Source organism: Phyllobates terribilis, unplaced genomic scaffold, assembly GCF_046119375.1.
Source record: "Phyllobates terribilis strain yellow unplaced genomic scaffold, ASM4611937v1 Scaffold_13__5_contigs__length_258822181, whole genome shotgun sequence".
Taxonomy (NCBI): Eukaryota; Metazoa; Chordata; class Amphibia; order Anura; family Dendrobatidae; genus Phyllobates; species Phyllobates terribilis.
This window is the reverse complement of record NW_027362773.1, coordinates 256,206,075-256,350,253: the sequence shown is the minus strand read 5'-3', so window position 1 is coordinate 256,350,253 and position 144,179 is coordinate 256,206,075.

Below are 144,179 nucleotides of genomic sequence, written 5' to 3'. Positions count from 1 at the left end.
TGATAAATCCTTTACACTAAATGACAAGTACAGTAATCAACACTGTCACTGTACTTCATATATATGTGACTGACATGTTTCTATCTATCTAATCTATGTGTGATTCTCTATTCCTTCTATTCTAAATTGTCGGGTACCGCTGCTGAATTGCCGGCCGGCTTTTTTAAAGAGACGGTGCATGAAAACACTATTATTTTTTTTGATAAATCCTTTACGCTAAATGACAAGTACAGTAAGCAGCACTTTCACTGTACTTCGTATATATGTGGCTGACATGTTTATATCTATCTAATCTATGTGTGAAGCTCTATTCTTTCGGTTCTAAATTGTCGGGTACCGGTGTATGCCGCTGCTGAATTGCCGGCTTTTCATGTTTCACTGTTGGCACTGTTCCCATCGATTTGGGCAATCACTGTAATGCCACAACCACCATGGCTGTGGCATTACAGTGAGTGGCAGACAATCCCTGCATGATTGGTGCTCTAAATAGCACCAGACATGCAGGACACGCTTTTGGTGCACGAACAGTTATCGAACAAAACCTCGAACAGCCGAATTTTTTGCAAATCGTTCGGGTTCGTCGAACAACTCGAACACCGCCCAAAACAGCTCGAATTTGAGATTGGCGAACAGTTCTAGTCGAACACCGCTCATCTCTACATATTATTCCCTCATTTAGTTGATATTTTCACAAAAAAGTGAAATTTTCAAAAATTCAGAAAATAGGCTGAAAACGACTAAATATCAAGGACTCATTGGGCGAATCGCTCTGGAACTGAAATTGAAACACTCACCGACATTTCCCCCATCTGAAAGTCTGATAAACACCGGAAAAATGACTTAGTCCCAAAAAAAATTTTTTAAAACTTTTTTCAATTTTTCCCCCGTGGGATATAAATTCCACTCACACACATTTGGAACTCTCCTCTGGTACCCTCACACATATTATTCCGTCATTTAGTGGATATTTTCACAAAAAAGTGAAATTTTCAAAAATTCAGAAAATAGGCTGAAAACGACTAAATATCAAGGACTCATTGGGCGAATCGCTCTGGAACTGAAATTGAAACACTCACCGACTTTTCCCCTATCTGAAAGTCTGATAAACGCCCGAAAAATGACTAAGTAGAAAAAAAAAAAATTTTTCAACTTTTTTCAATTTTACCCCCGTGGTATATATATTCTACCCACACACATTTGGAACTCTACTGGGGTACCCTCACACATATTATTCCCTCATTTAGTGGATATTTTCACAAAAAAGTGAAATTTTCAAAAATTCTGAAAATTGGCTGAAAACGACTAAACATCAAGGACTCATCGGGCGAATCGCTCTGGAACTGAAATCGGAACGCTCACTGACATTTCCCCTATCTGAAAATCTGATAAATGCCCGAAAAATGACTAAGTTCAACAAAAATTTTTTTAACTTTTTTCAATTTTACCCCCGTGGGATATATAATCTACCCACACATATTTGGAACTCTCCTGGGGTACCCTCACACGTATTATTCCCTCATTTAGTAGACATTTTCACAAAAAAGTGAAATTTTCAAAAATTCTGAAAATTGGCTGAAAACGACTAAATATCAAGGACTCATCGGGCGAATCGCTCTGAAACTGAAATCAGAACGCTCACTGACATTTTCCCTATCTGAAAGTCTGATAAATGCCCGAAAAATGACTAAGTCCAACAAAAATTTTTTTAAACTTTTTGCAATTTTACCCCGTGGGATATATTTTCTACCCACACACATTTGGAACTCTCCTAGGGTATCCTCACACGTATTATTCCCTCATTTAGTAGATATTTTTACAAAAAAGTGAAATTTTCAAAAATTCTGAAAATTGACTGAAAACGGCTAAATATCAAGGACTCAACGGGTGAATAGCTCTGGAACTGAAATTAGAAAGCTCACTGACATTTCCCCTATCTGAAAGTCTGATAAATGCCCGAGAAATGACTAAGGCCAAAAAAAAAAATTTTTCAACTTTTTTCAATTTTACCCCCGTAGGATATATATTCTACCCACACACATTTGGAACTCTCAAAGGGTACCCTCACACGTATTATTCCCTCATTTAGTGGATATTTTCACAAAATAGTGACATTTTCAAAAATTCAGAAAACTGGCTGAAAACGACTATATATCAAGGACTCATCGGGCGAATCGCTCTGGAACTGAAATCAGAACGCTCACTGACATTTCCCCTATCTGAAAGGCTGATTAATGCCCGAAAAATGACTAAGTCCAAAAAAAATTTTTTTAAACTTTTTGCAATTTTACCCCTGTGGGATATATTTTCAACCCACACACATTTGGAACTCTCCTAGGGTACCCTCACACGTATTATTCCCTCATTTAGTGGATATTTTCACAAAAAAGTGAAATTTTGAAAAATTCTGAAAATTGGCTGAAAACGACTAAATATCAAGGACTCATCAGGCGAATCGCTCTGGAACTGAAATCAGAACGCTCACTGACGTTTCCTCTATCTGAAAGTCTGATAAACGCCCGAAAAATGACTAAGTCCAAAAAAAAAAATTTTTCAACTTTTTTCAATTCTACCCCCGTGGGATATATAATCTACCCACACACATTTGGAACTCTCCTGGGGTACCCTCACACATATTATTCCCTCATTTAGTGGATATTTTCACAAAAAAGTGAAATTTTCAAAAATTCTGAAAATTGGCTGAAAACGACTAAATATCAAGGACTCATCGGGCGAATCGCTCTGAAACTGAAATCAGAAGGCTCACTGACATTTCCCCTATCTGAAAGTCTGATAAATGTCCGAAAAATGACTAAGTCCAAAGAAAAATGTTTTAAACTTTTTTCAATTTTACCCCCGTGGGATATATATTCTACCCACACACATTTGGAACTCTCCTGGGGTAGCCTCACACATATTATTCCCTCATTTAGTGGATATTTTCACAAAAAAGTGACATTTTCAAAAATTCAGAAAACTGGATGAAAATGACTAAATATCAAGGACTCATCGGGCGAATCGTTCTGGAACTGAAATCAGAACGCTCACTGACATTTCCCCGATCTGAAAGTCTGATAAATGCCCGAAAAATGACTAAGTCCAAGAAAAAAAATTTTTCAACTTTTTGCAATTTTACCCCCGTGGGATATATTTTCTACCCACACACATTTGGAACTCTCATAGGGTACCCTCACACGTATTATTCCCTCATTTAGTGGATATTTTCACAAAAAAGTGAAATTTTCAAAAATTCAGAAAATTGGCTGAAAACGTCTAAATATCAAGGACTCATCAGGCGAATAGCTCTGGAACTGAAATCAGAACACTCACTGACATTTCCCCTATCTGAAAGTCTGATAAATGCCCGAAAAATGACTAAGTCCAAAAAAAAAAATTTTTCAACTTTTTTCAATTTTATCCCCGTGGGATATATAATCTACCCACACACATTTGGAACTCTCATGGGGTACCCTCACACATATTATTCCCTCATTTAGTGGTTATTTTCACGAAAAAGTGAAATTTTCAAAAATTCAGAAAATTGTCTGAAAACGACTAAATATCAAGGACTCAATGGGCGAATCGCTCTGGAACTGAAATTGGAACGCTCACTGACATTTCCCCTATCTGAAAGTCTGATAAACGCCCGAGAAATGACTAAGTCCAAAAAAAAATAATTTTTCAACTTTTTTCAATTTTACCCCCGTGGGATATATAATCTACCCACACACATTTGGAACTCTCATGGGGTACCCTCACACATATTATTCCCTCATTTAGTGGTTATTTTCACGAAAAAGTGAAATTTTCAAAAATTCAGAAAATTGTCTGAAAACGACTAAATATCAAGGACTCAACGGGCGAATCGCTCTGGAACTGAAATCAGAACGCTCACTGACATTTCCCCTATCTGAAAGTCTGATAAACGCCGGAAAAATGACTAAGTCCAAAAAAAAAAATGTTTTCAACTTTTTTCAATTTTACCCCCGTGGGATATATATTCTACCCACACACATTTGGAACTCTCCTGGGGTACCCTCACACATATTATTCCCTCATTTAGTGGATATTTTCACAAAAAAAGTGAAATTTTTAAAAATTCTGAAAATTGGCTGAAAACGACTAAATATCAAGGACTCAATGGTCGAATAGCTCTGGAACTGAAATCGGAACGCTCACTGACATTTCCTCTATCTGAAAGTCTGATAAACGCCCGAAAAATGACTAAGTCCAAAAAAAAAAATTTTTCAACTTTTTTCAATTTTACCCCCGTGGGATATATAATCTACCCACACACATTTGGAACTCTCCTGGGGTACCCTCACACAAATTATTCCCTCATTTAGTGAATATTTTCACAAAAAAGTGAAATTTTCAAAAATTCAGAAAATTGGCTGAAAACGACTAAATATAAAGGACTCAACGGGCGAATCGCTCTGGAACTGAAATCGGAACGCTCACTGACATTTCCCCTATCTGAAAGTCTGATAAATGCCGGAAAAATGACTAAGTCCAAAAAAAAAATTTTTTCATCTTTTTTCAATTTTACCCCGTGGGATATATATTCTACCCACACACATTTGGAACTCTCATAGGGTACCCTCACACGTATTATTCCCTCATTTAGTGGATATTTTCACAAAAAAGTGAAATTTTCAAAAATTCAGAAAACTGGCTGAAAACGACTAAATATCAAGGACTCATCGGGCGAATCACTCTGGAACTGAAATCAGAATGCTCACTGACATTTCCCCTATCTGAAAGTCTGATTAATGCCCGAAAAATGACTAAGTCCAAAAAAATTTTTTTTAAACTTTTTGCAATTTTACCCCCGTGGGATATATTTTCAACCCACACACATTTGGAACTCTCCTAGGGTACCCTCACACGTATTATTCCCTCATTTAGTGGATATTTTCACAAAAAAGTGAAATTTTCCAAAATTCTGAAAATTAACTGAAAACGACTAAATATCAAGGACTCATCGGGCAAATTGCTCTGGAACTGAAATCGGAACGCTCACTGACATTTACCCTATCTGAAAGTCTGATAAACGCCCGAGAAATGACTAAGTCCAAAAAAAAAATGTTTTCAACTTTTTTCAATTTTACCCCCGTGGGATATATATTCTACCCACACACATTTGGAACTCTCCTGGGGTACCCTCACACATATTATTCCCTCATTTAGTGGATATTTTCACAAAAAAGTGAAATTTTTAAAAATTCTGAAAATTGGCTGAAAACGACTAAATATCAAGGACTCAACGGTCGAATAGCTCTGGAACTGAAATCGGAACGCTCACTGACATTTCCTCTATCTGAAAGTCTGATAAACGCCGGAAAAATGACTAAGTCCAAAAAAAAAAATTTTTCAACTTTTTTCAATTTTACCCCCGTGGGATATATATTCTACCCACACACATTTGGAACTCTCCTGGGGTACCCTCACACATATTATTCCCTCATTTAGAGGATATTTTCACAAAATAGTGACATTTTCAAAAATTCAGAAAACTGGCTGAAAACGACTATATATCAAGGACTCATCGGGCGAATCGCTCTGGAACTGAAATCAGAACGCTCACTGACATTTCCCCTATCTGAAAGTCTGATTAATGCCCGAAAAATGACTAAGTGCAAAAAAATTTTTTTTAAACTTTTTGCAATTTTACCCCTGTGGGATATATTTTCAACCCACACACATTTGGAACTCTCCTAGGGTACCCTTACACGTATTATTCCCTCATTTAGTGGATATTTTCACAAAAAAGTGAAATTTTCAAAAATTCTGAAAATTGGCTGAAAACGACTAAATATCAAGGACTCATCGGGCAAATTGCTCTGGAACTGAAATCGGAACGCTCACTGACATTTCCCCTATCTGAAAGTCTGATAAACGCCCGAGAAATGACTAAGTCCAAAAAAAAATAATTTTTCAACTTTTTTCAATTTTACCCCCGTGGGATATATACAGTCATATGAAAAAGTTTGGGCACCCCTATTAATCTTAAGCTTAATGTTTAATAAAAATTGGTGTTTTTGCAACAGCTATTTCAGTTTGATATATGTAATAACTGTTGGACACAGTAATGTTTCTGCCTTGAAATGAGGTTTATTGTACTAACAGAAAATGTGCAATCTGCATTCAAACAAAATTTGACAGGTGCATAAGTATGGGCACCTCACCAGAAAAGTGACATTAATATTTAGTAGATACTCCTTTTGCAAAAATAACAGCCTTTAGTCGCTTCTTGTAGCTTTTAATGAGTTCCTGGATCCTGGATGAAGGTATTTTTGACCATTCCTCTTTACAAAACAATTCCAGTTCAGTTAAGTTTGATGGTCGCCGAGCATGGACAGCCCTCTTCAAATGATCCCACAGATGTTCAATGATATTCAGGTCTGGGGACTGGGATGGCCATTCCAGAACATTGTAATTGTTCCTCTGCATGAATGCCTGAGTAGATTTGGAGCGGTGTTTTGGATCATTGTCTTGCTGAAAGATCCATCCCCTGCGTAACTTCAACTTTATCACTGATTCTTGAACATTATTATCAAGAATCTGCTGATACTGAGTGGAATCCTTGCGTCCCTCAACTTTAACAAGATTCCCAGTTCCGGCATTGGCCACACAGCCCCAAAGCATGATGGAACCTCCACCAAATTTTACTGTGGGTAGCAAGTGTTTTTCTTGGAATGCTGTGTTTTTTTGCCACCATGCATAACGCCTTTTGTATGACCAAACAACTCAATCTTGGTTTCATCAGTCCACAGGACCTTCTTCCAAAAAGAAATTGGCTTCTCCAAATGTGCTTTTGCATACCTCAGCCGACTCTGTTTGTGGCGTGCTTGCAGAAACGGCTTCTTTCGCATCACTCTCCCATACAGCTTCTCCTTGTGCAAAGTGCGTTGTATAGTTGACCGATGCGCAGTGGCACCATCTGCAGCAAGTTGATGCTGCAGCTCTCTGGAGGTGGTCTGAGGATTGTCCTTGACTGATCTCACCATTCTTCTTCTCTGCCTTTCTGATGTTTTTCTTGGCCTGCCACTTCTGGCCTTAACAAGAACTGTCCCTGTGTTCTTCCATTTCCTTACTATGTTCCTCACAGTGGAAACTGACAGGTTAAATCTCTGAGACAGCTTTTTGTATCCTTCCCCGGAACAACTATGTTGAATAATCTTTGTTTTAAGATCATTTGACAGTTGTTTTGAGGAGCCCATGATGCCACTCTTCAGAAGAGATTCAAACATGAGAACAACTTGCAAGTGGCCACTTTAAGTAGCTTTTCTCATGATTGCATACAACTGGCTATGAAGTTCAAATCTCAATGAGGTTACAAAACCAAAAAAAGTGCTTTAGTAAGTCAGTAAAAAGTAGGTAGGAGTATTTAAAACAAGAAAATGATAAGGGTGCCCATACTTATGCACCTGTCAAATTTTGTTTGAATGCAGATTGCACATTTTCTGTTAGTACAATAAACCTCATTTCAAGGCAGAAACATTACTGTGTCCAACAGTTATTACATATATCAAACTGAAATAGCTGTTGCAAAAACACCAATTTTTATTAAACATTAAGCTTAAGATTAATAGGGGTGCCCAAACTTTTTCATATGACTGTATTCTACCCACACACATTTGGAACTCTCCTGGGGTACCCTCACACATATTATTCCCTCATTTAGTGGATATTTTCACAAAAAAGTGAAATTTTCAAAAATTCAGAAAATTGGCTGAAAACGACTAAACATCAAGGACTCATCGGGCGAATCGCTCTGGAACTGAAATCGGAACGCTCACTGACATTTCCCCTATCTGAAAGTCTGATAAACGCCGGAAAAATGACTAAGTGCAAAAAAAATTTTTTTTCATCTTTTTTCAATTTTACCCCCGTGGGATATATATTCTACCCACACACATTTGGAACTCTCCTGGGGTACCCTCACACATATTATTCCCTCATTTAGTGGATATTTTCACAAAAAAGTGAAATTTTCAAAAATTCTGAAAATTGGCTGAAAACGACTAAATATCATAGAATCATAGAATCATAGAATGGTAGAGTTGGAAGGGACCTCCTGGGTCATCTGGTCCAACCCCCTGCTCAAAGCAGGATTCACTAAATCATCTCAGACAGATGTCTGTCCAGCCTCTGTTTGAAGACGTCCATTGAAGGGGAACTCACCACCTCTCGTGGCAGCCTGTTCCACTCATTAATCACCCTAACTGTCAAAAAGTTTTTTCTAATATCTAATCTGTGTCTCCTCCCATTTAGTTTCATCCCATTGCTTCTAGTCTTTCCTTGTGCAAATGAGAATAAAGATGATCCTTCTACAATGTGACAGCCCTTGACATATTTGTAGACAGCTATTAAGTCTCCTCTCAGTCTTCTTTTTTGCAAGCTAAACATTCCCAAATCCTGCAACCGTTCCTCATAGGACATGGTTTGCAGACCAGTCACCATTCTGGTCTCTCTTCTCTGAACTTGCTCCAGTTTGTCTATGTCTTTTTTAAAATGTGGTGCCCAAAACTGTACACAGTATTCCAGATGAGGTCTGACCAAAGAGGAGTAAAGACCAATAATGACTTCACATGATCTAGACTGTATGCTTCTGTTAATACATCCCAGAATTTTATTTGCCTTTTTTGCTGCTGCATCACACTGTTGACTCATGTTCAGTCTATGATCTATTAGTATACCTAAGTCTTTTTCACATGTACTGTTGCTTAGCTCTATTCCTCCCATTCTGTATATGCTTTTTTCATTTTTATTGCCCAGATGTAGTACTTTGCATTTTTCCCTGTTAAAAACCATTCTGTTGGTTGCTGCCCACTGCTCCAGTTTATTTAGGTCTTTTTGAATCCTCTCTCTCTTCTCTAGTATTAGCTATCCCTCCTAGCTTTGTGTCATCAGCAAATTTAATCAGTTTACCCTCAATTCCTTTATCTAAATCATTGATAAAGATGTTGAACAATACAGGTCCCAGGACGGAGCCCTGTGGTACCCCACTTGAGACATTCATCCAGCTGGATGTGAAGCCATTTACAATCACCCTTTGAGTCCGATCACTAAGCCAGTTATGAATCCACCTAACAGTTGCCTGGTCCATTGCATACTTGGTCATTTTTTCAATAAGGATGGTGTGAGATACTTTGTCAAATGCTTTGCTGAAGTCAAGATATACTATATCTACAGCATTTCCCTGATCCACCCAGTCAGTGATTCTGTCATAGAAGGAAATTAAGTTAGTCTGACATGACTTGTTAGTTATAAACCCATGCTGACTCTGGTTAATCACTTCATTCTTATCCAGGTACTTCCATACATGTTGTTTAATAATTTGTTCAAAGATCTTTCCTGGTATAGAAGTCAGACTCACCGGCCTATAGTTCCCTGGGTCCACCTTCTTCCCCTTTTTGAAGATAGGAACAACATTTGCTCTTCTCCAGTCTTCTGGGACTTCTCCTGTTCTCCAAGAATTTTCAAAGAATATGGAGAGTGGTTCTAAAATTTCTTCTACGATCTCCTTCAGTACTCTGGGGTGTAATTCATCTGGACCTGGAGACTTGAACTCATTTATGTTAGCTAAATATTCCCTCACAATCTTTCTGTTTACAGATAACTTGGATTCTTCTATTCCTTTAAAAGGACAGTGAAGATCAGTTGATGTTACATTTTCTTTCTGAGAGAAAACAGATGCAAAATAGGAATTAAAAAGTTTGGCCTTCTCAACATCCTCTCTTACCATTTCTCCATTTTCATCCTGTAAAAATCCTATAGCATCTTTGACTTTTCTTTTACTTTTGACATACCCCCAAAATCCTTTTTTATTGCTTTTGACATGTCTTGCAAGCCTTAATTCATTGTCAGCTTTAGCTAACCTGATACATGCCCTGCAGGATCTGCAGACTGCATTATAATCTTCTTTAGATATACCTCCCTCTTTCCATTTAATAAACATTTCTTTCTTTCTTTTTAGCATGTGTTTAAGTTCTGTGTTCATCCATCCTGGTTTCCTTAAATGCTTACCATTCTTCCTACTTTTCGGGATTGTTAACGATTGTGCTTTGAGAATCTCATTTTTAAAAATTTCCCATCCTTCCTGGACATTTTTGTCCTTAAGGACATCCAGCCATTGGATCCCTCCTATTCTCTTTCTGAGTCTCTTAAAATCTGCCTTTCTAAAATCTAACCTTGAAGTTTGAGTCTTCACATGTCTTCCTCCTCTAGTTATCCAAAATTCTATAATAGCATGATCGCTGCCTCCTAGGGTCCCAGCCACTTTTACCTCCTCAACCATTTCCTCCTTGTTTATAAGGATTAGATCCAAAGTAGCAGATCCCCTTGTTTTCTCCCCTACCTTTTGGAAGATAAAGTTGTCAGCAAGAGAGGATAAGAATTTGCTTGACCTGTTAGTTTTACTTGAGAGAGATTCCCAACAAATGTCTGGATAGTTGAAATCTCCCATCGGGCGAATCGCTCTGGAACTGAAATCAGAACGCTCACTGACATTTCCCCTATCTGAAAGTCTGATAAATGCCCGAAAAATGACTAAGTCCAAAAAAAAATAATTTTAAACTTTTTGCAATTTTACCCCCGTGGGATATATATTCTACCCACACACATTTGGAACTCTCCTGGGGTACTCTCACACATATTATTCCCTCATTTAGTGGATATTTTCACAAAAAAGTGAAATTTTCAAAAATTCTGAAAATTGGCTGAAAACGACTAAATATCAAGGACTCAACGGTCGAATAGCTCTGGAACTGAAATCGGAACGCTCACTGACATTTCCTCTATCTGAAAGTCTGATAAACGCCCGAAAAATGACTAAGTCCAAAAAAAAATTTTTAAAACTTTTTCCAATTTTACCCCCGTGGGATATATTTTCTAACCACAAACATTTGGAACTCTCCTGGGGTACCCTCACACATATTATTCCCTCATTTAGTGGATATTTTCACAAAAAAGTGAAATTTTCAAAAATTCAGAAAATTGGCTGAAAACGACTAAATATAAAGGACTCAACGGGCGAATCGCTCTGGAACTGAAATCGGAACGCTCACTGACATCTCCCCTATCTGAAAGTCTGATAAATGCCCGAGAAATGACTAAGTCCAAAAAAAAATAATTTTTCAACTGTTTTCAATTTTACCCCCGTGGGATATATATTCTACCCACACACATTTGGAACTCTCCTGGGGTACCCTCACACATATTATTCCCTCATTTAGTGGATATTTTCACAAAATAGTGACATTTTCAAAAATTCAGAAAACTGGCTGAAAACGACTATATATCAAGGACTCATCGGGCGAATCGCTCTGGAACTGAAATCAGAACGTTCACTGACATTTCCCCTATCTGAAAGTCTGATAAATGCCCGAAAAATGACTAAGTCCAAAAAAAAATTATTTTAAACTTTTTGCAATTTTACCCCCGTGGGATATATTTTCTACCCACACACATTTGGAACTCTCCTGGGGTAGCCTCACACATGTTATTCCCTCATTTAGTGGATAATTTCACAAAAAACTGAAATTTTCAAAAATTCTGAAAATTGGATGAAAACGACTAAACATCAAGGACTCATCGGGCGAATCGCTCTGGAACTGAAATCGGAACGCTCACTAACATTTCCCCTATCTGAAAGTCTGATAAACGGCGGAAAAATGACTAGGTCCAAAAAAAAATTTTTCAACTTTTTTCAATTTTACCCCCGTGGGATATATATTCTACCCACACACATTTGGAACTCTCCTGGGGTAGCCTCACACATATTATTCCCTCATTTAGTAGATATTTTCACAAAATAGTGACATTTTCAAAAATTCAGAAAACTGGCTGAAAACGACTATATATCAAGGACTCATCGGGCGAATCGCTCTGGAACTGAAATCAGAACGTTCACTGACATTTCCCCTATCTGAAAGTCTGATAAATGCCCGAAAAATGACTAAGTCCAAAAAAAAATTATTTTAAACTTTTTGCAATTTTACCCCCGTGGGATATATTTTCTACCCACACACATTTGGAACTCTCCTGGGGTAGCCTCACACATGTTATTCCCTCATTTAGTGGATAATTTCACAAAAAACTGAAATTTTCAAAAATTCTGAAAATTGGATGAAAACGACTAAACATCAAGGACTCATCGGGCGAATCGCTCTGGAACTGAAATCGGAACGCTCACTAACATTTCCCCTATCTGAAAGTCTGATAAACGGCGGAAAAATGACTAGGTCCAAAAAAAAACAATTTTTCAACTTTTTTCAATTTTACCCCCGTACGATATATAATCTACCCACACACATTTGGAACTACCCTGGGGTACCCTCACATATTATTCCCTCATTTAGAGGATATTTTCAAAAAGAAGTGACATTTTCAAAAATTCAGAAAACTGGCTGAAAACAACTAAATATCAAGGACTCATCGGGCGAATCGCTCTGGAACTGAATTCAGAATGCTCACTGACATTTCCCCTATCTGAAAGTCTGATAAACGCCGGAAAAATGACTGTGTCCAAAAAAAATTTTTTTTCAACTTTTTTACATTTTACCCCTGTCGGATATATATTCTACCCACACACATTTGGAACTCTCCTGGGGTACCCTCACACATATTATTCCCTCATTTAGTGGATATTTTCACAAGAAAGTGAAATTTTCAACAATTCTGAAAATTGTCTGAAAACGACTAAATATCAAGGACTCATCGGGCGAATCGCTCTGGAACTGAAATCGGAACGCTCACTGACATTTCCCCTATCTGAAAGTCTGATAAATGCCCGAGAAATGACTAAGTACAAAAAAAAATTTTTAAACTTTTTGCAATTTTACCCCCGTATGATATATTTTCTAACCACACACATTTGGAACTCTCCTGGGGTACCCTCACACATATTATTCCCTCATTTAGTGGATATTTTCACAAGAAAGTGAAATTTTCAACAATTCTGAAAATTGTCTGAAAACGACTAAATATAAAGGACTCATCGGGCGAATCGCTCTGGAACTGAAATCGGAACGCTCACTGACATTTCCCCTATCTGAAAGTCTGATAAACACCGGAAAAATGACAGTTCAAAAACCAATTTTTTTCATCTTTTTTCAATTTTACCCTCGTGAGATATATATTCTACCCACACACATTTGGAACTCTCCTGGGGTACCCTCACACATATTATTCCCTCATTTAGTGGATATTTTCACAAAATAGTGACATTTTCAAAAATTCAGAAAACTGGCTGAAAACAACTAAATATCAAGGACTCATCGAGCGAATCGCACTGGAACTGAATTCAGAATGCTCACTGACATTTCCCCTATCTGAAAGTCTGACAAATGCCCGAAAAATGACTAAGTCAAAAAAATAATTTTTTTAAACTTTTTGCAATTTTACCCACGTGGGATATATTTTCTACCCACACACATTTGGAACTCTCCTAGGGTAACCTCACACGTATTATTCCCTCATTTAGTGGATATTTTCACAAAAAAGTGAAATTTTCAAAAATTCCGAAAATTGGGTGAAAACGACTAAACATCAAGGACTCATCGGGCGAATCGCTCTGGAACTGAAAACGGAACGCTCATTGACATTTCCCCTATCTGAAAGTCTGATAAACGCCCGAGAAATGACTAAGTCCAAAAAAAAATAATTTTTCAACTTTTTTCAATTTTACCCCCGTGGGATATATATTCTACCCACACACATTTGGAACTCTCCTGGGGTACCCTCACACATATTATTTACTCATTTAGTGGATATTTTCACAAAAAAGTGAAATTTTCAAAAATTCAGAAAATTGTCTGAAAACGACTAAATATCAAGGACTCATCGGGCGCATCGCTCTGGAACTGAAATCGGAACGCTCACTGACATTTCCCCTATCTGAAAGTCTGGTAAACACCCGAGAAATGACTAAGTCCAAAAAAAATTTTTTCAACTTTTTTCAATTTTTCCCCCGTGGGATAAAAATTCTACCCACACACATTTGGAACTCTCCTGGGGTACCCTCACACATATTATTCCCTCATTTAGTGATTATTTTCAAAAAGAAGTGACATTTTCAAAAATACAGAAAACTGGCAGAAAACGAATAAGTATCAAGGACTCATCAGGCGAATCGCTCTGGAACTGAAATCGGAATGTTCACTGACATTTCCGCTATCTGAAAGTCTGATAAACGCTGGAAAAATGACTAAGTCCAAAAAAATAATTTTTCAACTTTTTTCAATTTTACCCGCGTGGGATATATATTCTACCCACACACATTTGGAACTCTCCTGGGGTACCCTCACACATATTATTCCCTCATTTAGTGGATATTTTCACAAAAAAGTGAAATTTTCAAAAATTCAGAAAATTGCCTGAAAACGACTAAATATCAAGGACTCATCGGGCGAAGCGCTCTGGAACTGAAATCGGAACGCTCACTGACATTTCCCCTATCTGAAAGTCTGATAAACGCCGGAAAAATGACTAAGTCCAAAAAAATTTTTTTCATCTTTTTTCAATTTTACCCCCGTGGGATATGTATTCTACCCACACACATTTGGAACTCTCCTGGGTACCCTCACACATATTATTCCCTCATTTAGTGGATATTTTCACAAAAAAGTGAAATTTTCAAAACTTCAGAAAATTGGCTGAAAACGACTAAATATCAAGGACTCATCAGGCGAATCGCTCTGGAACTGAAATCGGAATGCTCACTGACATTTCCCCTATCTGAAAGTATGATAAACGCCGGAAAAATGACTAAGTCCAAAAAAAAACAATTTTTCAACTTTTTTCAATTTTACCCCCGTACGATATATAATCTACCCACACACATTTGGAACTATCCTGGGGTACCCTCACATATTATTCCCTCATTTAGAGGATATTTTCAAAAAGAAGTGACATTTTCAAAAATTCAGAAAACTGGCTGAAAACAACTAAATATCAAGGACTCATCGGGCGAATCGCTCTGGAACTGAATTCAGAATGCTCACTGACATTTCCCCTATCTGAAAGTCTGATAAACGCCGGAAAAATGACTAAGTCCAAAAAAAATTTTTTTTCAACTTTTTTACATTTTACCCCTGTCGGATATATATTCTACCCACACACATTTGGAACTCTCCTGGGGTACCCTCACACATATTATTCCCTCATTTAGTGGATATTTTCACAAGAAAGTGAAATTTTCAACAATTCTGAAAATTGTCTGAAAACGACTAAATATCAAGGACTCATCGGGCGAATCGCTCTTGAACTGAAATCGGAACGCTCACTGACATTTCCCCTATCTGAAAGTCTGATAAATGCCCGAGAAATGACTAAGTACAAAAAAAATTTTTTAAACTTTTTGCAATTTTACCCCCGTATGATATATTTTCTAACCACACACATTTGGAACTCTCCTGGGGTACCCTCACACATATTATTCCTTCATTACTGGATATTTTCACAAAAAAGTGACATTTTCAAAAATTCAGAAAACTGGCTGAAAACGACTAAATATCAAGGACTCATTGGGCGAATCGCTCTGGAACTGAAAACAGAACGCTCACTGACATTTCCCCTATCTGAAAGTCTGATAAATGCCCGAGAAATGACTAAGTCCAAAAAAAATTTTTTTTAAACTTTTTGCAATTTTACCCCCGTGGAATATATTTTCTACCCACACACATTTGGAACTCTCCAAGGGTACCCTCACACATATTATTCCCTCATTTAGTGGATATTTTCACAAAAAAGTGAAATTTTCAAAAATTCTGAAAATTGGCTGAAAACAACTAAATATCAAGCACTCAACGGGCGAATCGCTCTGGAACTGAAAACGGAACGCTCATTGACATTTCCGCTATCTGAAAGTCTGATAAACGCTGGAAAAATGACTAAGTCCAAAAAAATTTTTTTTACAACTTTTTTCAATTTTACCCCCGTGGGATATATATTCTACCCACACACATTTGGAACTCTCCTGGGGTACCCTCACACATATTATTCCCTCATTTAGTGGATATTTTCACAAAATAGTGACATTTTCAAAAATTCAGAAAACTGGCTGAAAACGACTAAATATCAAGGACTCATCGAGCCAATCGCACTGGAACTGAATTCAGAATGCTCACTGACATTTCCCCTATCTGAAAGTCTGACAAATGCCCGAAAAATGACTAAGTCAAAAAAATAATTTTTTTAAACTTTTTGCAATTTTACCCACGTGGGATATATTTTCTACCCACACACATTTGGAACTCTCCTAGGGTAACCTCACACGTATTATTCCCTCATTTAGTGGATATTTTCACAAAAAAGTGAAATTTTCAAAAATTCAGAAAATTGTCTGAAAACGACTAAATATCAAGGACTCATCGGGCGCATCGCTCTGGAACTGAAATCGGAACGCTCACTGACATTTCCCCTATCTGAAAGTCTGGTAAACACCCGAGAAATGACTAAGTCCAAAAAAAATTTTTTCAACTTTTTTCAATTTTACCCCCGTGGGATATAAATTCTACCCACACACATTTGGAACTCTCCTGGGGTACCCTCACACATATTATTCCCTCATTTAGTGATTATTTTCAAAAAGAAGTGACATTTTCAAAAATACAGAAAACTGGCAGAAAACGAATAAGTATCAAGGACTCATCAGGCGAATCGCTCTGGAACTGAAATCGGAATGTTCACTGACATTTCCGCTATCTGAAAGTCTGATAAACGCTGGAAAAATGACTAAGTCCAAAAAAATTTTTTTTCATCTTTTTTCAATTTTACCCCTGTGGGATATAAATTCTACCCACACACATTTGGAACTCTCCTGGGGTACCTTCACACATATTATTCCCTCATTTAGTGGATGTTTTAACAAAAAAGTGAAATTTTCAAAAATTCAGAAAATTGGCTGAAAACGACTAAATATCAAGGACTCAACGGGCGAATCGCTCTGAAACTGAAATCGGAACGCTCACGGACATTTCCCCTATCTGAAAGTCTGATAAACGCCGGAAAAATGACTAAGTCCAAAAAAATAATTTTTCAACTTTTTTCAATTTTACCCGCGTGGGATATATATTCTACCCACACACATTTGGAACTCTCCTGGGGTACCCTCACACATATTATTCCCTCATTTAGTGGATATTTTCACAAGAAAGTGAAATTTTCAAAAATTCAGAAAATTGGCTGAAAACGACTAAACATCAAGAACTAATCGGGCGAATCGCTCTGGAACTGAAATCGGAACGCTCACTGACATTTCCCCTATCTGAAAGTCTGATAAACGCCGGAAAAATGACAGTTCAAAAACCAATTTTTTTCATCTTTTTTCAATTTTACCCTCGTGAGATATATATTCTACCCACACACATTTGGAACTCTCCTGGGGTGCCCTCACACATATTATTCCCTCATTTAGTGGATATTTTCACAAAAAAGTGAAATTTTCAAAAATTCTGAAAATTGGCTGAAAACAACTAAATATCAAGCACTCAACGGGCGAATCGCTCTGGAACTGAAAACGGAACGCTCATTGACATTTCCGCTATCTGAAAGTCTGATAAACGCTGGAAAAATGACTAAGTCCAAAAAAATTTTTTTTACAACTTTTTTCAATTTTACCCCCGTGGGATATATATTCTACCCACACACATTTGGAACTCTCCTGGGATACCCTCACACATATTATTCCCTCATTTAGTGGATATTTTCACAAAATAGTGACATTTTCAAAAATTCAGAAAACTGGCTGAAAACGTCTAAATATCAAGGACTCATCGAGCCAATCGCACTGGAACTGAATTCAGAATGCTCACTGACATTTCCCCTATCTGAAAGTCTGACAAATGCCCGAAAAATGACTAAGTCAAAAAAATAATTTTTTTAAACTTTTTGCAATTTTACCCACGTGGGATATATTTTCTACCCACACACATTTGGAACTCTCCTAGGGTAACCTCACACGTATTATTCCCTCATTTAGTGGATATTTTCACAAAAAAGTGAAATTTTCAAAAATTCAGAAAATTGGCTGAAAACGACTAAACATCAAGGACTCATCGGGCGAATCGCTCTGGAACTGAAAACGGAACGCTCATTGACATTTCCCCTATCTGAAAGTCTGATAAACGCCCGAGAAATGACTAAGTCCAAAAAAAAATAATTTTTCAACTTTTTTCAATTTTACCCCCGTGGGATATATATTCTACCCACACACATTTGGAACTCTCCTGGGGTACCCTCACACATATTATTTACTCATTTAGTGGATATTTTCACAAAAAAGTGAAATTTTCAAAAATTCAGAAAATTGTCTGAAAACGACTAAATATCAAGGACTCATCGGGCGCATCGCTCTGGAACTGAAATCGGAACGCTCACTGACATTTCCCCTATCTGAAAGTCTGGTAAACACCCGAGAAATGACTAAGTCCAAAAAAAATTTTTTCAACTTTTTTCAATTTTACCCCCGTGGGATATAAATTCTACCCACACACATTTGGAACTCTCCTGGGGTACCCTCACACATATTATTCCCTCATTTAGTGATTATTTTCAAAAAGAAGTGACATTTTCAAAAATACAGAAAACTGGCAGAAAACGAATAAGTATCAAGGACTCATCAGGCGAATCGCTCTGGAACTGAAATCGGAATGTTCACTGACATTTCCGCTATCTGAAAGTCTGATAAACGCTGGAAAAATGACTAAGTCCAAAAAAATTTTTTTTCATCTTTTTTCAATTTTACCCCTGTGGGATATAAATTCTACCCACACACATTTGGAACTCTCCTGGGGTACCTTCACACATATTATTCCCTCATTTAGTGGATGTTTTAACAAAAAAGTGAAATTTTCAAAAATTCAGAAAATTGGCTGAAAACGACTAAATATCAAGGACTCAACGGGCGAATCGCTCTGAAACTGAAATCGGAACGCTCACGGACATTTCCCCTATCTGAAAGTCTGATAAACGCCGGAAAAATGACTAAGTCCAAAAAAATAATTTTTCAACTTTTTTCAATTTTACCCGCGTGGGATATATATTCTACCCACACACATTTGGAACTCTCCTGGGGTACCCTCACACATATTATTCCCTCATTTAGTGGATATTTTCACAAAAAAGTGAAATTTTCAAAAATTCAGAAAATTGCCTGAAAACGACTAAATATCAAGGACTCATCGGGCGAAGCGCTCTGGAACTGAAATCGGAACGCTCACTGACATTTCCCCTATCTGAAAGTCTGATAAACGCCGGAAAAATGACTAAGTCCAAAAAAATTTTTTTCATCTTTTTTCAATTTTACCCCCGTGGGATATATATTCTACCCACACACATTTGGAACTCTCCTGGGTACCCTCACACATATTATTCCCTCATTTAGTGGATATTTTCACAAAAAAGTGAAATTTTCAAAACTTTAGAAAATTGGCTGAAAACTGCTAAATATCAAGGACTTAACGGCAAATCACTCTGAAACTGAAATCGGAACGCTCACTGACGTTTCCCCTATCTGAAAGTCTGATAAACGCCCGAGAAATGACTAAGTCCAAAAAAAAATAATTTTTCAACTTTTTTCAATTTTACCCCCGTACGATATATAATCTACCCACACACATTTGGAACTATCCTGGGGTACCCTCACACATATTATTCCCTCATTTAGTGGATATTTTCAAAAAGAAGTGACATTTTCAAAAATTCAGAAAACTGGCTGAAAACGAGTAAATATCAAGGACTCATCGGGCGAATCGCTCTGGAACTGAAATCGGAACGCTCACTGATATATCCCCTATCTGAAAGTCTGATAAACGCCGGAAAAATGACTAAGTCCCCAAAAAAATTTTTTTCAACTTTTTTCAATTTTACCCCCGTGGGATATATATTCTACCCACACACATTTGGAACTCTCCTGGGGTACCCTCACACATATTATTCCCTCATTTAGTGGATATTTTCAAAAAGAAGTGACATTTTCAAAAATTCAGAAAACTGGCTGAAAACGACTAAATATCAAGGACTCATCGGGCGAATCGCTCTGGAACTGAAATCGGAACACTCACTGACATATCCCCTATCTGAAAGTCTGATAAACGCCGGAAAAATGACTAAGTCCCCAAAAAAATTTTTTTCAACTTTTTTCAATTTTACCCCCGTGGGATATATATTCTACCCACACACATTTGGAACTCTCCTGGGGTACCCTCACACCTATTATTCCCTCATTTAGTGGATATTTTCACAAAAAAGTGAAATTTTCAAAACTTCAGAAAATTGTCTGAAAACGACTAAATATCAAGGACTCATCGGGCGAATCGCTCTGGAACTGAAATCGGAACGCTCACTGACATTTCCCCTATCTGAAAGTCTGATAAACACTGGAAAAATGACTAAGTCCAAAAAAAAATGTTTTCAACTTTTTACAATTTTACCCCCGTGGGATATATATTCTACCCACACACATTTGGAACTCTCCTGGGGTACCCTCACACATATTATTCCCTCATTTAGTGGATATTTTCACAAAAAAGTGAAATTTTCAAAACTTCAGAAAATTGGCTGAAAACGGCTAAATATCATGGACTTAACAGGCAAATCGCTCTGGAACTGAAATCGGAACGCTCACTGACACTTCCCCTATCTGAAAGTCTGATAAACGCCCGAGAAATGACTAAGTCCAAAAAAAAATAATTTTTCAACTTTTTTCAATTTTACCCCGTGGGATATATAATCTACCCACACACATTTGGAACTATCCTGGGGTACCCTCACACATATTATTCCCTCATTTGGTGGATATTTTCACAAAAAAAGTTAAATTTTCATAAATTCAGAAAATTGTCTGAAAACGACTAAATATCAAGGACTCATCGGGCGAATCGCTCTGGAACTGAAATCGGAACACTCACTGACATTTCCCCTATCTGAAAGTCTGATAAACACCGGAAAAATGATTAAGTCCCAAAAAAAATTTTTACAACTTTTTTCAATTTTACCCCCGTGGGATATAAATTCTACCCACACACATTTGGAACTCTCCTGGGGTACCCTCACACCTATTATTCCCTCATTTAGTGGATATTTTCACAAAAAAGTGAAATTTTCAAAACTTCAGAAAATTGGCTGAAAACGACTAAATATCAAGGACTCATCGGGCGAATCGCTCTGGAACTGAAATAGGAATGCTCACTGACATTTCCCCTATCTGAAAGTCTGATAAACACTGGAAAAATGACTAAGTCCAAAAAGAAATGTTTTCAACTTTTTACAATTTTACCGCTGTGGGATATATATTCTACCCACACACATTTGGAACGCTCCTGGGGTACCCTCACACATATTATTCCCTCATTTAGTGGATATTTTCACAAAAAAGTGAAATTTTCAAAAATTCAGAAAATTGGCTGAAAACGACTAAATATCATGGACTCATCAGGCGAATCGCTCTGGAACTGAAATCGGAATGCTCCCTGACATTTCCCCTATCTGAAAGTCTGATAAACGCCCGAGAAATGACTGTGTCCAAAAAATAATAATTTTTCAACTTTTTTCAATTTTACCCCCGTACGATATATAATCTACCCACACATATTTGGAACTATCCTGGGGTACCCTCACACATATTATTCCCTCATTTAGTGGATATTTTCACAAAAAAGTGAAATTTTCAAAAATTCTGAAAATTGACTGAAAACGACTAAATATCAAGGACTCAACGGGCAAATCGCTCTGGAACTGAAATTGGATCGCTCACTGACATTTCCCCTATCTGAAAGTCTGATAAACGCCCGAAAAATGACTAAGTCCAAAAAAAAATAATTTTTCAACTTTTTTCAATTTTACCCCTGTTGGATATATATTCTATCCACACACATTTTGAACTCTCCTGGGGTACCCTCACACATATTATTCCCTCATTTAGTGGATATTTTCACAAAAAAGTGAAATTTTCAAAAATACAGAAAATTGACTGAAAACGACTAAATATCAAGGACTCAACGGGCGAATCGCTCTGCAACTGAAATCGGAATGCTCATTGACATTTCCCCTATCTGAAAGTCTGATAAACGCCGGAAAAATGACTAAGACCAAAAAAAAAAAAATTTTCAACTTTTTTCAATTTTACCCCCGTGGGATATACAGTGGTGACCAAAAGTATTGGCACCCCTGCAATTCTGTCAGATAATACTCAGTTTCTTCCTGAAAATGATTGCAATCACAAATTCTTTGGTATTATTATCTTCATTTAATTTGTCTTCAATGAAAAACACAAAAAGAATTGTCCTAAAGCCAAATTGGATACAATTCCACACCAAACCTAAAAAAGAGGGTGGACAAAAGTATTGGCACTGTTTGAAAAATCATGTGATGCTTCTCTAATTCGTGTAATTAACAGCACCTGTAACTTACCTGTGGCACCTAACAGGTGTTGGCAATAACTAAATCACACTTGCAGCCAGTTAACATGGATTAAAGTTGACTCAACCTCTGTCCTGTGTCCTTGTGTGTACCACATTGAGCAGGGAGAAAAGAAAGAAGACCAAAGAACTGTCTGAGGACTTGAGAAACCTAATTGTGAGGAAGCATGAGCAATCTCAAGGCTACAAGTCCATCTCCAAAGACCTGAATGTTCCTGTGTCTTGCGTGCGCAGTGTCATCAAGAAGTTTAAAGCCCATGGCACTGTGGCTAACATCCCTAGATGTGGACGGAAAAGAAAAATTGACGAGAGATTTCAACGCAAGATTGTGCGGATGGTGGATAAAGAACCTCGACTAACATCCAAACAAGTTCAAGCTGCCCTGCAGTCCGAGGGTACAACAGTGTCAACCCGTACTATCCGTCGGCGTCTGAATGAAAAGGGACTGTATGGTAGGATACCCAGGAAGACCCCACTTCTTACCCCGAGACATAAAAAAGCCAGGCTGGAGTTTGCCAAAACTTACCTGAGAAAGTCTAAAACGGTTTGGAAGAATGTTCTCTGGTCATATGAGACAAAAGTACAGCTTTTTGGGAAAAAGCATCAACATAGAGTGTACAGGAAAAAAAAGAGGCATTCAAAGAAAAGATCACGGTCCCTACAGTCAAACATGGCGGAGGTTCCCTGATGTTTTGGGGTTGCTTTGCTGCCTCTGGCACTGGACTGCTTGACCGTGTGCATGGCATTATGAAGTCTGAAGACTACCAACAAATTTTTCAGCATAATGTAGGGCCCAGTGTGAGAAAGCTGTGTCTTCCTCAGGTCATGGGTCTTCCAGCAGGAAAATAACCCAAAACACACTTCCAAAAGCACTATAAAATGGTTTGAGAGAAAGCACTGGAGACTTCTAAGGTGGCCAGCAATGAGTCCAGACCTGAATCCCATAGAACACCTGTGGAGAGATCTCAAAATGGCAGTTTGGAGAAGGCACCCTTCAAATATTAGGGACCTGGAGCAGTTTGCAAAGAAGAATGGTCTACAATTCCAGCAGAGCATTGTAAGAAACTCATTGATGGTTACCGGAAGCGGTTGTTCGCAGTTATTTTGGCTAAAGGTTGTGCAACCAAGTATTAAGCTGAGGGTGCCAATACTTTTGTCTGGCCCATTTTTGGAGTTTTGTGTGAAATGATCAATGATTTGATTTTTGCTTCATTCTCTTTTGTGTTTTTTCCTTGCAAGCAAATTAAATGAACATAATAATACCAAAGAATTTGTGATTGCAATCATTTTCAGGAAGAAACTGAGTATTATCTGACAAAATTGCAGGGGTGCCAATACTTTTGGCCACCACTGTATATTCTACCCACACACATTTGGAACTCTCCTGGGGTACCCTCACACATATTATTCCCTCATTTAGTGGATATTTTCACAAAAAAGTGAAATTTTAAAAAATTCTGAAAATTGACTGAAAACGACTAAATATCAAGGACTCAACAGGCAAATCGCTCTGGAACTGAAATTGGAACGCTCACTGACATTTCCCCTATCTGAAAGTCTGATAAACGCCCGAAAAATGACAGTCCAAAAAAAATAAAATTTTCAACTTTTTTCAATTTTACCCCCGTGAGATTTATATTCTACCCACACACATTTGGAACTCTCCTGGGGTACCCTCACACATATTATTCCCTCATTTAGTGGATATTTTCACAAAAAAGTGAAATTTTCAAAAATTCACAAAATTGACTGAAAACGACTAAATATCAAGGACTCATCAGGCGAATCGTTCTGGAACTGAAATCGGAATGCTCACTGACATTTCCCCTATCTGAAAGTCTGATAAACGCCGGAAAAATGACTAAGTCCAAAAAAATTTTTTTTAAACTTTTTTCACTTTTACCCCCATGGGATTTATATTCTACCCACACACATTTGGAACTCTCCTGGGGTACCCTCACACATATTATTCCCTCATTTAGTGGATATTTTTACAAAAAAGTGAAATTTTCAAAAATTCAGAAAATTAGCTGAAAACGACTAAATATCAAGGACTCAATGGGTGAATTGCTCTGGAACTGAAAATGGAACGCTCACTGACATTTCCCCTATCTGAAAGTCTGATAAACGCCCGAAAAATGACAGTCCAAAAAAAAAAAATTTTTCAACTTTTTTCAATTTTACCGCCGTGGAATATGTATTCTACCCACACACATTTGGAACTCTCCTGGGGTACCCTCACACATATTATTCCCTCATTTAGTGGAAATTTTCACAAAAAAGTGAAATTTTCAAAACTTCAGAAAATTGACTGAAAACGACTAAATATCAAGGACTCATCGGGCAAATCGCTCTGGAACTGAAATCGGAACGCTCACTGACATTTCCCCTATCTGAAAGTATGATAAACGCCGGAAAAATGACTAAGTCCAAAAAAAATTTTTTTTCAACTTTTTTCAATTTTACCCCCGTGGGATATATATTCTATCAACACACATTTGGAACTCTCCTGGGGTACCCTCACACATATTATTCCCTCATTTAGTGGATATTTTCACAAAAAAGTGAAATTTTCAAAAATTCAGAAAATTAGCTGAAAACGACTAAATATCAAGGACTCAACTCGCGAATCGCTCTGGAACTGAAATCGGAATGCTCACTGACATTTCCCCTATCTGAAAGTCTGATAAACGCCGGAAAAATGACAGTCCAAAAAAAAATAAGTTTTCAACTTTTTTCAATTTTACCCCCGTGGGATATATATTCTACCCACACACATATTCAACTCTCCTGGGGTACCCTCACACATAATATTCCCTCATTTAGTGGATATTTTGACAAAAAAGTGAAATTTTAAAAAATTCAGAAAATTGACTGAAAACGACTAAATATCAAGGACTCAACTGGCGAATAACTCTGGAACTGAAATCGTAACGCTCACTGACATTTCCCCTATCTGAAAGTCTGATAAACGCCGGAAAAATAACTAAGTCAAAAAAAAAAAATTTTTCAACTTTTTTCAATTTTACCGCCGTGGGATATATATTCTACCCACACACATTTGGAACTCTCCTGGGGTACCCTCACACATATTATGCCCTCATTTAGTGGATATTTTCACAAAAAAGTGACATTTTCAAAAATTCAGAATATTGACTGAAAACGACTAAATATCAATGACTCAACGGGCGAATCGCTCTGGAACTGAAATCGGAACGCTCACTGACATTTCCCCTATCTGAAAGTCTGATAAACGCCCGAAAAATGACTAAGTCCAAAAAAAAAAATGTTTTCAACTTTTTTCAATTTTACCCCTGTGGGATATATATTCTACGCACACACATTTGGAACTCTCCTGGGGTACCCTCACACATATTATTCCCTCATTTAGTGGATATTTTCACAAAAAAGTGAAATTTTCAAAAATTCTGAAAATTGACTGAAAACGACTAAATATCAAGGACTCAACAGGCGAATCGCTCTGGAACTGAAATTGGAACGCTCGCTGACATTTCCCCTATCTGAAAGTATGATAAACGCCGGAAAAATGACTAAGTCCAAAAAAAATTTTTTTTCAACTTTTTTCAATTTTACCCCCGTGGGATATATATTCTATCAACACACATTTGGAACTCTCCTGGGGTACCCTCACACATATTATTCCCTCATTTAGTGGATATTTTCACAAAAAAGTGAAATTTTCAAAAATTCAGAAAATTAGCTGAAAACGACTAAATATCAAGGACTCAACGGGCGAATCGCTCTGGAACTGAAATCGGAACGCTCACTGACATTTCCCCTATCTGAAAGTCTGATAAACGCCGGAAAAATGACAGTCCAAAAAAAAATAATTTTTCAACTTTTTTCAATTTTACCCCCGTGGGATATATATTCTACCCACACACATATGGAACTCTCCTGGGGTACCCTCACACATAATATTCCCTCATTTAGTGGATATTTTGACAAAAAAGTGAAATTTTAAAAAATTCAGAAAATTGACTGAAAACGACTAAATATCAAGGACTCAAATGGCGAATAACTCTGGAACTGAAATCGTAACGCTCACTGACATTTCCCCTATCTGAAAGTCTGATAAACGCCGGAAAAATAACTAAGTCAAAAAAAAAAAATTTTTCAACTTTTTTCAATTTTACCGCCGTGGGATATATATTCTACCCACACACATTTGGAACTCTCCTGGGGTACCCTCACACATATTATTCCCTCATTTAGTGGATATTTTCACAAAAAAGTGAAATTTTCAAAAATTCAGAAAATTGACTGAAAACGACTAAATATCATGGACTCAACGGGCGAATCGCTCTGGAACTGAAATTGGAACGCTCGCTGACATTTCCCCTATCTGAAAGTCTGATAAACGCCCGAAAAATGACAGTCCAAAAAAAAATAATTTTTCAACTTTTTTCAATTTTACTCCCGTGGAATATATATTCTACAAACACACATTTGGAACTCTCCTGGGGTACCCTCACACATATTATTCCCTCATTTAGTGGAAATTTTCACAAAAAAGTGAAATTTTCAAAAATTCAGAAAATTGATTGAAAACGACTAAATATCAAGGATACAATGGGCGAATCGCTCTGGAACTGAAATCGGAACGCTCACTGACATTTCCCCTATCTGAAAGTCTGATAAACGCCCGAAAAATGACAGACCAAAAAAAAAAAATTTTTCAACTTTTTTCAATTTTACCCCCGTGGAATATATATTCTACCCACACACATTTTCAACTCTCCTGGTGTACCCTCACACATAATATTACCTCATTTAGTGGATATTTTGACAAAAAAGTGAAATTTTCAAAAATTCAGAATATTGACTGAAAACGACTAAATATCAATGACTCAACGGGCGAATCGCTCTAGAACTGAAATTGGAACGCTCGCTGACATTTCCCCTATCTGAAAGTCTGATAAACAACAGAAAAATAACAGTACAAAAAAAAAAAATTTTTCAACTTTTTTCAATTTTACCCCCGTGGGATATATATTCTACCCACACACATTTTGAACTCTCCTGGGGTACCCTCACACATATTATTCCCTCATTTAGTGGATATTTTCACAAAAAAGTGAAATTTTCAAAAATTCAGAAAATTGACTGAAAACGACTAAATATCAAGGACTCAACGGGCGAATCGCGCTGGAACTGAAATTGGAACGCTCGCTGACATTTCCCCTATCTGAAAGTCTAATAAACGCCGGAAAAATGACAGTCCAAAAAATAATAATTTTTCAACTTTTTTCAATTTTACCCCCGTGGAATATATATTCTACCCACACACATGTGGAACTCTCCTGGGGTACCCTCACACATATTATTCCCTCATTTAGTGGAAATTTTCACAAAAAAGTGAAATTTTAAAAAATTCAGAAAATTGACTGAAAACGACTAAATATCTAGGACACAACGGGCGAATCGCTCTGGAACTGAAATTGGAACGCTCACTGAAATTTCCCCTATCTGAAAGTCTGATAAACGCCGGAAAAATGACAGTCCAAAAAAAAATAAGTTTTCAACTTTTTTCAATTTTACCCCCGTGGGATATATATTCTACCCACACACATTTGGAACTCTCCTGGGGTACCCTCACACATATTATTCCCTCATTTAGTGGATATTTTCACAAAAAAGTGAAATTTTCAAAAATTCAGAAAATTGACTGAAAACGACTAAATATCAAGGACTCAACGGGCGAATCGCTCTGGAACTGAAATTGGAACGCTCACTGACATTTCCCCTATCTGAAAGTCTGATAAACGCCCGAAAAATGACAGTACAAAAAAAAATAATTTTTCACCTTTTTTGAATTTTACCCCCGTGGAATATATATTCTACCCACACACATTTGGAACTCTCCTGGGGTACCCTCACACATATTATTCCCTCATTCAGTGGAAATTTTCACAAAAAAGTGAAATTTTCAAAAATTCAAAATTTGACTGAAAACAGCTAAATATCTAGGACACAACGGGCGAATCGCTCTGGAACTCAAATCGGAACGCTCACTGACATTTCCCCTATCTGAAAGTCTGATAAACGCCGGAAAAATGACAGTCCAAAAAAAAATAATTTTTCAACTTTTTTCAATTTTACCCCCGTACGATATACATTCTACCCACACACATTTGGAACTCTCTTGGGGTACCCTCACACATATTATTCCCTCATTTAGTGGATATTTTCACAAAAAAGTGAAATTTTCAAAAATTCAGAATATTGACTGAAAACGACTAAATATCAATGACTCAACGGGCGAATCGCTCTGGAACTGAAATCGGAACGCTCACTGACATTTCCCCTATCTGAAAGTCTGATAAACGCCGGAAAAATGACAGTCCAAAAAAAAATAATTTTTCAACTTTTTTCAATTTTACCCCCGTGGAATATATATTCTACCCTCACACATTTGGAACTCTCCTGGTGTACCCTCACACATAATATTCCCTCATTTAGTGGATATTTTCACAAAAAAGTGAAATTTTCAAAAATTCTGAAAATTGACTGAAAACGACTAAATATCCAGGACTCATCGGGCAAATCGCTCTGGAACTGAAATCGGTACGCTCACTGACATTTCCCCTATCTGAAAGTCTGATAAACGCCGGAAAAATGACAGTCCAAAAAAAAATAATTTTTCAACTTTTTTCAATTTTACCCCCGTGGGATATATATTCTACCCACACACATTTGGAACTCTCCTGGGGTACCCTCACACATATTATTCCCTCATTTAGTGGAAATTTTCACAAAAAAGTGAAATTTTCAAAAATTCAGAAAATTGACTGAAAACGACTAAATATCAAGGACTCAACGGGCGAATCGCTCTGAAACTGAAATTGGAACGCTCACTGACATTTCCCCTATCTGAAAGTCTGATAAACGCCCGAAAAATGACTAAGTCCAAAAAAAAATAAGTTTTCAACTTTTTTCAATTTTACCCCCGTGGGATATATATTCTACCCACACACATTTGGAACTCTCCTGGGGTACCCTCACACATATTATTCCCTCATTTAGTGGATATTTTCACAAAAAAGTGAAATTTTCAAAAATTCAGAAAATTGGCTGAAAACTACTAAATATCAAGGACTCAACGGGCGAATCGCTCTGGAACTGAAATTGGAACGCTCGCTGACATTTCCCCTATCTGAAAGTCTGATAAACGTCGGAAAAATGACAGTCCAAAAAAAAATAATTTTTCAACTTTTTTTAATTTTACCCCCGTGGGATATATATTCTACCCAAACACATTTGGAACTCTCCTGGGGTACCGTCACACATATTATTCCCTCATTTAGTGGATATTTTCACAAAAAAGTGAAATTTTCAAAAATTCAGAATATTGACTGAAAACGACTAAATATCAATGACTCAACGGGCGAATCGCTCTGGAACTGAAATCGGAATGCTCACTGACATTTCCCCTATCTGAAAGTCTGATAAACGCCGGAAAAATGACAGTCCAAAAAAAAAAAATTTTTCAACTTTTTTTAATTTTACCCCCGTGGGATATATATTCTACCCACACACATTTTCAACTCTCCTGGTGTACCCTCACACATAATATTACCTCATTTAGTGGATATTTTGACAAAAAAGTGAAATTTTCAAAAATTCAGAATATTGACTGAAAACGACTAAATATCAATGACTCAACGGGCGAATCGCTCTGGAACTGAAATTGGAATGCTCGCTGACATTTCCCCTATCTGAAAGTCTGATAAACGCCCGAAAAATGACAGTCCAAAAAAAAATAATTTTTCAACTTTTTTCAATTTTACTCCCGTGGAATATATATTCTACAAACACACATTTGGAACTCTCCTGGGGTACCCTCACACATATTATTCCCTCATTTAGTGGAAATTTTCACAAAAAAGTGAAATTTTCAAAAATTCAGAAAATTGATTGAAAACGACTAAATATCAAGGATACAATGGGCGAATCGCTCTGGAACTGAAATCGGAACGCTCACTGACATTTCCCCTATCTGAAAGTCTGATAAACGCCCGAAAAATGACAGACCAAAAAAAAAAAATTTTTCAACTTTTTTCAATTTTACCCCCGTGGAATATATATTCTACCCACACACATTTTCAACTCTCCTGGTGTACCCTCACACATAATATTACCTCATTTAGTGGATATTTTGACAAAAAAGTGAAATTTTCAAAAATTCAGAATATTGACTGAAAACGACTAAATATCAATGACTCAACGGGCGAATCGCTCTAGAACTGAAATTGGAACGCTCGCTGACATTTCCCCTATCTGAAAGTCTGATAAACAACAGAAAAATAACAGTACAAAAAAAAAAAATTTTTCAACTTTTTTCAATTTTACCCCCGTGGGATATATATTCTACCCACACACATTTTGAACTCTCCTGGGGTACCCTCACACATATTATTCCCTCATTTAGTGGATATTTTCACAAAAAAGTGAAATTTTCAAAAATTCAGAAAATTGACTGAAAACGACTAAATATCAAGGACTCAACGGGCGAATCGCGCTGGAACTGAAATTGGAACGCTCGCTGACATTTCCCCTATCTGAAAGTCTGATAAACGCCGGAAAAATGACAGTCCAAAAAATAATAATTTTTCAACTTTTTTCAATTTTACCCCCGTGGAATATATATTCTACCCACACACATGTGGAACTCTCCTGGGGTACCCTCACACATATTATTCCCTCATTTAGTGGAAATTTTCACAAAAAAGTGAAATTTTCAAAAATTCAGAAAATTGACTGAAAACGACTAAATATCTAGGACACAACGGGCGAATCGCTCTGGAACTGAAATTGGAACGCTCACTGAAATTTCCCCTATCTGAAAGTCTGATAAACGCCGGAAAAATGACAGTCCAAAAAAAAATAAGTTTTCAACTTTTTTCAATTTTACCCCCGTGGGATATATATTCTACCCACACACATTTGGAACTCTCCTGGGGTACCCTCACACATATTATTCCCTCATTTAGTGGATATTTTCACAAAAAAGTGAAATTTTCAAAAATTCAGAAAATTGACTGAAAACGACTAAATATCAAGGACTCAACGGGCGAATCGCTCTGGAACTGAAATTGGAACGCTCACTGACATTTCCCCTATCTGAAAGTCTGATAAACGCCCGAAAAATGACAGTACAAAAAAAAATAATTTTTCACCTTTTTTGAATTTTACCCCCGTGGAATATATATTCTACCCACACACATTTGGAACTCTCCTGGGGTACCCTCACACATATTATTCCCTCATTCAGTGGAAATTTTCACAAAAAAGTGAAATTTTCAAAAATTCAAAAATTGACTGAAAACAACTAAATATCTAGGACACAACGGGCGAATCGCTCTGGAACTCAAATCGGAACGCTCACTGACATTTCCCCTATCTGAAAGTCTGATAAACGCCGGAAAAATGACAGTCCAAAAAAAAATAATTTTTCAACTTTTTTCAATTTTACCCCCGTACGATATACATTCTACCCACACACATTTGGAACTCTCTTGGGGTACCCTCACACATATTATTCCCTCATTTAGTGGATATTTTCACAAAAAAGTGAAATTTTCAAAAATTCAGAATATTGACTGAAAACGACTAAATATCAATGACTCAACGGGCGAATCGCTCTGGAACTCAAATCGGAACGCTCACTGACATTTCCCCTATCTGAAAGTCTGATAAACGCCGGAAAAATGACAGTCCAAAAAAAAATAATTTTTCAACTTTTTTCAATTTTACCCCCGTGGAATATATATTCTACCCTCACACATTTGGAACTCTCCTGGTGTACCCTCACACATAATATTCCCTCATTTAGTGGATATTTTCACAAAAAAGTGAAATTTTCAAAAATTCTGAAAATTGACTGAAAACGACTAAATATCCAGGACTCATCGGGCAAATCGCTCTGGAACTGAAATCGGTACGCTCACTGACATTTCCCCTATCTGAAAGTCTGATAAACGCCGGAAAAATGACAGTCCAAAAAAAAATAATTTTTCAACTTTTTTCAATTTTACCCCCGTGGGATATATATTCTACCCACACACATTTGGAACTCTCCTGGGGTACCCTCACACATATTATTCCCTCATTTAGTGGAAATTTTCACAAAAAAGTGAAATTTTCAAAAATTCAGAAAATTGACTGAAAACGACTAAATATCAAGGACTCAACGGGCGAATCGCTCTGAAACTGAAATTGGAACGCTCACTGACATTTCCCCTATCTGAAAGTCTGATAAACGCCCGAAAAATGACTAAGTCCAAAAAAAAATAAGTTTTCAACTTTTTTCAATTTTACCCCCGTGGGATATATATTCTACCCACACACATTTGGAACTCTCCTGGGGTACCCTCACACATATTATTCCCTCATTTAGTGGATATTTTCACAAAAAAGTGAAATTTTCAAAAATTCAGAAAATTGGCTGAAAACTACTAAATATCAAGGACTCAACGGGCGAATCGCTCTGGAACTGAAATTGGAACGCTCGCTGACATTTCCCCTATCTGAAAGTCTGATAAACGTCGGAAAAATGACAGTCCAAAAAAAAATAATTTTTCAACTTTTTTTAATTTTACCCCCGTGGGATATATATTCTACCCAAACACATTTGGAACTCTCCTGGGGTACCGTCACACATATTATTCCCTCATTTAGTGGATATTTTCACAAAAAAGTGAAATTTTCAAAAATTCAGAATATTGACTGAAAACGACTAAATATCAATGACTCAACGGGCGAATCGCTCTGGAACTGAAATCGGAATGCTCACTGACATTTCCCCTATCTGAAAGTCTGATAAACGCCGGAAAAATGACAGTCCAAAAAAAAAAAATTTTTCAACTTTTTTTAATTTTACCCCCGTGGGATATATATTCTACCCACACACATTTTCAACTCTCCTGGTGTACCCTCACACATAATATTACCTCATTTAGTGGATATTTTGACAAAAAAGTGAAATTTTCAAAAATTCAGAATATTGACTGAAAACGACTAAATATCAATGACTCAACGGGCGAATCGCTCTGGAACTGAAATTGGAATGCTCGCTGACATTTCCCCTATCTGAAAGTCTGATAAACGCCCGAAAAATGACAGTCCAAAAAAAAATAATTTTTCAACTTTTTTCAATTTTACTCCCGTGGAATATATATTCTACAAACACACATTTGGAACTCTCCTGGGGTACCCTCACACATATTATTCCCTCATTTAGTGGAAATTTTCACAAAAAAGTGAAATTTTCAAAAATTCAGAAAATTGATTGAAAACGACTAAATATCAAGGATACAATGGGCGAATCGCTCTGGAACTGAAATCGGAACGCTCACTGACATTTCCCCTATCTGAAAGTCTGATAAACGCCCGAAAAATGACAGACCAAAAAAAAAAAATTTTTCAACTTTTTTCAATTTTACCCCCGTGGAATATATATTCTACCCACACACATTTTCAACTCTCCTGGTGTACCCTCACACATAATATTACCTCATTTAGTGGATATTTTGACAAAAAAGTGAAATTTTCAAAAATTCAGAATATTGACTGAAAACGACTAAATATCAATGACTCAACGGGCGAATCGCTCTAGAACTGAAATTGGAACGCTCGCTGACATTTCCCCTATCTGAAAGTCTGATAAACAACAGAAAAATAACAGTACAAAAAAAAAAAATTTTTCAACTTTTTTCAATTTTACCCCCGTGGGATATATATTCTACCCACACACATTTTGAACTCTCCTGGGGTACCCTCACACATATTATTCCCTCATTTAGTGGATATTTTCACAAAAAAGTGAAATTTTCAAAAATTCAGAAAATTGACTGAAAACGACTAAATATCAAGGACTCAACGGGCGAATCGCGCTGGAACTGAAATTGGAACGCTCGCTGACATTTCCCCTATCTGAAAGTCTGATAAACGCCGGAAAAATGACAGTCCAAAAAATAATAATTTTTCAACTTTTTTCAATTTTACCCCCGTGGAATATATATTCTACCCACACACATGTGGAACTCTCCTGGGGTACCCTCACACATATTATTCCCTCATTTAGTGGAAATTTTCACAAAAAAGTGAAATTTTCAAAAATTCAGAAAATTGACTGAAAACGACTAAATATCTAGGACACAACGGGCGAATCGCTCTGGAACTGAAATTGGAACGCTCACTGAAATTTCCCCTATCTGAAAGTCTGATAAACGCCGGAAAAATGACAGTCCAAAAAAAAATAAGTTTTCAACTTTTTTCAATTTTACCCCCGTGGGATATATATTCTACCCACACACATTTGGAACTCTCCTGGGGTACCCTCACACATATTATTCCCTCATTTAGTGGATATTTTCACAAAAAAGTGAAATTTTCAAAAATTCAGAAAATTGACTGAAAACGACTAAATATCAAGGACTCAACGGGCGAATCGCTCTGGAACTGAAATTGGAACGCTCACTGACATTTCCCCTATCTGAAAGTCTGATAAACGCCCGAAAAATGACAGTACAAAAAAAAATAATTTTTCACCTTTTTTGAATTTTACCCCCGTGGAATATATATTCTACCCACACACATTTGGAACTCTCCTGGGGTACCCTCACACATATTATTCCCTCATTCAGTGGAAATTTTCACAAAAAAGTGAAATTTTCAAAAATTCAAAAATTGACTGAAAACAACTAAATATCTAGGACACAACGGGCGAATCGCTCTGGAACTCAAATCGGAACGCTCACTGACATTTCCCCTATCTGAAAGTCTGATAAACGCCGGAAAAATGACAGTCCAAAAAAAAATAATTTTTCAACTTTTTTCAATTTTACCCCCGTACGATATACATTCTACCCACACACATTTGGAACTCTCTTGGGGTACCCTCACACATATTATTCCCTCATTTAGTGGATATTTTCACAAAAAAGTGAAATTTTCAAAAATTCAGAATATTGACTGAAAACGACTAAATATCAATGACTCAACGGGCGAATCGCTCTGGAACTGAAATCGGAACGCTCACTGACATTTCCCCTATCTGAAAGTCTGATAAACGCCGGAAAAATGACAGTCCAAAAAAAAATAATTTTTCAACTTTTTTCAATTTTACCCCCGTGGAATATATATTCTACCCTCACACATTTGGAACTCTCCTGGTGTACCCTCACACATAATATTCCCTCATTTAGTGGATATTTTCACAAAAAAGTGAAATTTTCAAAAATTCTGAAAATTGACTGAAAACGACTAAATATCCAGGACTCATCGGGCAAATCGCTCTGGAACTGAAATCGGTACGCTCACTGACATTTCCCCTATCTGAAAGTCTGATAAACGCCCGAAAAATGACAGTCCAAAAAAAAATAATTTTTCAACTTTTTTCAATTTTACCCCCGTGGAATATATATTCTACCCACACACATTTGGAACTCTCCTGGGGTACCCTCACACATATTATTCCCTCATTCATTGGAAATTTTCACAAAAAAGTGAAATTTTCAAAAATTCAGAAAATTGACTGAAAACGACTAAATATCTAGGACACAACGGGCGAATCGCTCTGGAACTGAAATCGGAACGCTCACTGACATTTCCCCTATCTGAAAGTCTGATAAACGCCCGAAAAATGACAGACCAAAAAAAAAAAATTTTTCAACTTTTTTCAATTTTACCGCCGTGGATATATATTCTACCCACACACATTTGGAACTCTCCTGGGGTACCCTCACACATTTTATTCCCTCATTTAGTGGATATTTTCACAAAAAAGTGAAATTTTCAAAAATTCAGAATATTGACTGAAAACGACTAAATATCAATGACTCAACGGGCGAATCGCTCTGGAACTGAAATCGGAACGCTCACTGACATTTCCCCTATCTGAAAGTCTGATAAATGCCCGAAAAATGACTAAGTCCAAAAAAAAATAAGTTTTCAACTTTTTTCAATTTTACCCCCGTGGGATATATATTCTACCCACACACATTTGGAACTCTCCTGGGGTACCCTCACACATATTATTCCCTCATTTAGTGGATATTTTCACAAAAAAGTAAAATTTTCAAAAATTCAGAAAATTGGCTGAAAACTACTAAATATCTAGGACACAACAGTCGAATCGCTCTGGAACTGAAATTGGAACGCTCACTGACATTTCCCCTATCTGAAAGTCTGATAAACGCCGGAAAAATGACTAAGTAAAAAAAAAAAATGTTTTCAACTTTTTTCAATTTTACCGCCGTGGGATATATATTCTACCCACACACATTTGGAACTCTCCTGGGGTACCCTCACACATATTATTCCCTCATTTAGTGGATATTTTCACAAAAAAGTGAAATTTTCAAAAATTCAGAATATTGACTGAAAACGTCTAAATATCAATGACTCAATGGGCGAATCGCTCTGGAACTGAAATCGGAACGCTCACTGACATTTCCCCTATCTGAAAGTCTGATAAACGCCGGAAAAATGACAGTCCAAAAAAAAATAATTTTTCAACTTTTTTCAATTTTACCCCCGTGGGATATATATTCTACCCACACACATTTGGAACTCTCCTGGGGTACCCTCACACATATTATTCCCTCATTTAGTGGAAATTTTCACAAAAAAGTGAAATTTTCAAAAATTCAGAAAATTGACTGAAAACGACTAAATATTAAGGACTCAACGGGCAAATCGCTCTGGAACTGAAATTGGAACGCTCACTGACATTTCCCCTATCTGAAAGTCTGATAAACGCCCGAAAAATGACTAAGTCCAAAAAAAAATAATTTTTCAACTTTTTTCAATTTTACCCCCGTGGGATATATATTCTACCCACACACATTTGGAACTCTCCTGGGGTACCCTCACACATATTATTCCCTCATTTAGTGGATATTTTCACAAAAAAGTGAAATTTTCAAAAATTCAGAAAATTGGCTGAAAACTACTAAATATCAAGGACTAAACGGGCGAATCGCTCTGGAACTGAAATTGGAACGCTCGCTGACATTTCCCCTATCTGAAAGTCTGATAAACGTCGGAAAAATGACAGTCCAAAAAAAAAAAATTTTTCAACTTTTTTTAATTTTACCCCTGTGGGATATATATTCTACCCACACACATTTTCAACTCTCCTGGTGTACCCTCACACATAATATTACCTCATTTAGTGGATATTTTGACAAAAAAGTGAAATTTTCAAAAATTCAGAATATTGACTGAAAACGACTAAATATCAATGGCTCAACGGGCGAATCGCTCTGGAACTGAAATTGGAACGCTCGCTGACATTTCCCCTATCTGAAAGTCTGATAAACGCCCGAAAAATGACAGTCCAAAAAAAAAAAATTTTTCAACTTTTTTCAATTTTACCCCCGTGGGATATATATTCTACCCACACACATTTGGAACTCTCCTGGGGTACCCTCACACATATTATTCCCTCATTTAGTGGATATTTTCACAAAAAAGTGAAATTTTCAAAAATTCAGAAAATTGACTGAAAACGACTAAATATCAAGGACTCAACGGGCGAATCGCTCTGGAACTGAAATTGGAACGCTCACTGACATTTCCCCTATCTGAAAGTCTGATAAACGCCCGAAAAATGACTAAGTCCAAAAAAAAAAAATTTTTCAACTTTTTTCAATTTTACCGCCGTGGAATATATATTCTACCCACACACATTTGGAACTCTCCTGGGGTACCCTCACACATATTATTCCCTCATTTAGTGGAAATTTTCACAAAAAAGTGAAATTTTCAAAACTTCAGAAAATTGACTGAAAACGACTAAATATCAAGGACTCATCGGGCAAATCGCTCTGGAACTGAAATCGGAACGCTCACTGACATTTCCCCTATCTGAAAGTATGATAAACGCCGGAAAAATGACTAAGTCCAAAAAAAATTTTTTTTCAACTTTTTTCAATTTTACCCCCGTGGGATATATATTCTATCAACACACATTTGGAACTCTCCTGGGGTACCCTCACACATATTATTCCCTCATTTAGTGGAAATTTTCACAAAAAAGTGAAATTTTCAAAAATTCAGAAAATTGACTGAAAACGACTAAATATTAAGGACTCAACGGGCAAATCGCTCTGGAACTGAAATTGGAACGCTCACTGACATTTCCCCTATCTGAAAGTCTGATAAACGCCCGAAAAATGACTAAGTCCAAAAAAAAATAATTTTTCAACTTTTTTCAATTTTACCCCCGTGGGATATATATTCTACCCACACACATTTGGAACTCTCCTGGGGTACCCTCACACATATTATTCCCTCATTTAGTGGAAATTTTCACAAAAAAGTGAAATTTTCAAAAATTCAGAAAATTGACTGAAAACGACTAAATATCAAGGACTCAACGGGCAAATCGCTCTGGAACTGAAATTGGAACGCTCACTGACATTTCCCCTATCTGAAAGTCTGATAAACGCCCGAAAAATGACTAAGTCCAAAAAAAAATAAGTTTTCAACTTTTTTCAATTTTACCCCCGTGGGATATATATTCTACCCACACACATTTGGAACTCTCCTGGGGTACCCTCACACATATTATTCCCTCATTTAGTGGATATTTTCACAAAAAAGTGAAATTTTCAAAAATTCAGAAAATTGGCTGAAAACTACTAAATATCAAGGACTAAACGGGCGAATCGCTCTGGAACTGAAATTGGAACGCTCGCTGACATTTCCCCTATCTGAAAGTCTGATAAACGTCGGAAAAATGACAGTCCAAAAAAAAAAAATTTTTCAACTTTTTTTAATTTTACCCCTGTGGGATATATATTCTACCCACACACATTTTCAACTCTCCTGGTGTACCCTCACACATAATATTACCTCATTTAGTGGATATTTTGACAAAAAAGTGAAATTTTCAAAAATTCAGAATATTGACTGAAAACGACTAAATATCAATGGCTCAACGGGCGAATCGCTCTGGAACTGAAATTGGAACGCTCGCTGACATTTCCCCTATCTGAAAGTCTGATAAACGCCCGAAAAATGACAGTCCAAAAAAAAAAAATTTTTCAACTTTTTTCAATTTTACCCCCGTGGGATATATATTCTACCCACACACATTTGGAACTCTCCTGGGGTACCCTCACACATATTATTCCCTCATTTAGTGGAAATTTTCACAAAAAAGTGAAATTTTCAAAACTTCAGAAAATTGACTGAAAACGACTAAATATCAAGGACTCATCGGGCAAATCGCTCTGGAACTGAAATCGGAACGCTCACTGACATTTCCCCTATCTGAAAGTATGATAAACGCCGGAAAAATGACTAAGTCCAAAAAAAATTTTTTTTCAACTTTTTTCAATTTTACCCCCGTGGGATATATATTCTATCAACACACATTTGGAACTCTCCTGGGGTACCCTCACACATATTATTCCCTCATTTAGTGGATATTTTCACAAAAAAGTGAAATTTTCAAAAATTCAGAAAATTAGCTGAAAACGACTAAATATCAAGGACTCAACTCGCGAATCGCTCTGGAACTGAAATCGGAATGCTCACTGACATTTCCCCTATCTGAAAGCCTGATAAACGCCGGAAAAATGACAGTCCAAAAAAAAATAAGTTTTCAACTTTTTTCAATTTTACCCCCGTGGGATATATATTCTACCCACACACATATTCAACTCTCCTGGGGTACCCTCACACACAATATTCCCTCATTTAGTGGATATTTTGACAAAAAAGTGAAATTTTAAAAAATTCAGAAAATTGACTGAAAACGACTAAATATCAAGGACTCAACTGGCGAATAACTCTGGAACTGAAATCGTAACGCTCACTGACATTTCCCCTATCTGAAAGTCTGATAAACGCCGGAAAAATAACTAAGTCAAAAAAAAAAAATTTTTCAACTTTTTTCAATTTTACCGCCGTGGGATATATATTCTACCCACACACATTTGGAACTCTCCTGGGGTACCCTCACACATATTATTCCCTCATTTAGTGGATATTTTCACAAAAAAGTGAAATTTTCAAAAATTCAGAATATTGACTGAAAACGACTAAATATCAATGACTCAACGGGCGAATCGCTCTGGAACTGAAATTGGAACGCTCGCTGACATTTCCCCTATCTGAAAGTATGATAAACGCCGGAAAAATGACTAAGTCCAAAAAAAATTTTTTTTCAACTTTTTTCAATTTTACCCCCGTGGGATATATATTCTATCAACACACATTTGGAACTCTCCTGGGGTACCCTCACACATATTATTCCCTCATTTAGTGGATATTTTCACAAAAAAGTGAAATTTTCAAAAATTCAGAAAATTAGCTGAAAACGACTAAATATCAAGGACTCAACGGGCGAATCGCTCTGGAACTGAAATCGGAACGCTCACTGACATTTCCCCTATCTGAAAGTCTGATAAACGCCGGAAAAATGACAGTCCAAAAAAAAATAATTTTTCAATTTTACCCCCGTGGGATATATATTCTACCCACACACATATGGAACTCTCCTGGGGTACCCTCACACATAATATTCCCTCATTTAGTGGATATTTTGACAAAAAAGTGAAATTTTAAAAAATTCTGAAAATTGACTGAAAACGACTAAATATCAAGGACTCAACTGGCGAATAACTCTGGAACTGAAATCGTAACGCTCACTGATATTTCCCCTATCTGAAAGTCTGATAAACGCCGGAAAAATGACAGTCCAAAAAAAAATAATTTTTCAACTTTTTTCAATTTTACTCCCGTGGAATATATATTCTACAAACACACATTTGGAACTCTCCTGGGGTACCCTCACACATATTATTCCCTCATTTAGTGGAAATTTTCACAAAAAAGTGAAATTTTCAAAAATTCAGAAAATTGATTGAAAACGACTAAATATCAAGGATACAATGGGCGAATCGCTCTGGAACTGAAATCGGAACGCTCGCTGACATTTCCCCTATCTGAAAATCTGATAAACGCCCGAAAAATGACAGACCAAAAAAAAAAATTTTTCAACTTTTTTCAATTTTACCCCCGTGGGATATATATTCTACCCACACACATTTTCAACTCTCCTGGTGTACCCTCACACATAATATTACCTCATTTAGTGGATATTTTGACAAAAAAGTGAAATTTTCAAAAATTCAGAATATTGACTGAAAACGACTAAATATCAATGACTCAACGGGCGAATCGCTCTAGAACTGAAATTGGAACGCTCGCTGACATTTCCCCTATCTGAAAGTCTGATAAACAACAGAAAAATAACAGTACAAAAAAAAAAAATTTTTCAACTTTTTTCAATTTTACCGCCGTGGGATATATATTCTACCCACACACATTTGGAACTCTCCTGGGGTACCCTCACACATATTATTCCCTCATTTAGTGGATATTTTCACAAAAAAGTGAAATTTTCAAAAATTCAGAATATTGACTGAAAACGACTAAATATCAATGACTCAACGGGCGAATCGCTCTGGAACTGAAATTGGAACGCTCGCTGACATTTCCCCTATCTGAAAGTATGATAAACGCCGGAAAAATGACTAAGTCCAAAAAAAATTTTTTTTCAACTTTTTTCAATTTTACCCCCGTGGGATATATATTCTATCAACATACATTTGGAACTCTCCTGGGGTACCCTCACACATATTATTCCCTCATTTAGTGGATATTTTCACAAAAAAGTGAAATTTTCAAAAATTCAGAAAATTAGCTGAAAACGACTAAATATCAAGGACTCAACGGGCGAATCGCTCTGGAACTGAAATCGGAACGCTCACTGACATTTCCCCTATCTGAAAGTCTGATAAACGCCGGAAAAATGACAGTCCAAAAAAAAATAATTTTTCAATTTTACCCCCGTGGGATATATATTCTACCCACACACATATGGAACTCTCCTGGGGTACCCTCACACATAATATTCCCTCATTTAGTGGATATTTTGACAAAAAAGTGAAATTTTAAAAAATTCTGAAAATTGACTGAAAACGACTAAATATCAAGGACTCAACTGGCGAATAACTCTGGAACTGAAATCGTAACGCTCACTGACATTTCCCCTATCTGAAAGTCTGATAAACGCCGGAAAAATGACAGTCCAAAAAAAAATAATTTTTCAACTTTTTTCAATTTTACTCCCGTGGAATATATATTCTACAAACACACATTTGGAACTCTCCTGGGGTACCCTCACACATATTATTCCCTCATTTAGTGGAAATTTTCACAAAAAAGTGAAATTTTCAAAAATTCAGAAAATTGATTGAAAACGACTAAATATCAAGGATACAATGGGCGAATCGCTCTGGAACTGAAATCGGAACGCTCGCTGACATTTCCCCTATCTGAAAATCTGATAAACGCCCGAAAAATGACAGACCAAAAAAAAAAAATTTTTCAACTTTTTTCAATTTTACCCCCGTGGGATATATATTCTACCCACACACATTTTCAACTCTCCTGGTGTACCCTCACACATAATATTACCTCATTTAGTGGATATTTTGACAAAAAAGTGAAATTTTCAAAAATTCAGAATATTGACTGAAAACGACTAAATATCAATGACTCAACGGGCGAATCGCTCTAGAACTGAAATTGGAACGCTCGCTGACATTTCCCCTATCTGAAAGTCTGATAAACAACAGAAAAATAACAGTACAAAAAAAAAAAATTTTTCAACTTTTTTCAATTTTACCCCCGTGGGATATATATTCTACCCACACACATTTTGAACTCTCCTGGGGTACCCTCACACATATTATTCCCTCATTTAGTGGATATTTTCACAAAAAAGTGAAATTTTCAAAAATTCAGAAAATTGACTGAAAACGACTAAATATCAAGGACTCAACGGGCGAATCGCGCTGGAACTGAAATTGGAACGCTCGCTGACATTTCCCCTATCTGAAAGTCTGATAAACGCCGGAAAAATGACAGTCCAAAAAATAATAATTTTTCAACTTTTTTCAATTTTACCCCCGTGGAATATATATTCTACCCACACACATGTGGAACTCTCCTGGGGTACCCTCACACATATTATTCCCTCATTTAGTGGAAATTTTCACAAAAAAGTGAAATTTTCAAAAATTCAGAAAATTGACTGAAAACGACTAAATATCTAGGACACAACGGGCGAATCGCTCTGGAACTGAAATTGGAACGCTCACTGAAATTTCCCCTATCTGAAAGTCTGATAAACGCCGGAAAAATGACTAAGTCAAAAAAAAAAAATTTTTCAACTTTTTTCAATTTTACCGCCGTGGGATATATATTCTACCCACACACATTTGGAACTCTCCTGGGGTACCCTCACACATATTATTCCCTCATTTAGTGGATATTTTCACAAAAAAGTAAAATTTTCAAAAATTCAGAATATTGACTGAAAACGACTAAATATCAAGGACTCAACGGGCGAATCGCTCTGGAACTGAAATCGGAACGCTCACTGTCATTTCCCCTATCTGAAAGTCTGATAAACGCCCGAAAAATGACAGTACAAAAAAAAATAATTTTTCACCTTTTTTGAATTTTACCCCCGTGGAATATATATTCTACCCACACACATTTGGAACTCTCCTGGGGTACCCTCACACATATTATTCCCTCATTCAGTGGAAATTTTCACAAAAAAGTGAAATTTTCAAAAATTCAAAAATTGACTGAAAACAACTAAATATCTAGGACACAACGGGCGAATCGCTCTGGAACTGAAATCGGAACGCTCACTGACATTTCCCCTATCTGAAAGTCTGATAAACGCCGGAAAAATGACAGTCCAAAAAAAAAAAATTTTTCAACTTTTTTCAATTTTACCCCCGTACGATATACATTCTACCCACACACATTTGGAACTCTCTTGGGGTACCCTCACACATATTATTCCCTCATTTAGTGGATATTTTCACAAAAAAGTGAAATTTTCAAAAATTCAGAAAATTGGCTGAAAACTACTAAATATCAAGGACTCAACGGGCGAATCGCTCTGGAACTGAAATTGGAACGCTCGCTGACATTTCCCCTATCTGAAAGTCTGATAAACGTCGGAAAAATGACAGTCCAAAAAAAAATAATTTTTCAACTTTTTTTAATTTTACCCCCGTGGGATATATATTCTACCCACACACATTTGGAACTCTCCTGGGGTACCGTCACACATATTATTCCCTCATTTAGTGGATATTTTCACAAAAAAGTGAAATTTTCAAAAATTCAGAATATTGAGTGAAAACGACTAAATATCAATGACTCAACGGGCGAATCGCTCTGGAACTGAAATCGGAATGCTCACTGACATTTCCCCTATCTGAAAGTCTGATAAACGCCGGAAAAATGACAGTCCAAAAAAAAAAATTTTTTCAACTTTTTTTAATTTTACCCCCGTGGGATATATATTCTACCCACACACATTTTCAACTCTCCTGGTGTACCCTCACACATAATATTACCTCATTTAGTGGATATTTTGACAAAAAAGTGAAATTTTCAAAAATTCAGAAAATTGACTGAAAACGACTAAATATCAAGGACTCAATGGGCGAATCGCTCTGGAACTGAAATTGGAACGCTCGCTGACATTTCCCCTATCTGAAAGTCTGATAAACGCCCGAAAAATGACAGTCCAAAAAAAAATAATTTTTCAACTTTTTTCAATTTTACCCCCGTGGAATATATATTCTACCCACACACATTTGGAACTCTCCTGGGGTACCCTCACACATATTATTCCCTCATTCATTGGAAATTTTCACAAAAAAGTGAAATTTTCAAAAATTCAGAAAATTGACTGAAAACGACTAAATATCTAGGACACAACGGGCGAATCGCTCTGGAACTGAAATCGGAACGCTCACTGACATTTCCCCTATCTGAAAGTCTGATAAACGCCCGAAAAATGACAGACCAAAAAAAAAAAATTTTTCAACTTTTTTCAATTTTACCGCCGTGGGATATATATTCTACCCACACACATTTGGAACTTTCCTGGGGTACCCTCACACATATTATTCCCTCATTTAGTGGATATTTTCACAAAAAAGTGAAATTTTCAAAAATTCAGAATATTGACTGAAAACGACTAAATATCAATGACTCAACGGGCGAATCGCTCTGGAACTGAAATCGGAACGCTCACTGACATTTCCCCTATCTGAAAGTCTGATAAACGCCCGAAAAATGACTAAGTCCAAAAAAAAATAAGTTTTCAACTTTTTTCAATTTTACCCCCGTGGGATATATATTCTAGCCAAACACATTTGGAACTCTCCTGGGGTACCCTCACACATATTATTCCCTCATTTAGTGGATATTTTCACAAAAAAGTAAAATTTTCAAAAATTCAGAAAATTGGCTGAAAACTACTAAATATCTAGGACACAACGGTCGAATCGCTCTGGAACTGAAATTGGAACGCTCACTGACATTTCCCCTATCTGAAAGTCTGATAAACGCCGGAAAAATGACTAAGTAAAAAAAAAAAATTTTTTCAACTTTTTTCAATTTTACCTCCGTGGGATATATATTCTACCCACACACATTTGGAACTCTCCTGGGGTACCCTCACACATATTATTCCCTCATTTAGTGGATATTTTCACAAAAAAGTGAAATTTTCAAAAATTCAGAATATTGACTGAAAACGTCTAAATATCAATGACTCAACGGGCGAATCGCTCTGGAACTGAAATCGGAACGCTCACTGACATTTCCCCTATCTGAAAGTCTGATAAACGCCGGAAAAATGACAGTCCAAAAAAAAATAATTTTTCAACTTTTTTCAATTTTACCCCCGTGGGATATATATTCTACCCACACACATTTGGAACTCTCCTGGGGTACCCTCACACATATTATTCCCTCATTTAGTGGAAATTTTCACAAAAAAGTGAAATTTTCAAAAATTCAGAAAATTGACTGAAAACGACTAAATATCAAGGACTCAACGGGCAAATCGCTCTGGAACTGAAATTGGAACGCTCACTGACATTTCCCCTATCTGAAAGTCTGATAAACGCCCGAAAAATGACTAAGTCCAAAAAAAAATAAGTTTTCAACTTTTTTCAATTTTACCCCCGTGGGATATATATTCTACCCACACACATTTGGAACTCTCCTGGGGTACCCTCACACATATTATTCCCTCATTTAGTGGATATTTTCACAAAAAAGTGAAATTTTCAAAAATTCAGAAAATTGGCTGAAAACTACTAAATATCAAGGACTCAACGGGCGAATCGCTCTGGAACTGAAATTGGAACGCTCGCTGACATTTCCCCTATCTGAAAGTCTGATAAACGTCGGAAAAATGACAGTCCAAAAAAAAAAAATTTTTCAACTTTTTTTAATTTTACCCCTGTGGGATATATATTCTACCCACACACATTTTCAACTCTCCTGGTGTACCCTCACACATAATATTACCTCATTTAGTGGATATTTTGACAAAAAAGTGAAATTTTCAAAAATTCAGAATATTGACTGAAAACGACTAAATATCAATGGCTCAACGGGCGAATCGCTCTGGAACTGAAATTGGAACGCTCGCTGACATTTCCCCTATCTGAAAGTCTGATAAACGCCCGAAAAATGACAGTCCAAAAAAAAAAAATTTTTCAACTTTTTTCAATTTTACCCCCGTGGGATATATATTCTACCCACACACATTTGGAACTCTCCTGGGGTACCCTCACACATATTATTCCCTCATTTAGTGGATATTTTCACAAAAAAGTGAAATTTTCAAAAATTCAGAATATTGACTGAAAACGACTAAATATCAATGACTCAACGGGCGAATCGCTCTGGAACTGAAATCGGAACGCTCACTGACATTTCCCCTATCTGAAAGTCTGATAAACGCCGGAAAAATGACAGTCCAAAAAAAAATAGGTTTTCAACTTTTTTCAATTTTAGCCCCGTGGAATATATATTCTACCCACACACATTTGGAACTCTCCTGGGGTACCCTCACACATATTATTCCCTCATTTAGTGGATATTTTCACAAAAAAGTGAAATTTTCAAAAATTCAGAAAATTGACTGAAAACGACTAAATATCAAGGACTCAACGGGCGAATCGCTCTGGAACTGAAATTGGAACGCTCACTGACATTTCCCCTATCTGAAAGTCTGATAAACGCCCGAAAAATGACTAAGTCCCAAAAAAAATAAGTTTTCAACTTTTTTCAATTTTACCCCCGTGGGATATATATTCTACCCACACACATTTGGAACTCTCCTGGGGTACCCTCACACATATTATTCCCTCATTTAGTGGATATTTTCACAAAAAAGTAAAATTTTCAAAAATTCAGAAAATTGGCTGAAAACTACTAAATATCAAGGACTCAACGGGCGAATCGCTCTGGAACTGAAATTGGAACGCTCGCTGACATTTCCCCTATCTGAAAGTCTGATAAACGCCGGAAAAATGACAGTAGAAAAAAAAATAATTTTTCAACTTTTTTCAATTTTACCCCCATGGAATATATATTCTACCCACACACATTTGGAACTCTCCTGGGGTACCCTCACACATATTATTCCCTCATTTAGTGGATATTTTCACAAAAAAGTGAAATTTTCAAAAATTCAGAAAATTGGCTGAAAACGACTAACTATCAAGGACTCAACGGGCGAATCGCTCTGGATCTGAAATTGGAACGCTCGCTGACACTTCCCCTATCTGAAAGTCTGATAAACGCCCGAAAAATGACAGACCAAAAAAAAAAAATTTTTCAACTTTTTTCAATTTTACCGCCGTGGGATATATATTCTACCCACACACATTTTCAACTCTCCTGGTGTACCCTCACACATAATATTCCCTCATTTAGTGGATATTTTCACAAAAAAGTGAAATTTTCAAAAATTCAGAAAATTGACTGAAAACGACTAAATATCTAGGACACAACGGGCGAATCGCTTTGCAACTGAAATCGGAACGCTCACTGACATTTCCCCTATCTGAAAGTCTGATAAAAGCCCGAAAAATGACAGACCAAAAAAAAAAAATTTTTCAACTTTTTTCAATTTTACCCCCGTGGGATATATATTCTACCCACACACATTTTCAACTCTCCTGGTGTACCCTCACACATATTATTCCCTCATTTAGTGGATATTTTCACAAAAAAGTGAAATTTTCAAAAATTCAGAAAATTGACTGAAAACGACTAAATATCAAGGACTCAACTGGCGAATAACTCTGGAACTGAAATCGGAACGCTCACTGACATTTCCCCTATCTGAAAGTCTGATAAACGTCGGAAAAATTACAGTCCAAAAAAAAAAAATTTTTCAACTTTTTTTAATTTTACCCCCGTTGGATATATATTCTACCCACACACATTTGGAACTCTCCTGGGGTACCCTCACACATATTATTCCCTTATTTAGTGGATATTTTCACAAAAAAGTGAAATTTTCAAAAATTCAGAAAATTGACTGAAATCGACTAACTATCAAGGACTCAACGGGTGAATCGCTCTGGAACTGAAATCGGAACGCTCACTGACATTTCCCCTATCTGAAAGTCTGATAAACGCCGGAAAAATGACAGTCCAAAAAAAAATAAGTTTTCAACTTTTTTCAATTTTACCCCCGTGGAATATATATTCTACCCACACACATTTGGAACTCTCCTGGGGTACCCTCACACATATTATTCCCTCATTTAGTGGATATTTTCACAAAAAAGTGAAATTTTCAAAAATTCAGAAAATTGACTGAAAACGACTAAATATCAAGGACTCAACGGGCGAATCGCTCTGGAACTGAAATTGGAACGCTCGCTGACATTTCCCCTATCTGAAAGTCTGATAAACGTCGGAAAAATGACAGTCCAAAAAAAAAAAATTTTTCAACTTTTTTTAATTTTACCCCTGTGGGATATATATTCTACCCACACACATTTTCAACTCTCCTGGTGTACCCTCACACATAATATTACCTCATTTAGTGGATATTTTGACAAAAAAGTTAAATTTTCAAAAATTCAGAATATTGACTGAAAACGACTAAATATCAATGGCTCAACGGGCGAATCGCTCTGGAACTGAAATTGGAACGCTCGCTGACATTTCCCCTATCTGAAAGTCTGATAAACGCCCGAAAAATGACAGTCCAAAAAAAAAAAATTTTTCAACTTTTTTCAATTTTACCCCCGTGGGATATATATTCTACCCACACACATTTGGAACTCTCCTGGGGTACCCTCACACATATTATTCCCTCATTTAGTGGATATTTTCACAAAAAAAGTGAAATTTTCAAAAATTCAGAAAATTGGCTGAAAACTACTAAATTATCAAGGACTCAACGGGCGAATCGCTCTGGAACTGAAATTGGAACGCTCGCTGACATTTCCCCTATCTGAAAGTCTGATAAACGCCCGAAAAATGACAGTCCAAAAAAAAATAAATTTTCAACTTTTTTCAATTTTACCCCCGTGGAATATATATTCTACCCACACACATTTGGAACTCTCCTGGGGTACCCTCACACATATTATTCCCTCATTTAGTGGAAATTTTCACAAAAAAGTGAAATTTTCAAAAATTCAGAAAATTGACTGAAAACGACTAAATATCAAGGACTCAACGGGCGAATCGCTCTGGAACTGAAATTGGAACGCTCACTGACATTTCCCCTATCTGAAAGTCTGATAAACGCCCGAAAAATGACTAAGTCCCAAAAAAAATAAGTTTTCAACTTTTTTCAATTTTACCCCCGTGGGATATATATTCTACCCACACACATTTGGAACTCTCCTGGGGTACCCTCACACATATTATTCCCTCATTTAGTGGATATTTTCACAAAAAAGTAAAATTTTCAAAAATTCAGAAAATTGGCTGAAAACTACTAAATATCAAGGACTCAACGGGCGAATCGCTCTGGAACTGAAATTGGAACGCTCGCTGACATTTCCCCTATCTGAAAGTCTGATAAACGTCGGAAAAATGACAGTCCAAAAAAAAAAAATTTTTCAACTTTTTTTAATTTTACCCCTGTGGGATATATATTCTACCCACACACATTTTCAACTCTCCTGGTGTACCCTCACACATAATATTACCTCATTTAGTGGATATTTTGACAAAAAAGTGAAATTTTCAAAAATTCAGAATATTGACTGAAAACGACTAAATATCAATGACTCAACGGGCGAATCGCTCTGGAACTGAAATCGGAACGCTCACTGACATTTCCCCTATCTGAAAGTCTGATAAACGCCGGAAAAATGACAGTCCAAAAAAAAATAAGTTTTCAACTTTTTTCAATTTTACCCCCGTGGAATATATATTCTACCCACACACATTTGGAACTCTCCTGGGGTACCCTCACACATATTATTCCCTCATTTAGTGGATATTTTCACAAAAAAGTGAAATTTTCAAAAATTCAGAAAATTGACTGAAAACGACTAAATATCAAGGACTCAACGGGCGAATCGCTCTGGAACTGAAATCGGAATGCTCACTGACATTTCCCCTATCTGAAAGTCTGATAAACGCCGGAAAAATGACAGTAGAAAAAAAAATAATTTTTCAACTTTTTTCAATTTTACCCCCATGGAATATATATTCTACCCACACACATTTGGAACTCTCCTGGGGTACCCTCACACATATTATTCCCTCATTTAGTGGAAATTTTCACAAAAAAGTGAAATTTTCAAAAATTCAGAAAATTGACTGAAAACGACTAAATATCAAGGACTCAACGGGCGAGTCGCTCTGGAACTGAAATTGGAACGCTCGCTGACATTTCCCCTATCTGAAAGTCTGATAAACGTCGGAATAATGACAGTCCAAAAAAAAAAAATTTTTCAACTTTTTTTAATTTTACCCCCGTGGGATATATATTCTACCCACACACATTTGGAACTCTCCTGGGGTACCCTCACACATATTATTCCCTCATTTAGTGGATATTTTCACAAAAAAGTGAAATTTTCAAAAATTCTGAAAATTGTCTGAAAACGACTAAATATCCAGGACTCATCGGGCAAATCGCTCTGGAACTGAAATCGGAACGCTCACTGACATTTCCCCTATCTGGAAGTCTGATAAACGCCCGAAAAATGACAGTCCAAAAAAAAATAAGTTTTCAACTTTTTTCAATTTTACCCCCGTGGGATATATATTCTACCCACACACATTTGGAACTCTCCTGGGGTACCCTCACACATATTATTCCCTCATTTAGTGGATATTTTCACAAAAAAGTAAAATTTTCAAAAATTCAGAAAATTGGCTGAAAACTACTAAATATCAAGGACTCAACGGGCGAATCGCTCTGGAACTGAAATTGGAACGCTCGCTGACATTTCCCCTATCTGAAAGTCTGATAAACGCCCGAAAAATGACAGTCCAAAAAAAAATAATTTTTCAACTTTTTTCAATTTTACCCCCGTGGAATATATATTCTACCCACACACATTTGGAACTCTCCTGGGGTACCCTCACACATATTATTCCCTCATTTAGTGGAAATTTTCACAAAAAAAGTGAAATTTTCAAAAATTCAGAAAATTGACTGAAAACGACTAAATATCTAGGACACAACGGGCGAATCGCTCTGGAACTGAAATCGGAACGCTCACTGACATTTCCCCTATCTGGAAGTTTGATAAACGTCGGAAAAATGACTAAGTCCAAAAAAAAATACGTTTTCAACTTTTTTCAATTTTACCCCCGTGGGATATATATTCTACCCACACACATTTGGAACTCTCCTGGGGTACCCTCACACATATTATTCCCTCATTTAGTGGATATTTTCACAAAAAAGTGAAATTTTCAAAAATTCAGAAAATTGGCTGAAAACGACTAACTATCAAGGACTCAACGGGCGAATCGCTCTGGATCTGAAATTGGAACGCTCGCTGACACTTCCCCTATCTGAAAGTCTGATAAACGCCCGAAAAATGACAGACCAAAAAAAAAAAATTTTTCAACTTTTTTCAATTTTACCGCCGTGGGATATATATTCTACCCACACACATTTTCAACTCTCCTGGTGTACCCTCACACATAATATTCCCTCATTTAGTGGATATTTTCACAAAAAAGTGAAATTTTCAAAAATTCAGAAAATTGACTGAAAACGACTAAATATCTAGGACACAACGGGCGAATCGCTTTGCAACTGAAATCGGAACGCTCACTGACATTTCCCCTATCTGAAAGTCTGATAAAAGCCCGAAAAATGACAGACCAAAAAAAAAAAATTTTTCAACTTTTTTCAATTTTACCCCCGTGGGATATATATTCTACCCACACACATTTTCAACTCTCCTGGTGTACCCTCACACATATTATTCCCTCATTTAGTGGATATTTTCACAAAAAAGTGAAATTTTCAAAAATTCAGAAAATTGACTGAAAACGACTAAATATCAAGGACTCAACTGGCGAATAACTCTGGAACTGAAATCGGAACGCTCACTGACATTTCCCCTATCTGAAAGTCTGATAAACGTCGGAAAAATTACAGTCCAAAAAAAAAAAATTTTTCAACTTTTTTTAATTTTACCCCCGTTGGATATATATTCTACCCACACACATTTGGAACTCTCCTGGGGTACCCTCACACATATTATTCCCTTATTTAGTGGATATTTTCACAAAAAAGTGAAATTTTCAAAAATTCAGAAAATTGACTGAAATCGACTAACTATCAAGGACTCAACGGGTGAATCGCTCTGGAACTGAAATCGGAACGCTCACTGACATTTCCCCTATCTGAAAGTCTGATAAACGCCGGAAAAATGACAGTCCAAAAAAAAATAAGTTTTCAACTTTTTTCAATTTTACCCCCGTGGAATATATATTCTACCCACACACATTTGGAACTCTCCTGGGGTACCCTCACACATATTATTCCCTCATTTAGTGGATATTTTCACAAAAAAGTGAAATTTTCAAAAATTCAGAAAATTGACTGAAAACGACTAAATATCAAGGACTCAACGGGCGAATCGCTCTGGAACTGAAATTGGAACGCTCGCTGACATTTCCCCTATCTGAAAGTCTGATAAACGTCGGAAAAATGACAGTCCAAAAAAAAAAAATTTTTCAACTTTTTTTAATTTTACCCCTGTGGGATATATATTCTACCCACACACATTTTCAACTCTCCTGGTGTACCCTCACACATAATATTACCTCATTTAGTGGATATTTTGACAAAAAAGTTAAATTTTCAAAAATTCAGAATATTGACTGAAAACGACTAAATATCAATGGCTCAACGGGCGAATCGCTCTGGAACTGAAATTGGAACGCTCGCTGACATTTCCCCTATCTGAAAGTCTGATAAACGCCCGAAAAATGACAGTCCAAAAAAAAAAAATTTTTCAACTTTTTTCAATTTTACCCCCGTGGGATATATATTCTACCCACACACATTTGGAACTCTCCTGGGGTACCCTCACACATATTATTCCCTCATTTAGTGGATATTTTCACAAAAAAAGTGAAATTTTCAAAAATTCAGAAAATTGGCTGAAAACTACTAAATTATCAAGGACTCAACGGGCGAATCGCTCTGGAACTGAAATTGGAACGCTCGCTGACATTTCCCCTATCTGAAAGTCTGATAAACGCCCGAAAAATGACAGTCCAAAAAAAAATAAATTTTCAACTTTTTTCAATTTTACCCCCGTGGAATATATATTCTACCCACACACATTTGGAACTCTCCTGGGGTACCCTCACACATATTATTCCCTCATTTAGTGGAAATTTTCACAAAAAAGTGAAATTTTCAAAAATTCAGAAAATTGACTGAAAACGACTAAATATCAAGGACTCAACGGGCGAATCGCTCTGGAACTGAAATTGGAACGCTCACTGACATTTCCCCTATCTGAAAGTCTGATAAACGCCCGAAAAATGACTAAGTCCAAAAAAAAATAATTTTTCAACTTTTTTCAATTTTACCCCCGTGGAATATATATTCTACCCACACACATTTGGAACTCTCCTGGGGTACCCTCACACATATTATTCCCTCATTTAGTGGAAATTTTCACAAAAAAGTGAAATTTTCAAAAATTCAGAAAATTGACTGAAAACGACTAAATATCTAGGACACAACGGGCGAATCGCTCTGGAACTGAAATCGGAATGCTCACTGACATTTCCCCTATCTGAAAGTCTGATAAACACCCGAAAAATGACAGACCAAAAAAAAAAAATTTTTCAACTTTTTTCAATTTTACCCCCGTGGGATATATATTCTACCCACACACATTTGGAACTCTCCTGGGGTACCCTCACACATATTATTCCCTCATTTAGTGGATATTTTCACAAAAAAGTGAAATTTTCAAAAATTCAGAATATTGACTGAAAACGACTAAATATCAATGACTCAACGGGCGAATCGCTCTGGAACTGAAATCGGAACGCTCACTGACATTTCCCCTATCTGAAAGTCTGATAAACGCCGGAAAAATGACAGTCCAAAAAAAAATAAGTTTTCAACTTTTTTCAATTTTACCCCCGTGGAATATATATTCTACCCACACACATTTGGAACTCTCCTGGGGTACCCTCACACATATTATTCCCTCATTTAGTGGATATTTTCACAAAAAAGTGAAATTTTCAAAAATTCAGAAAATTGACTGAAAACGACTAAATATCAAGGACTCAACGGGCGAATCGCTCTGGAACTGAAATTGGAACGCTCACTGACATTTCCCCTATCTGAAAGTCTGATAAACGCCCGAAAAATGACTAAGTCCAAAAAAAAATAATTTTTCAACTTTTTTCAATTTTACCCCCGTGGAATATATATTCTACCCACACACATTTGGAACTCTCCTGGGGTACCCTCACACATATTATTCCCTCATTTAGTGGAAATTTTCACAAAAAAGTGAAATTTTCAAAAATTCAGAAAATTGACTGAAAACGACTAAATATCTAGGACACAACGGGCGAATCGCTCTGGAACTGAAATCGGAATGCTCACTGACATTTCCCCTATCTGAAAGTCTGATAAACGCCCGAAAAATGACAGACCAAAAAAAAAAAATTTTTCAACTTTTTTCAATTTTACCCCCATGGAATATATATTCTACCCACACACATTTGGAACTCTCCTGGGGTACCCTCACACATATTATTCCCTCATTTAGTGGAAATTTTCACAAAAAAGTGAAATTTTCAAAAATTCAGAAAATTGACTGAAAACGACTAAATATCAAGGACTCAACGGGCGAATCGCTCTGGAACTGAAATTGGAACGCTCGCTGACATTTCCCCTATCTGAAAGTCTGATAAACGTCGGAATAATGACAGTCCAAAAAAAAAAAATTTTTCAACTTTTTTTAATTTTACCCCCGTGGGATATATATTCTACCCACACACATTTGGAACTCTCCTGGGGTACCCTCACACATATTATTCCCTCATTTAGTGGATATTTTCACAAAAAAGTGAAATTTTCAAAAATTCTGAAAATTGTCTGAAAACGACTAAATATCCAGGACTCATCGGGCAAATCGCTCTGGAACTGAAATCGGAACGCTCACTGACATTTCCCCTATCTGGAAGTCTGATAAACGCCCGAAAAATGACAGTCCAAAAAAAAATAAGTTTTCAACTTTTTTCAATTTTACCCCCGTGGGATATATATTCTACCCACACACATTTGGAACTCTCCTGGGGTACCCTCACACATATTATTCCCTCATTTAGTGGATATTTTCACAAAAAAGTAAAATTTTCAAAAATTCAGAAAATTGGCTGAAAACTACTAAATATCAAGGACTCAACGGGCGAATCGCTCTGGAACTGAAATTGGAACGCTCGCTGACATTTCCCCTATCTGAAAGTCTGATAAACGCCCGAAAAATGACAGTCCAAAAAAAAATAATTTTTCAACTTTTTTCAATTTTACCCCCGTGGAATATATATTCTACCCACACACATTTGGAACTCTCCTGGGGTACCCTCACACATATTATTCCCTCATTTAGTGGAAATTTTCACAAAAAAAGTGAAATTTTCAAAAATTCAGAAAATTGACTGAAAACGACTAAATATCTAGGACACAACGGGCGAATCGCTCTGGAACTGAAATCGGAACGCTCACTGACATTTCCCCTATCTGGAAGTTTGATAAACGTCGGAAAAATGACTAAGTCCAAAAAAAAATAAGTTTTCAACTTTTTTCAATTTTACCCCCGTGGGATATATATTCTACCCACACACATTTGGAACTCTCCTGGGGTACCCTCACACATATTATTCCCTCATTTAGTGGATATTTTCACAAAAAAGTGAAATTTTCAAAAATTCAGAAAATTGACTGAAAACGACTAAATATCTAGGACACAACGGGCGAATCGCTCTGGAACTGAAATCGGAATGCTCACTGACATTTCCCCTATCTGAAAGTCTGATAAACGCCTGAAAAATGACAGACCAAAAAAAAAAAATTTTTCAACTTTTTTCAATTTTACCCCCGTGGGATATATATTCTACCCACACACATTTGGAACTCTCCTGGGGTACCCTCACACATATTATTCCCTCATTTAGTGGATATTTTCACAAAAAAGTGAAATTTTCAAAAATTCAGAATATTGACTGAAAACGACTAAATATCAATGACTCAACGGGCGAATCGCTCTGGAACTGAAATCGGAACGCTCACTGACATTTCCCCTATCTGAAAGTCTGATAAACGCCGGAAAAATGACAGTCCAAAAAAAAATAATTTTTCAACTTTTTTCAATTTTACCCCCGTGGAATATATATTCTACCCACACACATTTGGAACTCTCCTGGGGTACCCTCACACATATTATTCCCTCATTTAGTGGAAATTTTCACAAAAAAGTGAAATTTTCAAAAATTCAGAAAATTGACTGAAAACGACTAAATATCTAGGACACAACGGGCGAATCGCTCTGGAACTGAAATCGGAATGCTCACTGACATTTCCCCTATCTGAAAGTCTGATAAACGCCCGAAAAATGACAGACCAAAAAAAAAAAATTTTTCAACTTTTTTCAATTTTACCCCCGTGGGATATATATTCTACCCACACACATTTGGAACGCTCCTGGGGTACCCTCACACATATTATTCCCTCATTTAGTGGATATTTTCACAAAAAAGTGAAATTTTCAAAAATTCAGAAAATTGACTGAAAACGACTAAATATCAAGGACTCAACGGGCGAATCGCTCTGGAACTGAAATCGGAATGCTCACTGACATTTCCCCTATCTGAAAGTCTGATAAACGCCGGAAAAATGACAGTAGAAAAAAAAATAATTTTTCAACTTTTTTCAATTTTACCCCCGTGGGATATATATTCTACCCACACACATTTGGAACTCTCCTGGGGTACCCTCACACATATTATTCCCTCATTTAGTGGATATTTTCACAAAAAAGTGAAATTTTCAAAAATTCTGAAAATTGTCTGAAAACGACTAAATATCCAGGACTCATCGGGCAAATCGCTCTGGAACTGAAATCGGAACGCTCACTGACATTTCCCCTATCTGGAAGTCTGATAAACGCCCGAAAAATGACAGTCCAAAAAAAAATAAGTTTTCAACTTTTTTCAATTTTACCCCCGTGGGATATATATTCTACCCACACACATTTGGAACTCTCCTGGGGTACCCTCACACATATTATTCCCTCATTTAGTGGATATTTTCACAAAAAAGTAAAATTTTCAAAAATTCAGAAAATTGGCTGAAAACTACTAAATATCAAGGACTCAACGGGCGAATCGCTCTGGAACTGAAATTGGAACGCTCGCTGACATTTCCCCTATCTGAAAGTCTGATAAACGCCCGAAAAATGACAGTCCAAAAAAAAATAATTTTTCAACTTTTTTCAATTTTACCCGCGTGGAATATATATTCTACCCACACACATTTGGAACTCTCCTGGGGTACCCTCACACATATTATTCCCTCATTTAGTGGATATTTTCACAAAAAAGTGAAATTTTCAAAAATTCTGAAAATTGACTGAAAACGACTAAATATCTAGGACACAACGGGCGAATCGCTCTGGATCTGAAATTGGAACGCTCGCTGACACTTCCCCTATCTGAAAGTCTGATAAACGCCCGAAAAATGACAGACCAAAAAAAAAAAATTTTTCAACTTTTTTCAATTTTACCGCCGTGGGATATATATTCTACCCACAAACATTTTCAACTCTCCTGGTGTACCCTCACACATAATATTCCCTCATTTAGTGGATATTTTCACAAAAAAGTGAAATTTTCAAAAATTCAGAAAATTGACTGAAAACGACTAAATATCCAGGACTCATCGGGCGAATCGCTCTGGAACTGAAATTGGAACGCTCACTGACATTTTCAATATCTGAAAGTCTGATAAACGCCCGAAAAATGACAGTCCAAAAAAAAATAATTTTTCAACTTTTTTCAATTTTACCCCCATGGAATATATATTCTACCCACACACATTTGGACCTCTCCTCGGGTACCCTCACACATATTATTCCCTCATTTAGTGGAAATTTTCACAAAAAAGTGAAATTTTCAAAAATTCAGAAAATTGACTGAAAACGACTAAATATCAATGACTCAACGGGCGAATCGCTCTGGAACTGAAATCGGAATGCTCACTGACATTTCCCCTATCTGAAAGTCTGATAAACGCCCGAAAAATGACGAAGTCCAAAAAAAAATAAGTTTTCAACTTTTTTCAATTTTACCCCCGTGGGATATATATTCTACCCACACACATTTGGAACTCTCCTGGGGTACCCTCACACATATTATTCCCTCATTTAGTGGATATTTTCACAAAAAAAGTGAAATTTTCAAAAATTCAGAAAATTGGCTGAAAACTACTAAATATCAAGGACTCAACGGGCAAATCGCTCTGGAACTGAAATTGGAACGCTCGCTGACATTTCCCCTATCTGAAAGTCTGATAAACGCCCGAAAAATGACAGTCCAAAAAAAAATAATTTTTCAACTTTTTTCAATTTTACCCCCGTGGAATATATATTCTACCCACACACATTTGGAACTCTCCTGGGGTACCCTCACACATATTATTCCCTCATTTAGTGGAAATTTTCACAAAAAAGTGAAATTTTCAAAAATTCTGAAAATTGACTGAAAACGACTAAATATCTAGGACACAACGGGCGAATCGCTTTGCAACTGAAATCGGAACGCTCACTGACATTTCCCCTATCTGAAAGTCTGATAAAAGCCCGAAAAATGACAGACCAAAAAAAAAAAATTTTTCAACTTTTTTCAATTTTACCCCCGTGGGATATATATTCTACCCACACACATTTTCAACTCTCCTGGTGTACCCTCACACATATTATTCCCTCATTTAGTGGATATTTTCACAAAAAAGTGAAATTTTCAAAAATTCAGAAAATTGACTGAAAACGACTAAATATCAAGGACTCAACTGGCGAATAACTCTGGAACTGAAATCGGAACGCTCACTGACATTTCCCCTATCTGAAAGTCTGATAAACGTCGAAAAATTACAGTCCAAAAAAAAAAAATTTTTCAACTTTTTTTAATTTTACCCCCGTTGGATATATATTCTACCCACACACATTTGGAACTCTCCTGGGGTACCCTCACACATATTATTCCCTTATTTAGTGGATATTTTCACAAAAAAGTGAAATTTTCAAAAATTCAGAAAATTGACTGAAAACGACTAACTATCAAGGACTCAACGGGTGAATCGCTCTGGAACTGAAATCGGAACGCTCACTGACATTTCCCCTATCTGAAAGTCTGATAAACGTCGGAAAAATGACAGTCCAAAAAAAAAAAATTTTTCAACTTTTTTTAATTTTACCCCTGTGGGATATATATTCTACCCACACACATTTTCAACTCTCCTGGTGTACCCTCACACATAATATTACCTCATTTAGTGGATATTTTGACAAAAAAGTGAAATTTTCAAAAATTCAGAATATTGACTGAAAATGACTAAATATCAATGGCTCAACGGGCGAATCGCTCTGGAACTGAAATTGGAACGCTCGCTGACATTTCCCCTATCTGAAAGTCTGATAAACGCCCGAAAAATGACAGTCCAAAAAAAAAAAATTTTTCAACTTTTTTCAATTTTACCCCCGTGGGATATATATTCTACCCACACACATTTGGAACTCTCCTGGGGTACCCTCACACATATTATTCCCTCATTTAGTGGATATTTTCACAAAAAAGTGAAATTTTCAAAAATTCAGAATATTGACTGAAAACGACTAAATATCAATGACTCAACGGGCGAATCGCTCTGGAACTGAAATCGGAACGCTCACTGACATTTCCCCTATCTGAAAGTCTGATAAACGCCGGAAAAATGACAGTCCAAAAAAAAATAAGTTTTCAACTTTTTTCAATTTTACCCCCGTGGAATATATATTCTACCCACACACATTTGGAACTCTCCTGGGGTACCCTCACACATATTATTCCCTCATTTAGTGGATATTTTCACAAAAAAGTGAAATTTTCAAAAATTCAGAAAATTGACTGAAAACGACTAAATATCAAGGACTCAACGGGCGAATCGCTCTGGAACTGAATTTGGAACGCTCGCTGACATTTCCCCTATCTGAAAGTCTGATAAACGTCGGAAAAATGACAGTCCAAAAAAAAAAATGTTTTCAACTTTTTTTAATTTTACCCCCGTGGGATATATATTCTACCCACACACATTTGGAACTCTCCTGGGGTACCCTCACACATATTATTCCCTCATTTAGTGGATATTTTCACAAAAAAGTGAAATTTTCAAAAATTCTGAAAATTGTCTGAAAACGACTAAATATCCAGGACTCATCGGGCAAATCGCTCTGGAACTGAAATCGGAACGCTCACTGACATTTCCCCTATCTGGAAGTCTGATAAACGCCCGAAAAATGACAGTCCAAAAAAAAATAAGTTTTCAACTTTTTTCAATTTTACCCCCGTGGGATATATATTCTACCCACACACATTTGGAACTCTCCTGGGGTACCCTCACACATATTATTCCCTCATTTAGTGGATATTTTCACAAAAAAGTAAAATTTTCAAAAATTCAGAAAATTGACTGAAAACGACTAAATATCTAGGACACAACGGGCGAATCGCTCTGGAACTGAAATTGGAACGCTCGCTGACACTTCCCCTATCTGAAAGTCTGATAAACGCCCGAAAAATGACAGACCAAAAAAAAAAAATTTTTCAACTTTTTTCAATTTTACCGCCGTGGGATATATATTCTACCCACACACATTTTCAACTCTCCTGGTGTACCCTCACACATAATATTCCCTCATTTAGTGGATATTTTCACAAAAAAGTTAAATTTTCAAAAATTCAGAAAATTGACTGAAAACGACTAAATATCCAGGACTCATCGGGCGAATCGCTCTGGAACTGAAATTGGAACGCTCACTGACATTTTCAATATCTGAAAGTCTGATAAACGCCCGAAAAATGACAGTCAAAAAAAAAATAATTTTTCAACTTTTTTCAATTTTACCCCCATGGAATATATATTCTACCCACACACATTTGGACCTCTCCTCGGGTACCCTCACACATATTATTCCCTCATTTAGTGGAAATTTTCACAAAAAAGTGAAATTTTCAAAAATTCCGAAAATTGACTGAAAACGACTAAATATCTAGGACACAACGGGCGAATCGCTCTGGAGCTGAAATTGGAATGCTCACTGACATTTCCCCTATCTGAAAGTCTGATAAACGCCGGAAAAATGACTAAGTCAAAAAAAAAAAATTTTTCAACTTTTTTCAATTTTACCCCCGTGGGATATATATTCTACCCACACACATTTGGAACTCTCCTGGGGTACCCTCACACATATTATTCCCTCATTTAGTGGATATTTTCACAAAAAAAGTGAAAATTTCAAAAATTCAGAAAATTGGCTGAAAACTACTAAATTATCAAGGACTCAACGGGCGAATCGCTCTGGAACTGAAATTGGAACGCTCGCTGACATTTCCCCTATCTGAAAGTCTGATAAACGCCCGAAAAATGACAGTCCAAAAAAAAATAAATTTTCAACTTTTTTCAATTTTACCCCCGTGGAATATATATTCTACCCACACACATTTGGAACTCTCCTGGGGTACCCTCACACATATTATTCCCTCATTTAGTGGAAATTTTCACAAAAAAGTGAAATTTTCAAAAATTCAGAAAATTGACTGAAAACGACTAAATATCTAGGACACAACGGGCGAATCGCTTTGCAACTGAAATCGGAACGCTCACTGACATTTCCCCTATCTGAAAGTCTGATAAAAGCCCGAAAAATGACAGACCAAAAAAAAAAAATTTTTCAACTTTTTTCAATTTTACCCCCGTTGGATATATATTCTACCCACACACATTTTCAACTCTCCTGGTGTACCCTCACACATATTATTCCCTCATTTAGTGGATATTTTCACAAAAAAGTGAAATTTTCAAAAATTCAGAAAATTGACTGAAAACGACTAAATATCAAGGACTCAACTGGTGAATAACTCTGGAACTGAAATCGGAACGCTCACTGACATTTCCCCTATCTGAAAGTCTGATAAACGTCGGAAAAATGACAGTCCAAAAAAAAAAAATTTTTCAACTTTTTTTAATTTTACCCCTGTGGGATATATATTCTACCCACACACATTTTCAACTCTCCTGGTGTACCCTCACACATAATATTACCTCATTTAGTGGATATTTTGACAAAAAAGTGAAATTTTCAAAAATTCAGAATATTGACTGAAAATGACTAAATATCAATGGCTCAACGGGCGAATCGCTCTGGAACTGAAATTGGAACGCTCGCTGACATTTCCCCTATCTGAAAGTCTGATAAACGTCGGAAAAATGACAGTCCAAAAAAAAAAAATTTTTCAACTTTTTTCAATTTTACCCCCGTGGGATATATATTCTACCCACACACATTTGGAACTCTCCTGGGGTACCCTCACACATATTATTCCCTCATTTAGTGGATATTTTCACAAAAAAGTGAAATTTTCAAAAATTCAGAATATTGACTGAAAACGACTAAATATCAATGACTCAACGGGCGAATCGCTCTGGAACTGAAATCGGAACGCTCACTGACATTTCCCCTATCTGAAAGTCTGATAAACGCCGGAAAAATGACAGTCCAAAAAAAAATAAGTTTTCAACTTTTTTCAATTTTACCCCCGTGGAATATATATTCTACCCACACACATTTGGAACTCTCCTGGGGTACCCTCACACATATTATTCCCTCATTTAGTGGATATTTTCACAAAAAAGTGAAATTTTCAAAAATTCAGAAAATTGACTGAAAACGACTAAATATCAAGGACTCAACGGGCGAATCGCTCTGGAACTGAAATTGGAACGCTCACTGACATTTCCCCTATCTGAAAGTCTGATAAACGCCCGAAAAATGACAGTCCAAAAAAAAATAATTTTTCAACTTTTTTCAATTTTACCCGCGTGGAATATATATTCTACCCACACACATTTGGAACTCTCCTGGGGTACCCTCACACATATTATTCCCTCATTTAGTGGATATTTTCACAAAAAAGTGAAATTTTCAAAAATTCTGAAAATTGTCTGAAAACGACTAAATATCCAGGACTCATCGGGCAAATCGCTCTGGAACTGAAATCGGAACGCTCACTGACATTTCCCCTATCTGGAAGTCTGATAAACGCCCGAAAAATGACAGTCCAAAAAAAAATAAGTTTTCAACTTTTTTCAATTTTACCCCCGTGGGATATATATTCTACCCACACACATTTGGAACTCTCCTGGGGTACCCTCACACATATTATTCCCTCATTTAGTGGATATTTTCACAAAAAAGTAAAATTTTCAAAAATTCAGAAAATTGGCTGAAAACTACTAAATATCAAGGACTCAACGGGCGAATCGCTCTGGAACTGAAATTGGAACGCTCGCTGACATTTCCCCTATCTGAAAGTCTGATAAACGCCCGAAAAATGACAGTCCAAAAAAAAATAATTTTTCAACTTTTTTCAATTTTACCCGCGTGGAATATATATTCTACCCACACACATTTGGAACTCTCCTGGGGTACCCTCACACATATTATTCCCTCATTTAGTGGATATTTTCACAAAAAAGTGAAATTTTCAAAAATTCAGAAAATTGGCTGAAAACGACTAACTATCAAGGACTCAACGGGCGAATCGCTCTGGATCTGAAATTGGAACGCTCGCTGACACTTCCCCTATCTGAAAGTCTGATAAACGCCCGAAAAATGACAGACCAAAAAAAAAAAATTTTTCAACTTTTTTCAATTTTACCGCCGTGGGATATATATTCTACCCACACACATTTTCAACTCTCCTGGTGTACCCTCACACATAATATTCCCTCATTTAGTGGATATTTTCACAAAAAAGTTAAATTTTCAAAAATTCAGAAAATTGACTGAAAACGACTAAATATCCAGGACTCATCGGGCGAATCGCTCTGGAACTGAAATTGGAACGCTCACTGACATTTTCAATATCTGAAAGTCTGATAAACGCCCGAAAAATGACAGTCCAAAAAAAAATAATTTTTCAACTTTTTTCAATTTTACCCCCATGGAATATATATTCTACCCACACACATTTGGACCTCTCCTCGGGTACCCTCACACATATTATTCCCTCATTTAGTGGAAATTTTCACAAAAAAGTGAAATTTTCAAAAATTCAGAAAATTGACTGAAAACGACTAAATATCTAGGACACAACGGGCGAATCGCTCTGGAGCTGAAATTGGAATGCTCACTGACATTTCCCCTATCTGAAAGTCTGATAAACGCCGGAAAAATGACTAAGTCAAAAAAAAAAAATTTTTCAACTTTTTTCAATTTTACCCCCGTGGGATATATATTCTACCCACACACATTTGGAACTCTCCTGGGGTACCCTCACACATATTATTCCCTCATTTAGTGGATATTTTCACAAAAAAAGTGAAATTTTCAAAAATTCAGAAAATTGGCTGAAAACTACTAAATTATCAAGGACTCAACGGGCGAATCGCTCTGGAACTGAAATTGGAACGCTCGCTGACATTTCCCCTATCTGAAAGTCTGATAAACGCCCGAAAAATGACAGTCCAAAAAAAAATAAATTTTCAACTTTTTTCAATTTTACCCCCGTGGAATATATATTCTACCCACACACATTTGGAACTCTCCTGGGGTACCCTCACACATATTATTCCCTCATTTAGTGGAAATTTTCACAAAAAAGTGAAATTTTCAAAAATTCAGAAAATTGACTGAAAACGACTAAATATCTAGGACACAACGGGCGAATCGCTTTGCAACTGAAATCGGAACGCTCACTGACATTTCCCCTATCTGAAAGTCTGATAAAAGCCCGAAAAATTACAGTCCAAAAAAAAAAATTTTTCAACTTTTTTTAATTTTACCCCCGTTGGATATATATTCTACCCACACACATTTGGAACTCTCCTGGGGTACCCTCACACATATTATTCCCTTATTTAGTGGATATTTTCACAAAAAAGTGAAATTTTCAAAAATTCAGAAAATTGACTGAAAACGACTAACTATCAAGGACTCAACGGGTGAATCGCTCTGGAACTGAAATCGGAACGCTCACTGACATTTCCCCTATCTGAAAGTCTGATAAACGTCGGAAAAATGACAGTCCAAAAAAAAAAAATTTTTCAACTTTTTTTAATTTTACCCCTGTGGGATATATATTCTACCCACACACATTTTCAACTCTCCTGGTGTACCCTCACACATAATATTACCTCATTTAGTGGATATTTTGACAAAAAAGTGAAATTTTCAAAAATTCAGAATATTGACTGAAAATGACTAAATATCAATGGCTCAACGGGCGAATCGCTCTGGAACTGAAATTGGAACGCTCGCTGACATTTCCCCTATCTGAAAGTCTGATAAACGCCCGAAAAATGACAGTCCAAAAAAAAAAAATTTTTCAACTTTTTTCAATTTTACCCCCGTGGGATATATATTCTACCCACACACATTTGGAACTCTCCTGGGGTACCCTCACACATATTATTCCCTCATTTAGTGGATATTTTCACAAAAAAGTGAAATTTTCAAAAATTCAGAATATTGACTGAAAACGACTAAATATCAATGACTCAACGGGCGAATCGCTCTGGAACTGAAATCGGAACGCTCACTGACATTTCCCCTATCTGAAAGTCTGATAAACGCCGGAAAAATGACAGTCCAAAAAAAAATAAGTTTTCAACTTTTTTCAATTTTACCCCCGTGGAATATATATTCTACCCACACACATTTGGAACTCTCCTGGGGTACCCTCACACATATTATTCCCTCATTTAGTGGATATTTTCACAAAAAAGTGAAATTTTCAAAAATTCAGAAAATTGACTGAAAACGACTAAATATCAAGGACTCAACGGGCGAATCGCTCTGGAACTGAAATTGGAACGCTCACTGACATTTCCCCTATCTGAAAGTCTGATAAACGCCCGAAAAATGACTAAGTCCAAAAAAAAATAATTTTTCAACTTTTTTCAATTTTACCCCCGTGGAATATATATTCTACCCACACACATTTGGAACTCTCCTGGGGTACCCTCACACATATTATTCCCTCATTTAGTGGAAATTTTCACAAAAAAGTGAAATTTTCAAAAATTCAGAAAATTGACTGAAAACGACTAAATATCAAGGACTCAACGGGCGAATCGCTCTGGAACTGAATTTGGAACGCTCGCTGACATTTCCCCTATCTGAAAGTCTGATAAACGTCGGAAAAATGACAGTCCAAAAAAAAAAATGTTTTCAACTTTTTTTAATTTTACCCCCGTGGGATATATATTCTACCCACACACATTTGGAACTCTCCTGGGGTACCCTCACACATATTATTCCCTCATTTAGTGGATATTTTCACAAAAAAGTGAAATTTTCAAAAATTCTGAAAATTGTCTGAAAACGACTAAATATCCAGGACTCATCGGGCAAATCGCTCTGGAACTGAAATCGGAACGCTCACTGACATTTCCCCTATCTGGAAGTCTGATAAACGCCGGAAAAATGACAGTCCAAAAAAAAATAAGTTTTCAACTTTTTTCAATTTTACCCCCGTGGAATATATATTCTACCCACACACATTTGGAACTCTCCTGGGGTACCCTCACACATATTATTCCCTCATTTAGTGGATATTTTCACAAAAAAGTGAAATTTTCAAAAATTCAGAAAATTGACTGAAAACGACTAAATATCAAGGACTCAACGGGCGAATCGCTCTGGAACTGAAATTGGAACGCTCACTGACATTTCCCCTATCTGAAAGTCTGATAAACGCCCGAAAAATGACAGTCCAAAAAAAAATAATTTTTCAACTTTTTTCAATTTTACCCGCGTGGAATATATATTCTACCCACACACATTTGGAACTCTCCTGGGGTACCCTCACACATATTATTCCCTCATTTAGTGGATATTTTCACAAAAAAGTGAAATTTTCAAAAATTCTGAAAATTGTCTGAAAACGACTAAATATCCAGGACTCATCGGGCAAATCGCTCTGGAACTGAAATCGGAACGCTCACTGACATTTCCCCTATCTGGAAGTCTGATAAACGCCCGAAAAATGACAGTCCAAAAAAAAATAAGTTTTCAACTTTTTTCAATTTTACCCCCGTGGGATATATATTCTACCCACACACATTTGGAACTCTCCTGGGGTACCCTCACACATATTATTCCCTCATTTAGTGGATATTTTCACAAAAAAGTAAAATTTTCAAAAATTCAGAAAATTGGCTGAAAACTACTAAATATCAAGGACTCAACGGGCGAATCGCTCTGGAACTGAAATTGGAACGCTCGCTGACATTTCCCCTATCTGAAAGTCTGATAAACGCCCGAAAAATGACAGTCCAAAAAAAAATAATTTTTCAACTTTTTTCAATTTTACCCGCGTGGAATATATATTCTACCCACACACATTTGGAACTCTCCTGGGGTACCCTCACACATATTATTCCCTCATTTAGTGGATATTTTCACAAAAAAGTGAAATTTTCAAAAATTCAGAAAATTGGCTGAAAACGACTAACTATCAAGGACTCAACGGGCGAATCGCTCTGGATCTGAAATTGGAACGCTCGCTGACACTTCCCCTATCTGAAAGTCTGATAAACGCCCGAAAAATGACAGACCAAAAAAAAAAAATTTTTCAACTTTTTTCAATTTTACCGCCGTGGGATATATATTCTACCCACACACATTTTCAACTCTCCTGGTGTACCCTCACACATAATATTCCCTCATTTAGTGGATATTTTCACAAAAAAGTTAAATTTTCAAAAATTCAGAAAATTGACTGAAAACGACTAAATATCCAGGACTCATCGGGCGAATCGCTCTGGAACTGAAATTGGAACGCTCACTGACATTTTCAATATCTGAAAGTCTGATAAACGCCCGAAAAATGACAGTCCAAAAAAAAATAATTTTTCAACTTTTTTCAATTTTACCCCCATGGAATATATATTCTACCCACACACATTTGGACCTCTCCTCGGGTACCCTCACACATATTATTCCCTCATTTAGTGGAAATTTTCACAAAAAAGTGAAATTTTCAAAAATTCAGAAAATTGACTGAAAACGACTAAATATCTAGGACACAACGGGCGAATCGCTCTGGAGCTGAAATTGGAATGCTCACTGACATTTCCCCTATCTGAAAGTCTGATAAACGCCGGAAAAATGACTAAGTCAAAAAAAAAAAATTTTTCAACTTTTTTCAATTTTACCCCCGTGGGATATATATTCTACCCACACACATTTGGAACTCTCCTGGGGTACCCTCACACATATTATTCCCTCATTTAGTGGATATTTTCACAAAAAAAGTGAAATTTTCAAAAATTCAGAAAATTGGCTGAAAACTACTAAATTATCAAGGACTCAACGGGCGAATCGCTCTGGAACTGAAATTGGAACGCTCGCTGACATTTCCCCTATCTGAAAGTCTGATAAACGCCCGAAAAATGACAGTCCAAAAAAAAATAAATTTTCAACTTTTTTCAATTTTACCCCCGTGGAATATATATTCTACCCACACACATTTGGAACTCTCCTGGGGTACCCTCACACATATTATTCCCTCATTTAGTGGAAATTTTCACAAAAAAGTGAAATTTTCAAAAATTCAGAAAATTGACTGAAAACGACTAAATATCTAGGACACAACGGGCGAATCGCTTTGCAACTGAAATCGGAACGCTCACTGACATTTCCCCTATCTGAAAGTCTGATAAAAGCCCGAAAAATGACAGACAAAAAAAAAAAAATTTTTCAACTTTTTTCAATTTTACCCCCGTGGGATATATATTCTACCCACACACATTTTCAACTCTCCTGGTGTACCCTCACACATATTATTCCCTCATTTAGTGGATATTTTCACAAAAAAGTGAAATTTTCAAAAATTCAGAAAATTGACTGAAAACGACTAAATATCAAGGACTCAACTGGTGAATAACTCTGGAACTGAAATCGGAACGCTCACTGACATTTCCCCTATCTGAAAGTCTGATAAACGTCGGAAAAATGACAGTCCAAAAAAAAATAATTTTTCAACTCTTTTCAATTTTACCCCCGTGGGATATATTTTCTACCCACACACATTTGGAACTCTCCTGGGGTACCCTCACACATATTATTTCCTGATTTAGTGGATATTTTCACCAAAAAAGTGAAATTTTCAAAACTTCAGAAAATTGGCTGAAAACGACTAAATATCCAGGACTCATCGGGCAAATCGCTCTGGTACTGAAATCGGAACGCTCACTGACATTTCCCCTATCTGAAAGTCTGATAAACTTCGGAAAAATGACTAAGTCCAAAAAAAAAATTTTTTCAACTTTTTTCAATTTTACCCCTGTGGGATATATATTCTACGCAGACACATTTGGAACTCTCCTGGGGTACCCTCACACATATTATTCCCTCATTTAGGGGATATTTTCACAAAAAAGTGAAATTTTCAAAAATTCAGAAAATTGACTGAAAACGACTAAATATCAAGGACACAACGGGCGAATCACTCTGGAACTGAAATTGGAATGCTCACTGACATTTCCCCTATCTGGAAGTCTGATAAACGCCCGAAAAATGACTAAGTCCAAAAAAAAATAAGTTTTCAACTTTTTTCAATTGTACCCCCGTGGAATACATATTCTACCCACACACATTTGGAACTCTCCTGGGGTACCCTCACACATATTATTCCGTCATTTAGTGGATATTTTCACAATAAAGTGAAATTTTCAAAAATTCAGAAAATTGACTGAAAACGACTGAATATCAAGGACTCATCGGGCGAATCGCTCTGGAACTGAAATCGGAACGCTCACTGACATTTCCCCTATCTGAAAGTCTGATAAACGCCCGAAAAATGACTAAGTCCAAAAAAAAATAAGTTTTCAACTTTTTTCAATTTTACCCCCGTGGGATATATATTCTACCCACACACATTTGGATCTCTCCTGGGTTACCCTCACACATATTATTCCCTCATTTAGTGGAAATTTTCACAAAAAAGTGAAATTTTCAAAAATTCAGAAAATTGACTGAAAACGACTAAATATCAAGGACACAACGGGCGAATCGCTCTGGAACTGAAATCGGAATGCTCACTGACATTTCCCCTATCTGAAAGTCTGATAAATGCCGGAAAAATGACAGTCCAAAAAAAAATTTTTTTTCAACTTTTTTCAATTTTACCCCCGTGGGATATATATTCTACCCACACACATTTGGAACTCTCCTGGGGTACCCTCACACATATTATTCCCTCATTTAGTGGAAATTTTCACAAAAAAGAGAAATTTTCAAATATTCAGAAAATTGTCTGAAAACGACTAAATATCCAGGACTCATCGGGCAAATCACTCTGGAACTGAAATCGGAATGCTCACTGACATTTCCCCTATCTGAAAGTCTGATAAACACCCGAAAAATGACAGTCCAAAAAAAAATAATTTTTCAACTTTTTTCAATTTTACCCCCTTGAGATATATGTTTTACCCACACACATTTGGAACTCTCCTGGGGTACCCTCACACATATTATTCCCTCATTTAGTGGATATTTTCACTAAAAAGTGAAATTTTCAAAAATTCAGAAAATTGACTGAAAACGACTAAATATCAAGGACTCAATGGGCGAATCGCTCTGGAACTGAAATTGGAACGCTCACTGACATTTCCCCTATCTGAAAGTCTGATAAACGCCGGAAAAATGACTAATTCCAAAAAAAATTATTTTTCAACTTTTTTCAATTTTACCCCCGTGGGATATATTTTCTACCCACACACATTTGGAACTCTCCTGGGGTACCCTCACACATATTATTCCCTCATTTAGTGGATATTTTCACAAAAAAGTGAAATTTTCAAAAATTCAGAAAATTGACTGAAAACGACTAAATATCCAGGACTCAACGGGCGAATCGCTCTGGAACTGAAATTGTAACACTCACTGACATTTCCCCTATCTGAAAGTCTGATAAACGCCCGAAAAATGACTAAGTCCAAAAAAAAATAAGTTTTCAACTTTTTTCAATTTTACCCCCGTGGGATATATATTCTACCCACACACATTTGGAACTCTCCTGGGATACCCTCACACATATTATTCCCTCATTTAGTGGAAATTTTCACAAAAAAGTGAAATTTTCAAAAATTCAGAAAATTGACTGAAAACGACTAAATATCAAGGACACAATGGGCGAATCGCTCTGGAATTGAAATCGGAACGTTCACTGACATTTCCCCTATCTGAAAGTCTGATAAACGCCGGAAAAATGACAGTCCAAAAAAAAAAAATTTTTCAACTTTTTTCAATTTTACCCCCGTGGGATATATATTCTACCCACACACATTTGGATCTCTCCTGGGGTACCCTCACACATATTATTCCCTCATTTAGTGGATATTTTCACAAAAAAGTAAAATTTTCAAAAATTCAGAAAATTGTCTGAAAACGACTAAATATCCAGGACTCATCGGGCAAATCGCTCTGGAACTGAAATTTGAACGCTCACTGACATTTCCCCTATCTGAAAGTCTGATAAACGCACGAAAAATGACAGTCCAAAAAATAATTATTTTTAAACTTTTTTTAATTTTACCCCCGTGAGATATATATTCTACCCACACAGATTTGGAACTCTCCTTAGGTACCCTCACACATATTATTCCCTCATTTAGTGGATATTTTCACAAAAAAGTGAAACTTTCAAAAATTCAGAAATTTGTCTGAAAACGACTAAATATCAAGGACTCATCGGGCAAATGGCTCTGGAACTGAAATCGGAACGCTCACTGACATTTCCCCTATCTGAAAGTCTGATAAACGCCGGAAAAATGACAAAGTCCAAAAAAAATTTTTTTTCAACTTTTTTCAATTTTACCCCCGTGGGATATATTTTCTACCAACACACATTTGGAACTCTCCTGGGGTACCCTCACACATATTATTTCCTCATTTAGTGGATTTTTTCACAAAAAAAGTGAAATTTTCAAAACGTCAGAAAATTGGCTGAAAACGACTAAATATCAAAGACTCATCGGGTGAATCGCTCTGAAACTGAAATCGGAATGCTCACTGACATTTCCCTTATCTGAAACTCTGATAAACGCCCGAAAAATGACAGTCCAAAAAAAAAAAATTTTTCAACTTTTTTCAATTTTACCCCTTGGAATATATATTCTACCCACACACATTTGGAACTCTCCTGGGGTACCCTCACACATATTATTCCCTCATTTAGTGGATATTTTCACAAAAAAGTGAAATTTTCAAAAATTCAGAAAATTGACTGAAAACAACTAAATATCAAGGACTCAACGGGCGAATAACTCTGGAACTGAAATTGGAGCGCTCACTGACATTTCCCCTATCTGAAAGTTTGATAAACGCCGGAAAAATGACTAAGTCCAAAAAAAAAACACTTTTCAACTTTTTTCAATTTTACCCCCGTGGGATATATATTCTACCCACACACATTTGTAACTCTCCTGGGGTACCCTCACACATATTATTCCCTCATTTAGTGGATATTTTCACAAAAAAGTTAAATTTTCAAAAATTCAGAAAATTGACTGAAAACGACTAAATATCAAGGACTCAACGGGCGAATCGCTCTGGAACTGAAATTGTAACACTCACTGACATTTCCCCTATCTGAATGTCTGATAAACGCCCGAAAAATGACTAAGTCCAAAAAAAAATAAGTTTTCAACTTTTTTCAATTTTACCCTCGTGGGATATATATTCTACCCACACACATTTGGAACTCTCCTGGGTTACCGTCACACATATTATTCCTTCATTTAGTGGAAATTTTCACAAAAAAGTGAAATTTTCAAAAATTCAGAAAATTGACTGAAAACGACTAAATATCAAGGACACAACGGGAGAATCGCTCTGGAACTGAAATCGGAACTCTCACTGACATTTCCCCTATCTGAAAGTCTGATAAATGCCGGAAAAATGACAGACCAAAAAAAAAAAATTTTTCAACTTCTTTCAATTTTACACCCGTGGGATATATATTCTACCCACACACATTTGGAACTCTCCTGGGGTACCCTCACACATATTATTCCCTCATTTAGTGGATATTTTCACAAAAAAGTGAAATTTTCAAAAATTCAGAAAATTGTCTGAAAATGACTAAATATCAAGGACTCAATGGGCAAATCGCTCTGGAACTGAAATCGGAACGCTCACTGACATTTCCCCTATCTGAAAGTCTGATAAACGCCGGAAAAATGACAGTCTAAAAAAAAAAATTTTTTAAATTTTTTCAATTTTACCCCCGTGGGATATATATTCTACCCACACACATTTGGAACTCTCCTGGGGTACCCTCACACATATTATTCCCTCATTTAGTGGATATTTTCACAAAAAAGTGAAATTTTCAAAAATTCAGAAAATTGTCTGAAAACGACTAAATATCCAGGACTCATCGGGCAAATCACTCTGGAACTGAAATCAGAATGCTCAATGACATTTCCCCTATCTGAAAGTCTGATAAACGCCCGAAAAATGACAGTCCAAAAAAAAATAATTTTTCAACTTTTTTCAATTTTACCCCTGTGGGATATATATTCTACCCACATACATTTGGAACTCTCCTGGGGTACCCTCACACATATTATTCCCTCATTTAGTGGATATTTTCACAAAAAAGTGAAATTTTCAAAAATTCTGAATATTGACTGAAAACAACTAAATATCAAGGACTCAACGGGCGAATCGCTCTGGAACTGAAATTGGAACGCTCACTGACATTTCCCCTATCTGAAAGTCTGATAAATGCCCGAAAAATGACAGTCCAAAAAATAATTATTTTTAAACTTTTTTCAATTTTACCCCCGTGAGATATATATTCTAACCACACACATTTGGAACTCTCCTGAGGTACTCTCACACATATTATTCCCTCATTTAGTGGATATTTTCACAAAAAAAGTGAAATTTTCAAAAATTCAGAAATTTGTCTGAAAACGACTAAATATCAAGGACTCATCGGGCAAATCGCTCTGGAACTGAAATCTGAACGCTCACTGACATTCCCCCTATCTGAAAGTCTGATAAACACCCGAAAAATGACTAAGTCCAAAAAAAACATAATTTTTCAACTTTTTTCAATTTTACCCCCTTGGAATATATATTCTACCCAAACACATTTGGAACTCTCCTGGGGTACCCTCACACATATTATTCCCTCATTTAGTGGATATTTTCACAAAAATGTGAAATTTTCAAAAATTCAGAAAATTGACTGAAAACGACTAAATATCAAGGACTCAACGGGCGAATCGCTCTGGAACTGAAATCGTAATGCTCACTGACATTTCCCCTATCTGAAAGTCTGATAAACGCCCGAAAAATGACAGTCCAAAAAAAAAATTTTTTTCTACTTTTTTCAATTTTACCCCCTTGGAATTTATATTCTACCCACACACATTTGGAACTTTCCTGGAGTACCCTTACACATATTTTTCCCTCATTTAGTGGATATTTTCACAAAAAAGTGAAATTTTCAAAAATTCAGAAAATTGGCTGAAAACGACTAAATATCAAGGACTCATCGGGTGAATCACTCTGGAAGTGAAATCGGAACGCTCACTGACATTTCCCCTATCTGAAAGTCTGATAAACGCAGGAAAAATGACAGTCCAAAAAAAATTTTTTCTCAACTTTTTTCAATTTTACCCCCGTGGGATATATTTTCTACCCACACACATTTGGAACTCTCCTGGGGTACCCTCACACATATTATTCCCTCATTTAGTGGATATTTTCACAAAAAAGTGAAATTTTCAAAAATTCAGAAAATTGACTGAAAACGACTAAATATCAAGGACTCAACGGGCGAATAACTCTGGAACTGAACTCGTAACGCTCACTGACATTTCCGCTATCTGAAAGTCTGATAAACACCCGAAAAATGACAGTCCAAAAAAAAATAATTTTTCAACTTTTTTCAATTTTACCCCTGTGGGATATATATTCTACGCACACACATTTGGAACTCTCCTGGGGTACCCTCACACATATTATTCCCTCATTTAGTAAATATTTTCACAAAAAAGTGAAATTTTCAAAAATTCAGAAAATTGACTAAAAACGACTAAATATCAAGGACTCAACGGGCGAATCGCTCTGGAACTGAAATTGGAACGCTCACTGACATTTCCCCTATCTGAAAGTCTGATAAATGCCCGAAAAATGACAGTCCAAAAAATAATTATTTTTTAACTTTTTTCAATTTTACCCCCGTGAGATATATATTCTACCCAAACACATTAGGAACTCTCCTGAGGTACTCTCACACATATTATTCCCTCATTTAGTGGATATTTTCACAGAAAAGTGAAATTTTCAAAAATTCTGAAAATTGGCTGAAAAATACTAAATATCAAGGACTCATCGTGTGAATCGCTCTGGAACTGAAATCGGAACGCTCACTGACATTTCCCCTTTCTGAAAGTCTGATAAACGCCGGAAAAATGACAGACCAAAAAAAAAAAATTTTTCAACTTTTTTCAATTTTACCCCTTGGAATATATATTCTACCCACACACATTTGGAACTCTCCTGGGGTACCCTCACACATATTATTCCCTCATTTAGTGGATATTTTCACAAAAAAGTGAAATTTTCAAAAATTCAGAAAATTGACTGAAAACAACTAAATATCAAGGACTCAACGGGCGAATAACTCTGGAACTGAAATTGGAGCGCTCACTGACATTTCCCCTATCTGAAAGTTTGATAAACGCCGGAAAAATGACTAAGTCCAAAAAAAAAACACTTTTCAACTTTTTTCAATTTTACCCCCGTGGGATATATATTCTACCCACACACATTTGGAACTCTCCTGGGGTACCCTCACACATATTATTCCCTCATTTAGTGGATATTTTCACAAAAAAGTTAAATTTTCAAAAATTCAGAAAATTGACTGAAAACGACTAAATATCAAGGACTCAACGGGCGAATCGCTCTGGAACTGAAATTGTAACACTCACTGACATTTCCCCTATCTGAATGTCTGATAAACGTCCGAAAAATGACTAAGTCCAAAAAAAAATAAGTTTTCAACTTTTTTCAATTTTACCCTCGTGGGATATATATTCTACCCACACACATTTGGAACTCTCCTGGGTTACCGTCACACATATTATTCCCTCATTTAGTGGAAATTTTCACAAAAAAGTGAAATATTCAAAAATTCAGAAAATTGACTGAAAACGACTAAATATCAAGGACACAACGGGAGAATCGCTCTGGAACTGAAATCGGAACTCTCACTGACATTTCCCCTATCTGAAAGTCTGATAAATGCCGGAAAAATGACAGACCAAAAAAAAAAAATTTTTCAACTTCTTTCAATTTTACACCCGTGGGATATATATTCTACCCACACACATTTGGAACTCTCCTGGGGTACCCTCACACATATTATTCCCTCATTTAGTGGATATTTTCACAAAAAAGTGAAATTTTCAAAAATTCAGAAAATTGTCTGAAAACGACTAAATATCCAGGACTCATCGGGCAAATCACTCTGGAACTGAAATCTGAACGCTCACTGACATTTCCCGTATCTGAACGTCTGATAAACGCCGGAAAAATGACAGTCCAAAAAAAATTTTTTCCCAACTTTTTTCAATTTTACCCCCGTGGGATATATTTTCTACCCACACACATTTGGAACTCTCCTGGGGTACCCTCACACATATTATTTCCTCATTTAGTGGATATTTTCTCAAAAAAAGTGAAATTTTCAAAACTTCAGAAAATTGGCTGAAAACGACTAAATATCAAGGACTCAACGGGCGAATCGCTCTGGAACTGAAATCAGAATGCTCAGTGACATTTCCCCTATCTGAAAGTCTGATAAACGCCCGAAAAATGAAAGTCCAAAAAAAAAAAATTTTTCAACTTTTTTCAATTTTACCCCTGTGGGATATATATTCTACGCACACACATTTGGAACTCTCCTGGGGTACCCTCACACATATTATTCCCTCATTTAGTAAATATTTTCACAAAAAAGTGAAATTTTCAAAAATTCAGAAAATTGACTAAAAACGACTAAATATCAAGGACTCAACGGGCGAATCGCTCTGGAACTGAAATCGGAATGCTCACTGACATTTCCCCTATCTGAAAGTCTGATAAACGCCCGAAAAATGACAGTCCAAAAAAAAAAAATTTTTCAACTTTTTTCAATTTTACCCCTGTGGGATATATATTCTACGCACACACATTTGGAACTCTCCTGGGGTACCCTCACACATATTATTCCCTCATTTAGTAAATATTTTCACAAAAAAGTGAAATTTTCAAAAATTCAGAAAATTGACTAAAAACGACTAAATATCAAGGACTCAACGGGCGAATCGCTCTGGAACTGAAATTGGAACGCTCACTGACATTTCCCCTATCTGAAAGTCTGATAAATGCCCGAAAAATGACAGTCCAAAAAATAATTATTTTTTAACTTTTTTCAATTTTACCCCCGTGAGATATATATTCTACCCAAACACATTAGGAACTCTCCTGAGGTACTCTCACACATATTATTCCCTCATTTAGTGGATATTTTCACAAAAAAAGTGAAATTTTCAAAAATTCAGAAATTTGTCTGAAAACGACTAAATATCAAGGACTCATCGGGCAAATCGCACTGGAACTGAAATCGGATCCTCACTGACATTTCCCCTATCTGAAACTCTGATAAACGCCCGAAAAATGACAGTCCAAAAAAAAAACACTTTTCAACTTTTTTCAATTTTACCCCCGTGGGATATATATTCTACCCACACACATTTGGAACTCTCCTGGGGTACCCTCACACATATTATTCCCTCATTTAGTGGATATTTTCACAAAAAAGTGAAATTTTCAAAAATTCAGAATATTGACTGAAAACGACTAAATATCAAGGACTCAACGGGCGAATCGCTCTGGAAGTGAAATCTGAACGCTCACTGACATTCCCCCTATCTGAAAGTCTGATAAACACCCGAAAAATGACTAAGTCCAAAAAAAACATAATTTTTCAACTTTTTTCAATTTTACCCCCTTGGAATATATATTCTACCCAAACACATTTGGAACTCTCCTGGGGTACCCTCACACATATTATTCCCTCATTTAGTGGATATTTTCACAAAAAAGTGAAATTTTCAAAAATTCAGAAAATTGGCTGAAAACGACTAAATATCAAGGACACAATGGGCGAATCGCTGTGGAACTGAAATCGGAATGCTCACTGACATTTCCCCTATCTGAAAGTCTGATAAACACCGGAAAAATGACAGTCCAAAAAAAAATTTTTTTTCAACTTTTTTCAATTTTACCCCTGTGGGATATATATTCTAACCACACACATTTGTTACTCTCCTGGGGTACCATCACACATATTATTCCCTCATTTAGTGGATATTTTCACAAAAAAGTGAAATTTTCAAAAATTCTGAAAATTGGCTGAAAAATACTAAATATCAAGGACTCATCGTCGAATCGTTCTGGAACTGAAATCGGAACGCTCACTAACATTTCCCCTATCTGAAAGTCTCATAAACGCCGGAAAAATGACTAAGTCCAAAAAAAATAATTTTACAACTTTTTTCAATTTTACCCCCGTGGGATATATATTCTACCCACACACATTTGGAACTCTCCTGGGGTACCCTCACACATATTATTCCCTCATTTAGTGGATATTTTCACAAAAAAGTGAAATTTTCAAAAATTCAAAAAATTGGCTGAAAACGAATAAATATCAAGGACTCATCGGGCGAACCGCTCTGGAACTGAAATCGGAATGCTCACTGACATTTCCCCTATCTGAAAGTCTGATAAATGCCGGAAAAATGACAGACCAAAAAAAAAAAATTTTTCAACTTCTTTCAATTTTACACCCGTGGGATATATATTCTACCCACACACATTTGGAACTCTCCTGGGGTACCCTCACACATATTATTCCCTCATTTAGTGGATATTTTCACAAAAAAGTGAAATTTTCAAAAATTCAGAATATTGACTGAAAACGACTAAATATCAAGGACTCAACGGGCGAATCGCTCTGAAACTGAAATCGGAATGCTCACTGACATTTCCCCTATCTGAAACTCTGATAAACGCCCGAAAAATGACAGTCCAAAAAAAAAAAATTTTTCAACTTTTTTCAATTTTACCCCTTGGAATATATATTCTACCCACACACATTTGGAACTCTCCTGGGGTACCCTCACACATATTATTCCCTCATTTAGTGGATATTTTCACAAAAAAGTTAAATTTTCAAAAATTCAGAAAATTGACTGAAAACGACTAAATATCAAGGACTCAACGGGCGAATCGCTCTGGGACTGAAATTGTAACACTCACTGACATTTCCCCTATCTGAATGTCTGATAAACGTCCGAAAAATAACTAATTCCAAAAAAAAATAAGTTTTCAACTTTTTTCAATTTTACCCTCGTGGGATATATATTCTACCCACACACATTTGGAACTCTCCTGGGTTACCGTCACACATATTATTCCCTCATTTAGTGGAAATTTTCACAAAAAAGTGAAATTTTCAAAAATTCAGAAAATTGACTGAAAACGACTAAATATCAAGGACACAACGGGAGAATCGCTCTGGAACTGAAATCGGAACTCTCACTGACATTTCCCCTATCTGAAAGTCTGATAAATGCCGGAAAAATGACAGACCAAAAAAAAAAAATTTTTCAACTTCTTTCAATTTTACACCCGTGGGATATATATTCTACCCACACACATTTGGAACTCTCCTGGGGTACCCTCACACATATTATTCCCTCATTTAGTGGATATTTTCACAAAAAAGTGAAATTTTCAAAAATTCAGAAAATTGTCTGAAAACGACTAAATATCAAGGACTCAATGGGCAAATCGCTCTGGAACTGAAATCGGAACGCTCACTGACATTTCCCCTATCTGAAAGTCTGATAAACGCCGGAAAAATGACAGTCTAAAAAAAAAAAATTTTTTAAATTTTTTCAATTTTACGCCCGTGGGATATATATTCTACCCACACACATTTGGAACTCTCCTGGGGTACCCTCACACATATTATTCCCCCATTTAGTGGATATTTTCACAAAAAAGTGAAATTTTCAAAAATTCAGAAAATTGTCTGAAAACGACTAAATATCCAGGACTCATCGGGCAAATCACTCTGGAACTGAAATCTGAACGCTCACTGACATTTCCCATATCTGAACGTCTGATAAACGCCGGAAAAATGACAGTCCAAAAAAAATTTTTTCCCAACTTTTTTCAATTTTACCCCCGTGAGATATATTTTCTACCCACACACATTTGGAACTCTCCTGGGGTACCCTCACACATATTATTTCCTCATTTAGTGGATATTTTCTCAAAAAAAGTGAAATTTTCAAAACTTCAGAAAATTGGCTGAAAACGACTAAATATCAAGGACTCAACGGGCGAATCGCTCTGGAACTGAAATCAGAATGCTCAGTGACATTTCCCCTATCTGAAAGTCTGATAAACGCCCGAAAAATGACACTCCAAAAAAAAATAATTTTTCAACTTTTTTCAATTTTACCACTGTGGGATATATATTCTACCCACACACATTTGGAACTCTCCTGGGGTACCCTCACACATATTATTCCCTCATTTAGTGGATATTTTCACAAAAAAGTGAAATTTTCAAAAATTCTGAATATTGACTGAAAACGACTAAATATCAAGGACTCAAAGGGCGAATCGCTCTGGAACTGAAATCGGAATGCTCACTGACATTTCCCCTATCTGAAAGTCTGATAAACGCCCGAAAAATGACAGTCCAAAAAAAAAAATTTTTTCAACTTTTTTCAATTTTACCCCTGTGGGATATATATTCTACGCACACACATTTGGAACTCTTCTGGGGTACCCTCACACATATTATTCCCTCATTTAGTAAATATTTTCACAAAAAAGTGAAATTTTCAAAAATTCAGAAAATTGACTAAAAACGACTAAATATCAAGGACTCAACGGGCGAATCGCTCTGGAACTGAAATTGGAACGCTCACTGACATTTCCCCTATCTGAAAGTCTGATAAATGCCCGAAAAATGACAGTCCAAAAAATAATTATTTTTAAACTTTTTTCAATTTTACCCCCGTGAGATATATATTCTAACCACACACATTTGGAACTCTCCTGAGGTACTCTCACACATATTATTCCCTCATTTAGTGGATATTTTCACAAAAAAAGTGAAATTTTCAAAAATTCAGAAATTTGTCTGAAAACGACTAAATATCAAGGACTCATCGGGCAAATCGCTCTGGAACTGAAATCGGAACGCTCACTGACATTTCCCCTATCTGAAAGTCTGATAAACGCAGGAAAAATGACAGTCCAAAAAAAATTTTTTCTCAACTTTTTTCAATTTTACCCCCGTGGGATATATTTTCTACCCACACACATTTGGAACTCTCCTGGGGTACCCTCACACATATTATTCCCTCATTTAGTGGATATTTTCACAAAAAAGTGAAATTTTCAAAAATTCAGAAAATTGACTGAAAACGACTAAATATCAAGGACTCAACGGGCGAATAACTCTGGAACTGAACTCGTAACGCTCACTGACATTTCCGCTATCTGAAAGTCTGATAAACACCCGAAAAATGACAGTCCAAAAAATAATAATTTTTCAACTTTTTTCAATTTTACCCCTGTGGGATATATATTCTACGCACACACATTTGGAACTCTCCTGGGGTACCCTCACACATATTATTCCCTCATTTAGTAAATATTTTCACAAAAAAGTGAAATTTTCAAAAATTCAGAAAATTGACTAAAAACGACTAAATATCAAGGACTCAACGGGCGAATCGCTCTGGAACTGAAATTGGAACGCTCACTGACATTTCCCCTATCTGAAAGTCTGATAAATGCCCGAAAAATGACAGTCCAAAAAATAATTATTTTTTAACTTTTTTCAATTTTACCCCCGTGAGATATATATTCTACCCAAACACATTAGGAACTCTCCTGAGGTACTCTCACACATATTATTCCCTCATTTAGTGGATATTTTCACAAAAAAAGTGAAATTTTCAAAAATTCAGAAATTTGTCTGAAAACGACTAAATATCAAGGACTCATCGGGCAAATCGCACTGGAACTGAAATCGGATCCTCACTGACATTTCCCCTATCTGAAAGTCTGATAAACGCCGGAAAAATGACTAAGTCCAAAAAAAAATTTTTTCAACTTTTTTCAATTTTACCCCTGTGGGATATATATTCTACGCACACACATTTGGAACTCTCCTGGGGTACCGTCACACATATTATTCCCTCATTTAGTGGATATTTTCACAAAAAAGTGAAATTTTCAAAAATTCTGAATATTGACTGAAAACGACTAAATATCAGGGACTCAACGGGCGAATCACTCTGGAACTGAAATCGGAATGCTCACTGACATTTCCCCTATCTGAAACTCTGATAAACGCCCGAAAAATGACAGTCCAAAAAAAAAACACTTTTCAAATTTTTTCAATTTTACCCCCGTGGGATATATATTCTACCCACACACATTTGGAACTCTCCTGGGGTACCCTCACACATATTATTCCCTCATTTAGTGGATATTTTCACAAAAAAGTGAAATTTTCAAAAATTCAGAAAATTGGCTGAAAACGACTAAATATCAAGGACTCATCGGGTGAATCACTCTGGAAGTGAAATCGGAACGCTCACTGACATTTCCCCTATCTGAAAGTCTGATAAACGCCGAAAAAATGACTAAGTCCCAAAAAAAAAATTTTTAAACTTTTTTCAATTTTACCCCCTTGGGATATATATTCTACCCACACACATTTGGAACTCTCCTGGGGAACCCTCACACATATTATTCCCTCATTTAGTGGATATTTTCACAAAAAAGTGAAATTTTCAAAAATTCAGAAAATTGGCTGAAAACGACTAAATATCAAGGACTCATCGGGAGAATTGCTGTGGAACTGAAATCGGAATGCTCACTGACATTTCCCCTATCTGAAAGTCTGATAAATACCGGAAAAATGACAGTCCCAAAAAAAATTTTTTTTCAAGTTTTTTCAATTTTACCCCCGTGGGATAGATATTCTACCCACACACATTTGGAACTCTCCTGGGGTACCCTCACACATATTATTCCCTCATTTAGTGGATATTTTCACAAAAAAGTGAAATTTTCAAAAATTCAGAAAATTGGCTGAAAACGACTAAATATCAAGGACACAATGGGCGAATCGCTGTGGAACTGAAATCGGAATGCTCACTGACATTTCCCCTATCTGAAAGTCTGATAAACAGCGGAAAAATGACAGTCCAAAAAAAAATTTTTTTTCAACTTTTTTCAATTTTACCCCTGTGGGATATATATTCTAACCACACACATTTGTTTCTCTCCTGGGGTACCATCACACATATTATTCCCTCATTTAGTGGATATTTTCACAAAAAAGTGAAATTTTCAAAAATTCTGAAAATTGGCTGAAAAATACTAAATATCAAGGACTCATCGTCGAATCGTTCTGGAACTGAAATCGGAACGCTCACTAACATTTCCCCTATCTGAAAGTCTCATAAACGCCGGAAAAATGACTAAGTCCAAGAAAAATAATTTTACAACTTTTTTCAATTTTACCCCCGTGGGATATATATTCTACCCACACACATTTGGAACTCTCCTGGGGTACCCTCACACATATTATTCCCTCATTTAGTGGATATTTTCACAAAAAAGTGAAATTTTCAAAAATTCAAAAAATTGGCTGAAAACGAATAAATATCAAGGACTCATCGGGCGAACCGCTCTGGAACTGAAATCGGAATGCTCACTGACATTTCCCCTATCTGAAAGTCTGATAAACGCCGAAAAAATGAGTAAGACCAAAAAAAAATAATTTTTCAACTTTTTTCAATTTTACCCCCGTGGGATATATATTCTACCCACACACATTTGGAACTCTCCTGGGGTACCCTCACACATATTATTTCCTCATTTAGTGGATATTTTCACAAAAAAGTGAAATTTTCAAAAATTCTGAAAATTGACTGAAAACGACTAAATATCAAGGACTCATCGGGCGAATCGCTCTGGAACTATAATTGGAACGCTCACTGACATTTCCCCTATCTGAAAGTCTGATAAACGCCGGAAAAATGACTAAGTCCAAGAAAAATAATTTTTCAACTTTTTTCAATTTTACCCCCGTGGGATATAAATTCTACCCACACACATTTGGAACTCTCCTGGGGTACCCTCACACATATTATTCCCTCATTTAGTGGATATTTTCACAAAAAAGTGAAATTTTCAAAAATTCAGAAAATTGGCTGAAAATGACTAAATATCAAGGACTCATCGGGCGAATCGCTCTGGAACTGAAATCGGAACGCTTACTAACTTTTCCCCTATCTGAAAGTCTGATAAACGCCAGAAAAATGACTAAGTCCCAAAAAAAATTTTTTCAACTTTTTTCAATTTTACCCCCTTGTGATATATATTCTACCCACACACATTTGGAACTCTCCTGGGGTACCCTCACACATATTATTCCCTCATTTAGTGGATATTTTCACAAAAAAGTGAAATTTTCAAAAATTCTGAAAATTGGCTGAAAACGGCTAAATATCAAGGACACAATGGGCGAATCGCTGTGGAACTGAAATCGGAATGCTCACTGACATTTCCCCTATCTGAAAGTCTGAAAAACACCGGAAAAATGACAGTCCAAAAAAAAATTTTTTTTCAACTTTTTTCAATTTTACCCCCGTGGGATATATATTCTAACCACACACATTTGTTACTCTCCTGGGGTACCATCACACATATTATTCCCTCATTTAGTGGATATTTTCACAAAAAAGTGAAATTTTCAAAAATTCTGAAAATTGGCTGAAAAATACTAAATATCAAGGACTCATCGGCGAATCGCTCTGGAACTGAAATCGGTACGCTCACTGACATTTCCCCTTTCTGAAAGTCTGATAAACGCCGGAAAAATGACTAAGTCCAAGAAAAATAATTTTACAACTTTTTTCAATTTTACCCCCGTGGGATATACAGTGCCTACAAGTAGTATTCAACCCCCTGCAGATTTAGCTGGTTGACACATGCGGAATTAACTTGGCATTGTGACATTTGTACTGTAGATCAGCCTGGAAGTGGGAAATGCTCTGCAGCAAATTTTGTTTTTGTTTTTTTTTTAAAACTTTAAAAGTTAATTCAGAGTGTCATTTATTATTCAACCCCTCAAACCACAAGAATTCTGTTTGGTCCCCCTAAAGTATTAAGAAGTAGTTCAGGCACCAAGAATAATGAGCTTCACATGTGTGGATTAAAGATCTCTTTTGCCAGCCTTTTCTGACTATTTAAGACCCTCCCCAAACTTGTGAACAGCACTCAGACATGGTCAACATGGGAAAGACAAAGGAGCATTCCAAGGCCATCAGAGACAAGATCGTGGAGGGTCACAAGGCTGGCAAGGGGTACAAAACCCTTTCCAAGGAGTTGGGCCTACCTGTCTCCACTGTTGGGAGCATCATCCGTAAGTGGAAGGCTTATGGAACTACTGTTAGCCTTCCACGGCCTGGACAGCCTTTGAAAGTGTCCTCCCGTGCCGAGGCCAGGCTTGTCCGAAGAGTCAAGGCTAACCCAAGGACAACAAGGAAGGAGCTCCGGGAAGATCTCATGGCAGTGGGGACATTGGTTTCAGTCAATACCATAAGTAACGTACTCCACCGCAATGGTCTCCGTTCCAGACGAGCCTGTAAGGTACCTTTACTTTCAAAGCGTCATGTCAAGGCTCCTCTACAGTTTGCTCATGATCACTTGGAGGACTCTGAGACAGACTGGTTCAAGGTTCTATGGTCTGATGAGACCAAGATCGAGATCTTTGGTGCCAACCACACACGTGACGTTTGGAGACTGGATGGCACTGCATACGACCCCAAGAATACCATCCCTACAGTCAAGCATGGTGGTGACAGCATCATGCTGTGGGGCTGTTTCTCAGCCAAGGGGCCTGGCCATCTGGTCCGCATCCATGGGAAGATGGATAGCACGGCCTACCTGGAGATTTTGGCCAAGAACCTCCGCTCCTCCATCAAGGATCTTAAGATGGGTCGTAATTTCATCTTCCAACAAGACAACGACCCAAAGCACACAGCCAAGAAAACCAAGGCCTGATTCAAGAGGGAAAAAGTCAAGGTGTTGGAGTGGCCTAGTCAGTCTCCTGACCTTAACCCAATTGAAAACTTGTGGAAGGAGCTCAAGAATAAAGTCCACATGAGACACCCAAAGAACCTAGATAACTTGGAGAAGATCTGCATGGAGGAGTGGGCCAAGATAACTCCACAGACCTGTGCCGGCCTGATGAGGTCTTATAAAAGACGATTATTAGCTGTAATTGCAAACAAGGGTTATTTCACAAAATATTAAACATAGGGGTTGAATAATAATTGACCCACACTTTTATGCTTAAAATTTAATAAAATTCAACTGAGCAACATAACTTTTTGGTTTGTAAGATTTATGCTTCTGTTCATAAAACCTACTCTCGTTTGCAGTTTGAAGGCTCTAACTTATTTCCATCTTATCAAACCAGCTAAATCTGCAGGGGGTTGAATACTACTTGTAGGCACTGTATATTCTACCCACACACATTTGGAACTCTCCTGGTGTACCCTCACACATATTATTCCCTCATTTAGTGGATATTTTCACAAAAAAAGTGAAATTTTCAAAAATTCAGAAAATTGGCTGAAAACGACTAAATATCAAGGACTCATCGGGCGAATCGCTCTGGTACTGAAATCGGAACGCTCACTGACATTTACCCTATCTGAAAGTCTGATAGTCATTTTTCCGGAGTTTAAGTCCAAAAAAAAAATTTTTTTTCAACTTTTTTCAATTTTACTCCCTTGGGATATATATTCTACCCACACACATTTGGAACTCTCCTGGGGTACCCTCACACATATTACTCCCTCATTTAGTGGATATTTTCACAAAAAAGTGAAATTTTCAAAAATTCAAAACATTGGCTGAAAACGAATAAATATCAAGGACTCATCAGGCGAATCACTCTGGAACTGAATTGGAATGCTCACTGACATTTCCCCTATCTGAAAGCCTGATAAATCCCGGAAAAATGACTAAGTCCAAGAAAAATTATTTTTCAACTTTTTTCAATTTTACCCCCGTGGGATATATATTCTAACCACACACTTTTGGTACTCTCCTGGGGTACCATCACACATATTATTCCCTCATTTAGTGGATATTTTCACAAAAAAGTGAAATTTTCAAAAATTCATAAAATTGGCTGAAAATCACTAAATATCAAGGACTCATCGGGCGAATCACTATGGAACTGAAATCGGAACGCTCACTGACATTTCCCATATCTGAAAGTCTGATAAACGCCGGAAAAATGACTAAGTCCATGAAAAATAATTTTTCAACTTTTTTCAATTTTATCCCCGTGGGATATATATTCTACCCACACACATTTGGAACTCTCCTGGGGTACCCTCACACATATTATTCCCTCATTTAGTAGATATTTTCACAAAAAAGTGAAATTTTCAAAAATTCAGAAAATTGGCTGAAAATGACTAAATATCAAGGACTCATCGGGCGAATCGCTCTGGAACTGAAATCGGAATGCTCACTGACATTTCCCATATCTGAAAGTGTGATAAACGCCGGAAAAATGACTAAGTCTAAAAAAAAAATTTTCAACTTTTTTCAATTTTACCCCCGTGTGATATATATTCTACCCACACTCATTCGGAACTCTCCTGGGGTACCCTCACACATATTATTCCCTCATTTAGTGGATATTTTCACAAAAAAGTGAAATTTTCAAAAATTCAGAAAATTGGATGAAAACGACTAAATATCAAGGACTCAATGGGCGAATCGCTCTGGAACTGAAATCGGAACGCTCACTGACATTTCCCCTATCTGAAAGTCTGATAAACGCAGGAAAAATGACTAAGTCGAAAAAAAAAAAAATTTCAACTTTTTTCAATTTTACCCCCGTGTGATATATATTCTACCCACACACATTTAGAACTCTCCTGGGGTACCCTCACACATATTATTCCCTCATTTAGTAGATATTTTCACAAAAAAGTGAAATTTTCAAAAATTCTGAAAATTGGCTGAAAATGACTAAATATCAAGGACTCATCGGGCGAATCGCTCTGGAACTGAAATCGGTATGCTCACTGACATTTCCCCTATCTGAAAGTCTGATAAACGCCAAAAAAATGACTAAGTCCAAAAAAAAAATAAGTTTTCAACTTTTTTCAATTTTACCCCCGTGGGATATATATTCTACCCACACACATTTGGAACTCTCCTGGGGTACCCTCACACATATTATTCCCTCATTTAGTGGATATTTTCACAAAAAAGTGAAATTTTCAAAAATTCTGAAAATTGACTGAAAACGACTAAATATCAAGGACTCATCGGGCGAGTCGCTCTGGTACTGAAATCGAAACACTCACTGACATTTCCCCTATTTGAAAGTCTGATAAACGCCGGAAAAATGACTAAGTCCAAGAAAAATAATTTTACAACTTTTTTCAATTTTACCCCCGTGGGATATATATTCTACCCACACACATTTGGAACTCTCCTGGGGTACCCTCACACATATTATTCCCTCATTTAGTAGATATTTTCACAAAAAAGTGAAATTTTCAAAAATTCAGAAAATTGGCTGAAAACGACTAAATATCAAGGACTGATCGGGCGAATCGCTCTGGTACTGACATAGGAACACTCACTGACATTTCCCCTATCTGAAAGTCTGATAAACGCAGGAAAAATGACTAAGTCGAAAAAAAAAAATGTTTCAACTTTTTTCAATTTTACCCCCGTGTGATATATATTCTACCCACACACATTCGGAACTCTCCTGGGGTATCCTCACACAAATTATTCCCTCATTTAGTGGATATTTTTACAAAAAAGTGAAATTTTAAAAAAATTCAGAAAATTGGCTGAAAACAACTAAATATCAAGGACACAATGGGAGAATCGCTCTGGAACTGAAATCGGAATGCTCACTGACATTTCCCCTATCTGAAAGTCTGATAAACGCCGGAAAAATGACTAAGTCCAAAAAAAAAAATTGTTCAACTTTTTTCAATTTTACCCCCGTGGGATATATATTCTACCCAGACACATTTGGAACTCTCCTGGGCTACCCTCACATATATTATTCCCTCATTTAGTGGATATTTTCACAAAAAAGTGAAATTTTCAAAAATTCAGAAAATTGGCTGAAAACGACTAAATATCAAGGACTCATCGGGCGAATCGCTCTGGTACTGAAATCGGAACACTCACTGACATTTCCCCTATCTGAAAGTCTGATAAACGCCGGAAAAATGACTAAGTCCAAGAAAAATAATTTTACAACTTTTTTCAATTTTACCCTCGTGGGATATATATTCTACCCACACACATTTGGAACTCTCCTGGGTTACCCTCACACATATTATTCCCTCATTTAGTGGATATTTTCACAAAAAAGTGAAATTTTCAAAAATTCAGAAAATTGGCTGAAAATGACTAAATATCAAGGACTCATCGGGCGAGTCGCTCTGGTACTGAAATCGGAACACTCACTGACATTTCCCCTATTTGAAAGTCTTATAAACGCCGGAAAAATGACTAAGTCCAAGAAAAATAATTTTACAACTTTTTTCAATTTTACCCCCGTAGGATATATATTCTACCCACACACATTTGGAACTCTCCTGGGGTACCCTCACACATATTATTCCCTCATTTAGTAGATATTTTCACAAAAAAGTGAAATTTTCAAAAATTCAGAAAATTGGCTGAAAACGACTAAATATCAAGGACTCATCGGGCGAATCGCTCTGGAACTGAAATCGGAACGCTCACTGACATTTCCCCTATCTGAAAGTCTGATAAACGCCGGAAAAATGACTAAGTCCAAGAAAAATAATTTTTCAACTTTTTTCAATTTTATCCCCGTGGGATATATATTCTACCCACACACATTTGGAACTCTCCTGGGGTACCCTCACACATATTATTCCCTCATTTAGTCGATATTTTCACAAAAAAGTGAAATTTTCAAAAATTCAGAAAATTGACTGAAAACGACTAAATATCAAGGACTGATCGGGCGAATCGCTCTGGTACTGAAATCGGAACACTCACTGACATTTCCCCTATCTGAAAGTCTGATAAACGCTGGAAAAATGACTAAGTCGAAAAAAAAAAATGTTTCAACTTTTTTCAATTTTACCCCCGTGTGATATATATTCTACCCACACACATTCGGAACTCTCCTGGGGTACCCTCACACAAATTATTCCCTCATTTAGTGGATATTTTTACAAAAAAGTGAAATTTTCAAAAATTCAGAAAATTGGCTGAAAACAACTAAATATCAAGGACACAATGGGTGAATCGCTCTGGAACTGAAATTGGAATGCTCACTGAAATTTCCCCTATCTGAAAGTCTGATAAACGCCGGAAAAATGACTAAGTCCAAGAAAAATAATTTTTCAACTTTTTTCAATTTTACCCCCGTGTGATATATATTGTACCCACACACATTCGGAACTCTCCTGGGGTACCCTCACACATATTATTCCCTCTTTTAGTGGATATTTTCACAAAAAAGTGAAATTTTCAAAAATTCAGAAAATTGACTGAAAACGACTAAATATCAAGGACTGATCGGGCGAATCGCTCTGGTACTGAAATCGGAACACTCACTGACATTTCCCCTATCTGAAAGTCTGATAAACGCCGGAAAAATGACTAAGTCCAAGAAAAATAATTTTACAACTTTTTTCAATTTTACCCCGTGGGATATATATTCTACCCACACACATTTGGAACTCTCCTGGGGTACCCTTACACATATTATTCCCTCATTTAGTAGATATTTTCACAAAAAAGTGAAATTTTCGAAAATTGGCTGAAAACGACTAAATATCAAGGACTCATCGGGCGAATCGCTCTGGTACTGAAATCGGAACACTCACTGACATTTCCCCTATCTGAAAGTCTGATAAACGCAGGAAAAATGACTAAGTCGAAAAAAAAAAATGTTTCAACTTTTTTCAATTTTACCCCCGTGTGATATATATTCTACCCACACACATTCGGAACTCTCCTGGGGTACCCTCACACAAATTATTCCCTCATTTAGTGGATATTTTTCCAAAAAGTAAAATTTTCAAAAATTCAGAAAATTGGCTGAAAACAGCTAAATATCAAGGACACAATGGGTGAATCGCTCTGGAACTGAAATCGGAATGCTCACTGAAATTTCCCCTATCTGAAAGTCTGATAAACGCCGGAAAAATGACTAAGTCCAAGATAAATAATTTTACAACTTTTTTCAATTTTACCCCCGTGGGATTTATATTCTACCCACACACATTTGGAACTCTCCTGGGGTACCCTCACACATATTATTCCCTCATTTAGTAGATATTTTCACAAAAAAGTGAAATTTTCAAAAATTCAGAAAATTGACTGAAAACGACTAAATATTAAGGACTCATCGGGCGAATCGCTCTGGAACTGAAATCGGAACGCTCACTGACATTTCCCCTATCTGAAAGTCTGATAAACGCCGGAAAAATGACTAAGTCCAAGAAAAATAATTTTTCAACTTTTTTCAATTTTACCCCCGTGTGATATATATTCTACCCACACACATTCGGAACTCTCCTGGGGTACCCTCACACATATTATTCCCTCTTTTAGTGGATATTTTCACAAAAAAGTGAAATTTTCAAAAATTCAGAAAATTGACTGAAAACGACTAAATATCAAGGACTCATCGAGCGAATCGCTCTGGTACTGAAATCGGAACACTCACTGACATTTCCCCTATCTGAAAGTCTGATAAACGCAGGAAAAATGACTAAGTCGAAAAAAAAAAATGTTTCAACTTTTTTCAATTTTACCCCCGTGTGATATATATTCTACCCACACACATTTGGAACTCTCCTGGGGTACCCGCACACAAATTATTCCCTCATTTAGTGGATATTTTTACAAAAAAGTGAAATTTTCAAAAATTCAGAAAATTGGCTGAAAACAACTAAATATCAAGGACACAATGGGAGAATCGCTCTGGAACTGAAATCGGAATGCTCACTGACATTTCCCCTATCTGAAAGTCTGATAAACGCCGGAAAAATGACTAAGTCCAAAAAAAAAAATTGTTCAACTTTTTTCAATTTTACCCCTGTGGGATATATATTCTACCCAGACACATTTGGAACTCTCCTGGGGTACCCTCACACATATTATTCCCTCATTTAGTGGATATTTTCACAAAAAAGTGAAATTTTCAAAAATTCAGAAAATTGGCTGAAAACGACTAAATATCAAGGACTCATCGGGCGAATCGCTCTGGAACTGAAATCGGAACGCTCACTGACATTTCCCCTATCTGAAAGTCTGATAAACGCCGGAAAAATGACTAAGTCCAAGAAAAATAATTTTTCAACTTTTTTCAATTTTATCCCCGTGGGATATATATTCTACCCACACACATTTGGAACTCTCCTGGGGTACCCTCACACATATTATTCCCTCATTTAGTCGATATTTTCACAAAAAAGTGAAATTTTCAAAAATTCAGAAAATTGACTGAAAACGACTAAATATCAAGGACTGATCGGGCGAATCGCTCTGGTACTGAAATCGGAACACTCACTGACATTTCCCCTATCTGAAAGTCTGATAAACGCAGGAAAAATGACTAAGTCGAAAAAAAAAAATGTTTCAACTTTTTTCAATTTTACCCAGGTGTGATATATATTCTATCCTCACACATTCGGAACTCTCCTGGGGTACCCTCACACAAATTATTCCCTCATTTAGTAGATATTTTCACAAAAAAGTGAAATTTTCGAAAATTGGCTGAAAATGACTAAATATCAAGGACTCATCGGGCGAATCGCTCTGGTACTGAAATCGGAACACTCACTGACATTTCCCCTATCTGAAAGTCTGATAAACGCAGGAAAAATGACTAAGTCGAAAAAAAAAAATGTTTCAACTTTTTTCAATTTTACCCCCGTGTGATATATATTCTACCCACACACATTCAGAACTCTCCTGGGGTACCCTCACACAAATTATTCCCTCATTTAGTGGATATTTTTACAAAAAAGTGAAATTTTAAAAAATTCAGAAAATTGGCTGAAAACAACTAAATATCAAGGACACAATGGGCGAATCGCTCTGGTACTGAAATCGGAACACTCACTGACATTTCCCCTATCTGAAAGTCTGATAAACGCCGGAAAAATGACTAAGTCCAAGATAAATAATTTTACAACTTTTTTCAATTTTACCCCCGTGGGATTTATATTCTACCCACACACATTTGGAACTCTCCTGGGGTACCCTCACACATATTATTCCCTCATTTAGTAGATATTTTCACAAAAAAGTGAAATTTTCAAAAATTCAGAAAATTGACTGAAAACGACTAAATATTAAGGACTCATCGGGCGAATCGCTCTGGAACTGAAATCGGAACGCTCACTGACATTTCCCCTATCTGAAAGTCTGATAAACGCCGGAAAAATGACTAAGTCCAAGAAAAATAATTTTTCAACTTTTTTCAATTTTACCCCCGTGTGATATATATTCTACCCACACACATTCGGAACTCTCCTGGGGTACCCTCACACATATTATTCCCTCTTTTAGTGGATATTTTCACAAAAAAGTGAAATTTTCAAAAATTCAGAAAATTGACTGAAAACGACTAAATATCAAGGACTCATCGAGCGAATCGCTCTGGTACTGAAATCGGAACACTCACTGACATTTCCCCTATCTGAAAGTCTGATAAACGCAGGAAAAATGACTAAGTCGAAAAAAAAAAATGTTTCAACTTTTTTCAATTTTACCCCCGTGTGATATATATTCTACCCACACACATTTGGAACTCTCCTGGGGTACCCGCACACAAATTATTCCCTCATTTAGTGGATATTTTTACAAAAAAGTGAAATTTTCAAAAATTCAGAAAATTGGCTGAAAACAACTAAATATCAAGGACACAATGGGAGAATCGCTCTGGAACTGAAATCGGAATGCTCACTGACATTTCCCCTATCTGAAAGTCTGATAAACGCCGGAAAAATGACTAAGTCCAAAAAAAAAAATTGTTCAACTTTTTTCAATTTTACCCCTGTGGGATATATATTCTACCCAGACACATTTGGAACTATCCTGGGCTACCCTCACACATATTATTCCCTCATTTAGTGGATATTTTCACAAAAAAGTGAAATTTTCAAAAATTCAGAAAATTGGCTGAAAACGACTAAATATCAAGGACTCATCGGGCGAATCGCTCTGGAACTGAAATCGGAACGCTCACTGACATTTCCCCTATCTGAAAGTCTGATAAACGCCGGAAAAATGACTAAGTCCAAGAAAAATAATTTTTCAACTTTTTTCAATTTTATCCCCGTGGGATATATATTCTACCCACACACATTTGGAACTCTCCTGGGGTACCCTCACACATATTATTCCCTCATTTAGTCGATATTTTCACAAAAAAGTGAAATTTTCAAAAATTCAGAAAATTGACTGAAAACGACTAAATATCAAGGACTGATCGGGCGAATCGCTCTGGTACTGAAATCGGAACACTCACTGACATTTCCCCTATCTGAAAGTCTGATAAACGCAGGAAAAATGACTAAGTCGAAAAAAAAAAATGTTTCAACTTTTTTCAATTTTACCCAGGTGTGATATATATTCTATCCTCACACATTCGGAACTCTCCTGGGGTACCCTCACACAAATTATTCCCTCATTTAGTAGATATTTTCACAAAAAAGTGAAATTTTCAAAAATTCAGAAAATTGGCTGAAAACGACTAAATATCAAGGACTCATCGGGCGAATCGCTCTGGAACTGAAATCGGAACGCTCACTGACATTTCCCCTATCTGAAAGTCTGATAAACGCCGGAAAAATGACTAAGTCCAAGAAAAATAATTTTTCAACTTTTTTCAATTTTACCCCCGTGTGATATATATTCTACCCACATACATTCGGAACTCTCCTGGGGTACCCTCACACATATTATTCCCTCTTTTAGTGGATATTTTCACAAAAAAGTGAAATTTTCAAAAATTCAAAAAATTGACTGAAAACGACTAAATATCAAGGACTCATCGGGCGAATCGCTCTGGTACTGAAATCGGAACACTCACTGACATTTCCCCTATCTGAAAGTCTGATAAACGCAGGAAAAATGACTAAGTCGAAAAAAAAAAATGTTTCAACTTTTTTCAATTTTACCCCCGTGTGATATATATTCTACCCACACACATTCGGAACTCTCCTGGGGTACCCGCACACAAATTATTCCCTCATTTAGTGGATATTTTTACAAAAAAGTGAAATTTTCAAAAATTCAGAAAATTGGCTGAAAACAACTAAATATCAAGGACACAATGGGAGAATCGCTCTGGAACTGAAATCGGAATGCTCACTGACATTTCCCCTATCTGAAAGTCTGATAAACGCCGGAAAAATGAATAAGTCCAAAAAAAAAATTGTTCAACTTTTTTCAATTTTATCCCCGTGGGATATATATTCTACCCACACACATTTGGAACTCTCCTGGGGTACCCTCACACATATTATTCCCTCATTTAGTGGATATTTTTACAAAAAAGTGAAATTTTCAAAAATTCAGAAAATTGACTGAAAACGACTAAATATCAAGGACTCATCGGGCGAATCGCTCTGGTACTGAAATCGGAACACTCACTGACATTTCCCCTATCTGAAAGTCTGATAAACGCCGGAAAAATGACTAAGTCCAAGAAAAATAATTTTTCAACTTTTTTCAATTTTATGCCCGTGGGATATATATTCTACCCACACACATTTGGAACTCTCCTGGGGTACCCTCACACATATTATTCCCTCATTTAGTCGATATTTTCACAAAAAAGTGAAATTTTCAAAAATTCAGAAAATTGACTGAAAACGACTAAATATCAAGGACTGATCGGGCGAATCGCTCTGGTACTGAAATCGGAACACTCACTGACATTTCCCCTATCTGAAAGTCTGATAAACGCAGGAAAAATGACTAAGTCGAAAAAAAAAAATGTTTCAACTTTTTTCAATTTTACCCCCGTGTGATATATATTCTACCCACACACATTCGGAACTCTCCTGGGGTACCCTCACACAAATTATTCCCTCATTTAGTGGATATTTTTACAAAAAAGTAAAATTTTCAAAAATTCAGAAAATTGGCTGAAAACAACTAAATATCAAGGACACAATGGGTGAATCACTCTGGAACTGAAATCGGAATGCTCACTGACATTTCCCCTATCTGAAAGTCTTATAAACGCCGGAAAAATGACTAAGTCCAAGATAAATAATTTTACAACTTTTTTCAATTTTACCCCCGTGGGATTTATATTCTACCCACACACATTTGGAACTCTCCTGGGGTACCCTCACACATATTATTCCCTCATTTAGTAGATATTTTCACAAAAAAGTGAAATTTTCAAAAATTCAGAAAATTGGCTGAAAACGACTAAATATCAAGGACTCATCGGGCGAATCGCTCTGGAACTGAAATCGGAACGCTCACTGACATTTCCCCTATCTGAAAGTCTGATAAACGCCGGAAAAATGACTAAGTCCAAGAAAAATAATTTTTCAACTTTTTTCAATTTTACCCCCGTGTGATATATATTCTACCCACACACATTCGGAACTCTCCTGGGGTACCCTCACACATATTATTCCCTCTTTTAGTGGATATTTTCACAAAAAAGTGAAATTTTCAAAAATTCAAAAAATTGACTGAAAACGACTAAATATCAAGGACTCATCGGGCGAATCGCTCTGGTACTGAAATCGGAACACTCACTGACATTTCCCCTATCTGAAAGTCTGATAAACGCAGGAAAAATGACTAAGTCGAAAAAAAAAAATGTTTCAACTTTTTTCAATTTTACCCCCGTGTGATATATATTCTACCCACACACATTCGGAACTCTCCTGGGGTACCCGCACACAAATTATTCCCTCATTTAGTGGATATTTTTACAAAAAAGTGAAATTTTCAAAAATTTAGAAAATTGGCTGAAAACAACTAAATATCAAGGACACAATGGGAGAATCGCTCTGGAACTGAAATCGGAATGCTCACTGACATTTCCCCTATCTGAAAGTCTGATAAACGCCGGAAAAATGACTATGTCCAAAAAAAAAATTGTTCAACTTTTTTCAATTTTATCCCCGTGGGATATATATTCTACCCACACACATTTGGAACTCTCCTGGGGTACCCTCACACATATTATTCCCTCATTTAGTCGATATTTTCACAAAAAAGTGAAATTTTCAAAAATTCAGAAAATTGACTGAAAACGACTAAATATCAAGGACTGATCGGGCGAATCGCTCTGGTACTGAAATCGGAACACTCACTGACATTTCCCCTATCTGAAAGTCTGATAAACGCAGGAAAAATGACTAAGTCGAAAAAAAAAAATGTTTCAACTTTTTTCAATTTTACCCCCGTGTGATATATATTCTACCCACACACATTCGGAACTCTCCTGGGGTACCCTCACACAAATTATTCCCTCATTTAGTGGATATTTTTACAAAAAAGTAAAATTTTCAAAAATTCAGAAAATTGGCTGAAAACAACTAAATATCAAGGACACAATGGGTGAATCACTCTGGAACTGAAATCGGAATGCTCACTGACATTTCCCCTATCTGAAAGTCTTATAAACGCCGGAAAAATGACTAAGTCCAAGATAAATAATTTTACAACTTTTTTCAATTTTACCCCCGTGGGATTTATATTCTACCCACACACATTTGGAACTCTCCTGGGGTACCCTCACACATATTATTCCCTCATTTAGTAGATATTTTCACAAAAAAGTGAAATTTTCAAAAATTCAGAAAATTGGCTGAAAACGACTAAATATCAAGGACTCATCGGGCGAATCGCTCTGGAACTGAAATCGGAACGCTCACTGACATTTCCCCTATCTGAAAGTCTGATAAACGCCGGAAAAATGACTAAGTCCAAGAAAAATAATTTTTCAACTTTTTTCAATTTTACCCCCGTGTGATATATATTCTACCCACACACATTCGGAACTCTCCTGGGGTACCCTCACACATATTATTCCCTCTTTTAGTGGATATTTTCACAAAAAAGTGAAATTTTCAAAAATTCAAAAAATTGACTGAAAACGACTAAATATCAAGGACTCATCGGGCGAATCGCTCTGGTACTGAAATCGGAACACTCACTGACATTTCCCCTATCTGAAAGTCTGATAAACGCAGGAAAAATGACTAAGTCGAAAAAAAAAAATGTTTCAACTTTTTTCAATTTTACCCCCGTGTGATATATATTCTACCCACACACATTCGGAACTCTCCTGGGGTACCCGCACACAAATTATTCCCTCATTTAGTGGATATTTTTACAAAAAAGTGAAATTTTCAAAAATTTAGAAAATTGGCTGAAAACAACTAAATATCAAGGACACAATGGGAGAATCGCTCTGGAACTGAAATCGGAATGCTCACTGACATTTCCCCTATCTGAAAGTCTGATAAACGCCGGAAAAATGACTATGTCCAAAAAAAAAATTGTTCAACTTTTTTCAATTTTATCCCCGTGGGATATATATTCTACCCACACACATTTGGAACTCTCCTGGGGTACCCTCACACATATTATTCCCTCATTTAGTCGATATTTTCACAAAAAAGTGAAATTTTCAAAAATTCAGAAAATTGACTGAAAACGACTAAATATCAAGGACTGATCGGGCGAATCGCTCTGGTACTGAAATCGTAACACTCACTGACATTTCCCCTATCTGAAAGTCTGATAAACGCAGGAAAAATGACTAAGTCGAAAAAAAAAAATGTTTCAACTTTTTTCAATTTTACCCCCGTGTGATATATATTCTACCCACACACATTCGGAACTCTCCTGGGGTACCCTCACACAAATTATTCCCTCATTTAGTGGATATTTTTACAAAAAAGTAAAATTTTCAAAAATTCAGAAAATTGGCTGAAAACAACTATATATCAAGGACACAATGGGTGAATCGCTCTGGAACTGAAATCGGAATGCTCACTGACATTTCCCCTATCTGAAAGTCTTATAAACGCCGGAAAAATGACTAAGTCCAAGATAAATAATTTTACAACTTTTTTCAATTTTACCCCCGTGGGATTTATATTCTACCCACACACATTTGGAACTCTCCTGGGGTACCCTCACACATATTATTCCCTCATTTAGTAGATATTTTCACAAAAAAGTGAAATTTTCAAAAATTCAGAAAATTGGCTGAAAACGACTAAATATCAAGGACTCATCGGGCGAATCGCTCTGGAACTGAAATCGGAACGCTCACTGACATTTCCCCTATCTGAAAGTCTGATAAACGCCGGAAAAATGACTAAGTCCAAGAAAAATAATTTTTCAACTTTTTTCAATTTTACCCCCGTGTGATATATATTCTACCCACACACATTCGGAACTCTCCTGGGGTACCCTCACACATATTATTCCCTCTTTTAGTGGATATTTTCACAAAAAAGTGAAATTTTCAAAAATTCAAAAAATTGACTGAAAACGACTAAATATCAAGGACTCATCGGGCGAATCGCTCTGGTACTGAAATCGGAACACTCACTGACATTTCCCCTATCTGAAAGTCTGATAAACGCAGGAAAAATGACTAAGTCGAAAAAAAAAAATGTTTCAACTTTTTTCAATTTTACCCCCGTGTGATATATATTCTACCCACACACATTCGGAACTCTCCTGGGGTACCCGCACACAAATTATTCCCTCATTTAGTGGATATTTTTACAAAAAAGTGAAATTTTCAAAAATTCAGAAAATTGGCTGAAAACAACTAAATATCAAGGACACAATGGGAGAATCGCTCTGGAACTGAAATCGGAATGCTCACTGACATTTCCCCTATCTGAAAGTCTGATAAACGCCGGAAAAATGACTAAGTCCAAAAAAAAAATTGTTCAACTTTTTTTAATTTTATCCCCGTGGGATATATATTCTACCCACACACATTTGGAACTCTCCTGGGGTACCCTCACACATATTATTCCCTCATTTAGTCGATATTTTCACAAAAAAGTGAAATTTTCAAAAATTCAGAAAATTGACTGAAAACGACTAAATATCAAGGACTGATCGGGCGAATCGCTCTGGTACTGAAATCGGAACACTCACTGACATTTCCCCTATCTGAAAGTCTGATAAACGCAGGAAAAATGACTAAGTCGAAAAAAAAAATGTTTCAACTTTTTTCAATTTTACCCAGGTGTGATATATATTCTATCCACACACATTCGGAACTCTCCTGGGGTACCCTCACACAAATTATTCCCTCATTTAGTGGATATTTTTACAAAAAAGTGAAATTTTCAAAAATTCAGAAAATTGGCAGAAAACAACTAAATATCAAGAACACAATGGGAGAATCGCTCTGGAACTGAAATCGGAATGCTCACTGACATTTCCCCTATCTGAAAGTCTGATAAACGCCGGAAAAATGACTAAGTCCAAAAAAAATAATTTTACAACTTTTTTCAATTTTACCCTCGTGGGATATATATTCTACCCACACACATTTGGAACTCTCCTGGGGTACCCTCACACATATTATTCCCTCATTTAGTGGATATTTTCACAAAAAAGTGAAATTTTCAAAAATTCAGAAAATTGGCTGAAAATGACTAAATATCAAGGACTCATCGGGCGAGTCGCTCTGGTACTGAAATCGGAACACTCACTGACATTTCCCCTATTTGAAAGTCTTATAAACGCCGGAAAAATGACTAAGTCCAAGAAAAATAATTTTACAACTTTTTTCAATTTTACCCCCGTAGGATATATATTCTACCCAAACACATTTTGAACTCTCCTGGGGTACCCTCACACATATTATTCCCTCATTTAGTGGATATTTTCACAAAAAAGTGAAATTTTCAAAAATTCAGAAAATTGGCTGAAAACGACTAAATATCAAGGACTCATCGGGCGAATCGCTCTGGAACTGAAATCGCAACGCTCACTGACATTTCCCCTATCTGAAAGTCTGATAAACGCCGGAAAAATGACTAAGTCCAAGAAAAATAATTTTTCATCTTTTTTCAATTTTACCCCCGTGGGATATATATTCTACCCACACACATTTGGAACTCTCCTGGGGTACCCTCACACATATTATACCCTCATTTAGTCCATATTTTCACAAAAAAGTGAAATTTTCAAAAATTCAGAAAATTGACTGAAAACGACTAAATATCAAGGACTGATCGGGCGAATCGCTCTGGTACTGAAATCGGAACACTCACTGACATTTCCCCTATCTGAAAGTCTGATAAACGCAGGAAAAATGACTAAGTCGAAAAAAAAAATGTTTCAACTTTTTTCAATTTTACCCCCGTGTGATATATATTCTACCCACACACATTCGGAACTCTCCTGGGGTACCCTCACACAAATTATTCCCTCATTTAGTGGATGTTTTTACAAAAAAGTGAAATTTTCAAAAATTCAGAAAATTGGCTGAAAACAACTAAATATCAAGGACACAATGGGTGAATTGCTCTGGAACTGAAATCGGAATGCTCACTGACATTTCCCCTATCTGAAAGTCTGATAAACGCCGGAAAAATGACTAAGTCCAAGAAAAATAATTTTACAACTTTTTTCAATTTTACCCCGTGGGATATATATTCTACCCACACACATTTGGAACTCTCCTGGGGTACCCTTACACATATTATTCCCTCATTTAGTAGATATTTTCACAAAAAAGTGAAATTTTCGAAAATTGGCTGAAAACGACAAAATATCAAGGACTCAAAGGGCGAATCGCTCTGGTACTGAAATCGGAACACTCACTGACATTTCCCCTATCTGAAAGTCTGATAAACGCAGGAAAAATGACTAAGTCCAAGAAAAATAAATTTACAACTTTTTTCAATTTTACCCCCGTGGGATATATATTCTACCCACACACATTCGGAACTCTCCTGGGGTACCCTCACACATATTATTCCCTCATTTAGTAGATATTTTAATAAAAAAGTGAAATTTTCAAAAATTCAGAAAATTGTCTGAAAACGACTAATTATCAAGGACTCATCGGGCAAATCGCTCTGGTACTGAAATCGGAACACTCACTGACATTTCCCCTATCTGAAAGTCTGATAAACGCCGGAAAAATGACTAAGTCCAAGAAAAATAATTTTACAACTTTTTTCAATTTTACCCCCGTGGGATATATATTCTACCCACACACATTTGGAACTCTCCTGGGGTACCCTCACACATATTATTCCCTCATTTAGTGGATATTTTCACAAAAAAGTGAAAATTTCAAAAATTCAGAAAATTGGATGAAAACGACTAAATATCAAGGACTCATCGTGCGAATCGCTCTGGTACTGAAATCGGAACACTCACTGACATTTCCCCTATCTGAAAGTCTGATAAACGCAGGAAAAATGACTAAGTCGAAAAAAAAAAATGTTTCAACTTTTTTCAATTTTACCCCCGTGTGATATATATTCTACCCACACACATTCGGAACTCTCCTGGGGTACCCTCACACATATTTTTCCCTCATTTAGTGGATATTTTTACAAAAAAGTGAAATTTTCAAAAATTCAGAAAATTGGCTGAAAACAACTAAATATCAAGGACACAATGGGCGAATCGCTCTGGAACTGAAATCGGAATGCTCACTGACATTTCCCCTATCTGAAAGTCTGATAAACGCCGGAAAAATGACTAAGTCCAAAAAAAAAAATTGTTCAACTTTTTTCAATTTTACCCCCGTGGGATATATATTCTACCCAGACACATTTGGAACTCTCCTGTGCTACCCTCACACATATTATTCCCTCATTTAGTGGATATTTTCACAAAAAAGTGAAATTTTCAAAAATTCAGAAAATTGGCTGAAAACGACTAAATATCAAGGACTCATCGGGCGAATCGCTCTGTAACTGAAATCGGAACACTCACTGACATTTCCCCTATCTGAAAGTCTGATAAACGCAGGAAAAATGACTAAGTCCAAGAAAAATAATTTTACAACTTTTTTCAATTTTACCCCCGTGGGATATATATTCTACCCACACACATTTGGAACTCTCCTGGGGTACCCTCACACATATTATTCCCTCATTTAGTGGATATTTTCACAAAAAAGTGAAATTTTCTAAAAAATTCAGAAAATTGGCTGAAAACAACTAAATATCAAGGACTCATCGGGCGAATCGCTCTGGTACTGAAATCGGAACACTCACTGACATTTCCCCTATCTGAAAGTCTGATAAACGCCGCAAAAATGACTACGTCCAAGAAAAATAATTTTACAACTTTTTTCAATTTTACCCCCGTGGGATATATATTCTACCCACACACATTTGGAACTCTCCTGGGGTACCATCACACATATTATTCCCTCAATTAGTAGATATTTTCACAAAAAAGTGAAATTTTCAAAAATTCAGAAAATTGGCTGAAAACGACTAAATATCAAGGACTCATCGGGCGAATCGCTCTGGAACTGAAATCGGAACGCTCACTGACATTTCCCCTATCTGAAAGTCCGATAAACGCACGAAAAATGACAGTCCAAAAAAATATTTTTTCAACTATTTGCAATTTTACCCCCGTGGGATATATTTTCTGCTCACACACATTTGGAACTCTCCTAGGGTACCCTCAAACATATTGTTCCCTCATTTAGTGGATATTTTCACAAAAAAGTGAAATTTTCAAAACATCAGAAAATTGGCTGAAAACGACTAAATATCAAGGACTCATCATTTGAAGCGCTCTGGTACTGAAATCGGAACACTCACTGACATTTCCCCTATTTGAAAGTCTGATCAACGCCGGAAAAATGACTAAGTCCAAGAAAAATAAATTTACAACTTTTTTCAATTTTACCCCCGAGGGATATATATTCTACCCACACACATTTGGAACTCTCCTGGGGTACCCTCACACATATTATTCCCTCATTTAGTAGATATTTTCACAAAAAAGTGAAATTTTCAAAAATTCAGAAAATTGGCTGAAAACGACTAAATATCAAGGACTCATCGTTCGAAGCGCTCTGGTACTGAAATCGGAACACTCACTGACATTTCCCCTATCTGAAAGTCTGATAAACGCAGGAAAAATGACTAAGTCGAAAAAAAAAAATGTTTCAACTTTTTTCAATTTTACCCCCGTGTGATATATATTCTACCCACACACATTCGAAACTCTCCTGGGGTACCCTCACACATATTTTTCCCTCATTTAGTGGATATTTTTACAAAAAAGTGAAATTTTCAAAAATTCAGAAAATTGGCTGAAAACAACTAAATATCAAGGACACAATGGGCGAATCGCTCTGGAACTGAAATCGGAATGCTCACTGACATTTCCCCTATCTGAAAGTCTGATAAACGCCGGAAAAATGACTAAGTCCAAAAAAAAAAATTGTTCAACTTTTTTCAATTTTACCCCCGTGGGATATATATTCTACCCACATACATTTGGAACTCTCCTGGGGTACCGTCACACATATTATTCCCTCATTTAGTGGATATTTTCACAAAAAAGTGACATTTTCAAAAATTCAGAAAATTGGCTGAAAACGACTATATATCAAGGACTCATCGGGAGAATCGCTCTGGAACTGAAATCGGAACACTCACTGACATTTCCCTTATCTGAAAGTCTGATGAACGCCGGAAAAATGACTAAGTCCAAGAAAAATAAATATATAACTTTTTTCAATTTTACCCCCCTGGGATATATATTGTACCCACACACATTTGGAACTCTCATGGGGTACCCTCACACATATTATTCCCTCATTTAGTGGATATTTTCACAAAAAAGTGAAAATTTCAAAAATTCAGAAAATTGGATGAAAACGACTAAATATCAAGGACTCATCGTGCGAATCGCTCTGGTACTGAAATCGGAACACTCACTGACATTTCCCCTATCTGAAAGTCTGATAAACGCAGGAAAAATGACTAAGTCGAAAAAAAAAAATGTTTCAACTTTTTTCAATTTTACCCCCGTTTGATATATATTCTACCCACACACATTCGGAACTCTCCTGGGGTACTCTCACACATATTTTTCCCTCATTTAGTGGATATTTTTACAAAAAAGTGAAATTTTCAAAAATTCAGAAAATTGGCTGAAAACAACTAAATATCAAGGACACAATGGGCGAATCGCTCTGGAACTGAAATCGGAATGCTCACTGACATTTCCCCTATCTGAAAGTCTGATAAACGCCGGAAAAATGACTAAGTCCAAAAAAAAAAATTGTTCAACTTTTTTCAATTTTACCCCCGTGGGATATATATTCTACCCAGACACATTTGGAACTCTCCTGTGCTACCCTCACACATATTATTCCCTCATTTAGTGGATATTTTCACAAAAAAGTGAAATTTTCAAAAATTCAGAAAATTGGCTGAAAACGACTAAATATCAAGGACTCATCGGGCGAATCGCTCTGTAACTGAAATCGGAACGCTCACTGACATTTCCCCTATCTGAAAGTCGGATAAACGCCGGAAAAATGACTAAGTCCAAGAAAAATAATTTTTCAACTTTTTTTAATTTTACCCCCGTGTGATATATATTCTACCCACACACATTTGGAACTCTCCTGGGGTACCCTCACACATATTATTCCCTCATTTAGTGGATATTTTCACAAAAAAGTGAAATTTTCAAAAATTCAGAAAATTGGCTGAAAACAACTAAATATCAAGGACACAATGGGCGAATCGATCTGGAACTGAAATCGGAATGCTCACTGACATTTCCCCTATCTGAAAGTCTGATAAACGCCGGAAAAATGACTAAGTCCAAAAAAAAAAATTGTTCAACTTTTTTCAATTTTACCCCCGTGGGATATATATTCTACCCAGACACATTTGGAACTCTCCTGTGCTACCCTCACACATATTATTCCCTCATTTAGTGGATATTTTCACAAAAAAGTGAAATTTTCAAAAATTCAGAAAGTTGGCTGAAAACGACTAAATATCAAGGACTCATCGGGCGAATCGCTCTGTAACTGAAATCGGAACGCTCACTGACATTTCCCCTATCTGAAAGTCGGATAAACGCACGAAAAATGACAGTCCAAAAAAATATTTTTTCAACTATTTGCAATTTTACCCCCGTGGGATATATTTTCTACTCACACACATTTGGAACTCTCCTAGGGTACCCTCAAACATATTGTTCCCTCATTTAGTGGATATTTTCACAAAAAAGTGAAATTTTCAAAACATCAGAAAATTGGCTGAAAACGACTAAATATCAAGGACTCATCGTTCGAAGCGCTCTGGTACTGAAATCGGAACACTCACTGACATTTCCCCTATCTGAAAGTCTGATAAACGCCGGAAAAATGACTAAGTCCAAGAAAAATAATTTTACAACTTTTTTCAATTTTACCCCCTTGGGATATATATTCTATCCACATACATTTGGAACTCTCCTGGGGTACCCTCACACATATTATTCCCTCATTTAGTAGATATTTTCACAAAAAAGTGAAATTTTCAAAAATTCAGAAAATTGGCTGAAAACGACTAAATATCAAGGACTCATCGTTCGAAGCGCTCTGGTACTGAAATCGGAACACTCACTGACATTTCCCCTATCTGAAAGTCTGATAAACGCCGGAAAAATGACTAAGTCCAAGAAAAATAATTTTTCAACTTTTTTCAATTTTACCCCGTGTGATATATATTCTACCCACACACATTTGGAACTCTCCTGGTGTACCCTCACACATATTATTCCCTCATTTAGTGGATATTTTCACAAAAAAGTGAAATTTTCAAAAATTCAGAAAATTGACTGAAAACGACTAAATATCAAGGACTCATTGGCGAATCGCTCTGGTACTGAAATCGGAACACTCACTGACATTTCCCCTATCTGAAAGTCTGATAAACGCAGGAAAAATGACTAAGTCCAAGAAAAATAATTTTACAACTTTTTTCAATTTTACCCCCGTGGGATATATATTCTACCCACACACATTTGGAACTCTCCTGGGGTACCCTCACACATATTATTCCCTCATTTAGTGGATATTTTCACAAAAAAGTGAAATTTTCTAAAAAATTCAGAAAATTGGCTGAAAACAACTAAATATCAAGGACTCATCGGGCGAATCGCTCTGGTACTGAAATCGGAACACTCACTGACATTTCCCCTATCTGAAAGTCTGATAAACGCCGCAAAAATGACTACGTCCAAGAAAAATAATTTTACAACTTTTTTCAATTTTTTCCCCCGTGGGATATATATTCTACCCACACACATTTGGAACTCTCCTGGGGTACCATCACACATATTATTCCCTCAATTAGTAGATATTTTCACAAAAAAGTGAAATTTTCAAAAATTCAGAAAATTGGCTGAAAACGACTAAATATCAAGGACTCATCGGGCGAATCGCTCTGGAACTGAAATCTGAACGCTCACTGACATTTCCCCTATCTGAAAGTCCGATAAACGCACGAAAAATGACAGTCCAAAAAAATATTTTTTCAACTATTTGCAATTTTACCCCCGTGGGATATATTTTCTACTCACACACATTTGGAACTCTCCTAGGGTACCCTCAAACATATTGTTCCCTCATTTAGTGGATATTTTCACAAAAAAGTAAAATTTTCAAAACATCAGAAAATTGGCTGAAAACAACTAAATATCAAGGACTCATCGTTCGAAGCGCTCTGGTACTGAAATCGGAACACTCACTGACATTTCCCCTATCTGAAAGTCTGATAAACGCCGGAAAAATGACTAAGTCCAAGAAAAATAATTTTACAACTTTTTTCAATTTTACCCCCTTGGGATATATATTCTACCCACATACATTTGGAACTCTCCTGGGGTACCCTCACAAATATTATTCCCTCATTTAGTAGATATTTTAATAAAAAAGTGAAATTTTCAAAAATTCAGAAAATTGGCTGAAAACGACTAAATATCAAGGACTCATCGGTCGAATCGCTCTGGAACTGAAATCGGAACGCTCACTGACATTTCCCCTATCTGAAAGTCTGATAAACGCCGGAAAAATGACTAAGTCCAAAAAAAAAATGTTTTCAACTTTTTTCAATTTTACCCCCGTGGGATAGAAATTCTACCCACACACATTTGGAACTCTCCTGTGCTACCCTCACACATATTATTCCCTTATTTAGTGGATATTTTCACAAAAAAGTGACATTTTCAAAAATTCAGAAAATTGGCTGAAAACGACTATATATCAAGGACTCATCGGGAGAATCGCTCTGGAACTGAAATCGGAACGCTCACTGACATTTCCCCTATCTGAAAGTCTTATAAACGCCGGAATTATGACTAAGTCCAAAAAAAAAATTTTTTTCAACTTTTTTCAATTTTAACCCCGTGGGATAGATATTCTACCCACACACATTTGGAACTCTCCTGGGGTACCCTCACACATATTATTCCCTCATTTAGTGGATATTTTCACAGAAAAGTGAAATTTTCAGAAAATTGGCTGAAAACTACTAAATATCAAGGACTCATCGGGCGAATCGCTCTGGAACTGAAATCGGAATGCTCACTGACATTTCCCCTATCTGAAAGTCCGATAAACGCCCGAAAAATGACTAAGTCCAAAAAACAATTTTTTCAACTTTTTGCAATTTTACCCCCGTGGGATATATTTTCTACTCACACACATTTGGAACTGTCCTAGGGTACCCTCACACATATTGTTTCCTCATTTAGTGGATATTTTCACAAAAAAGTGACATTTTCAAAACTTCAGAAAATTGGCTGAAAACGACTAAATATCAAGGACTCATCGTTCGAAACGCTCTGGAACTGAAATCGGAACGCTCACTGACATTTCCCCTATCTGAAAGTGTTATAAATGCCGGAAAAATGACTAAGTCCAAAAAAAAAAATGTTTTCAACTTCTTTCAATTTTACCCCCGTGGGATAGATATTCTACCCACACACATTTGGAACTCTCCTGGGGTACCCTCACACATATTATTCCCTCATTTTAGTGGATATTTTCACAAAAAAGTGAAATTTTCAAAAATTCTGAAAATTGGCTGAAAACGACTAAATATCAAGGACTCATCGGGCGAATCGCTCTGGAACTGAAATCGGAACGCTCACTGACATTTCCCCTATCTGAAAGTCTGATAAACGCCGGAAAAATGACTAAGTCCAAAAAAAAAAATGTTTTCAACTTTTTTCAATTTTACCCCCGTGAGATAGATATTCTACCCACACACATTTGGAACTCTCCTGGGGTACCCTCACACATATTATTCCCTCATTTTAGTGGATATTTTCACAAAAAAGTGAAATTTTCAAAAATTCAGAAAATTGGCTGAAAACGACTAAATATCAAGGACTCATCGGGCGAATCGCTCTGGAACTGAAATCGGAACGCTCACTGACATTTCCCCTATCTGAAAGTCTTATAAACGCCGGAAAAATGACTAAGCCCAAAAAAAAAATTTTTTTCAACTTTTTTCAATTTTACCCCTGTGGGATAGATATTCTACCCACACACATTTGGAACTCTCCTGGGGTACCCTCACACATATTATTCCCTCATTTAGTGGATATTTTCACAGAAAAGTGAAATTTTCAGAAAATTGGCTGAAAACGACTAAATATCAAGGACTCATCGGGCGAATCGCTGTGGAACTGAAATCGGAATGCTCACTGACATTTCCCCTATCTGAAAGTCTGATAAACGCCGGAAAAATTACTAAGTCCAAGAAAAATCATTTTATAACTTTTTTCAATTTTACCCCCGTGGGATATATATTCTACCCACACACATTTGGAACTCTCCTGGGGTACCCTCACACATATTATTCCCTCATTTAGTAGATATTTTCACAAAAAAGTGAAATTTTCAAAAATTCAGAAAATTGGCTGAAAACGACTAAATATCAAGGACTCATCGGGCGAACGGCTCTGGAACTGAAATCGGAACACTCACTGACATTTCCCCTATCTGAAAGTCTGATAAAAGCCGAAAAAATGGCTAAGTCCAAAAAAAAAAATGTTTAAACTTTTTTCAATTTTACCCCCGTGGGATATATATTCTACCCACACACATTTGGAACTCTCCTGGGGTACCTTCCAACATATTATTCCCTCATTTAGTGGATATTTTCACAAAAAAGTGAAAAATTCAGAAAATTGGCTGAAAACGACTAAATATCAAGGACTCATCGGGCGAATCGCTCTGGAACTGAAATCGGAATTCTCACTGACATTTCCCCTATCTGAAAGCCCGATAAATGTCCGAAAAATGACTAAGTCCAAAAAAAAAGATTTTTCAACTTTTTGTTATTTTACCCCCGTGGGATATATTTTCTACCCACACACATTTGGAACTCTCCTAGGGTACCCTCACACATATTGTTTCCTCATTTAGTGGATATTTTCACAAAAAAGTGAAATTTTCAAAAATTCAGAAAATTGGCTTTAAACGACTAAATATCAAGGACACAATGGGCGATTCGCTCTGGAACTGAAATCGGCATGCTCACTGACATTTCCCCTATCTGAAAGTCTGATAAACGCACGAAAAATGACTAAGTCCAAAAAAAAAAATGATTCAACTTTTTTAAATTTTACCCCTGTGGGATATATATTCTATCCACACACATTTTGAACTCTCCTAGAGTACCCTCACACATATTGTTTCCTCATTTAGTGGATATTTTCACAAAAAAGTGAAATTTTCAAAACTTCAGAAAATTGGCTGAAAACGACTAAATATCAAGGACTCATCGGGTGAATCGCTCTGGAACTGAAATCGGAATGCTCACTGACATTTCCCCTATCTGAAAGTCTGATAAACGCCCGAAATATGACTAAGTCCAAAAAAAATTTTTTTTTCTCCTTTTTTCAATTTTACCACCGTGGTAGAGATATTCTACCCACACACATTTGGAACTCTCCTGGGGTACCCTCACACATATTATTCCCTCATTTAGTGGATATTTTCACAAAAAAGTGAAATTTTCAAAAATTCAGAAAATTGGCTGAAAACGACTAAATATCAAGGACTCATCGAGCGAATGACTCTGGAACTGAAATCGGAACGCTCATTGACATTTCCCCTATCTGAAAGTCTGATAAATGCCGGAAAAATGACTAATTCCAAAAAAAAAATTTTTCAACTTTTTTCAATTTTACCCCCGTGGGATATATATTCTACCCACACACATTTGGAGCTCTCCTGGGGTACCCTCACACATATTATTCCCTCATTTAGTAGATATTTTCACAAAAAAGTGAAATTTTCAAAAATTCAGAAAATTGGCTGAAAACGACTAAATATCAAGGACTCATCGGGCGAATCGCTCTGGAACTGAAATCGGAACGCTCACTGACATTTCCACTATCTGAAAGTCTGATAAACACCTGAAAACTGACTAAGTTCAAAAAAATTTTTTTTCAACTTTTTGCAATTTTACCCCCGTGGGATATATTTTCTACCCACACACATTTGGAACTCTCCTGGGGTACCCTCACACATATTATTCCCTCATTTAGTAGATATTTTCACAAAAAAGTGAAATTTTCAAAAATTCAGAAAATTGGCTGAAAACGACTAAATATCAAGGACTCATCGGGCGAATCACTCTGGAACTGAAATCGGAACGCTCATTGACATTTCCCCTATCTGAAAGTCTGATAAACGCCGGAAAATAACTAAGTCCAAAAAAAAAAAAATTTTCAACTTTTTTCAATTTTACCCCCGTGGGATATATTTTCTACCCACACACATTTGGAACTCTCCTAGGGTACCCTCACACATATCGTTTCCTCATTTAGTGGATATTTTCACAAAAAAAGTGAAAAATTCTGAAAATTGGCTGAAAACGACTAAATATCAAAGACTCATCGGGCGAATCGCTCTGGAACTGAAATCGGAACGCTCACTGACATTTCCCCTATGTGAAAGTCCGATAAACGCCCGAAAAATGACAGTCCAAAAAAAAAAATTTTTCAACTTTTTGCAATTTTACCCCCGTGGGATATATTTTCTACCCACACACATTTGGAACTCTCCTTGGGTACCCTCACACATATTGTTCCCTCATTTAGTGGATATTTTCACAAAAAGTGAAATTTTCAAAAATTCAGAAAATTGCCAGAAAACGACTAAATATCAAAGACTCATCGGGCGAATCGCTCTGTAACTGAAATCGGAACGCTCACTGACATTTTCCCTATCTGAAAGACTGATAAACGCCGTAAAAATGAATAAGTCCAAAAAAAATTATTTTTCAACTTTTTTCAATTTTACCCCCGTGGGATATATATTCTACCCACACACATTTGGAACTCTCCTGGGGTACACTCACACATATTGTTCGCTCATTTACTGGATAATTTCACAAAAAAGTGAAATTTTCAAAAATTCAGAAAATTGGCTGAAAACGACTAAATATCAAGGACTCATCAGGCGAATCACTCTGGAACTGAAATCGGAACTACTCACTGACATTTTCCCTATCTGAAAGACTGATAAATGCCGTAAAAATGAATAAGTCCAAAAAAAAAAATTTTTCAACTTTTTTCAATTTTACCCCCGCAGGATATATATTCTACCCACACACATTTGGAACTCTCCTGGGGTACCCTCACACATATTATTCCCTCATTTAGTGGATATTTTCAGAAAAAGTGAAATTTTCAAAAATTCTGAAAATTGCCTGAAAACGACTAAATATCAAGGACTCATCGGGCGAATCGCTCTGGAACTGAAATCGGAACGCTCACTGACATTTCCCCTACCTGAAAGTCCGATAAACGCCTGAAAAATGACAGTCCAAATAATAAAATGTTTCAACTTTTTGCAATTTTACCCCCGTGGGATATATTTTCTACCCACACACATTTGGAACTCTCCTTCGGTACCCTCACACATATTGTTTCCTCATTTAGTGGATATTTTCATAAAAAAAGTGAAATTTTCAAAAATTCAGAAAATTGGCTGAAAACGACTAAATATCAAGGACTCATCGGGCGAATCGCTCTGGAACTGAAATCGGAATGCTCACTGACATTTCCCCTCTCTGAAAGTCCGATAAACGCTGGAAAAATGACTAAGTACCCCCAAAAAATTTTTAAACTTTTTTCAATTTTACCCCCGTGGGATATATCTTCAACCCACACACATTTGGAACTCTCCTGGGGTACCCTCACTTATATTATTCCCTCATTTACAGGATATTTTCACAAAAAAGTGAAAATTTAAAAAATTCGGAAAATTGCTGAAAACGACTAAATATCAAGGACTCATCGGGCGAATCGCTCTGGAACTGAAATCGGAACGCTCGCTGACATTTCCCCTTTCTGAAAGTCTGATAAACGCCGGAAAAATGACTAAGTCCAAAAAAAAAATTTTTTCAACTTTTTTCAATTTTACCCCCGTGGGATGTATATTCTACCCACACACATTTGGAACTCTCCTGGGGTACCCTCACACATATTATTCCCTCATTTAGTGGATATTTTGCACAAAAAAGTGAAATTTTCAAAAATTCAGAAAATTGGCTGAAAACGACGAAATAACAAGGACTCATAGGGCGAATCGCTCTGGAACTGAAATCGGAACACTCACTGACATTTCCCCTCCCTGAAAGTTTGATAAACGGTAGAAAAATGACTAAGTCCAAAAAAAAAAAATTTTCAACTTTTTTCAATTTTACCCCCATGGGATATATATTCTACCCACACACATTTGGATCTCTCCTTGGGTACCCTCACACATATTATTCCCTCATTTAGTGGATATTTTCACAAAAAAGTAAAATTTTCCAAAATTCAGAAAATTGGCTGAAAATGACGAAATATCAAGGACTCATTGGGCGAATCGCTCTGGAACTGAAGTCGGAACGCTCACTGACATTTTCCCTCTCTGAAAGTCTGATCAATGCCGAAAAAATGACTAAGTCAAAAAAAATAAATTTTTAAACTTTTTTCAATTTTACTCACGTGGAATATATATTCTACCCACACACATTTGGAACTCTCCTCGGGTACCCTCACTTATATTATTCCCTCATTTACTGGATATTTTCACAAAAAAGTGACATTTTCAAAAATTCTGAAAATTGGCTGAAAACGCCTAAATATCAAGGACTCATTGGGTGATTCGCTCTGGAACTAAAATCGGAATGCTCACTGACATTTCCCCTCTCTGAAAGTGTGATAAACGCCGGAAAACTGACTAAGTCCAAAATAAAAAAATGTTCAACTTTTTTCAATTTTACCCCCGTGGGATATATATTCTACCCACACACATTTGGAACTCTCCTGGGGTACCCTCACACATACTATTCCCTCATTTAGTGGACATTTTCACAAAAAAGTGACATTTTCCCCAAATTAAGAAAATTGGCTGAAAACGACGAAACATCAAAGACTCAATGGGCGATTCACTCTGGAACTGAAATCGGAACGCTCACTGAAATTTCCTCTCTCTGAAAGTCTGATAAACGCCGGAAAAATTACTAAGTCCAAGAAAAATCATTTTATAACTTTTTTCAATTTTACCCCCGTGGGATATATATTCTACCCACACACATTTGGAACTCTCCTGGGGTACCCTCACACATATTATTCCCTCATTTAGTAGATATTTTCACAAAAAAGTGAAATTTTCAAAAATTCAGAAAATTGGCTGAAAACGACTAAATATCAAGGACTCATCGGGCGAACGGCTCTGGAACTGAAATCGGAACACTCACTGACATTTCCCCTATCTGAAAGTCTGATAAAAGCCGAAAAAATGGCTAAGTCCAAAAAAAAAAATGTTTAAACTTTTTTCAATTTTACCCCCGTGGGATATATATTCTACCCACACACATTTGGAACTCTCCTGGGGTACCTTCCAACATATTATTCCCTCATTTAGTGGATATTTTCACAAAAAAGTGAAAAATTCAGAAAATTGGCTGAAAACGACTAAATATCAAGGACTCATCGGGCGAATCGCTCTGGAACTGAAATCGGAATTCTCACTGACATTTCCCCTATCTGAAAGCCCGATAAATGTCCGAAAAATGACTAAGTCCAAAAAAAAAGATTTTTCAACTTTTTGTTATTTTACCCCCGTGGGATATATTTTCTACCCACACACATTTGGAACTCTCCTAGGGTACCCTCACACATATTGTTTCCTCATTTAGTGGATATTTTCACAAAAAAGTGAAATTTTCAAAAATTCAGAAAATTGGCTTTAAACGACTAAATATCAAGGACACAATGGGCGATTCGCTCTGGAACTGAAATCGGCATGCTCACTGACATTTCCCCTATCTGAAAGTCTGATAAACGCACGAAAAATGACTAAGTCCAAAAAAAAAAATGATTCAACTTTTTTAAATTTTACCCCTGTGGGATATATATTCTATCCACACACATTTTGAACTCTCCTAGAGTACCCTCACACATATTGTTTCCTCATTTAGTGGATATTTTCACAAAAAAGTGAAATTTTCAAAACTTCAGAAAATTGGCTGAAAACGACTAAATATCAAGGACTCATCGGGTGAATCGCTCTGGAACTGAAATCGGAATGCTCACTGACATTTCCCCTATCTGAAAGTCTGATAAACGCCCGAAATATGACTAAGTCCAAAAAAAATTTTTTTTTCTCCTTTTTTCAATTTTACCACCGTGGTAGAGATATTCTACCCACACACATTTGGAACTCTCCTGGGGTACCCTCACACATATTATTCCCTCATTTAGTGGATATTTTCACAAAAAAGTGAAATTTTCAAAAATTCAGAAAATTGGCTGAAAACGACTAAATATCAAGGACTCATCGAGCGAATGACTCTGGAACTGAAATCGGAACGCTCATTGACATTTCCCCTATCTGAAAGTCTGATAAATGCCGGAAAAATGACTAATTCCAAAAAAAAAATTTTTCAACTTTTTTCAATTTTACCCCCGTGGGATATATATTCTACCCACACACATTTGGAGCTCTCCTGGGGTACCCTCACACATATTATTCCCTCATTTAGTAGATATTTTCACAAAAAAGTGAAATTTTCAAAAATTCAGAAAATTGGCTGAAAACGACTAAATATCAAGGACTCATCGGGCGAATCGCTCTGGAACTGAAATCGGAACGCTCACTGACATTTCCACTATCTGAAAGTCTGATAAACACCTGAAAACTGACTAAGTTCAAAAAAATTTTTTTTCAACTTTTTGCAATTTTACCCCCGTGGGATATATTTTCTACCCACACACATTTGGAACTCTCCTGGGGTACCCTCACACATATTATTCCCTCATTTAGTAGATATTTTCACAAAAAAGTGAAATTTTCAAAAATTCAGAAAATTGGCTGAAAACGACTAAATATCAAGGACTCATCGGGCGAATCACTCTGGAACTGAAATCGGAACGCTCATTGACATTTCCCCTATCTGAAAGTCTGATAAACGCCGGAAAATAACTAAGTCCAAAAAAAAAAAAATTTTCAACTTTTTTCAATTTTACCCCCGTGGGATATATTTTCTACCCACACACATTTGGAACTCTCCTAGGGTACCCTCACACATATCATTTCCTCATTTAGTGGATATTTTCACAAAAAAAGTGAAAAATTCTGAAAATTGGCTGAAAACGACTAAATATCAAAGACTCATCGGGCGAATCGCTCTGGAACTGAAATCGGAACGCTCACTGACATTTCCCCTATGTGAAAGTCCGATAAACGCCCGAAAAATGACAGTCCAAAAAAAAAAATTTTTCAACTTTTTGCAATTTTACCCCCGTGGGATATATTTTCTACCCACACACATTTGGAACTCTCCTTGGGTACCCTCACACATATTGTTCCCTCATTTAGTGGATATTTTCACAAAAAGTGAAATTTTCAAAAATTCAGAAAATTGCCAGAAAACGACTAAATATCAAAGACTCATCGGGCGAATCGCTCTGTAACTGAAATCGGAACGCTCACTGACATTTTCCCTATCTGAAAGACTGATAAACGCCGTAAAAATGAATAAGTCCAAAAAAAATTATTTTTCAACTTTTTTCAATTTTACCCCCGTGGGATATATATTCTACCCACACACATTTGGAACTCTCCTGGGGTACACTCACACATATTGTTCGCTCATTTACTGGATAATTTCACAAAAAAGTGAAATTTTCAAAAATTCAGAAAATTGGCTGAAAACGACTAAATATCAAGGACTCATCAGGCGAATCACTCTGGAACTGAAATCGGAACTACTCACTGACATTTTCCCTATCTGAAAGACTGATAAATGCCGTAAAAATGAATAAGTCCAAAAAAAAAAATTTTTCAACTTTTTTCAATTTTACCCCCGCAGGATATATATTCTACCCACACACATTTGGAACTCTCCTGGGGTACCCTCACACATATTATTCCCTCATTTAGTGGATATTTTCAGAAAAAGTGAAATTTTCAAAAATTCTGAAAATTGCCTGAAAACGACTAAATATCAAGGACTCATCGGGCGAATCGCTCTGGAACTGAAATCGGAACGCTCACTGACATTTCCCCTACCTGAAAGTCCGATAAACGCCTGAAAAATGACAGTCCAAATAATAAAATGTTTCAACTTTTTGCAATTTTACCCCCGTGGGATATATTTTCTACCCACACACATTTGGAACTCTCCTTCGGTACCCTCACACATATTGTTTCCTCATTTAGTGGATATTTTCATAAAAAAAGTGAAATTTTCAAAAATTCAGAAAATTGGCTGAAAACGACTAAATATCAAGGACTCATCGGGCGAATCGCTCTGGAACTGAAATCGGAATGCTCACTGACATTTCCCCTCTCTGAAAGTCCGATAAACGCTGGAAAAATGACTAAGTACCCCCAAAAAATTTTTAAACTTTTTTCAATTTTACCCCCGTGGGATATATCTTCAACCCACACACATTTGGAACTCTCCTGGGGTACCCTCACTTATATTATTCCCTCATTTACAGGATATTTTCACAAAAAAGTGAAAATTTAAAAAATTCGGAAAATTGCTGAAAACGACTAAATATCAAGGACTCATCGGGCGAATCGCTCTGGAACTGAAATCGGAACGCTCGCTGACATTTCCCCTTTCTGAAAGTCTGATAAACGCCGGAAAAATGACTAAGTCCAAAAAAAAAATTTTTTCAACTTTTTTCAATTTTACCCCCGTGGGATGTATATTCTACCCACACACATTTGGAACTCTCCTGGGGTACCCTCACACATATTATTCCCTCATTTAGTGGATATTTTGCACAAAAAAGTGAAATTTTCAAAAATTCAGAAAATTGGCTGAAAACGACGAAATAACAAGGACTCATAGGGCGAATCGCTCTGGAACTGAAATCGGAACACTCACTGACATTTCCCCTCCCTGAAAGTTTGATAAACGGTAGAAAAATGACTAAGTCCAAAAAAAAAAAATTTTCAACTTTTTTCAATTTTACCCCCATGGGATATATATTCTACCCACACACATTTGGATCTCTCCTTGGGTACCCTCACACATATTATTCCCTCATTTAGTGGATATTTTCACAAAAAAGTAAAATTTTCCAAAATTCAGAAAATTGGCTGAAAATGACGAAATATCAAGGACTCATTGGGCGAATCGCTCTGGAACTGAAGTCGGAACGCTCACTGACATTTTCCCTCTCTGAAAGTCTGATCAATGCCGAAAAAATGACTAAGTCAAAAAAAATAAATTTTTAAACTTTTTTCAATTTTACTCACGTGGAATATATATTCTACCCACACACATTTGGAACTCTCCTCGGGTACCCTCACTTATATTATTCCCTCATTTACTGGATATTTTCACAAAAAAGTGACATTTTCAAAAATTCTGAAAATTGGCTGAAAACGCCTAAATATCAAGGACTCATTGGGTGATTCGCTCTGGAACTAAAATCGGAATGCTCACTGACATTTCCCCTCTCTGAAAGTGTGATAAACGCCGGAAAACTGACTAAGTCCAAAATAAAAAAATGTTCAATTTTTTCAATTTTACCCCCGTGGGATATATATTCTACCCACACACATTTGGAACTCTCCTGGGGTACCCTCACACTTACTATTCCCTCATTTAGTGGACATTTTCACAAAAAAGTGACATTTTCCCCAAATTAAGAAAATTGGCTGAAAACGACGAAACATCAAAGACTCAATGGGCGATTCACTCTGGAACTGAAATCGGAACGCTCACTGAAATTTCCTCTCTCTGAAAGTCTGATAAACGCACGAAAAATTACTAAGTCCAAAAAAAAAAATTTTTCAACTTTTTTCAATTTTACCCCCGTGGGATATATATTTTACCCACACACATTTGGAACTCTCCTGGGGTACCCTCACACATATTATTCATTCATTTAGTGGATATTTTCACAAAAAAGTGAAATTTTAAAAAATTCAGAAAATTGGCTGAAAACATTTAAATATCAAGGACTCATTGGGCGAATCGCTCTGGAACTGAAATCGGAACACTTACTGACATTTCCCCTCTCTGAAAGTTTGATAAACGGTAGAAAAATGACTAAGTCCAAAAAAAAAAATTTTTCAACTTTTTTCAATTTTACCCCCATGGGATATATATTCTACCCACACACATTTGGATCTCTCCTGGGGTACCCTCACACATATTATTCCCTCATTTAGTGGATATTTTCACAAAAAAGTAAAATTTTCCAAAATTCAGAAAATTGGCTGAAAACGACGAAATAACAAGGACTCATCGGGAAAATCGCTCTGGAACTGAAGTCGGAACGCTCACTGACATTTTCGCTCTCTGAAAGTCTGATAAACGCCGGAAAAATGACTAAGTCAAAAAAAATAAATTTTTAAACTTTTTTCAATTTTACCCACGTGGGATATATATTCTACCCACACACATTTGGAACTCTCCTGGGGTACCCTCAACTTATATTATTCCCTCATTTAGTGGATATTTTCACAAAAAAGTGACATTTGCAAAAATTCAGAAAATTGACAGAAAACGATGAAATAACAAGGACTCATTGGGCGAATCGCTCTGGAACTGAAATCGGAATGCTCACTGAAATTTCCTCTCTCTGAAAGTCTGATAAACGCCGGAAAAATGACTAAGTTCAAAAAAAAAAATTTTTCAACTTTTTTCAATTTTACCCCCGTGGGATATATATTCTACCCACACACATTTGGAACTTTCCTGGGGTACCCTCACTTATATTATTCTCTCATTTACTGGATATTTTCACAAAAAAAGTGAAATTTTCAAAATTTTAGAAAATTGGTTGAAAACAACTAAATATCAAGGACTCATTGGGCGAATCGCTCTGGAACTGAAATCAGAACGCTCACTGACATTTTCCCTCTCTGAAAGTCTGATAAACGCCGGAAAAATGACTAAGTTCAAAAAAAAATTTTTTTCCACTTTTTCAATTTTACCCCCGTGTGATATATATTCAACGCAAACACATTTGGAACTCTCCTGGGGTACCCTCACACATATTATTCCCTTATTTAGTGGATATTTTCCCAAAAAAGTGAAATTTTCAAAACTTCAGAAAATTGGCTGAAAACGACTAAATATCAATGACTCTTCGGGCGAATCACTCTGGAACTGAAATCAGAACGCTCACTGACATTTCCCCTATCTGAAAGTCTGATAAACGCCGGAAAAATGACTAAGTCCAAAAAAAAAATTTTTTCAACTTTTTGCAATTTTACCCCCGTGGGATATATTTTCTACCCACACACATTTGGAACTCTCCTAGGGTACCCTCTCAGATATTATTTCCTCAATTAGTGGATATTTTCACAAAAAAGTGAAATTTTCAAAACTTCAGCAAATTGGCTGAAAACGACTAAATATCAAGGACTCATCAGGCGAATCGCTCTGGAACTGAAATCGGAAAGCTCACTGACATTTCCCCTATCTGAAAGTCTGATAAACGCCGGAAAAATGACTAAGTCCAAAAAAAATATTTTTTCAACTTTTTGCAATTTTACCCCCGTGGGATATATTTTCTACCCACACACATTTGGAACTCTCCTGGGGTACCCACACACATATTATTTCCTCAATTAGTGGATATTTTCACAAAAAAGTGAAATTTTCAAAACTTCAGCAAATTGGCTGAAAACGACTAAATATCAAGGACTCATCAGGCGAATCGCTCTGGAACTGAAATCGGAAAGCTCACTGACATTTCCCCTATCTGAAAGTCTGATAAACGCCGGAAAAATGACTAAGTCCAAAAAAAAAATTTTTTCAACTTTTTGCAATTTTACCCCCGTGGGATATATTTTCTACCCACACACATTTGGAACTCTCCTAGGGTACCCTCTCACATATTATTTCCTCAATTAGTGGATATTTTCACAAAAAAGTGAAATTTTCAAAACTTCAGCAAATTGGCTGAAAACGACTAAATATCAAGGACTCATCAGGCGAATCGCTCTGGAACTGAAATGGTAAAGCTTACTGACATTTCCCCTATCTGAAAGTCTGAAAAACACCGCAAAAATGACGAAGTCCAAAAAAAAAATTTTTTCAACTTCTTGCAATTTTACCCCCGTGGGATACATATTCTACCCACACACATTTGGAACTCTCCTGGGGTACCCTCACACATATTATTCCCTCATTTAGTGGATATTTTCCCAAAAAAGTGACATTTTCAAAACTTCAGAAAATTAGCTGAAAACGACTAAATATCAAGGACTCATCGGGCGAATCACTCTGGAACTGAAATACCCTCACTGACATTTCCCCTATCTGAAAGTCTGATAAACGCCGGAAAAATGACTAAGTCCAAAAAAAAATTTTTTAAAACTTTTTGCAATTTTACCACCTTGGGATACATCTTCTACCCACAAACATTTGGAACTCTCCTAGGGTACCCTCACACATATTATTTCCGCATTTAGTGGATATTTTCACAAAAAAGTGACATTTTCAAAAATTCAGAAAATTGTCTGAAAACTAAATATCAAGGACTCATCAGGAAAATCGCTCTGGAACTGAAATCAGAACGCTCACTGACATTTCCCCTATCTGAAAGTCTGATAAACGCCGGAAAAATGACTAAGTCCAAAAAAAAAATTTTTTCAACTTTTTGCAATTTTACCCCCGTGGGATATATTTTCTACCCACACACATTTGGAACTCTCCTAGGGTACCCTCTCAGATATTATTTCCTCAATTAGTGGATATTTTCACAAAAAAGTGAAATTTTCAAAACTTCAGCAAATTGGCTGAAAACGACTAAATATCAAGGACTCATCAGGCGAATCGCTCTGGAACTGAAATCGGAAAGCTCACTGACATTTCCCCTATCTGAAAGTCTGATAAACGCCGGAAAAATGACTAAGTCCAAAAAAAATATTTTTTCAACTTTTTGCAATTTTACCCCCGTGGGATATATTTTCTACCCACACACATTTGGAACTCTCCTGGGGTACCCACACACATATTATTTCCTCAATTAGTGGATATTTTCACAAAAAAGTGAAATTTTCAAAACTTCAGCAAATTGGCTGAAAACGACTAAATATCAAGGACTCATCAGGCGAATCGCTCTGGAACTGAAATCGGAAAGCTCACTGACATTTCCCCTATCTGAAAGTCTGATAAACGCCGGAAAACTGACTAAGTCCAAAATAAAAAAATGTTCAATTTTTTCAATTTTACCCCCGTGGGATATATATTCTACCCACACACATTTGGAACTCTCCTGGGGTACCCTCACACTTACTATTCCCTCATTTAGTGGACATTTTCACAAAAAAGTGACATTTTCCCCAAATTAAGAAAATTGGCTGAAAACGACGAAACATCAAAGACTCAATGGGCGATTCACTCTGGAACTGAAATCGGAACGCTCACTGAAATTTCCTCTCTCTGAAAGTCTGATAAACGCACGAAAAATTACTAAGTCCAAAAAAAAAAATTTTTCAACTTTTTTCAATTTTACCCCCGTGGGATATATATTTTACCCACACACATTTGGAACTCTCCTGGGGTACCCTCACACATATTATTCATTCATTTAGTGGATATTTTCACAAAAAAGTGAAATTTTAAAAAATTCAGAAAATTGGCTGAAAACATTTAAATATCAAGGACTCATTGGGCGAATCGCTCTGGAACTGAAATCGGAACACTTACTGACATTTCCCCTCTCTGAAAGTTTGATAAACGGTAGAAAAATGACTAAGTCCAAAAAAAAAAATTTTTCAACTTTTTTCAATTTTACCCCCATGGGATATATATTCTACCCACACACATTTGGATCTCTCCTGGGGTACCCTCACACATATTATTCCCTCATTTAGTGGATATTTTCACAAAAAAGTAAAATTTTCCAAAATTCAGAAAATTGGCTGAAAACGACGAAATAACAAGGACTCATCGGGAAAATCGCTCTGGAACTGAAGTCGGAACGCTCACTGACATTTTCGCTCTCTGAAAGTCTGATAAACGCCGGAAAAATGACTAAGTCAAAAAAAATAAATTTTTAAACTTTTTTCAATTTTACCCACGTGGGATATATATTCTACCCACACACATTTGGAACTCTCCTGGGGTACCCTCAACTTATATTATTCCCTCATTTAGTGGATATTTTCACAAAAAAGTGACATTTGCAAAAATTCAGAAAATTGACAGAAAACGATGAAATAACAAGGACTCATTGGGCGAATCGCTCTGGAACTGAAATCGGAATGCTCACTGAAATTTCCTCTCTCTGAAAGTCTGATAAACGCCGGAAAAATGACTAAGTTCAAAAAAAAAAATTTTTCAACTTTTTTCAATTTTACCCCCGTGGGATATATATTCTACCCACACACATTTGGAACTTTCCTGGGGTACCCTCACTTATATTATTCTCTCATTTACTGGATATTTTCACAAAAAAAGTGAAATTTTCAAAATTTTAGAAAATTGGTTGAAAACAACTAAATATCAAGGACTCATTGGGCGAATCGCTCTGGAACTGAAATCAGAACGCTCACTGACATTTTCCCTCTCTGAAAGTCTGATAAACGCCGGAAAAATGACTAAGTTCAAAAAAAAATTTTTTTCCACTTTTTCAATTTTACCCCCGTGTGATATATATTCAACGCAAACACATTTGGAACTCTCCTGGGGTACCCTCACACATATTATTCCCTTATTTAGTGGATATTTTCCCAAAAAAGTGAAATTTTCAAAACTTCAGAAAATTGGCTGAAAACGACTAAATATCAATGACTCTTCGGGCGAATCACTCTGGAACTGAAATCAGAACGCTCACTGACATTTCCCCTATCTGAAAGTCTGATAAACGCCGGAAAAATGACTAAGTCCAAAAAAAAAATTTTTTCAACTTTTTGCAATTTTACCCCCGTGGGATATATTTTCTACCCACACACATTTGGAACTCTCCTAGGGTACCCTCTCAGATATTATTTCCTCAATTAGTGGATATTTTCACAAAAAAGTGAAATTTTCAAAACTTCAGCAAATTGGCTGAAAACGACTAAATATCAAGGACTCATCAGGCGAATCGCTCTGGAACTGAAATCGGAAAGCTCACTGACATTTCCCCTATCTGAAAGTCTGATAAACGCCGGAAAAATGACTAAGTCCAAAAAAAATATTTTTTCAACTTTTTGCAATTTTACCCCCGTGGGATATATTTTCTACCCACACACATTTGGAACTCTCCTGGGGTACCCACACACATATTATTTCCTCAATTAGTGGATATTTTCACAAAAAAGTGAAATTTTCAAAACTTCAGCAAATTGGCTGAAAACGACTAAATATCAAGGACTCATCAGGCGAATCGCTCTGGAACTGAAATCGGAAAGCTCACTGACATTTCCCCTATCTGAAAGTCTGATAAACGCCGGAAAAATGACTAAGTCCAAAAAAAAAATTTTTTCAACTTTTTGCAATTTTACCCCCGTGGGATATATTTTCTACCCACACACATTTGGAACTCTCCTAGGGTACCCTCTCACATATTATTTCCTCAATTAGTGGATATTTTCACAAAAAAGTGAAATTTTCAAAACTTCAGCAAATTGGCTGAAAACGACTAAATATCAAGGACTCATCAGGCGAATCGCTCTGGAACTGAAATGGTAAAGCTTACTGACATTTCCCCTATCTGAAAGTCTGAAAAACACCGCAAAAATGACGAAGTCCAAAAAAAAAATTTTTTCAACTTCTTGCAATTTTACCCCCGTGGGATACATATTCTACCCACACACATTTGGAACTCTCCTGGGGTACCCTCACACATATTATTCCCTCATTTAGTGGATATTTTCCCAAAAAAGTGACATTTTCAAAACTTCAGAAAATTAGCTGAAAACGACTAAATATCAAGGACTCATCGGGCGAATCACTCTGGAACTGAAATACCCTCACTGACATTTCCCCTATCTGAAAGTCTGATAAACGCCGGAAAAATGACTAAGTCCAAAAAAAAATTTTTTAAAACTTTTTGCAATTTTACCACCTTGGGATACATCTTCTACCCACAAACATTTGGAACTCTCCTAGGGTACCCTCACACATATTATTTCCGCATTTAGTGGATATTTTCACAAAAAAGTGACATTTTCAAAAATTCAGAAAATTGTCTGAAAACTAAATATCAAGGACTCATCAGGAAAATCGCTCTGGAACTGAAATCAGAACGCTCACTGACATTTCCCCTATCTGAAAGTCTGATAAACGCCGGAAAAATGACTAAGTCCAAAAAAAAAATTTTTTCAACTTTTTGCAATTTTACCCCCGTGGGATATATTTTCTACCCACACACATTTGGAACTCTCCTAGGGTACCCTCTCAGATATTATTTCCTCAATTAGTGGATATTTTCACAAAAAAGTGAAATTTTCAAAACTTCAGCAAATTGGCTGAAAACGACTAAATATCAAGGACTCATCAGGCGAATCGCTCTGGAACTGAAATCGGAAAGCTCACTGACATTTCCCCTATCTGAAAGTCTGATAAACGCCGGAAAAATGACTAAGTCCAAAAAAAATATTTTTTCAACTTTTTGCAATTTTACCCCCGTGGGATATATTTTCTACCCACACACATTTGGAACTCTCCTGGGGTACCCACACACATATTATTTCCTCAATTAGTGGATATTTTCACAAAAAAGTGAAATTTTCAAAACTTCAGCAAATTGGCTGAAAACGACTAAATATCAAGGACTCATCAGGCGAATCGCTCTGGAACTGAAATCGGAAAGCTCACTGACATTTCCCCTATCTGAAAGTCTGATAAACGCCGGAAAAATGACTAAGTCCAAAAAAAAAATTTTTTCAACTTTTTGCAATTTTACCCCCGTGGGATATATTTTCTACCCACACACATTTGGAACTCTCCTAGGGTACCCTCTCACATATTATTTCCTCAATTAGTGGATATTTTCACAAAAAAGTGAAATTTTCAAAACTTCAGCAAATTGGCTGAAAACGACTAAATATCAAGGACTCATCAGGCGAATCGCTCTGGAACTGAAATGGTAAAGCTTACTGACATTTCCCCTATCTGAAAGTCTGAAAAACACCGCAAAAATGACGAAGTCCAAAAAAAAAATTTTTTCAACTTCTTGCAATTTTACCCCCGTGGGATACATATTCTACCCACACACATTTGGAACTCTCCTGGGGTACCCTCACACATATTATTCCCTCATTTAGTGGATATTTTCCCAAAAAAGTGACATTTTCAAAACTTCAGAAAATTAGCTGAAAACGACTAAATATCAAGGACTCATCGGGCGAATCACTCTGGAACTGAAATACCCTCACTGACATTTCCCCTATCTGAAAGTCTGATAAACGCCGGAAAAATGACTAAGTCCAAAAAAAAATTTTTTAAAACTTTTTGCAATTTTACCACCTTGGGATACATCTTCTACCCACAAACATTTGGAACTCTCCTAGGGTACCCTCACACATATTATTTCCGCATTTAGTGGATATTTTCACAAAAAAGTGACATTTTCAAAAATTCAGAAAATTGTCTGAAAACTAAATATCAAGGACTCATCAGGAAAATCGCTCTGGAACTGAAATCGGAACGCTCACTGACATTTCCCCTATCTGAAAGTCTGATAAACGCCGGAAAAATGACTAAGTCCAAAAAAAAAATGTTTTCAACTTTTTGCAATTTTACCCCCGTGGGATATATATTCTACCCACACACATTTGGAACTCTCCTAGGGTACCCTCTCACATATTATTTCCTCATTTAGTGGATATTTTCACAAAAAAGTGAAATGTTCAAAACTTCAGAAAATTGGCTGAAAACGACTAAATATCACGGACTCTTCGGGCGAATCTCTCTGGAACTGAAATCGGAACGCTCACTGACATTTCCCCTATCTGAAAGTCTGATAAACACCGCAAAAATGACGAAGTCCAAAAAAAAAAATTTTACAGCTTTTTGCAATTTTACCCCCGTGGGATATATATTCTACCCACACACATTTGGAACTCTCCTGGGGTACCCTCACACATATTATTCCCTCAATTAGTGGATATTTTCACAAAAAAGTGACATTTTCAAAAATTCTGAAAATTGGCTGAAAACAACTAAATATCAAGGACTCATCGTGCGAATCGCTATGGAACTGAAATCGGAACGCTCACTGACATTTCCCCTATCTGAAAGTCTGATAAACGCCGGAAAAATGACTAAGTCCAAAAAAAATTTTTTTTCAACTTTTTGCAATTTTACCACCTTGGGATTTGTTTTATACCCACTCACATTTGGAACTCTCCTAGGGTACCCTCACACATGTTATTTCCTCATTTAGTGGATATTTTCACAAAAAAGTGACATTTTCAAAACTTCAGAAAATTGTCTGAAAACGACTAAATATCAAGGACTCATCGGGCGAATCGCTCTGAAACTGAAATCGGAACGCTCACTGACATTCCCTATATCTGAAAGTCTGATAAACGCTGGAAAAATGACTAAGTCCAAAAAAAAATTTTTTTTCAACTTTTTGCAATTTTACCCCCGTGAGAAATATTTTCTACCACACACATTTGGAATTCTCCTAGGGTACCCTCACACATATTATTTCCTCATTTAGTGGATATTTTCACAAAAAAGTGAAATTTTCAAAACTTCAGAAAATTGTCTGAAAACAACTAAATATCAAGTACTCATCGGGCAAATCGCTCTGGAACTGAAATCGGAACGCTCACTGACATTTCCCCTATCTGAAAGTCTGATAAACGCCGGAAAAATGACTAAGTCCAAAAAAAAATTTTTTTTCAACTTTTTGCAATTTTACCCCAGTGGGATATATTTCTACCCACACACATTTGGAACTCTCCTAGGGTACCCTCACACATTTTATTTCCTCATTTAGTGGATATTTTCACAAAAAAGTGAAATTTTGAAAACTTCAGAAAATTGGCTGAAAACGACTAAATATCAAGGACTCATCGGGCGAATCGCTCTGAAACTGAAATCGGAACGCTCACTGACATTTCCCCTATCTGAAAGTCTGATAAACGCCGGAAAAATGACTAAGTCCAAAAAAATTTTTTTTAAAACTTTTTGCAATTTTACCACCTTGGGATATATCTTCTACCCACACACATTTGGAACTCTCCTAGGGTACCCTCACACATATTATTTCCTCATTTAGTGGATATTTTCACAAAAAAGTGAAATGTTCAAAACTTCAGAAAATTGGCTGAAAACGACTAAATATCACGGACTCTTCGGGCGAATCTCTCTGTAACTGAAATCGGAACGCTCATTGACATTTCCCCTATTTGAAAGTCTGAAAAACACCGCAAAAATGACGAAGTCCAAAAAAAAAAATTTTTCAACTTTTTGCAATTTTACCCCCGTGAGATATATATTCTACCCACACACATTTGGAATTCTCCTAGGGTACCCTCACACATTTTATTTCCTCATTTAGTGGATATTTTCACAAAAAAGTGACATTTTCAAAAATTCTGAAAATTGTCTGAAAACGACTAAATATCAAGGACTCATCGGGGAAATTGCTCTGGAACTGAAATCGGAAAGCTCACTGACATTTCCCCTATCTGAAAGTCTGATAAACGCCGGAAAAATGACTAAGTCCAAAAAAAAAAATTTTTCAACTTTTTGCAATTTTACCCCCGTGGGATATATATTCTACCCACACACATTTGGAACTCTCCTGGGGTACCCTCACATATATTATTTCCTCATTTAGTGGATATTTTCACAAAAAAGTGAAATTTTCAAAACTTCAGAAAATTGGCTGAAAATGACTAAATATCAAGGACTCATCGGGAAAATCGTTCTGGAACTGAAATCGGAATGCTCACTGACATTTCCCCTATGTGAAAGTCTGATAAAAGCCCGAAAAATGACTAAGTCCAAAAAAAATTTTTTTTCAACTTTTTGCAATTTTACCCCCGTGGGATACATATTCTACCCACACACATTTGGAACTCTCTTGGGGTACCCTCACACATATTATTCCCTCATTTAGTGGATATTTTCCCAAAAAAGTGACATTTTCAAAACTTCAGAAAATTGGCTGAAAACGACTAAATATCAAGGACTCATCGGGCTAATCGCTATGGAACTGAAATCGGAATGCTCACTGACATTTCCCCTATCTGAAAGTCTGATAAACGCAGGAAAAATGACTAAGTCGAAAAAAAAAATGTTTTCAACTTTTTGCAATTTTACCCTCGTGGGATATATATTCTACCCACACACATTCGGAACTCTCCTAGGGTACCCTCACACATATTATTTCCTCATTTAGTGGATATTTTCACAAAAAAGTGACATTTTCAAAAATTCAAAAAATTGTCTGAAAATGACTAAATATCAAGGACTCATCAGGAAAATCGTTCTGGAACTGAAATCGGAATGCTCACTGACATTTCCCCTATCTGAAAGTCTGATAAACGCCGGAAAAATGACTAAGTCCAAAAAAATTTTTTTATCAACATTTTGCAATTTTACCCCCGTGGGATATATTTTCTACCCACACACATTTGGAACTCTCCTAGGGTACCCTCTCACATATTATTTCCTCATTTAGTGGATATTTTCACAAAAAAGTAAAATTTTCAAAACTTCAGAAAATTGGCTGAAAACGACTAAATATCAAGGACTCATCGGGCGAATCGCTCTGGAACTGAAATCAGAAAGCTCACTGACATTTCCCCTATCTGAAAGTCTGATAAACGCCGGAAAAATGACTAAGTCCAAAAAAAAAAATTTTTCAACTTTTTGCAATTTTACCCCCGTGGGATATATTTTCTACCCACACACATTTGGAACTCTCCTAGGGTACCCTCACACATATTATTCCCTCATTTAGTGGATAGTTTCCGAAAAAAGTGACATTTTCAAAACTTCAGAAAATTGGCTGAAAACGACTAAATATCAAGGACTCATCGGGCGAAAGGCTCTGGAACTGAAATCGGAATGCTCACTGACATTTCCCCTATCTGAAAGTCTGATAAACACCGCAAAAATGACGAAGTCCTAAAAAAAATTTTTTTTCAACTTTTTGTAATTTTACCCCCGTGGGATATATATTCTATCCACACACATTTGGAACTCTCCTGGGGTACCCTCACACATATTATTTCCTCAATTAGTGGATATTTTCACAAAAAGGTGAAATTTTCAAAAATTCTGAAAATTGGCTGAAAACGACTAAATATCAAGGACTCATCGGGCGAATCGCTATGGAACTGAAACCGGAATGCTCACTGACATTTCCCCTATCTGAAAGTCTGATAAACGCCGGAAAAATGACGGTCCAAAAAAAATTTTTTAAAAACTTTTTGCAATTTTACCACCTTGGGATATATTTTATACCCACACACATTTGGAACTCTCCTAGGGTACCCTCACACATATTATTTCCTCATTTAGTGGATATTTTCACAGAAAAGTGACATTTTCAAAAATTCAGAAAATTGTCTGAAAACGACTAAATATCAAGGACTCATCGGGAAAATCGTTCTGGAACTGAAATCGGAATGCTCACTGACATTTCCCCTATCTGAAAGTCTGATAAAAGCCCGAAAAATGACTAAGTCCAAAAAAAATTTTTTTTCAACTTTTTGCAATTTTACCCCCGTGGGATATATTTTCTACCCACACACATTTGGAACTCTCCTGGGGTACCCTCACACATATTATTTCCTCAATTAGTGGATATTTTCACAAAAAAGTGAAATTTTCAAAACTTCAGAAAATTGGCTGAAAACGACTAAATATCAAGGACTCATCGGGCGAATCGCTCTGGAACTGAAATGGGAACGCTTACTGACATTTCCCCTATCTGAAAGTCTGAAAAACACCGCAAAAATGACGAAGTCCAAAAAAAAAATTTTTTCAACTTTTTGCAATTTTACCCCCGTGGGATACATATTCTACCCACACACATTTGGAACTCTCTTGGGGTACCCTCACACATATTATTCCCTCATTTAGTGGATATTTTCCCAAAAAAGTGACATTTTCAAAACTTCAGAAAATTGGCTGAAAACGACTAAATATCAAGGACTCATCGGGCTAATCGCTATGGAACTGAAATCGGAATGCTCACTGACATTTCCCCTATCTGAAAGTCTGATAAACGCAGGAAAAATGACTAAGTCGAAAAAAAAAATGTTTTCAACTTTTTGCAATTTTACCCTCGTGTAATATATATTCTACCCACACACATTTGGAACTCTCCTAGGGAACCCTCACACATATTATTTCCTCATTTAGTGGATATTTTCACAAAAAAGTGACATTTTCAAAAATTCAGAAAATTGTCTGAAAATGACTAAATATCAAGGACTCATCAGGAAAATCGTTCTGGAACTGAAATCGGAATGCTCACTGACATTTCCCCTATCTGAAAGTCTGATAAACGCCGGAAAAATGACTAAGTCCAAAAAAAATTTTTTATCAACTTTTTGCAATTTTACCCCCGTGGGATATATTTTCTACCCACACACATTTGGAACTCTCCTAGGGTACCCTCTCACATATTATTTCCTCATTTAGTGGATATTTTCACAAAAAAGTGAAATTTTGAAAACTTCAGAAAATTGGCTGAAAACGACTAAATTTCAAGGACTCATCGGGCGAATCACTCTGAAACTGAAATCGGAACGCTCACTGAAATTTCCCTATCTGAAAGTCTGATAAACGCCGGAAAAATGACTAAGTCCAAAAAAAATTTTTTTTTCAACTTTTTTCAATTTTACCCCCGTGTGATATATTTTCTACCACACACATTTGGAACTCTCCTAGGGTACCCTCACACATATTATTTCCTCATTTAGTGGATATTTTCACAAAAAAGTGACATTTTCAAAAATTCAGAAAATTGTCTGAAAACGACTAAATATCAAGGACTCATCGGGCGAATCGCTCTGAAACTGAAACCGGAATGCTCACTGACATTTCCCCTATCTGAAAGTCTGATAAACGCCGGAAAAATGACAGTCCAAAAAATTTTTTTTTAAAACTTTTTGCAATTTTACCACCTTGGGATATATTTTATACCCACACACATTTGGAACTCTCCTAGGGTACCCTCACACATATTATTTCCTCATTTAGTGGATATTTTCACAGAAAAGTGACATTTTCAAAAATTCAGAAAATTGTCTGAAAACGACTAAATATCAAGGACTCATCGGGAAAATCGTTCTGGAACTGAAATCGGAATGCTCACTGACATTTCCCCTATCTGAAAGTCTGATAAACGCCGGAAAAATGACTAAGTCCAAAAAAAAAATTTTTTTAAACTTTTTGCAATTTTACCCCCGTGGGATATATTTCCTACCAACGCACATTTGGATCTCTCCTAGGGTACCCTCACACATATTATTCCCTCATTTAGTGGATATTTTCCCAAAAAAGTGAAATTTTCAAAACTTCAGAAAATTGGCTGAAAACGACTAAATATCAAGGACTCATCGGGCGAATCGCTCTGAAACTGAAATCGGTATGCTCACTGACATTTCCCCTATCTGAAAGTCTGATAAACGCCGGAAAAATGACTAAGCCAAAAAAAAAATTCTTTTTCAACTTTTTGCAATTTTACCCCCGTGGGATATATTTTCTACTCACACACATTTGGAACTCTCCTAGGGTACCCTCACACATATTATTTCCTCATTTAGTGGATATTTTCACAAAAAAGTGACATTTTCAAAAATTCAGAAAATTGTCTGAAAACGACTAAATATCAAGGACTCATCGGGCAAATCGCTCTGGAACTGAAATCGGAATGCTCACTGACATTTCCCCTATCTGAAAGCCTGATAAACGCCGGAAAAATTACTAAGTCCAAAAAAAAATATTTTTTCAACTTTTTGCAATTTTACCCCCGTGGGATATATATTCCACCCACACACATTTGGAACTCTCCTAGGGTACCCTCACACATTATTTCCTCATTTAGTGGATATTTTCACAATAAAGTGACATTTTCAAAAATTCTGAAAATTGTCTGAAAACGACTAAATATCAAGGACTCATCGGGCAAATCGCTCTGGAACTGAAATCGGAATGCTCACTGACATTTCCCCTATCTGAAAGTCTGATAAACGCCGGAAAAAATGACTAAGTCCAAAAAAAAAATTTTTTTCAACTTTTTGCAATTTTACCCCCGTGGGATATACTTTCCACCCACACACATTTGGAACACTCCTAGGGTACCCTCACACATATTATTTCCTCATTTAGTGGATATTTTCACAAAAAAGTGAAATTTTGAAAACTTCAGAAAATTGGCTGAAAACGTCTAAATTTCAAGGACTAGTGTTGAGCCACCCCCGTAGTGTTCGAGTTCGGTTCGGTTCGTCGAACACCCGTGTGTTCGCCGAACTGTTCGTCGAACTGTTCGTCGACCACCTTCGAACACCGTTAAAACCAATGGCAGGCAAACAAAAACACATAGAAACACATAGAAAACACCTTCAAAGGTTCCAAAAGCTGACAAACTGCTCAGAAGACATAACTAACACATGGAAAAGTGACAAGTACATATAGTCATGCGAAAATAAAAGAGGTGGAGGAGTAAAAGGAGGGGGAGACACAGATATAGGCATGTCATGCCCTTCTAAAATCCAAAAAGTGAGAAGCCGACACGGCCAGTCCGCTCCTTCCCGTGCCACCTCCGTGTCGCCGGGTTTGTGCCAGAGCCGCGGTGAACCCTGACGGTCAGCCCCCCTCTCCCAATACTGGTGCCTGTCCGCTGGTGGGTCGAGCGAGCCCCCCTGTGGTGGAGGCAGCTCTAAGCTTTTTAATTTAAATTGTCTCTCTAATTTGAATGAATACACATTAAATCCATTTACAAGGATCTATTGGAGGGCAAGTCTCATGCCAGCAGCCGCGTAATTCCAGCTCCAGTAGCGTCCACTAAAGCTGCTGCAGTTAAAAAGCTTTTATAAGGATCGAGATCGGCTGTCCACCGCAAGGCATCCTACTGCCAGTCCCAGCCCCTATGCCTTGGGGTGCCTCCTGATGCTCTTCACTAAGTATCCCATGGTCCCGAATCATTTCCTTTGAAAAAATTAAGTGTCTAAACTACAGGTGGTGTAGCTTGCTTAACAGCCGGGATAATCCGCTGACTAGCAGACACTGCTACTAGGCACAAAGTATTTCCTGGGCTAGATGCAGTTAAAAATTTCATCTCGTTGGATGCTGAGAAAGCATTCCATAGAGTCTCCTGGCACGCCATATATGATTCTCTTAAAAAGCTTGGGGTAGGGGTCTAGGGGACCCTTTTATAGCCAAAATCACGGCCCTGTATCGCAATACGTCACCTAGGCTGAAGATAAATGGAACTGTAGCACCCTGAGGGCTCGGTTGCTACAGACGTATTGCACCTCACCCAGAGGTGTGATACCTCACTCTCAGGTAAGGATGGAGTGTGGATCAGGACCCGACACCTGCATGCATTACACCACATTGCCGTGGGGCAGGGCGACCAATATGCCCCTGAGATGGGCACGACAGTCCCTGGCTGGAGTGGGGGGGAGGGAACACTGAGGAAGGGGAACCCTGTAGTGCAGGAGCAGGGAGGAAGCAGTTCCTGGGTGCATTGAGAAGGGAGTATAAAAGGTGGGCACCATCTTAGTTCAGTGCAGAGAAGTCTGAGCAGAAGTGGCAGGGAGCAGGGGCTCTGCATGAGCTCTGCTCCGGAGGCGGGCCTAGTAACAGAGGCCCAGGCCTGGAAGAGGGAGAAGGAAGGAAGAGGAGCGGAGAAGGCTCCAGGAACGAGGAATGAAGGGATCCCAGGGGTGCGGACGGGCGAGTCGCCACCGCACGCCCGAATCCACCTGCGTGGAGGGGTCAGGCCAAAGGGGGAGACCGGTCCCCGAACTAGTGGAGGCAGGAAACGACCCTCAGCTAGAAACCGGAGGCTCTGACATTTTATGTGGCGCAGCCCCTCGCTACACCCGCTAGGAAGGCACCACATAGGGTCAGGGAAACTGGCGCCAAGTTTACCAAGAGGAGGCCCGAGGCAGCCGGACAGAAGTGTTGGTAAGAAAGGCCAGACAAAGGACACACAAAGGGGGTCCTGTGAAGTGCTCCAAAGTTATCTGGGAGTTGTCTGAGCCCCTCACCTGGTGAGCACAGTATGACGTGGGCAGCCGTTACCTGCAGACGTGGTCTGGATAATAAGAACTGTGAGTAAAGGCCCTGGACTGCATCACTGACTCCGTGTCGTTACTGCTGCTGCCCTGCACCATCACCCCCATCCTCCGCATACACTGCCCTGAGGCTATACTCCTCCCGTGGGGAGTTATGCTACGCTCTGCTGCACCCACAACACCAGCCTCAGCGGTCTGCCCTGTAGCGGCGGTTCACTCTGACCGCAATCCACGGGTGGCGTAGTCGGACATTTAAACATCAAAACCACATAAATAGTTCCGCCACTGGTTTGACCGCCCTGAGCCACGGAACCGGGTCGCCGCCACGAAGACTACAACCACCAGCATCCACCAAAAAAGGGTCCGGCTCCGGGTGTCCCAAGGCCCAGGGGGTGCGTCAGAACATTTTCATCACCTTTCACAATCACCAATGGGACAAGGCAGGGATGTCCTCTGTCCCCTCTCTTATACATCCTAGTGACGGAGCACCTGCTCTCATCAATTCGCCATAACCCCAATATTAGGTGGATTGAGGTGGGAGGCACCGAGTACAAGTGCTCTCTATTTGCTGATGATGTCCTAGTATATATCACTCAATCACATATATCCATCCCTGCTGTTATGGCTGAAAAAGATCACTTTGTTACATGGTCAAATTTTAAAATCAATGCAGCGAAGTCTGAGGCCCTCGATGTCTCCCTCCCCAAATCCATATAGGATTCCATCCAGTCCAACTTTCCCTTTGCCTGTCCCTCACAGGGTATCAAATACTTAGGAATTCCTATTCATAGAGACCTCTCCCATATATGTTATCTTAATTTTGGGCCCTTTATTGAACAACTCCATACAGACCACGGTTGGCAAGTTAGAACTGTAAGATTCACTACGTGAACCGCTGGTGTTTTGTGGAAAAGCACATGTACACTGCGTTCCAAATTATTATGCAAAAAGTGTTTAGGAGTGATAAGGGAAGAATTTGTTTGTTTGTCAGTTAAACTCATTGATGGTGATGTGTGTCAGGGCTCTTTATATCACTGTAAGCAATTGCAGACACCTGTGCTAATTAGTTTGGCAGGTGTGTCCAATGAAAGTCAAGACTACTTAAGAAGGCTCTCTCACATATTAAGCAGCCTACATTTTCTGCCAAAATGGGAAAGAAAAAGGATGTGTCGGCTGCTGAGAAGCAACAAATTGTGGAGTGTTTAGGTCAAGGCATGACTACAATCAACATTGTGCGATGATCAGGATGAAGTGTCTTGGCAATCAAGAAGTATGTAGCTGATTCACAGTACACACGTGTGCGTGCTGATAAGGGCAAATTGAGGACTCTTTCCTACAGGCAATTACGTCAGGTTGAAAGAGCAGCGGCAAAAAAGCCTTGTCATAGCAGCAGACAAGTTTTTGAAGCTGCTTGTGCCTCCAACGTCCCCCGAACAACAAGATGCATGGTCCTTCAGAGGTTTGCAGCTGTGCATACGCCATCCTGTCGACCTCCTCTATCCACTTCACACAAGCAGAAACGGCTCCAGTGGGCCAAACATTACATGAAGACTGATTTCAAAACAGTTTTGTTCACGGATGAGTGCCGTGCAGCGCTCGATGGTCCAGATGGATGGAGTGGAGGATGGCTGGTTGATGGACACCCCACGCAAACACGGCTACAGCGCCAACAAGGAGGAGGTGGAGTAATGTTTTGGGCTGGAATCATGGGGAGAGAGATTGTCGGCCCCTTTAGGATCCCTGAAGGTGCTAAAGATGAACTCCATAATGTATGTGGATTTTCTCAAACAGCACTTCCTGCCATGGTTCAAGAAGAAGAACCGTGTATTTCACAGCAAGATCATTTTTCTGCATGATAATGCACCATCTCATGCTGCACATAAAACATCTGCATCTCTGGCTGATATGGGCATAAAAGGGGACAAACTTATGGTGTGACCCCCATGCTCCCCTGACCTCTACCCCATTCATAACCTTTGGAGCATCATTAAAAGGAGTGTCTATGATGGCGGGAGGCAGTTCACATCTAAGCAACAGCTCTGGGAGGGTATTCTGTCCTCATGCAAAACAATTGAAGCAGAAACCATCCAAAACCTGACAAATTCAATGGATGAGAGAGTTCAGAAGCTCCTTTCGAACAAGGGGTCCTTTGTGAAAATGTAACATCACCTAGAATAAAGTTTTGAGTTGAAAACTGTTTGATTTCAGTTTCTAACAACCTGCTAATGCTTATAATTTCAAAAATGACCATTTTTTTGGTCTTTATTAAAATGAAAAGGTTGATCGAAAAGTTTGGGGGATCTAAGAGTGTGGCAACCCAGTAGTCATGATTACTTCGAATTCTGACAATATGAGGGTCATGCTGCAGGTAGTGCAGCAAGAAGGCACTTATGTGTCTTGCGCATCTCGGAGCCCCAAAATTATTTTCCGGGCTAGATGCAGCTAAAAATTATTTTTAATTTTAAATCTGGTGAAGCTTATTATAGATGGCCTAATAGGATCAGTGCTGCACACTGCTACAAAGCCCAAATTATTTTCCAGTCAAGATACAGATAAATATGATTAGTAATTTGAAAGCTTAAAACGGTTGGTAGGGTGATTTTAACCAATCATCAAGCTTTTACTCTCCCCAGGATGACACAGGGGTAGAAAAGTCGTTTCGGATCCATGATTTGTTCATCTTTATGAACGTGAGTCTGTCTACATTATCAGTGGAGAGCCGCGTGCGCTTATCTGTCAGCACACCACCAGCAGCGCTGAACACACGTTCAGACAGAACGCTGGCTGCGGGGCATGACAAGATCTCCAAGGCGTAAGTGGCTAGCTCCGGCCATTTATCCAGATTGGAAGCCCAAAAAGAGCAAGGGTCCAGTGACACAGTCGTGGCTTCAATGTTTACTTGGAGATACTCCTGTACCATCGTCTCTAGGCGTTGACTATGTGTCAGACTTCTTGTCTCCTGTGGCCTTGCAAAGGATGGGCTAAAAAAGTGGTGAAATGATTCCGCAAAATTGATGTTACCAGCAGATACTGTGGTTCTGTTACGGTTTGAGTGCTGAACACTTGACGGTCCCACGGTTGGCAAGTTGGAACTGTGAGATTCACTACGTGCACCACTGGTATTTTGTGGAAAAGCACATGTAAGATTCTGCAACAGTCTCTGCTGATACTCCTGCATGCGTGCATCCCTTTCTATGGCAGGAATAATTTCTGCAAATTTACTTTTGTACCGGGGATCTAACAGTGTGGCAACCCAGTAGTCAGGATTATTTCTAATTCTCACAATTCGAGGGTCATGTTGCAGGTAGTGCAGCAAGAAGGCACTCATGTGTGTTGCGCATCCAGGAGCACCAAGTCCCTGTTGTGTTGGTGGCGAGGTAACAATCATGCTTCCTTCCTCTGTCCTCTCCCCCCAACCTCGCACAACAGAAATGTGATCAAGGTCTCCCTCATCTGATGAGTCTTCCATCAGTTCGTCCTCCACTTCTTCCTGGGCTCCTGCACCTTCCTCACTAGTTTGGCTGCTACCATGCGCCCTGGTAAAACCATCTCCCCCACCCTCACATGCCTGCCGCCTTGGTGCTGCCGACCGTCTGGACCTTGCAGATGTTAGCCCTTCCGCATACAACTCCTCCTCCTCTACTTCCTCCACCTCCTCTTGTGCCACCACCTGACTCCGAATTCTGTTTAACATGTGCTCCAGCACGTAAATCACCGGAATAGTCATGCTGATAATGGCATCGTCAGCACTAAACATCTTCGTCGCCATTTCAAAACTGTGCAGAAGGGTGCATAGGTCCCTGATCTGAGACCACTCCTCCAGCGTGATTTGCCCCACCTCTGAATCTCGTTGGCCCAGGCTATACGTCAGAACGTATTGCACCAGGGCTTGTCGGTGCTGCCACAGTCGCTGCAACATGTGCAGAGTTGAATTCCACCGGGTAGGCACATCGCATTTTAGCCGGTGAAGTGGCAGGCCCAACGACTTCTGTAGAGATGTAAGTCGCTGAGCTGCGGGATGCGAACGGCGGAAGTGAGCACACAGCGACCGTGCCCTCTGCAGAAGGCCATCTAGTCTGGGATAGTGGGCTAAAAATTGCTGGACAACCAGGTTCAACACGTGAGCCATACAAGGCACGTGTGTGACATTGCCCCGGCGAAGGGCCGCACCCAGGTTTGCAGCATTGTCGCACACGGCCTTCCCTGATTTCAGGTCCAGTGGAGACAACCATTCATGAAATTGGTTCTCCAGAGCTGACCACAACTCCTCAGCTGTGTGACTCACATTTCCCAGACATTTCAATGTAAAAACCGCCTGATGACGTTGAGCCCTACTGCCAGCATAGTAAGGAGGTGTGCAGGATCCCTTCTGCGCAGTTAGAAAGCTTGTGGCATGACCAGACAGGCTTTGGGTGCAGGTGGAAGACCGAGAGGAGGTTGAGGAGGCAGAAGCAGTGGAGGAACTTTGACATAAAGAGGATTGACGCACAACTCGTGGGGACGGCAAGACTTGGACAGCAGCCCCTTGTCCTGCTGTCACCATAGTTACCCAGTGCCCAGTCAGCGACATGTAACGCCCCTGTCCATGCCTACTCGTCCAAGTGTCTGTGGTGAAATGCACCCTGTCACACACAGAGTTTCTCAAAGAAGCGGTGATGTTGTGTGCGACATGCTGGTGGAGCGCAGGCACACCTTTCTTTGAGAAGTAGTGCCGACTGGGCATCTGGTACTGGGGCACTGCGACGGACATAAGGTCTCAAAAATCCTCTGTGTCTACCAGGCGGAAAGGCAGCATTTCTGTAGCCAAGAGCTTGCAGATGGTGAAATTCAACCTCTTAGCTTTCTCATGGCTAGAAGGAAATGGTCTTTTACTTGTCCACATCTGAGGGACCGAGGGCTGGCTATTGTGCTTAGACTGGGTTGATAAGGGTGTCCCCGGCAAACTGCCGGTCTGTGAGGAAGATGCAGGCGGACATGTTAGGTTGCCTTGATCCAAAGGTGGTGCTATCGATGTCGGACAGCGCTCAACACCAGCTGGTGTTCCCACCTCCAAAGAAAATGATGACCTGCCAATCACGCTGGCTGTTGCGGGTAAAGAGGTGGCAGGTCTGCGCCCCAAAACAGGTGTGACTGCTGTCCACCCAGTCACAGAGAATGAAGAGGCCGCGGATGCACAAGATATGGCAGACGGTGGTTGGCCCGGCCGGCTAGGCCGCATTGTAGCACACTGAGCTTCCCACTGCAACTTATGCTTCATGTCCATGTGCGGTTCATGCATGAAGTACTCAAACTATGTATTTTTTGGCCTCTACTTAGCCTTTGCTGACAAATGTTACAGATAACACGAGTTGGGTCATCTTTTTCGATCTGAAAAAATGCCCAGGCTATGCAAGGCTTAGCACCCATGCGACCTGAAGAGTCACCACGACTTGTGGTGAGAGGCAGCGTTGTGTTTGAGGATGCAGTTGTTGACGTGCTTCCAGTACTACGTCTCTGTCCAGGAAGGCGCATCCTGACCTCGTCGTCAGTAGCATCTTCCTCCACCTCCTCTGCTGACCTCATCTCTTGGCTGACTGTGGTTTGACAGTAAGTGGGATCTCCAACCTCATCATCATCACCCTGTGTGTTATCACACCCGTCGTCCTCAGAGCCAACCTGTTCCTGCCCTGACAAAAAACTAAAGTTGTCGCTCCAATCAGGTATTTGAGTCTTATCATCGTCTTCCTCATTGTCTCCACCAACAGGAGTTACAGTTTGGGAATGAGGGTCTACATTATGGTCAGAACCTTCTGCGTCTGGTCCTGGATCCGACTCATAAAGATTCTGGGCATCAGTGCAGATCATTTCCTCGTCTGGTTCACAGAAGCGCTGGAGTCGACCTCTGATTCCCAGGCTATAGTATGAGTAAACAGCTCTGCAGTCTCAACCATCTGTTCTACCTCATACTCAGATGGGCAGCTGGAGATTTGGGAGCTGTGAGGAAGCAAGTGCGATTTGGGTGACACCTTTGAGGACTGGAGTATTTGTGATGTTGAAGTTGATGTGGAGGAGTGCCCACTTAAAGGAGCACTTGATATCCGTTGAAGCACCTGCTGTTTTTGTGCCTCATCTGGAATTTGTAGCGATTGGCGTGGCCGTAAGAAAGGGATCTTATCACATTGTCTGCTAAAAGAAGTAGACATTTTAGTTTGGCTGGAAGATGGTCTTTCTTCTGCAGATGTTACTGTTGCTTTAACACCTACCCCACGGACACAACCTTTTTTCCCCTTCCCAACACGCCTATTCCCCTTTCCACCAGCAGCAGGCCTTTTTCCACTCATTTTGGTGGTTAACTAATTCACAACTCTGGAGTTGTTTGCACAAAAAAACAATGGATGGTAACCGGGCAGAGCTGAGTGGCCAAACTGTGGTATTAGGCCAAAACTATTGGCTGGGTTAGATGCAGAAAAAATTATATTCAATTTGCAACCTGATGGAGGTCAGTATAGATAGACTAATACAACAAGTCCCACACACAGCTAGAAGCCCAATATTTTTTCAGAGGTAGATGCAGAAAAAAATATATTCAGTTTGCAACCTGATGGAGGTCAGTATAGATGGACTAACAGAGAAAGTCCCACACACTACTAGAAGGCCAAATATTTTTTCAGAGCTAGATGCAGAAAAAAATTATATTCAGTTTGCAACCTGATGGAGGTCTGTATAGATGGATTAATAGAACAAGACCCACACACAGCTAGAAGCCCAATATTTTTTCAGAGGTAGATGCAGAAAAAAATATATTCAGTTTGCAACCTGATGGAGGTCAGTATAGATGGACTAATACAACAAGTCCCACACACAGCTAGAAGCCCAATAGTTTTTCAGAGGTAGATGCAGAAAAAAATATATTCAGTTTGCAACCTGATGGAGGTCAGTATAGATGGACTAATACAACAAGTCCCACACACAGCTAGAAGCCCAAATATTTTTTCAGAGGTACTGTAGATGCAGATAAAAATTATTTTTAATTTGCAACCTGATGGAGGTCAGTATAGATGGACTAATAGAGAAAGTCCGACACACTACTAGAAGGCCAAATATTTTTTCAGAGCTAGATGCAGAAAAAAATTATATTCAGTTTGCAACCTG